General features: G+C 42.6%; 1 protein-coding gene across 1 annotated transcript; it reads right to left on the minus strand.

Annotated features, from left to right (window-relative positions):
* Positions 1 to 8,428: 8,428 nt before the first annotated feature.
* LOC128967741 (cadherin-9-like) lies at positions 8,429 to 100,173 on the minus strand. The gene is made up of 11 exons (XM_054381947.1): positions 99,946 to 100,173; positions 71,582 to 71,876; positions 50,454 to 50,573; positions 46,027 to 46,211; positions 39,459 to 39,497; positions 36,319 to 36,569; positions 32,189 to 32,325; positions 28,970 to 29,091; positions 12,749 to 12,866; positions 12,398 to 12,649; positions 8,429 to 8,916 (listed from the first exon to the last, which is right to left on the minus strand). The coding sequence occupies exons 1-11, from the start codon at positions 100,171 to 100,173 to the stop codon at positions 8,429 to 8,431; spliced, it is 2,235 nt and encodes a 744-aa protein (XP_054237922.1).
* Positions 100,174 to 144,179: the final 44,006 nt, after the last annotated feature.

Consider the following 144,179-nt stretch of genomic DNA (forward strand, 5'->3'; position numbering starts at 1 on the left):
GTTGTTCAGACCTGCTGCTAGGCAGTATTGTGCCAGATTTGTGGCTAGGAGTTTTGGTAGTGGGAGAAAGGGAGGTTAGGAACAAGTTTTGAGGTTAGGAAGAAATTTTTTACCATCAGGTGGTGGAAACCTCATCCCTGGATGTTTTTAAGGCCAGGGTGGATGTGGCTCTGGGCAACCTGATCTCGTTGAGGATGTCCCTGCTGACTGCAGAAGGGGTTGGACTGGATGACCTTGGGAGGTCCCTTCCAACCCAGACCATTCTGTGACTCTAGTGTGACTCCTATAAGAAGCTTCAAGAAGCTTCCCTGCCTCCAAAATCAGATCCACCTCTGGCCAAGGTCGAGCCAGTCGGTGCCTCTGACATAACGTAGTTAAGAGGAGAAAGCCTGTTGGTTAGCACCTTTTGGGTTGGGACTTCTTTTGGTTTGGAAAGGAGTGGGACAGGGAGGAATGAGAGCCATGCAGACCACTGAGGAGGAGAGGAAGGAGGCAGAACAGCCATTACCCTTCAGCCTGAGGTGAGCCTTTGCAGCCCTTAGAGATGAGTGATGGAGAAGAACCTGCAGCTCTTGAAGGACTCCATGCTGGAGCAGGGGACTGATCCTGAGGGATGCTGTGATTCTGCTGGAGAGCCACAGAAGTGGAGATAAAGGCCTGTGGAGGGCCATCATCCATGGGAGGAACACCATGCTGCCACAGGGGAGGGCTGTGAGGAGTTTTCCTTGGAGAAGGAAGGAGCAGAAGGAACAATAATCCTAGACTGGGACTGATAAATTGTTATTTAATTACGTAATAAAATTGATTTAGAATCTGCATGCATTATGCATATGAATAGTGAACTATTTTGTTGCAGCCTGGTTTATCTAATTATTTCAATTTGGAATTCCTGCTCTTTTGCCTCTCTGGGTGTACTGAGAATCCTATCCTCCAAAATCCAAGCAGTGTGTTGCTCTACTGGCTGAAAAGTAAGTTTAGAAGAATGTTTCCTCATTGACTCCTTTACCATTCTTGTGCACACCCAACCAAAGTGAGCAGAAAATTGGCTACCCTAAGGGTGGCTATAGGGCATGCCAGAACCTCTACCTTGCAAATATCACCCTACTGACAAAAAAACCCACAATTTCTCAGTGAAACCTTCTGCTAATGGCCAGTTCAAAAATTAGTTTAGCATTTGGACTTAAAAAAGTTTACATTGCAGAGTGGCTTTGGAGGTTTTTCTAGGCTTTGTCAGTGCTAATGAGAAGGGATTCATAAGCCTAAGGACTGGTCTGATTTTATTAAAGCAGCCAATATAGTTGGATAAAAGATACTGCCTCTCTCCTCAGACTCTTCTTATATTAAGAAGGTATATTTTGTTTTTTAATAAGGAAGTCTTTGTTTGATAGGTAGAAATGTATGATTTTTCTTTTCTTTTTTTTCCCCCGCTCTATACAAGAGATTATCACAGCATTACAGGGTGTTAGGGGTTGGAAGGAACCTCTGGAGATCATCAAGTCCCAACTCCTCTATGATTAGAGATTCATAGTTTTTCTAAGATTATTTAAAAGCCTGTACAAAGAACCTTTCTGCGAATTATAAAACCTACAATGCCAACTCTACCCCTTTAACATTTATTTAAACCTGCTTTAGATGATTTCTAGGATCAAGATTTTTAACACCTGTGCAAATACCTGGTTTAAAACATCAAAAGAGATTTCCTTTATAGCCCTAACATGTATGGCTAGATTTGTGTCAGGTTATGTCAGTTGTGCAGGAGTGGATTTGTATTGATGATGTAATGCACAGCTCATTTTCATTTACCTTTTAAGGACTCTTCATAAAATCAATAGAAAGACCAAAACCATGAGGGTTCTGCTTCCTCTGTGCAATCATATTGTGTGGACTTGGGGGTGCTGGTGGAGGAGAAGCTCAGCATGAGCCAGCAGTGTGCACTTGCAGCCCTGAAAACCAACCAGATCCTGGGTTGCAGCAAGAGAAGTGTGGCCAGCAGGGCAAGGGAGGTGATTCTCCCCTCTACACTGCTCTTGTGAGACCCCACCTGGAGCTCTGTGTCCAGTTCTGGAGCCCCTGTTAGAGGAAAGATCTGGACGTGCCAGAAGGTGTCCAGAGAAGGGCCACAAGGATGAGCAGAGGGCTGGAGCTGCTCTGCTGTGAGGACACACTGAGAGAGTTGGGGTTTTACAGTTTAGAGAGGAGAAGGCTCTGAAGAGACCTTCTTGTGGCCTTCCAGTATCTGAAGGGGGCTCCAAGAAAGCTGGGGAGGGACTTTTTAGGGTGTCAGGTAGTGACAGGACTAGGGGGAGTGGAATAAACCTGGAAGTGGGGAGATTCAGGCTGGATGTGAGGAAGAAGTTCTTCCCCATGAGAGTGGTGAGAGCCTGGAATGGGTTGTGCAGGGAGGTGGTTGAGGCTCCATCCCTGGAGGTGTTTGCAGCCAGGCTGGATGAGGCTCTGGTCAGCCTGCTGTAGTGTGAGGTGTCCCTGCCCATGGCAGGGGGGTTGGAACTGGGTGAGCCTTGTGGCCCCTTCCAACCCTGACTGATTCTATGATTCTATGATTTTGTATATATTCATTGGATTTCATATTTGAGATTGCAGTTTTGTTTGTAAGCGCAGCTTTATTTGCTTTTCAGCTGATCTGGTCTGACCTTATTGCAGTCCATAACTCCCTGAAGGGAGGTTGTAGCCAGGTGGGGATTGGTCTCTTCTCCCAGGCAACCAGCAACAGAACAAGAGGACACAGTCTCAAGCTGTGCAAGGGGAAGTTTTGGTTTGGTCATAGAAAAATGTCCTTCACAGAAAGAGAGATTTTCCATTGCAATGGGCTGCCCAGGGAGGTGGTGGGGTCTACATCCCTGGAGGTGCCTGGGTGAGGCACTTAGTTCCACGGTCTATTTGATTAGATAGGGTTGGGTGATCAGTTGAACTTGATGATCTTGGAGGTCTCTTCCAACCTGGTTGATTCTGTGATTCTGTGAATTTTATGTTGGGAGGGAATTCTCAACCCACCACACCTTATAAAAGGGAGATGCAGGCATTATGGGAATGGAATAACCTAAGATTACACTTTCCAGTGTGCATCTTCCAGACTGTCTAGTCCTCCCGGAAGACTTCTCTATGTTTCTTAAAGGCATCCAGCCTCAAACCATAGCACGTACTTAGCCAAAGCACAACCTTGATTTGCAAGTATCCTTGATTCATGGTGTCCTAGGGAAAGACATCTTCCTTTTAAGAAGTCTGAAATTCTTGGGGTAGTAAAAGTTAATTAAAAGCAAAATTTCTGGTCAGTTTAAGCAGTGAAGGTACATTAATGCCTCCTAAATGGTTAACTGTCCTCAAGGCAGACTTCTGCTTCTCTTTTCACTCCTGTCCTGCTGGGTGTCCTTGAGGAAGCTGATGCACAAATAAGTGCTTTTCCTACCTGTTAAATGACACTGACCTGCTTTGTAAAAGGCCTTAAAAACTAGGGAGGAGCAGTGTTATATAAGAAGCAAGTATTATTATTGTTGCTCCTAGCAACTAGCATCCTGCTTCCTGACAGCCACAAGAGCAATTCTCAAGTGACAAAAATCCCAGCCCTAATTTTTCTCTCACCATTTTCACTCTTGAAACTCCAGCTCTCACCTCTTCTTCCAGTGGTAAGGGTGAGAGAAGTATTTATATGATGCAATATCTAGGGAGGGTCATTCTGCCTCCTGCTGCTGGAAGAAAAGGAAGGTTGCAAGGATCCAGCGCTGGATTTTGAGTCTTCAGAGATGTTCTGACAGATCATAAACTGTTTCTAATGTGGTCAAATATCTACCAGCAACTCAAAAGGTAAACTGAAGGACAGGACTATGAGAACATCATCATCATCATTTTCTTCCCACCAAAAATCAAATTTGCTTGCTTTGTACAGCCTGTCATTCCCGTGTGAGAAGTGATGGGAGAAATACTTGGCACACTGGCTCTAAAAGCAAGTGCTTTTTTAAATTATGGAGTTCATCCAAGCTTGGTGAAGGTATATTAATATGTGTTATGACAGGAGCTGTGTCAAATCCCATGGTGAAAAGCACAAAATCAGGAATATGCTCGAATCTGAAGTCACAGGACCGCTATGGAAACGTATTCCCTGCTAAAACAGTATGCCTGCACCTGCAAGAGGAAGAAGATATTGAAGCTGTGACAAGAGATTGTCATTTTTGAAATATTTTTTTACTGATCTGAGCTTGGCTAAAATGATTTCTAACGAATTTTGCTGGAGCAGGTGGAGAGCGTTTGCAGAGCGCTGTGCTTTGAACCGGGATGGCAGTGGGCAGGAAGCAAAAGGGAAAGAAGTTAATGTTCCTGGGTTTCCTCTGCTGCATGGTGCCCTGTGGCAGCAGGTGGGCTGGCTCTGCACAGAGGCACTCACTTCCCCTGCAGAAGTACCATCAACATGATTTCTTTGGAATGCAGGAACAGTGATATTCACAACACTTTTTCCTTCATTTCCATTTCTATGAGATTTTAGCAAAGATGTGAAACAAAAAAATAAGAAAGAAAACCCACGACTAAATTTGGAAGTGAGTCTTAAAGTAGAGTTCAAGCCAGATCCCTCCTAGTTTAAATTATGATTCAGGAACTGAAACAAAACCAAAATGTAAAACTTACCTCCTGAAAGTAGGATGCTAGAACAACATAAACCAACCTGTAAAATCAGACTGGTTTGCATCCTTTGGTTTGTGTCTTCTGCTCTGCCATGATTTGTTTCTCTTGTCTCTTGAGTAGGCATCTCTGAATAGAAGTCATATCTTAAGTTTATAGATAATAAAGTGGACTTCTTATATATATATGTATATATATATATATATATCTATCTATACACTCAAACATATAGGCAGACAATCCTATGCATACAAAGTAATAGAATCATAGAATCAGTCAGGGTTGGAAGGGACCAAAAGGATCAGCCAGTTCCAACCCCCCTGCCATGGGCAGGGACACCTCACACTACAGCAGGCTGGCCAGAGCCTCATCCAGCCTGGCTGCAAACACCTCCAGGGATGGGGCCTCAACCACCTCCCTGCACAACCCATTCCAGGCTCTCACCACTCTCATGGGGAAGAACTTCTTCCTCATGTCCAGTCTGAATCTCCCCACTCCCAGCTTTATTCCATTCCCCCTAGTCCTGTCACTACCTGAGATCCTAAAAAGTCCCTCCCCAGCTTTCTTGGAGCCCCCTTCAGATCCTGGAAGGCCACAAGAAGGTCTCTTGGAGCCTTCTCTTCTCCAGACTGAACAGCCCCAGCTCTCTCAGTGTGTCCTCACAGCAGAGCAGCTCCAGCCCTCTGCTCATCCTTGTGGCCCTTCTCTGGACACCTTCCAGCATGTCCATAGCCCTCTTGGAACAGAGGCTCCAGAACTGGATGCAGTACTCCAGGTGTGGTCTCAGCAGAGTGGAGCAGAGGGGGAGAATCCCCTCCCTGGCCCTGCTGGCCACACTTCTCTTGCTGCAGCCCAGGCTCTGCTTGGCTTTCTGGGCTGCAAGTGCACATTGACAGCTCCTGTTGAGCTTCTCCTCCACCAGCACCCCCAAGTCCCTCTCCTCAGGGCTGCTCTCCAGCCAGTCCCTGCCCAGCCTATATTAGTGCTTGGGATTGCCTTGACTCGGATGTAGGACCTTGCACTTGGTCTTGTTGAACCTCATGAGATTGGCTTGTGCCCACCTCTCCAGCTTTCCTTAAAGTCCATATTAAGAATGGAAGTACTATGGATAGTACCATCCTGTATTGGTGAAATCTTTGATGCCTTTTCATACATTTGAGGGGGTTTCTTTTTCTTTCTTTCTTTTTTTTTTTTTTATTTTCATAACTGTTGATAAAGCTTTCAGCTCTCAGTTTGATCACATCCAGGTAAATTCCTTCTCTCCTGAACAGAACATATTAGAATAAAAGCTGGTCCAGCAAATGACATTTAAATGCAAATATATACTTGAAGGTTCTCCATATCACTTTAGAAAACAAATGCAAATGTATAAATTTATTTCCTTTGAAGGAGTAGAACATGAATATCTTTAATAAAATAGTTGTTAGACTTTATTTTTATTACTTGGCTCCCTTTGATTTACAAAGAACCTATTAGTAATGTGTCTGATTTGCCTAATTACATTTGAACCCCCCCAAATAAGATTAGAATACAAAAGCTTCCCTTTTATTATTGATGGTCGTTTAATTATTCAATTTTTATTTAAAAAAAAGAAAAGGTATAATATAAAATTTTTGTCTTATCTACCAGATAAAATCTTTATGGTTCCTGAAATCTGCTAACTCCTCTCACTGCTCACTTATCCATTTAAGAAGGTATGTGGAGGTGAGTTTCACAGTGAAATTGATTTAGAAGAGGGCCACAAAAATGGTAGGAGACTGGAACATCTGTTCTACAAGGACAGGCTGAGAGAGCTGGGATTGTTCATCCTGGAGGGGAAAGGACTCCAGGGAGATCAAATAGCTGTCCTCCAGTACCTGAAGTGTGCCTACCAGAAGGCTGGGGAGGGACTGTTTCCAAAAGCCTGTGGTGAGAGGACAAGGGGAAGTGGTTTGAAATTAGAGTAGATTCAGCTTGGATGTTAGGAACAAGTTCTTTACCATGAAGCTAGTGGAACCCAGGGGGTTTGAGTTCCAGAAAGCACCTGTGTGAGCAAAAACGTGATGCAGCCAAAAACACCTCAAGCCTTGCACAATATGCTATTTCCTTTGCTCCCCAAAGACTGGGCAGTTCCTACTGCTGAACAGAGCAGCACCTGAGCCAGGAGTGTTTTTATAAATACTAATTTATTGCATAAAAATACAAAAATATAAATATACATATATAAAAATATCATGATGAATCCACACAGACATCCTTCAACTCAATAAATATGACGGTAATGTTAACCTATTTTTTTTTTTTAATATATCTTTTGAGATTAGGTTACAATGCAAGGTGCACACTGTCCCAGCTGGTAGGAAAGGTAATGCAAAGCAGTTAAAAACAAAAGGGAGGAAGGAAGGTAGGAAGGAAAGGAGGGAGGAAAGAAGGGAAGGAGGAAGGGAGGGAGGAAGGAAGGGAAGGAGGAAGGGAGGGAGCGAGTGAGTAGGGAGAATGGAACAAAGGAAGGAAAAGAAAGAAAGAAAGAAAAAAGAAGAAAGAAAGAAAGAAAGAAAGAAAGAAAGAAAGAAAGAAAGAAAGAAAGAAAGAAAGAAAAAGAAGAAAGAAAGAAAGAAAGAAAGAAAGAAAGAGAAAGAAGAAAGAAAGAAAGAAAGAAGAAAGAAAGAAGAAAGAAGAAAGAAAGAAAGAAAGAAAGAAAAAGAAAGAAAAGAAAGAAAGAAAGAAAGAAGAAAGAAAGAAAGAAAGAAAGAAAGAAAGAAAGAAAGAAAGAAGAAAGAAAGAAAGAAAGAAAGAAAGAAAGAAAGAAGAAAGAAAGAAAGAAAGAAAGAAAGAAAGAAAGAAAGAAAGAAAGAAAGAAAGAAAGAAAGAAGAAAGAAAGAAAGAAAGAAAGAAAGAAAGAAGAAGAAAGAAAGAAAGAAAGAAAGAAAGAAAGAAAGAAAGAAAGAAAGAAGAAAGAAAGAAAGAAAGAAAGAAAGAAAGAAAGAAAGAGAAAGAAAGAAAAAGAAAGAAAGAAAGAAAGAAAGAAAGAAAGAAAGAAAGAAAAAGAAAGAAAGAAAGAAAAAAGAAAGAAAGAAAGAAAGAAAGAAAGAAGAAAGAAAGAAAGAAAGAAAGAAAGAAAAGAAAGAAAGAAAGAAAGAAAGAAAGAAAAGAAAGAAGAAAGAAAAGAAAGAAAAGAAAGAAAGAAAGAAAGAAAGAAAGAAAGAAAGAAAGAAAGAAAGAAAGAAAGAAAGAAAAAGAAAAAAGAAAGAAAGAAAAAAGAAAGAAAGAAAGAAAGAAAGAAGAAGAAAAGAAAGAAAGAAAAGAAAGAAAGAAAAAGAAAGAAAGAAGAAAGAAAGAAAGAAAGAAAGAAAGAAAGAAAAGAAAGAAAGAAAGAAGAAAGAAAGAAAGAAAGAAAGAAGAAAGAAAGAAAGAAAGAAAGAAAGAAAGAAAGAAAGAAAGAAAGAAAGAAAGAAAGAAAGAAAGAAAGAAAGAAAGAAAGGAAGAGAAAGAAAAAGAAAAAGAAAAAGAGAAAGAAAAAGTTTTCACCTCATTATTAAAGGCACAAAAAGCCTTTTATTGTCTTTTTCACTGTGGCTAAAAACCTTTTACCAGAGGTTTCTAGGCAGAGAGGGCGAATTACTGATTTCTTGGACATCTTAACTCATTCCTATTCATTCACATTGACTTATCGATGAAGCAAACTCCTGACTAAAGACAACACCTAGTTCTCAGAGCTGAGTTTTCTTTTAATTCCCAAAGAAGAGAGAGTAGGCCACTTGATGTGGTAACAGAGACATGAATTTCACTAACACTGAGCAGGTTACAGGCGACTTTCTCCTCACTCTCGATCGCTATCCTCTCCCCCGTACATATCCGCCAGTTTTTTAAACCGAGGTCCCCAGTCACTGAGGTAATCATAATCCTGGTTAGCCTCCGTGGTGAGAGATTCCAGGGAGCTGAGGGAATTCGCTATGGAATCATTTCCCTCGTAGGCATAGGTTGCTAGTGAATCGTAAGGAGGGGCAGCTGGGTCTGAATCATTCTCCTTTAACCTCCTATGGATAAAATCTTGGACATCGATATTTTCCCAAAGAGGCGCAGTCCGCCTTATCTGGAATATAGTTTCTGGGATAACATCCCTCCTCATCTTGCTTTCTTCCCTCGCTTCTGGATTTCTCAGTGTGCCAATGTCAAAAGCCTGGGTGTCTTCCTCCCCACCTCCTTCATCATTGTAGGTCACGATGTTGTCCCGAACATCGTCCTTGGAGATGATCAGAGGTTCTTTCTTCCTCTGCTTCTTGAGAGCCGTAAACAAGACAACTAATACTGAAAGGAAACAAAAGAGGAATGGTAGTAGTAGTAGTAATAATAATAATAATAATAATAATAATAATAATAATAATAATAATAATAATAATAATAATTAATAATAATAATGAAAAGGTAGTTAGAAATTAAATAAATCAGCATATCTGTTGAACTGGGGAAAAAAAATAAGGCTGAGATGGGATTTTTCATATGAAAATAGAGATAAAACCTACCACCAAGTAGTTAATAAAGAAAGATAAGGAGTTACTAAGGAAAATAATATTAATGTATTTATAGCAGCCGAAACTTCTGTTTTGATTTTATTTTCTAATTTTTTTTTTTTTGTCCTAAGCCTATGGGAGCAATGATTAAAATAAGATCTATCTGAAATGCATAAACAATTAAGTTTTACTGCTTGACTGTCCCTTTACTGTGCTCTGGTGAGACCTCACCCAGAGTACTGCATCCAGATCTGGAGCCCTCAGTGTAGGAAGGACGTGGACCTGATGGAGGAGGTCCAGAGGAGGACCACAAAAATGATTAGTGGGTTGGAGCACCTCTGCTACAAGTATAGGCTGAGGGAGCTGGAGGATTCAGCCTGGAGAAGAGGAGGCTCCAGGGAAACCTAATAGTGGTCTTCCAGTACCTGAAGGGGGCTACGAGAAGGATGGAGAGAGACTGTTTACAAAGGCCTGCAGTGATAGGATGAGGGACAATGGCTTCAAACTAGAGAAAAGCAGATTTAGATTGGATGTTAGGAACAGGTTCTGCACCATGAGAGTAGTGGAACACTGGAACAGGTTGCCCAGGGAGGTGGTTGAGGTCCCATCCCTGGAGATATTCAAGGTGAGGCTGGACAGGGCTGTGGGCAACCTGATCTAGTTGAGGATGTCCCTGCTGAGTGCAGAAGGACTAGATGACCTTTGGAGGTCCATTCCAACCCAGACCATTCTACAATTCTGTGATTCTATAATTCTAAGCTGATGTTAAAAAGCAGACAAAGTCTTAAACTACAACATGCTGCCATGGATATTTTAATTTTGGGAAGCAGTGCCTTCCTGGCAGTCACTAAGGGAAATGCCATCAAGTGTAGCTGAATGTCCTTAGCAAAAGCAATTCCCATTGTTGATTGCAAGTGATTCAGGCACTCCTTCTGAAAGTGGGATCTACAGGTCCTTCCGAAAAGAAGAACCTGAAGCTCTTCAGCTATCAACATTATTAAAAAGATACTTTTTTTTTTTGCTTTAATGACTAAAAGAAAATCCAATCTTTGCTACTCAAGAGTGTCCAGCAGATCGAGGGAGGTTCTCCTCCCCTTCTACTCTGTCCTGGTGAGACCTCATCTTGAGTACTGTGTTAAGTTTTGGGCTCCCCAGTCTAGGAGGGACAGGGACCTGCTGGAAAGCATCCAGTGGAGGGCTATGAAGATGATTAGGGGACAGGAGCACTGCCTGGGGAGGAGAGGCTGAGGGACCTGGGGCTTTTTACTCTGGACAAGAGAAGACTTAGAGGGGATTTAATAAATATTTATAAATATCTGAGGGCTGGGGGTCAGGAGGGAGGGGACAGGCTCTGCTCACTTTCTCCCTGTGACAAGGGACAATGGATGCAAGCTGCAGCACAGGAGGTTCCACCTCAACACAAGGGGGAACTTCTTTGCTGTAAGGGTGACAGAGCCCTGGAGCAGGCTGCCCAGGGGGGTTGTGGAGTCTCCTTCCCTGGAGAATTTCAAGGCCTGTCTGGACGTGTTCCTCTGTGATCTGAGCTAGATTGCATGGTCCTGCTCTGGCAGGGGGGTTGGACTCGATGATCTATTTGGGTCCCTTCCAACCCCTGACATCCTGTGATCCTGTGTGGTTTCTTTTCAAAAACTTGATTCCCCTAGTTTGAGAAATGTTAGTTGAATAACTTTTCCTTTTGGAGAGGTGAGGATTGACTCAAAACCAAAGCTCTACAGAGGGAGATGAAAGGCTGAAGTAAATACATTCTTCTGCCTAAGTGCTATTGAATCCAGTAGGATTTCAATGCCTAAATGAATTCATAAATCTGACCCTAGGTCCAGTAGTTGCAGTAAATAGGAGAGGCCAGCAAGACCTTCTGCAGGTGAGGCACGACAGTGGTTGCTGAGCATTGTTGCTGACCTTAGGGGCAAAGACTTTACTCTGAATGATTTGAGTGCTGGTGAATAGAAGGGATGATTGGATATGTAAGTTTGTTGCTTCCTTCTTGGCAAGCTCTGCTTTACCAGGACAGGTGGAAAGGCAAAGAGGTTTTCCACAGAGCTTGTCTGCAAAGTAGAGATGATGGCACTTGCAGGGAGACACTTCCCTGGAAAGCCAAGCATGCAAGCTGCAGTTCTTATGCTCATAACACAAAGTTAGGAGCTGGAATTTATTCTAACTTCTTCATACATCACCTCACCTGTCTGATGTTTCTGCTCTCCAACTGCCCATCTGAGTTCTGTGCTCACAATTTATTTAATCAGCTGCTCTCACTACCACTTTCAAGCAACTGAATGTTTCTCTTCTATGCTTTTGAGCTTAATATTTCCTGGGTATAAAAATTAGAAACCATTAATGATGAAATAGCTAGCATAATTGATATTTATTTGTTTCCTTAATCACTGAGAAACATATCACTCAGCTTCATGAATATGATTTTAAAATCCTGAATCTAAATGTAGATCTGTTTGTAAGATAAAAATATTACTCAAACAAGCATGGAAACTGAAAATTACCCTAGATGTTCAAATGTGTTTAATCTAAATAATGTTGATAATCTCATTTTCCCCTTCCATTTGGCACTGGAGAGGCCACACCTTGAGTACTGAGTTCAGTTTTGTGCCCCTCACTCCAAGAGGTGCTGGAGCATGTCCAAAGAAGCAACCAAGCTGGTGAAGAGCCTCGAATACAAATCTTACAAGTAACAGCTAAGGGAACTTTGGTTGTTTAGTCTGGAGAGGAGGAGGCTAAAAGGAGGCCTCCTCACCCTCTACAACTACCTTGAAGGAGGTTGGATACAGATGGGGGTCAGTCTCTTCTCACATGCAACAAACAAGAGGACAAAGGGAAACTGCCTCAGGCTGTGCCAGGAGAGGTTCAAGCTGGATGTTAGGAAAAATGTCTTCACAGAAAGGGTTCTGAAGCATTGGAGCAGGCTGCCCAGGGGGGTGGTGTATTCATCAGCTGGAGGTGTTTAAAAGATGGATTGATGTGGTGCTGAGGGCTGTGATTTAGTGCTAGTGGCTTAGCAGTCGTGGTGGGATTGTGAGCTCTAGGTGAGGGACTGGACTTGATGATCTCATAGGTCTCTTCCATCCTCAACAGCTCTATGATTCTATGTCACTTTTCACACATTCTTCTGAGCAGCACTGATGATGAGCAGACCGTTGTAGGTTTCTCACCCATCCTCCCAGATCCTTTTCCATCTCAGAAAGCACTTGTCCTGAAGTGAGCAGACCTTTGCCTTGCCCATTAAACGTTTGGTTACTGGTTCTTACCTAGCAGGATGATGATGCAAAGGAGAATGGCCACCAGTGCCCCCGTGCTGAGGCCAGCAGGGAGGAACAAGGCCTCAGCACTGCAGGACTGCATGTTGCCATGGCTGTCACAGGCACACACTCGGATGGTCAAGGTGCCAGTGCTGCTCTGGATGGGGTAGTCATTGTCAAAGATTAGGATTGGCAGGAGGTAGGTACTCGTCTTACTGCGGCTGTAGCCGTTTCTTCTGGTCATAATTCCTGCTGTGTTATCTGGAACAGAAAAAAAAAACATAGAAAAAAGGATGAAGTATTATTTCTTTTTTTGTCCTGGAGGTGTGTGGAAGGGGGAGGGTCTGGGCAGGAGGTTACCTTTGTTGTCCACAATGGAGAAGTTTGGCTGAGCAGCAAATTCTGGCACCAGCTCAAAGAAAAATCTGTGTCCTCGTGGGGGCTCGTCTCTGTCCACTGCACTCACAGTCTGTATCAGCTATAAAGAAAACAGCATTTCAGCAGGGTTTAGAAATCTTGGGTTGGAATCAAGGTCTCTGCTTTCCATGGTGAGCAAAAATCTCATCAGCCTCTATCTGAAGACAGACACTGATGCACTAAGCCAAATATTCCTCCACACACATGCAGGAGAGTTTAGAGTAAGTGAATTGTTGGTTTGTTGTTTAAATACCTAATGGAGGAGGACACAGGGGCCCAGTCCTCACTGCAGGACAGCCATGTGCATTGATTTGCACTCAGTATCTTGCAGCTGTACAGCAAGAACTGCCCTTCTGACTAAGTCATAAACCTGCTGTGGCCTCATGTAGCAATGACACAGAGCAGTGTGTAAGCCAATTTTGTACTGGGTCTAATTCCCAGTCCACCTTATCTACTCCTGCTGCACTGGTAGGACACTTGGTTCTCCTGAAATAATAAACAGAGACACTTTACTCCCTCCCAAATTGAAACCTTTGGCTGTTGAATTTAGGAGCTACCCTAACAAGGCAACTCAACTTGGAGGGAGCCCAGCACAGGGCCAGTGTGGCTTAAAAGGAGAGGCTTCAGCAATGCATTTGGATTGCACAGGCTTTCCTATTGCACCAAAACATGCACCTGTGTGTACTCATGTGTATGTAGGCACACACACAGGCACACACACACACACAGAGCAATTTGTCTCTTCCTATCTGCTACCAGGCTGATAAAGGCTAGGTTGACCATGAGCCAGCAATGTGCTCTTGTGGCCAAGAGGGCCAATGGTAGCCTGGGGTGGATTAGAAGGACTGTGGTCAGTAGGTCAAGAGAGGTTCTCCTCCCTCTCTACTCTGCCCGGGTGAGGCCACATCTGGAATATTGTGTCCATTTCTGGGCCTCTCATGTCAAGAAGGAGCTCAGGGAACTGCTTGAAAGAGTCCAGCAGAGAGCCACAGAAATGCTGAAGGGAGTGGAACATCTTCCTTAGAAGGAGAGACTGAGGGAGCTGAGGGCTCTTTAGCTTGAAGAAGAGGAGCCTGAGAGGTGACCTCATTCATGTTTGTAAGTATGTGCAGGGTGAGTGCCCAGAGGCTGGAGCCAGGCTCTGCTCAGTGATGCCCAATGGCAGCACAAGGGGCAGTGGGTGGAAGTTGAGGCATAGGAAGTTCCATGGAAACAGGAGGAAGAATTATAGGGTGAGGGAACAGTGGAATGGGCTGCCCAGGGGGGCTGTGGAGTCTCCCTCTCTGGAGATATTCAAGACCTGCCTGGATGTGTTCCTGTGTGACCTGCTCTAGGTGCTCCTGCTCTGGCAGGGGGGTTGGACTGGATGAGCTTTTCAGGTCCCTTCCAGCCCCTAATATTCTGTGATTCTGTAAGGAAAACAGCTGCATGAACAAGGAAGTAAAAGCTACCTGTGTAAAAGAGCAGCTGTGGTTTGTGAAAAGACTTGTGAGAGATAACACCATGCCAGGTTACATGGGTCATAGTAATTCTAGCCAGCCACATGAATGACTGCTGTGCCCTCTGCACTTCCTAGTGGCTATCAGCCTGGAAAGTGATCCCTACTCCACCTTGGCTTGCAAGGACACGTTTTGAATTCAATCAAAAGATGGCAAAGCCTGGCAGAATGAGAATGGGAGGAAGTTTCAACTGAGGATGCTGCAGCTAACTGGAGCAATTTCCTACAACACCTAAACATAGAGGCAGAAAGAGCTCAGCAGTCAGATTTGTTTCTTTCAAAGCCATGAGGGAGCCAATGACTGCCGTGAGGTTTGCAGCGTGTAGGGCATCTTGAAACCCCACAGACATCAAAGCCATTCATTATCAAAGACTTATTTTGCAGACTGTTTTTCTGATATTTCCAGGGAAAATACAGCATGACTCCTTCAAAAAAAAAAAAAAAAAAAACAAACCAAAAAAACCCACAAAAAACCCCAAAACCTACAGTAATTGACAAGTAACACTGAGAGGTTTTTAAGCTTTGCAGCAATCGAGTGAGAAATGCCTTTTTTCTTATGTGCTTCCTCTGAACATCAGCTTGAGGGACACAGTTAATTTTTGGAGGACATTTAGCATCTCTGAGGATGGAGCAATGTGCTAGACAAGCATGATCATAGGGCTACCAAAAATAAAATGTTCTTCTTACTGTATCACTCAGGAATCTGCTGCTGCTTGTGTTGTACTGCATGAGTCATTGGCCCATTTTTTCCTACTTAATTTTGGGGTGCAGTGAATAATATCAAGTTGGTATAGGCAAATCAACAGTAAAGAACTCTGAGTTTGGCTCATTGGCTTCCTTGCAGCTCCTTCTAAAGCAAATCCAAGTTTTTTTTAAAATCATTTTCCTTCTATTTTTGAGGCATAACAAAGAACTTAGGGTAATGGATATAAACTACAGCACACCAAGGTTCTACCTTAACATGAGGAACTTCACCACTGAGGGTCACAGAGTACTGAAACAGGCTCCACAGAGAGGTTGTGGAGTCTCCTTCTCTGAAGACTTTCAACACCCATCTGGATGCATTCCTGTGTGACCTGCACTAGATTCTATGGTCCTGCTCTGGCAGGGGGGTTGGACTCAATGATATTTGGAGGTCCCTTCCAACCACTAACATCTTGTGATCTGTGAGCCTGTGAGCTTGAAAGGCAATTTGTGAACATCAGCCTTGTACAAGAGGATGTGCCTATGCTGAAGACAGGATTATGCAGTTTTGCCAAGTGTGATTAGAACAAGAACTAAATTTATAAGTTCTCTTCACTTTTAAAGCATTTGGTGACCATTACTCTTTAATTTATTTATTTTTTATTTTTATTTTGTAAGTTTTAGCTCTCTCTCCCAACTTAGCCAAGTCCCTCCTTATGGCAGTCCCTCCTTATGTTCAGTACATTTATGAGGCTCTGATTGTGCCAGCATTTTTCCAATGTCCTGTTGCTTTTCTTTTTGCCATAATATTCCTTTGAGAGTGGTGCCACAGAGGAGACCAGACCAGATGCTTGAGTTTAGTTTTGAAGTTCTTATTACAAAAAGTGTAATATAGCTACCAAAAATAAGTACTCCTGATAAGACTAAACTATTCCATTATAAGAAGAAAATTTTCTTCTCACTTTTTCAGAAGTTTGAAAAGATGGAAGAAGTGTAAAAGTACCAAAGAGAAGAAAGAGAATTGGAATAAGTGATAACATTTGTTCAACTGCTTGCTGAAGAACTCAAGGAGAAAATATCCTGTTAGAATAGCTGCCAGAAACTGCAGCTAAGTAGCTTGGGGCTTTTTGAGATGTCATCAGTGGGATGGTTGTAGGATCTGGATTTGATTCCCTTCAAGTGCAAATCACATGGAGGACAATTGTTCCAGGCATAGAAGGACGAAACTACATTGAAAACTTACTCTTGAGGGGAAGGTTAAAAAAGGAAAAATAAAAATACAACAAACCACCTCATCACCTGCTCTAACTATTGGCTGCATATATTGAGAGCCAGTTGTTGTTCCATCAGGAAGGGTGGGAGAGTGAAAGAACAATGAGAAAGGATGTTAGGCAAGTGAAATTTTCCAAATGAAAGGCAAAAGGAAATTAGAAATAGTATTTAATTAAGGTTTTGTTTGTTTGTTTGTTTGTTTGCTTTTGGTTTATAGGTAGACAGCTGTAAATTGAGCACATTGAGTTATGATCAGCAGGAGTTTAGAGAAGGATCTCTGATGTTGTCAGGTTTATGAGGTGCACTCTGCCCTGCTGAGACCACAGCTGCAATCCTGTGTCCAGTTTGGGGCTCCCCAGTTCAAGAGAGACAGAGACCTGCTGGAGAGAGTCCAAGGGAGAGCCAGGAGGAGGATTTGGGGACTTGAGCATCTCCCCTGTGAAGAGAGACTGAGAGCCCTGAGGGCTGTTTAGTCTGGAGAAGAGAAGGATGAGAGGGGATTTCATCACTGTGTATAAATATCTGAGGGGTGGGTGTCAAGTGGAGGGGGCCAGGCTCTTTCTGGTGGTGTGCAGTAATAAGCCAAGGAACAATGGGTTCAAACTAGAACACAGAAGATTTCAGCTCACCATGAGGAGAAACTTCTTTAGAGTGAGGGTGACAGAGCCCTGGAGCAGGCTGCCTAGAGAGGTTGTGGAGTCTCCTTCTCTAGAGACTTTCCAAACCAACCTGGATGGATGCACTCCTTTGTGGACTACCCTGGGTGATGCTGCTGTTGGCAGGGGGGTTGGACTTGATGATATTCCAACCTCTAACATTCTGTGATTCTGTGATTCCAGGAAAACAACTTTTACCCAAATATATTTCAAGCATATCAAGATTAGAGAAGACTAAAACCATTCCCATTTTTTTTTTCCTTCCCTAAATCCCCAGGGAAATGAGCACAATTTGGAAAGCACAGCATTGTTGTCATTCTTGTAGGGATTGTGTGTGGATCTGCTTGTGAATTTCAGTACATTTAGAGAAACACTCCTTAGTGGTTCTTATTGGGGAAACTCAAGTTTTTAGGGACCACTTGTCTGTCAGGGTATTGAAACTTAGTCACTGACATAAAGTTTTTCTCCTTTGCATTGAGGGCAAAGTGCTTATTGCAACAAGACAGTATATAGATGGTTGGAGGTGGTAGAATGTGGACCCTGGGATAGCCGGATTGTTAGGGCAGGCGGGTGTATTAGTGTTGTGGAGCGGTATTGGGGGGGTAAGTGGGCATGGGCGATGATAGGGGGGGGGTGGGGACGGGTGGGGAAAGAGGAAGGGGTGGGAGGGGGGGGGGGAGGGGGGGGGGGGGCGGGGGCGGGGTGGGGAGGGGGGGGGCAGGGGGGAGGGGGAGGGGGGGGGAGGGGGAGGGGTGGGAGGGGGAGGGGGAGGGGGAGGGGGAGGGGGAGGGGGGAGGGGGAGGGGGCAGGGGGAGGGGGAGGGGGAGGGCGGGAGGGGGAGGGGGAGGGGGGGAGGGGCCGGGGAAGGGGCAGGGGAGGGGCAGGGGGCGGGGAGGGGAAGGGGGAGGGAGGGCGGGGAGGGGAAGGGGAGGGGGGGACGGGGGCAGGGGCACGGGTGGGGACGGGGACGGGGGAATGGTCGGGACAGGGGCACGGTGGACTGTGTGTGCCGGTGCATTTTCCGTGGCCGTTTCCCTTTGCCTTGTTCCCTGTTCCTTCCTGTTCACCTGTTTCCTTTTCCTTTCCCTTTTCCTTTTCCTTTCCCTTGTTCCTTTCCCTCTCCCGTTTTCCTTTCCCTCTCCCTTTTCCTTTCCCTTTTTCCTTTTCCTTTCCCTTTTCCTTTTTCTCTTTTTCTCTCTTTCTGTTTTGTTTGTTTGTCTCATGGAATGGCCCAATTATAATCCTGTTTTGTGATGTTTTCTTTTCCCCTGGATACTGTGGTTTTAAGGCCATGACTTATACCAGAATAAAAACGGTGACTGTAGTTCATGTCAGGCTATTTTACCACCATTCAGGCTCGTCTCTGAAAAGGTAATTGGAGATGAATAGGCTGCCTAGTAACAGATCTCTTACACATGTCTAGTATATCCCTAGGTGTAGCCTGCTGTCCAGTTTTCTTCAAGCTGTTTTAAAGACAGAAAGTGACTAAAAGCTAGTTGAGGGCATTCTGAAATAACAACAGTCCTTTAGCACTTCAGAGCACACCCTTATTGTTTCTGAGATTGCATCTGTGGATATGGAGAGCTGCAGGAGTAGGAGAGTTGAGTTGCAGGTTCAGCCTTGAGACTACCTCTAAAAGGAATAGAGGAGCCATTAAAGCAGCCATTAAGCTTGTAATGCATTTTTAACAGCACAGAGATCAGCACCACCTAACCACTTTTTTTTAGACAGACTTTTCAGCCTGTGCTGACTTGGCATGCCATGTGAATAAAGCAGAGCTGCACATTACCTCCAGAGTACACACTTTAAAAATACAGAGGCATGCTTCAGACAGATTCTGGAAAGGCTCACAGGAGAAATCTGAACAAGTTGAGGCTTCTGGGTGGGCAAAATGCTATCTGCTTTCAGATGACAGATTTCTATTAGCAAAACAAAATTTGAGACAAAGAAAGTGGCTGCAAGATTGTCTGCTACTGCTTCTTTGCAAAACAGCAGCATATCAGTGGTGGCTGAAAGGCAATTTCCAACCCTTTTTTCATAATTCCTTCTTTGAAAATTCACTATAAATGTGATGGCTTGATGATGCCTTCTGCTCTGGAGCCCTCAAGAAAGGAAGGATGTGGACATGATGGAGGAGGTCCAAAGGAGGGCCACAATAGCAATCAGGGGGTCAGAACACCTCTGCTATAAGGACAGGCTGAGGGAGCTGGGGGTGTTCAGCCTGCAGAAGAGAAGGTTTCAGGGAGACCTAATAGCAACCTTCCAGTACTTGAAGGGGGGCTACAAGAAGGATGGAGAGAGAGACTGTTTGCAAAGGCCTGCAGGGACACGATGAGGGGCAATGGTTTCAAACCAGAGAAGAGCAGACTTAGATTGAATGTTAGGAAAATGTTCTGTACCAGGAGAGCAGTGGAACAGGTTGCCCAGGGAGGTGGCTGAGGCCCCATCCCTGGAGATATTCAACATGAAGCTTGATAGGGCTCTGGGCAACCTGCTCTGATTGAGGATGCCCCTGCTGAGTGCAGAGGGGGTTGGACTGGATGAGCTTTGGAGGTCCCTTCAAACCCAGACCATTCTCTGATTCTATGACTCTATGATTCTATGATTCTGTGATTCTGTGATCTTGAAGGCCATTTCCAACCCTAATGATTCTGTGACGCTCTGCTAATGGCACTTTCAGAGGGATCTGAAGTTTGTCTGCTGTTGTATATAGTGCAGTTTCTACGCTTTGAAAGGATGCGATTGTCATCTAACATGAAAATTGTACTTCAAGTCTCAGAAATAAGACCAGTGGAGACAGACATTGTTAAAGTAGAGATACAGGAGCAGCTGCTGCATTTTGTTGCTTCTGGTATGTGATTATAGATATGCAGAGGAGTAGGTCTTCAATCCACTGGAATCAGTTGGGCTTCTGTCCTTGTTGCATTATGCTCCTAGTTAAACCTGAACATTGTACAACAGTGAAATTTCTCAGGTGTCATTTATCTCCTTTCAGCTGCTTCTGAGATAAGACTTAAAAAATATCACTAAGGACATGAAAAAGGGATGTTTGAGACATTTTGCTGTTGTTTGGGGTTTTTTGGTGTTTTTTTTTTTCTGAAGTAGTGAAGGTGGAGAACAGAACAAACTCTATGTCTTGCAGCACTGGCTTTGTCATTCTTAAAATTTATTAAGCTTGGTTTTTTGTTGCCAAAGGAACAAATACCTCAAGGAATCTGGAAAGGTCTCACCACTTTGTCCACAATAAACTATGAAAAAGTTGTGAGAGAGTCTCTCTGCTTTTGAGAAGCATCAGCAGGTAGCAGTGTGTAAATACTGTGGGGGGAATGATGGAAATGCAACTTTTTGTTTCCCTTTTCCTTCCTGGTGAGGCCAATCACTAAGTAATGGTGAATGTATTAATCACAGAATTACAGAGCATTACAGGATGGAAGGGACCTCAAAAGCTCATCCAGTCCAACCCCCCTGCCAGAGCAGGATCACCTATATCTGATCACATTGGAACACACCCAGACTAGTCTTGAATTTCATCTCCAGAGAAGGAGACTCCACAGCCCAGCTGAGCAGCCTGTTCCAGGGAAATAATTCTTCCTTCTGTTTCCATGGAACTTCCTATGCCTCACCTTCTACCCATTGCCCCTTGTGCTGTCATTGAGCATCACCAAGCAGAGCCTGGCTCCAGCCTCTGGGCACTCACCCTCCACATATTTATCAACAGCAATGAGGTCACCTCTCAGGCTTCTCCCCTCCAAGCTAAAGAGCAGTAGGATGAAGATTTTGTAGAAGAATTTGGAATGGCTGATGTTCTTTAGAAATTAAGTACTAATACACTTCCTCTGTGTCAAGCATATAGAAGTGTCTCAAAATCAAATCAATCCAGCTGCCAGTGGCTGCACCTCTCTGAATATTGTGGCTTGAGTGGTCACACAGTTCAGACACAATTCTGTGTGATGCTGGTGCAGAAAGAAGCTTCCACCACATGTGTAAGGTTTTGATCTTGACACTTTATGCCTGAAGAAATGTTCTAAAATGCCCACCACTTAGCAAAGCTTCATGTCTGGTAAGGCAAAACAGTTTGGTTTTTCAAGTCTTGGCTCTGTTCCACAAACATGTTGGCAGTTTTAAAGCAGGACTGCATGCTTATCAGATGTTGGAATATTCTGCCTTGAACTCCCAACTCCTACTTCAAAAGAGAAACAAGCTGTCAGCATGAGTCTCTCCCAAAATCAAACCTCCTAGAGGAGGCAGCTGCAACATATAAACAGCTTGTGACTGATGGTTAGCAATGGCCACATGAAAAATGTGATCTCCTCCTGCTCCATCTGAAAAAGGGAGTATGGAGACTAATGAAAAGAAAAATCTACCAGCTTGCAGAATCAGAAGCAAACCCTTTCTGTGTTCTGATGTCTGAGAGCCCCTGAATGGCAGGAAAGAATATTGCCTCCCTGTAGATAATAGGAAGCCAGGTTTGTTGCCTTAAATATTGCTGTTGAGAGGTGTTGAAATTAGCCAAATCGTTACCAGCAAATGGTTCTGTTAAAGCATTCTTCTTTTCGAGTAAATATTCCTGGTTTCCATGGAGAGGACTCATCCTCTAATCCAGCAGAAAAGACCCAATTAATTTTCGTGACAAGGGCATGAGAGGACTGGTATCAGAGCCTTCCCCGCAGCAGTCCCTGGGGCCCCAGCATGCCATTAAGGGATTAGGGATTTCTAAATTGGGTGAGAAGGAAGCTGCATTGTGTTTGTTTCTTTTATCTCTAGCCTGTGTTTGTTAGCCAGTGAAACAGGACTTGATTGGTGACCAATCTGTTCCAACCTCCTAATGAACAGAGCCCCACCTCTGGTGATAATGTTTCTCCCCAGCCATATCATTGTTGTTTGGAAACAACAGCAAGGAAAAAAAGAAAAAGGCAGCAGGGGAGGAGGAGTGGATGTAGGATTCTCTTTCCTCTGACCCTCCTAATGCTGTCTGAAAAACACCCTGAGTGCAGCCCCTGGTATCTGCTGGTGTGGGGAATGAGAGTGGCAGAGAGCGATGTTTGATCATTCTAATTCCTGAGGCAGCTGAGATTTACAGAGTGGTGTGATTAGTAGCTAGGCCCAATTAAAAAATTATAAACTGCATGTATTTATCTCCTCAGCCTGACTCTCCTTCAACATGCACCAGATGCAGAAGCACTGCTGTGGTGTGTCAGGAAGCGAGAGTGATTCCAATAAGACAGATGATGCAGGTTGTCTCTGAAATCATAGAATTTAGGTCTGGGTTGGAAGGGACCTGAAAGATCATCTAGTTCCAACCTCCCTACCTTGGACAGGGAGAGCTTCCACTAGCCCCTGTTGCTGGATGCCTTGTCCAACCTGGCCTTGAACACCTACAGGGAGGGGGCAGCCACAACCTCCCAGGGCAACCTGTTCCAGTGTCTCCCCACCCTCACTGTGAAGAATTTCTTCTTAATCTCCAGTCTAAATCTTCCCTCCTCAAGGCTTAATCCATTCCTCTTCATCCTATCCCTACAAGCCCTTGCAAAAAGTCCCTCCCCAGCAGTCTTGTAGGCCTATTTCAGGTACTGGAGGGCTGCTAAAAGGTCTCCCCAGAGCATCCTCTTATCAAAACTAAGGTGATGGAGCAATAAATGACACAACATGATGCTGTATCCTTATTGTATTATAGGGAGACAGTTAAAAATGAACAATGCAGGCTGCCTGGAACTTAGCCAGAAAATGTTCAGGTTTGTCTCTCTATATTCATTGCTGATTTTAGGCACCACAACAAAAGTTGTAGCATTGCTGGCTGACGATGAAAAACTCTCCAGGAACCATCAGTGAGGGCTTGCAGCTCAGAAAGCAACCCTGCAGCAAAAGAAGTGTGACCAGCAGGACAAGGGAAGTGATTCTGACCCCCAAGTTCTGCTATCATGACACCCCAGCTGGAGAACTGCATCCAATTCTGGAGCACAAAGCACAAGAAGGATGTGGAACTCCTTGACTGGGTCCAGAGGAGGCTACAAAGATGATCAGAGCCCTATAGGGACAGGCTGCAAGACCTGTGACTGTTCCCTGAAATTCTATTACCTGAAGGGGGATGCAAGAAAGCTGGAGAGGGACTTTTTTTTACAAGGGCCTGTAGTGATAGGGTGAGAGGGAATGGATTTAAGATGGAAAAGAGTAAATTTAGACTGGAGATTAGGAAGATATTCTTTGCAGTGAGGGTAGTGAGACACTGAACAGATTCACAGATTCTTAGAATCAGTCAGGGTTGGAAGGGACCACAAGGATCAGCCAGTTCCAACCCCCCTGCCATGGGCAGGGACACCTCACACTACAGCAGGCTGGCCACAGCCTCATCCAGCTTGGCTGCAAACACCTCCAGGGATGGGACCTCAACCACCTCCCTGCACAACCCATTCCAGGCTCTCACCACTCTCATGGGGAAGAACTTCTTCCTTATGCTCATTCTGAATCTCCCCACTTCCAGCTTTGTTCCATTCTCCTCAGTCCTGTCACTACCTGAGATCCTAAAAAGTCCCTCCCCATCTTTCTTGTAGCCCCCTTCAGGTACTGGAAGGCCACAAGAAGTTCTCTTGGAGCCTTCTCTTCTCCAGACTGAACAGCCCCAACTCTCTCACTGTCCTCATAGGAGTGGAGCTCCAGCCCTCTGCTCATCCTGGTGGCCCTTCTCTGGACATGTTCCAGCAGGTCCATATCCCTCTTGTAATAGGGGCTCCAGAACTGGACACAGAGCTCCAGGTGTGGTCTCACCAGAGCTGAGCAGAGAGGGAGAATCCCCTCCCTTGCCCTGCTGGCCACACTTCTCCTGATGCGGCCCAGGCTCTGCTTGGCTCTCTGGACTGCAAGTGCACATTGACAGCTCCTGGTGAGCTTCTCCTCCACCAACACCCCCAAATCCCTCTCCTCCTGGCTGCTTTCCAGCCAGTCACTGCCCACAGATTGCCCAGGAAGGTTGTGGATGCCCCCTCCCTGTAGGTGTTTAAGACAAGGTTGGACAAGGCATCCAGCAACATGGTCCAGTGGAAGGTCTCCCTGTCCATGGCAAGGGGGTTGGAACTTCCAAGCCCATACCATTGTCTGAACAGAATCTCTTTTTCTTCTGCAGCTACACTTGCTGGAAACTGCCTCTCAAGTATTTTTGAATTTTGGGCTCCCCAATTTCAGCGAGGCAGGGATCTGATAGAGAGGGTCCAGTGAATAGCTACAGGAATGCTTAGGGGACTTGAGCATCTCCCCTGTGAAGAGAGACTGAGAGCCCTGGGGCTGTTTAGTTTGGAAAAGAGAAGACAGAGAGGGGATCTGATCACTGTCTATCAATATGTGAGGGATTGGGTGTCAAGTGGAGGGGGCCAGGCTCTTTTGGGTGGTTCACAGTGATAAGACAAGGACCAATGGATACAAACTGGAACAGGGAAGTTTTCACCTCAACATGAGGAGAAACTTCTTTACAGTGAGGTGACAGAGCCCTGGAACTGGCTGCCCAGAGAGGTTGTGGAGTTTCCTCTGGAGACTTTCAAAACCCATTTGGATGCATTCCTGTGTGGACTACCCTAGCTGATGGTGCTTTTGGCAGGGGGGAGTTGGACCTGATGATCTCTGGAGGTACCTTCCAACCTCTAACATTCTGTGATTCAGTGATTTTTGTGCATTTTTACAGTTAGAGAAAACAATTCCTGGAATTATGTTGGCACTTTGGATGTCAGGGAGTTCTGAATAACAAGCTGCCTATCTGATGTGCTCCTGGCATCCCTGTGGTTATAGAGGCTCAGCATTCCACAGAAAAGGAAACGGGATTTTATATATTACTGGATATTTCATCAAGAACTAGGTGGAAATTGGGTTAAGAAAATTGATCAGCAGCATGCCTGGGCTGAACCAGCTTCCAATATGTGACAAAATCTGTGTTTGCTGGTTGCTCAAGTTGCACACAATTAATTTCAGTGAAATTTGAACTTCTAAGATTTGGAGTTTTTCTTTGTGCTACACTTTGGCAGGGGGGGTGGATCCGAAGATCTCTTGAGGTCCCTTCCAACCTGTGATGCACTGTGATGCTGTGAAAATTAGTTGAACTTTGAGTCATATTTTGAGATTCCACTGATATTGTGATGCACAATTAAAGCACAAAACTCACTTTGCTGTCAGTCAGGATCTGGACATGCTGGAACATGTCCAGAGAAGGTCCACAAGGATGATCAGAGGGCTGGAGTTCCTCTCCTATGAAAACAAACTGAGGGCTGGGGTTGTGCAGTCTGGAGAAGAGAAGGCTCTGAGGAGACTTCCTTGTGGCCTTCCAGTATCTGAAAGGGGCTACAAGAAAGTTGGGGAGGGACTTTTTAGGATGTCAGGTAGGGATAGGACCAGGGGGAATGGAACCAAGCTGGAAGTGGGGAGATTTAGATTAAACATTAGGAAGAAGTTCTTCCCCATGAGGGTGGTGAGAGACTGGAACAGGTTGCCCAGGGATGTGGTGGAAGCCTCATCCCTGGAGGTTTTTAAGGTGAGTCTGAGCAACCTGCTCTAGTGTGAGGTGTCCCTGCCCATGGCAGGGGGGTTGGAACTGGCTGATCCTTGATGTCCCCTCCAACCGTGTCAATTCCGTGATTTTACAGAGGTTTTAGGGTTTATTTGTCTCAATTTCATATTATGTAAAGAGATTTGGTGGAGATTCTTTTTCTGCACAGCCAGAATTTAGGTCATATGCCAGCTGTTTGAAATCGATGCCTGGAATTATCTGAACACATTGCACCTGGGAAAATCAGATTATAAAACATCAAATCAAGCTATGGAAGCACAATAACCAGAGGTTTAGGGAATTTTTGCTCATTCCATAAGTCTTCAGTTGTATCTTATGAGACAATTTATGTCACACAATTTAAGATACAGTGTTCTGACCACCAGCCTCATTTGTTTTGAAATGTCCTTTTTTTTTTTCCCATTTTTCTGAAAATTCCTTCCACTTTTTTAGCTTAAGAAAATTCTACCTAAAATGTAGTTTAAAACAATTTCTGATATTATAATTCCTTCCACTGACTTCAGCGGGCACATTCTAATGTGCATTAAAAACAGTAGGGCTTTCTTGCCAAAGAGTTAAATTTGCATCAAAAAGGGTAGGGCTTTCTTGCCAAAGAGTTAAAATAAAGGTCAAGTAGTTGTTCAGATCCAAGTGATTTTACTCAAAGTATCCTCTGTCTTTCCAATTCACTTACCTAAATTCCAGTATTAGGTACAATGACTGGCAAATAAATAAAATTGAATGCAAACTCCAGCAATCCACTGTATTTTTCCCCTGTATTGTATCTTCTATCTTTTTTTTTTTAATATATAGGTCTGTTAAATCATTCATCAAACATCATTTGAATTGCATTTTCCTGCTCTCTCTGGAGTTCTGCAGGACTTGAAATGTTAGGTTCATCTCAGGTTCCATTTTATGCCACTTTCAGCTCACACAGCTGTGCTAAATAGCACACTGGGCAGCAAGCAAGGGAAATCATGAGCATCTTTCCTGCTCTATTTCCATAACTGCCAGCCTTTTAAAGCCTTTGAGTGCTGCAGGGACACTGTGCTCTAAGGATAATTAAAATATCCTACATTTTGGTCCTGCATCAGGGGCAGGGCAATCCCAAGCATTGATACAGGCTGGGCAGGGACTGGCTTGAGAGGAGCCTTGAAGAAAAGATTTGGGGGTGCTGGTGGATGAGAAGCTCAACAGGAGCCAGCAGTGAGCACTTGCAGCCCAGAGAGCCAAGCAGAGCCTGGGCTGCAGCAAGAGAAGTGTGGCCAGCAGGGCCAGGGAGGGGATTCCCACCCTCTGCTCCACTCTGGTGAGACCACACCTGGAGCTCTGTGTCCAGTTCTGGAGCCTCTATTACAAGAAGGATCTGGAGGGGCTGGAATGGGTGCAGAGAAAGGCCACAAGGATGATCAGAGGTCTGGAGCTGCTCTTCTATGAAAACAGGCTGAGAGAGTTGGGGCTGTTCAGTCTGGAGAAGGCTCCAAGAAGACCTCCTTGTGTCCTTCCAGTATCTGAAGGGGGCTACAGGAAAGCTGGGGAGGGACTTTTTAGGGTGTCAGGTAGTGACAGGACTAGGGGAAACGGAGCAAAACTAGAAGTGGGTAGATTCAGATTGGATGTTAGGAAGACTTTTTACACCATGAAGGTGGTGAGAGACTGGAAGAGGTTGCCCAGGGAGGTGGTAGAAGACTCATCCCTGGAAGTTTTTGCAAGCCAGGCTGGAGGTGGCTCTGAGCAACCTGACCTGGTGTGAGGTGTCCCTGCCCATGGCAGGGGGGTTGGAACTAGATGATCCTTGAGGTCCCTTCCAATCCTAACAATTCCATGATTCTATGATCATTGCCACATAATTTCTGTAAATTCAGCCAGCTCTGTTTGGGTGATTTCAGCCCAAAACAAGTGAGACACAATGACAAATCTGAATTTAGGACTTCATCCTGGCCTCTGTCTGCTGGAGTAGAAATCTACCCACATTTATACCAGCAAAAATAATAAACTCCAGCTCTACCCTCTAGTTTAGAGAAGAGGCTCATGCATGGACTTAGGCTCATGCTTGAAAGACAATCTCAAGGTCCCCAATTTGCTATTAAATCCAGCACTTTGGTAAATACTTGGAACAACAATGTGCTCTTGTGGCCAAGAGAGCCAATGGCAGCCTGGGATGTATCAAGAAAGGTGTCCAGCAGGGCTAGGGAAGTTCTTCTACCTCTCTGCTCTGCCCTGCTGAGACCACAGCTGCAATCCTGTGTCCAGTTTGGGGCTTCCCAGTTCAAGAGAGACAGAGACCTGCTGGAGAGAATCCAAGGCAGAGCCAGGAGGAGGATTTGGGGACTTGAGCATCTCCCCTGTGAAGAGAGACTGAGAGCCCTGGGGGTGTTTAGTCTGGAGAAGAGAAGGCTGAGAGGGGATTTCATCAATGTGTATAAATATCTGAGGGGTGGGTGTCAAGGGGAGGGGGCCAGGCTCTTTTGGGTGGTTCACAGTGATAAGCCAAGGAACAATGGGTTCAAAGTTGAACAGAGAAGATTTCAGCTCATCATGAGGAGAAACTTCTTTAGAGTGAGGGTGACAGAGCCCTGGATCAGGCTGCCCAGGGGGGTTGTGGAGTCTCCTTCTCTTGAGCCTTTCCAACCCCACCTGGATGCATTCCTGTGCAGACTACCCTGGGTGATGCTGCTCTGGCAGGGGGGTTGGACCTGATGATCTCTGGAGGTCCCTTCCAACCTCTGATATACTGTGAGACTGTGATACTTTCGGAAATAAAACTCAGCAAAGCTTACATCTTCCTTTACAGGATTTAGTGCTGAAAAGCAGGCAGGCATTAGCAGAAATAGATCTTGGTTGCAGCAGTAGTAATATTGCAAGATTTCTGTAATACCCTGGCTCTGATTTCCCTTGGTCTACCTCCTTTCTCAGTTATCAATCTATTTTTTTTCTACAGCTCTTGTTGTTGTCTTTTCAGATTATTACAAAATTTCTGGTTTAGATGAGCTTTGACCTAACTCCACTCAATTCCAAACTCAAGTTTAAATGACCATTAGGAAAAAATTGGATTTTTTTTTTTTTTTTTTTTCATTTTCATAAAAGCATATTTTTCATGTCTCCCTCAATGAAGCACACTAAAAAGATTTCCCTGCTTGTAGGAGTGGTTACTTTGACTTAGGCTCTGCAAAAAAACATCCAGAATGAAACTGAACGATAGTGCAGAATAAAGGCCTCTATAGAATTATCCAGAACTAGTTCTTAAAACTCTTTTTTCTAATATTACAAATGGAGGGGGGAAAAAAAAAAAGCCACCTTAAAGTATGATTTTGTATTTTCTTCTATTTTATTATGCTAAGGTAAAATCCTGCATCTTCTACCTCCACCTTTTGTGTTTTTAAAACCCCTGATCCTTTCTGTAGCCTGTAAGGAACAAAGGGACTGAGGTTGTTTGTAGCTGTTCAAAGGAATACATGCTGAAGTCCTCCTGCTGCTGTTGCAGGATAGTTTCATAACAAGTTTCTTCAGTAAGATAAGCATTTGATTACCTGTCCTGCTTTTGCATTTTCACAAACAAAGGTTTCATAGTACTGGGCAAATTCTGGTGCATGATCATTTATGTCTAAAATCCGAATGAAGACAGGTATCTGGCTGCTTTGTTTAGGATTATCTGAAACAAGAAAATGATTTATATTAAAATACAAAGATTTACAACCTAGGAAAAGACTTATAATAATCTACTATATGGATTTTTTTTCCCCAAGGAAGACAGGTATCTGGCTGCTTTGTTTAGGATTATCTGAAACAAGAAAATTATTTATATTAAAATACAAAGATTTACAACTTAGGAAAATACTTGAAATTATCTAATATATATATATATATATTTTTTTTTTCCCCAATGAAGGCAGGTATCTGGCTACTTTGTTTAGGATTATCTGAAACAAGAAAATTATTCATATTACAACACAAAGATTTACAATCTAGGAAAATACTTGAAATTATCTTTTATGTATATATATATTTTTTCCCAATGAAGACAGGTATCTGGCTGCTTTCTTTAGGATTATCTGAAACAAGAAAATTATTTATATTACAATACAAAGATTTACAATCTAGGAAAGGACTTGAAATAATCTACTATATATATATTTTTTTTTCCCCAATGAAGACAGGTATCTGGCTACTTTGTTTAAGATTATCTGAAACAAGAAAATTATTCATATTACAATACAAAGATTTACAACCTAGGAAAAGACTTGAAATGATCTTTTATATATATATATATATTCTTTTTTTTTTCCCAATGAAGACAGGTATCTGGCTGCTTTGTTTAGAATTATCTGAAACAAGAAAATTATTCATATTACAATACAAAGATTTACAACCTAGGAAAAGACTTGAAATAATCTACTATATATATATTTTTCCCCAGTGAATACAGGTATCTGGCTGCTTTGTTTAGGATTATCTGAAACAAGAAAATTATTAATATTACAATACAAAGATTTACAACCTAGGAAAAGACTTGAAATTATCTACTCTATTTTTTTTCCAGTAGAAATCTTCATTTCTTTGGATTATATCAAACCAATTAAGTTTCATTTTCTAATGAAAATATGCATAAACCCCCTACTTCCATTAATAAGTTGTTCTACTATGTTATATAGAGAGATATAATAGAAAGTATCCTTAAAATGATAAAAACATTTGCATTAAAAACAGGTCACAGGGTTATTACTGACTTGTGTTCCATGCATCAATGTAGCAAACAATTCATTGCAAGAAACTGCTTGCTGAGGTCAAACTGTCAAGACCATTTGCGTGTTCAAATCAGTAAAGCAACTCAACAGTGCCAGCCAAAACCAACACACACAACCAAACAAACAAATAAAAAACACACAAAAAGATAAAGCCAAAGTTGCCCTTTCTCTTAAAATGTAAAAAAAAAAAAAAAAAAAAAAATACCAACAACGCTCAAAAAAAAAAAAATAGAAAAAGGGGAGATATGAAAATCTGGGGAACCTGATCTGGTTTAGGATGCTTACATCAGGGGGGTTGGACTAGATGACTTTTGGATGTCCCTTCCAACCCAGACCTTTCTATGATTCTATGACTCTGTGATTCCATGAATCTATGATTCTATGATTCTGTGATTCTATGAAACTATGATTCTATGATTTTATGAATCTATGATTCTATGAATCTATGATTCTATGATTTTATGAATCTATGATTCTATGAATCTATGATTCTATGATTCTATGATATTATGAATCTGTGATTCTATTAATCTATGATTCTATGATTCTGTGATTCTGTGATTCTATAATTCTATCAATCTATGAATCTATGATTTTATGATTCTATGAATCTGTGATTCTGTGATTCTGTAATTCTATGAATCTATGATTCTATGTTATTATTCATTGGTGCTCAGTTATTTGATCTCCAAAGCCAGAGGTTACATATTGAAAACAGAGACAGTATTTGATCCAGAAATTGAAAAATCATTTCTAAAGCAAAGGTATCAGTCTGTCTGAAGGTTAGGATTTAGTTCAGCTCTCCATATTACCCAAACTGCCAGACTGTTAAGTATACAGACTCCTGAGGAATCTATAGGGAGAAGGAAGGAGAGGAGAAAAGTTGTTCCCTGAAATGTCTCTGATTTCCCTCTGATCACTGCTACCAGTTGACTGGAAAGAAAAGGCAGACAAGAGACATCCAGATCTAAAAATGTCCCACAGAACAGTAAGAAATCCAAGTGAAAGGGTTAGGGCTGGGGTTTGCTTCAGACATAGAAGGGAAGGGATTTTCTCTAGTCTTGGCTTTGAATGATGCCATTTCCTGAGATAAATTAAAGGAGTTCAGGCAAAACTTGATTTCTCCCTCTGTTTGCACTGACAGTGTGTCATTTGTCTGTCATGGGCATCTTTTTTTTTTTTTTCCTCAGTGATTTTCCAAATGATTTGTCTTAGGCTAAAACCACTGTAACACACCTGCCCTACATTATTAGCTGGGAATTCTCAGGGCAGTAACTGATTTGTCTAATATATCCTGCACAGTTTTGCAGAGCCTAGAAATGCTAAATTCTATTTTCCTATATGAGCAAAAATAATCCTAGCATAAAGATTAGTTTTTAGGTAGATATTTAAAGGAACTCTTTCTGTTGATAATATCTGGAATTTCCCAATTATTTTCCCAATGTTTTATCTTAGGACAGATCCACTGGAACACACCTGCCCTGCATTATTAGCTGGGAATTCTCAGGGCAATAATTAATTTGTCTAATATATCCTGCACATTTTGCAGATCCAGGGAATGCCAAATTCTATTTTCCTATATGAGCAAAAATAATCCTAGCATAAAGAGTAGTTTTTAAGTGGATATTTTAAGGATCTGTCTGTTGATAATATCTGGAATTTCCCAAGGATTTATCTTAGAACAGAGCCACTGGAGCACACCTGCCCTATATTATTAGCTGGGAATTCTCAGGGCAGTAATTAATGTGTCTAATATATCCTGTACAGGTTTACAGAGCCTGGGAATGCCAAATTCCATTTTCCTATATGAGCAAAAATAATCCTAGCATAAAGATTAGTTTTTAGGTAGATATTTTAAGGATTGATAATATCTGGGGTGGGGGTGAGGGTGGGGAGGAGAAAATAAAAAAGGCAAAATTAATGAAACAAGAGCAATCACAGAATGTTCTCAGTAGAATGTTCTCAGTTCTGAAGCTCTGCAGAGATAAATAAGGTGCAACTTACTGATTTCAGTTGCAGTGACAGTGATGTTGTGCCAGGGAGTTTCTTCCCGGTCTAGAGGCTTGGAGATGAATAAGGATCCATTCCCTGCATAGATGTTGAATATTCTGTCAAGGTCAGTGCGTCGATCCACAGAGTACCTGTCAAGATACAGTGCAGCTGAGCATCACTGCCTCCTCTGACACTCTCTATTGCAGCTCAGCTCTGAAAGGTTTCTAATTTTCACACAGAATCAAAGAAATGTTCAGGTTGGGAAAGACCCTCAGGATCACCAAGTCCAACCCAGAGCCCTACTCTGCAAAGTTCACCCCTAAACCATAGCCCCAAGTACCACATCCAAACTACCTTGAAACACAGCCAGGCTTGGTGACTCAAGCACCTCCCTGCCCAGCACATTCCAATGTCTGACCACTCTTGCTGGGAAAGAATTCCTCCTAATGTCCAGCCTAAACCTACCCAATTGCAGCTTGAGGCCATTCCCTCTTGTTCTATCACTAATGACCTGTGAGAAGAGACCAGCACCAACCTCTCCACAACCTCCTTTCAGGTAGTTGTAGAGAACAATGAGGTCTCCTCTCAACCTCCTCTTTTTCAAAGCAAAGAGCCCCAGCTCCTCCAGTCATTCTTCATGAGAATGGTTGGCAGCCATGGCCAGGAGAAAGCCTCTCCCCCACTGTGACAGTTTGGGCTGGGTGCCCCCTGCCAGTGCTGCATGAGATACACCTCTGGTGTCCTGGGTGCTCACCCAAGAGGGGTGGACACAGAAACGGCGTATTTCTACCCATAAATCCTGCGCCCTATAAGGCCATCTGCAGAGTCATTCCCTTCCTCTTTCTTCCCTCTCTGCTCCCATGGGAGATGTCCTCTCTTATCGGGTAATGCCGGGAGGGTATCCTCAAGGCCTCTTAGGCCTGACTAGGCCTAATGCCAGGAGGAGAATGGAGGGGGGGGGGGGGGGGGGGGCAGTCTCAGACCTGGCCAGCCTGAGACTTGCCTAGCAGTGGGAGGGGGGGAGGAAGAAAGAGCCCTGGGGGTTTGGGTTTACCCTCAGGTGGGAGGAGGGAAGGATTGGGAAACCTCTGGGTACTATGTAAGGGACTCTGTATGCTTTAGGATGTTCTTTGCCACTATGCTGTGTAGTTTTTCTGTAGTTTCACCAATCACTTTTCCATTTAAACTTTCCATCACTCTCCAATCCATTTGCGTGTGTCATTCTTTTGTCCCTTTCGGGGCAAGAGATGTTCTGGCTGGCCTCAAACCAGGACACCCAACAACCATAAAGATAACAACACGAGCATCCTGAGACAAAGAGGAGAGGAACATTGGCTGCACATTCCCCTAAATAGAGAGGTGAAGAGAAACAGGACAGAATAACAAATTACAATACCCTGGCACAAGCTGCCAGGCCCCCTGGGACTCTCTTGCCTCTGGAGGACTTTTCTTTATGGCTATACTAATTAATTCTTGATTTCTCTTAACCTACAACACTTCCTCTCTCTCCCCTGTCCATCTAAGTGATAGAACAGTTTTGGTGGGCTTTGGTCCCCAGTTAGGGCCAGACCACCACAGCTATAAAGACCAAGAAAAGTTTGGGTTTTTTTAAGACTAGCATGTTGGACAGAGGGCAAACTATTTAGAATCATAGAATCATAAAATTGTTAGGGTTGGAAGGGACCTCAAGAATGATCATCCAGTTCCAACCCGCCTGCCACAGGTAGGGACACCTCACACTAGAGCAGGTTGCTCACAGCCACATCCAGCCTGGCTGCAAAAACCTCCAGGGATGAGGCTTCCACCACCTCCCTGGGCAACCTCTGCCAGTCTCTCACCACCCTCATGGGGAAGAATTTCTTCCTAACATCCAGTCTGAATCTACCTGTTTCTATTTCTGTTCCATTCTCCTGCTTCTATTTTTGTTCCATTCTCCATAGTCCTATCACTACCTGACACTCCCTGACACCCTAAAAAGTCCCTCCCCAGATTTCTTGTAGACCCCATTAGATACTGGAAGGCCACAAGGAGGTCTTCTTGGAAGCTCCTAATAGGAAAGGAGCTCCAGCCCTCTGCTCATCCTCATGGCCCTTCTCAGGACACTTTCCTGAGGAACCTAGAACTGGACACAGGACTCAAGGTGTGGTGTAACCAGCATTGAATGTAGGGGAAGAATGACTTCACATTGAAGATATAATTATCAATTTATAACAATGTATTTTTGAGAGGTCACAAGGATCATTAAAAAAAATAGATTAGTTGTTAAAATGGAATTTGTTAAAATATTACTTTATGTCACTTGTTTTTGCTTTGCCCTCTTTCCAGAAAAAAACAAATGAAATTATTTACAGGTGTTCTTTTAACTAGTCTAGTAGTTACCAGTCACTTTCAGCTTAAATTAAGATTTTATATATATTTTAAACAAAAATAAAATAGACTGGCTGCTAAGATGATATTTATTAAAATCTTATTTAACGACATCTGCTTTTTGTTGTGTTCTCTTTCCAGCAAGAAAAAGAAAATTGATTTACAGGTGTTCTTTTAATTAGTCTAGTAGCTACCAGTTACTATTAGGTTACACTGAGATTTTGTACATGGTTTAATTAAAAAAAAATGGATTAGGTGTTAAGATGAAGTTTATTAAAGTCTTGCTTTATGGCACTTGCTTTTGCTTTGTTCTTTTTCCAGCAAGGAAAAAAAAAAACAACAGATGTGTTTTTTACAGATGTGCTTTTAATTAGTCCAGTTACAATTAGGTTACATTGATTGAGATTTTGTACATATCTTAAATTAAAAATAAAATAAAATGGATTAGTTGCTAAGATTAAATTTATTCTAGTCTTACTTTATGATACTTGATTTTATTTTGTTCTTTTCCAGCAAGAAAAAAAAAAAACCCTTGATTTAAGGTATTTATTATTATTATTATTATTATTATTATTATTATTTAATTAGTGTAGTAGTTACCTATAGCTGTCAGATTAAATTGGGATTTTGGACATAGTTTATTTACCAGTATTATTTTTTCCCTCCTCTCACAACCTCCCACCTCAAACTATGCTGCTACAGGGCATAAGAGGCTTGCTGAGAAATGCAGGTATCAGATTTCCTCATCAGCTGACACAGTAAACACAAATTTCAGGGCAGTGTTTGCCACTGAAGATAATGACAGCTGATGGCTAACAGATTACAGCAATTTCCCTGCACTGAACTGCTATCTCTAATTGCTATCACTCCTTATTTAATAGAATGTGACCACTAAACAGTTAAGCTATGGAGTTATGTCTAGGAGATTATGAAAATACAGAAGGCTGAGTGCTAGCAACCAGAAGGGAGTATAGAAATAGACTTTTTTGAGTATTTTACAGAAGTTTGCCACTGGAAACGTGGTATAAAAGAATAATTTTATGATCAGTTTGGTGGAAGTACTAGGACATGATGTTAGTTAAATGCTGAATCCTTTCCTTCTCAGAATCTCAGAATGCCAGGTTGGAAGGGATTCCAAGGATCTTCTGGGCTATCCTTTCAAGGTGATAGTGGAGTTGAAATGAGCTGGCCCAGCACCCTGTCAAGCAGAGTCTTCAAACTGTCCAGTGTAGGGGAATCCACTGCTTCCCTTGGGTGATGATTCCAATGTCTGACTGTTCTCATGGGGAAAAATTGTCTCCTTGAGTCCAATCGGAACCTCCCCATGAATAACTTGTACCCATTCCCCTTTGTCTTTTCCATGGGACTTGTAGCAAAAAGGGAGTCTCCGCCATCCTGGTAGGCACCCTTTCCATACTGGTATGTGGGAAGATGAGTAACTTGTACCCATTCCCCTTTGTCTTTTCCATGGGACTTGTAGCAAAAAGGGAATCTCCACCATCCTGGTAGGCACCCTTTCCATACTGGTATGTGGAACAAGGTCAGTTCTCTCAGCCTTTCCTCAGCAACAAGAGGAAAGGCTCTTCCTCTGGTAGGAACAAGAACAATTACCCCAGATCTTAAATGCCCCCTGTCCTATAATCTTTTTTCTTTACTCCTATTTTTCTACTTGCCCTTTGTGCTTCCACTGACCCCTTCTACACTGCATTCTCCTCACTCTTTGTGCATGAGTCTTGACCCACATCTAAGACACTTTATGATGGACAACGACTTACTTTATTGCATTGTTTGCTACGTCCGGATCCTGGGCTACAACATGCCCAATGATGCTTCCTTCCTTGGCATCCTCATCTACCTCGATTAAGTACCATGGTCTGCTGAACACTGGAGGTTCATCTGTGTCTTCCACAGAAATTTTGACCAAAGCTGTGTCTTTGAATGGCCCCAGCCGAAGGAAACGAGGGTCGGGGTGAGTGTTGGTTGCTTCCACTTTTAAGGTGTACATCATCTTGTTCTCAAAATCCAGGTGCTGAGAGGCAAAACAAATAATAATAATAATAATAATAATAATAATAATAATAATAATAATAATAATAATAATAATAATAATAATAATAATAATAATAATACCACCAATGATATAACAATAATAATTATAACAATAATAATAAACCAATACTATAACAATAATAATACCAAAAATGTAACAATAATAATATAAAAATAATAATAGCATACGATAATAATAACAATAATAGCAATAGCAACAATAATAACAGCAGCAGCAACAACAACAATAATAAAAATAATACAAATATAATTATGATAGCAATAACAATAACAACTAACAGCAATAGCAGCAGCAACAACAATAATAATAATAACAACAACAACAACAATAAATGTTTCACTCTATAAGAAATGGGAATCAGTTTTATCATGCTGAACAAGAACTGGAGGCCACTGTAGTCCAAAAGCTCTGAAGCTTAATGCATCATGGAGAAGATGGAGTATATTAAGGCTTGTTCTTGGTAGAAGACAAATATGGAGTATTGTAGGGCAGCAAGGCAATTATGATCTCTCTACCTACTACTTGTTCAAAATCCTGGAAAACCAGGAGGAATCAATCGATAGACAAATAAAGAAACAAGGCAGTTGGATTCAAACCCCAAATAAGAGTTGCTAAAGGAATTATTTGTCTCATCTCACTGGTAGGAACAAGAACAATTGAGAGCTTCTGGGTTTGAAGGCAGCCCTGAAGAACAGCACCTGGGGGTACTGGTGGATGAGAAGCTCAATATGAGCTGCCAGTGTACATTGGCAGTCCAGAAGGCCAGCCAGATCCTGGGCTGCATCAAGAGAAGTGTGGCCAGCAGGTCGAGGAGGGTGATTCTACCCTTTTGCACTGCTCTGGTGAGACCTCACCTGGAGCACTGTGTCCAGTTCTGGAGCCTCTATTACAGGAAGGATCTGGATGTGCTGGAGCATGTCCAGAAAAGGGCTATGAGGATGATCAGAGGGCTGGAGCTCCTCTCCTGTGAGGACAGACTGAGAGAGTTGGGACAATTCAGTCTGGAGAAATCGCACCTGCCACCAACATGACAACCGCCGTAGGTCAGCCAGTGGGCCGTACACGCCAGCAGTTTCTTGACAGGAAAAACACCGACTCTGGTGCCAGCAACCACACGCCCAGTTATTTCCCTCAATGCATAACTGCCGCCTAACAATACCCCCATACTTTATGTCGCGCCCCATGCCCCCTTAAGCCCCTTCCTGATTACGCCCCACCACCCATGCTTAAAAAAAGTCCGCCCGGGCATTGCAGAGTGCATAGCGCCTCCCAGCACAATAGGGCGGAGTCCCCCTCCCCAGGCCGAGGGAATCCCACTCATCACCAATCTTAACCCAACCCCCCCACCCCCAACATATCAAACCCAACACCCACTTCCAAGCACTCCCATCACAACCCACCCCTAATCCAAAACCAAACAACCACGCCCACCACCCTCACACCCCACCCCCACCCAATTGCCCCTGTCCCGTCTCACCCCACCCCTAACAAACCATTCCCCACTTTCTATCCACTCCCCGCCCACATCCCACATCAAAACCCCTACCACATATCACAAAACACAAATCGCCCCCAAACCCATCATTCACCCACCCAACCCCGCGTAGGACATATCCTCCCACACTCATCCATCTCCTCCTCATCCTATCAACCGCTTCATATATACTTGCACACACAAAACACCACACCCGCCCCACCTAACTGAATAAGATCATCACTTAGACCATCCTCCACTCCCCCCCCACCACACCGCCCTCCATCCCCCCACTCCCTCCCCCCACACTTACTTTCCCTCCAATCAATGTCCAAAATTCCAACCCGCAACAGCCACACACAATCCACAAAATTCCAACCACAATCCCGTCCAATACCCCCTCCCCCAACCCTCGTACCTTAATTCAAACCCTCCCTCATCAAAACTTACCAATTCCTATGATATCCCTATAATTATCCCAACCTCAAATTCTTCATTCCTAACCACCCCCAACCTTATCGCCACCCTCCCCTAATATCTCACAACAATCTCCAACCTGCATTTATGTCCCTCCTCCATATCCAATCCCACCAACCCTTAGAAAACCCTCCTCATCAAATTCCTATCATATATAGCTCTACACACACAAATCCCCTCCCCCCTCCCCATCCCACAAATGCACACATATCCTATCCACATCCCTCCCCAAACTCCAATCTCCAATACCACCCTCCCACCCCATCATCCTCCCTTCTCCTCCCCCCCCATCCACCCCCTCCACATAAATTCCTCCAGCCCCCCAAGAGCGCCACACACCAAGCAAGACACCCAGGCCGCCGCCCCTCCCCCCACCCACCAAGGTCTCTCACGCGACCCACTACCCCCTACCGGGCGGCCCCGCCACCCCCAAGTAAAGTCCCCAACACCACCCAACAATCGAGACCTAAGTGTACCTTTCATCACACCCCCCATACCATCACCACCCCTCATTCGCATCATATCCCACCTACCCACCATCCAAAAACCACCCCCCCCATCCTTGACCAACGCGAAACCAACAGCCCCGTTCTGCGACCCCTTAAGAGCCTCCTGCCACCGTCCGCAATCTCCATTACGTCTCAAGTCACCTTTCCCTCCTCAAACATCCCAAAGTCCTTCAGCTCAAAATCAACAAGCCATCACACCATCCCCCCCAACCCAACCCCCATTAATTCAAATCAAATTAACCCCCCCCCCTCCCCCAACCTGCTCCCATCCCCCTCTCACCCTCCACCCTCACCACTACCACCACTCCCACCCAAACGCCCTCTTCTCAATTGCTAATCAATCCCACCAACCCACCCCCCTAACCCGCCAACTCTCATCTTCATCAACTTTTCCAATCTCCACACCCCATATCCTCTCTCCATCTCTCCATTTTATAAACTACATTCTCCTCTCCTCATCTCTTTTCACATCACCCATACACACCCACTATCTTTTATTTATACCCTATTCTTTTTCCCTTCACAAAATTTATTAACCCCTATCACCTCCCCTTCCCCCATTTAACCCCCAATCCCCACTCCTCAAACCCACCCCATCTTCTCCCCAACAAACCCTATCTTTATCCCTCTCCCATTCCCCTTCATTTCCCTTTTTTAATATTCTACACCAACACATTCTCCAAACCCCCCCCCCTTCATCCAACCAATATCCTCCACCCACCTATCATAATCAACATTCTTTTTTTAATTCCCATCATCACCATTCTTACCCAACCCCCCACATCACACCATATCCTCATATCCCAAAACTGATCATAACAACCCCCCACAAACCACCACATCCAAAACCATAAAAACACAGGAACCAAAACCACACATATTCCCACGTGCCAACAAACTCACATCTTACGCGCTCCTCTCCCTTGCTGTACCCCCCAAAGCAACAGAACTGAACCCCACTTCCACACAAACAACAACACAACTTCAGAACCACTTCCTATAACCCTCACACAACCTCCTACTACTTCTCAAAATAATAATTACAACACGAAACCCCCCCCCCTTAATACTCTCCCCCAATATATACACACTTCCCTTTCCTACCCCACTCTACCTCACCCCCCATAGCCAAAAATCCCCCACCTAACCCTTCAATACTTATCACATTATATCCCTCTAACGCACAAAACCCATCATAACATTACCTACACTCAAGACAAGCGTCATGGTAGCACCCAGCTGCCCCGGAGCCATCCAATCCCTGGGGCACAGAAGGCCAATGGCATCTTGGCTTGGATCAGGAATAGTGTGGCCAGCAGCACTAGGGATGGAATTCTGCCCTGTGCGCAGCTCTGGGACCCTCACTGCCAGAAAGATCTGAGGTGCTAGAGTGGATCCAGAGGAGAGCAATGAGACTGGGGAAGGGACTGGAGGGAAAGTCTGATGAGGAGAGGCTGAGGGAGCTGGGGGTGTTCAGCCTGGAGAAAAGGAGACTCAGGGGGAACCTCATCACACTCTACAACTACCTGAAGGGAAGTTGCAGTGAGGTGGGGGTCAGGCTCTGCTCCCAGGCAGCTTGTCACAAGATGAGAGGGCATGGCCTGAAGCTGCCCCAGGGGAGGGTTAGGTTGGATGTTAGGAAGCACTTCCTGATGGAAAGGGGAATTAGAGACTGGAATGGACTGCCCAGGGAGGTGGTGGAGTCACCATCTCTGGAGATGTTTAAGGCAAGATTGGATGTGGCACTTAGTGCCATGGTCTGGTGGATGTGGTGGTGATAGGTCATAGGCTGGGCTGGATGATCTCAGAGGTCTACTCCATCCTCAATAACTCTGAGATTCTAGGACTCTGTCATGGCAAAGAGAATTTGGATACACTTTCAAGTTAATTGCTATAGTTAATTGAAATGCAGATACATTCAGTTTGTCTTTTATTTACTCTGTGTATACTTTTAGTGTGCTTTCAATGGTTGGCTTCATTTAATGTTTTTATAATCAGGGTTTGCTAGAAACAATTCTGATTACACAGACATTGTAATCTTGCCTACCTGTATGAAAAGTGAGTTTATATGTGTTTCTCTGATAACATTTATGATAAAAATCTGGTTATGAAGTTATTCTGTTGCAGAAAAAGCTACCAGGTGGTTGTATTGAAAAGTCAGAACTAGGCAATGCAGACCTTTCTTCACTAGCAAGACACAAATGTTTCCCAATCAGTATTTTCAGTTATTTATTATGAAGAAACTCTTTAAAATAATGTCTATATAATCAAATATATTCAGCATTTTACATGTGGTATTCTAGAATCATAGAATCACAGAATGGGCTGGGCTGGAAGGGACCTCCAAAGCTCACCCACCCCATCCCCCCTCCTGCAGTCAGCAGGAAGATCCTCAACTAGATCAGGCTTCCCAGAGCCCTTTTGAGTATCTCCAGGGATGGGACCTCAGCCATCTCCCTGGGCAACCTGTTCCAGTATTCCACAACCCTCATTGTAAAGAACTCATTCCTAACATCCAATCTCATTCTGCTCTTCTCTAGTTTGAAGCCCTTGCTCCTTGCCCTATCAGTGCAGGATTTTGTAAACAGTCTCTCCCCATCCTTCTTCTAGGCCCCCTTCAGGTACTGCAAGGTCACTATTAGGTCTCCCCAGATCCTCGCCTTCTGCAGGCTGAACCCCCCCAGCTCCCTCAGCCTGTCCTCATAACAGAGGTGCTCCAACCCCCTGATCATTTTCATAGCCCTCCTCTGGACTCTCTCCACCAGGTCCATCTCCTTCCTATATGAGAGCTCCAGACCTGATGTTTGTTTTGATCTGTTTTCTCACATACATTAATTTATTGAGTGAAGTAATAACACTGCAGAAACACCTTAAATCTGACCAAACTGACAGCTGATAAAATTCACAATCCTTATTTGAAGGATTCCAGTGTGAACTTGCAGAAACCCTTTTGAGTTGTAGTGAGGTACAGTCAAATATCTTTCTTACAACTAGCCAAATTCCTCTATTTCCATGCCCTTTGCTTTCTTTTAAGGCACTTAAAGGGTCCTTAAATTGCCTTTCAGACATAGGGAATATACAAAACATCTGAGTGCTGAATGAGCTTCCATCCCCATTTGCACCAAGTACAAAAGAGTCATTGCCAATCTCTTGTATTTTCTGTAGCCATGTAACATAATGAAAGCTAAAGCCTGATGCTAAATTGCATTTGCTGCTACAAATTCAAGGTTGTAAGTGAAAACTCAGCAGCAGACTCTCTGGCTGCAATCCCAGAGACTAAAACACAAATCATTGCTCATCAGTTGGTAGGGCTGGGCTGGCCCTTAAGCCAGCCTGGAAATGGGTTGAAAGTTTGAATTCCTGGCAGCTAAGCCCCAAGTTTGAAGGCTTGTTCATATTCAAGGGTTTGGAAAGAGAGCCAGAAATACTATATAAGAACAGATTTAATCCTCCTGCTTATGACTTCTTCCAAAAGAAATGCTCCCTTGAGTGCTTTTTTGAATCTGAAAGCATTCCTTATTTTTGTGGTGTTGTGTGGAATGCTACACAGGTTTGGGGTTTTTTTGTTGTTTTTTTTTTTTTTTTGGCATTAGAGATGGCTAATTTGGTTTAAAGCACAACTGAATTTAAAACCTGGAAGATTTGCATAATGGTGGCATTTAAATTCAATTTAAGTCTGCCTATGTCTTTTAACTGCCCATGATGCCTTTCAGGAAACAAAGCAGAAAATCTGTTCCTTAATGCAGCCTGAACAACCAGGACTCCACAGTGAGCTTTGCCATTTCCCATTCTTCTGTCCCTCTAAGAAATCTCTCTTTAGATCTTGACATTAACTCCTGTTGCTTGCATGTGTGCAATTCACTCTCTGCTTCAGGCCACCAATTTGTTGTTGCCTCACATTGTGGAGAGAGGAGAGAGGAGAGAGGAGAGAGGAGAGAGGAGAGAGGAGAGAGGAGAGAGGAGAGGATTAGTTTTGGAAGAAGCAGACTTCTAGAGCTATCTAGCTTTTTGATGGTATGTCCCTCTTCAAAACCATCTAGGAAGAAATAAATACCTCCAGATATTTCGCTCTGATTTTCTAGGAAATGCTGAGAACCACCCTGCTGAGGAGGAAGAAAATGAGAGGGAAGGGTCATCAGCAAAATGAAACTTGCATCACTGAATAGATCCCATGGCAGGTCTATAACCTGTGGTCTATAAGTGGTCTGTAACCAATGTGATGATTAAAGCAGAAAGCTGCAGGCATCAAATGCTATAAATTAAGTCCCATACCCGAAGCTTACAGAAATCATAGAACTGTTTGGACTGGAAAAGACCTTTAAGATAATGGAATCCAGCCATTAACCTGGCACTGGTGTGAAACCATGTTCCTTAGCACCACATCTACACATCTTTTAAACACCCCCAGGGCTTATTTAGGATGATTCAACCACTTCCTTGGGCAGCTTGTTTCAGCACCTGACAACCCTCTAAGTGAAGAAGTTTTCCCTAATGCCCAACCTAAACCTTCGCTGAAGCAACTGGAGGCCCCTTCCTCTTGTCCTGCTGCTTGAAGGAAGAGACCAACATCTACCTCTTTACAACCTTCTTTCAGATGATTGTAGAGCACCATAAGGTCTCCCCTTAGCCTTGTCTCCAGATTAAACAACCCCAAGCCAATCAAAACTTCCAGAGACTTCAGACTTCAGCTCACCTTGACAGAAGAACATCAAAAGCAGCAAAGGCTGAGGAGACTCAACCCCCTGAGTTATTTTGCAGTTCTCTCTCTTCTTTATTCTTTATGTTTTCTGTGTCATTTAATTTAATTTAATTCAGTAACCAAGCCTTACAGGGCAATGTGTTGCACTGCAGCCTTCACTTCAGTTCAAGGATTCATATTTGCCAAGATATTATGGGCTGCACCATGCTGTATAAACTTAAGCAGCATTGCTTCCTGAAGTCAAAGAGCATGGTTAGTTAAAATTGCTGTTTGAATTTGCCACGTGAAGGTGACTCTCAGCAAGTAAACTCTGAGTGTGGTTTCCAGTGATATTTTCTTTATGAGGGCTGCAGTGCTTCCCCTCCCCTGTCTCTTTGAAAAGCAATCTGTCATCATCATAAAGAGAGATAGAAATGTTGTAAGCAATTTCAAGACTCCTTTCTCCCACAGTCAGAATTTTCTAATGTTTTTTGAAGTCTGTTCCAGCCTGACCTGCTTATACCGTTCTGTGTGTACTTACTGCCACGACATTGAAGCACTTTGCAAGTTGCTTCAGGTCCAGGAGAGTGTTTTCTACACCAGCTCTATAGGTTCACTCCTTGGGGAATTTGTAAAGAGACCCAGTTAGGTCCTTAACCAGTGCCAGCAAGCAACTCAGATGTTACCATGTGGAAATTTTGTTCCAGCAGGCACTGATCTGAAGCTGTACATTTTTTCTGTCTGCAACCTATCAAACACTTATCAGACACTGATTATAACAAGTTGGGGTTGGATTTAAAACCTGGCCTGGCATGAAAAGATCTGTACTAAGATACTGTGAAGCTTTCTGCACTGTGCAACCTTCTGCTGTTTGCCAATTTTATTTTATTCTACAGAGAAAAAATCACCTTCATTGTCTCAGACTAGTCTGGACTGCTCTGGCCAGCCTGATGTAGTGTGAAGTGTCCCTGCCCATGGCAGGGGGGTTGGAACCAGATGATCCTTGTGGTCCCTTCCAACCCTGACTGATTCTATGATTCTATGACTATCAAAAACATTCAACAGTAAGAGCTGAACACAGGCTACAAGTACCTTAACTAACTGCTTAGACTTCCAGCAGAGCAAATCTCCTGACCAACTCTACCTCTGCAAGGCAGTACCTTAGAAATTTACTGACCTATTTATTTGCCTAAACATGAGGAGCTAAGGGAGATGCACCAGATTGAGAGAGGTGATTCTGCCTCTTTTCTCTGCTCTGGGGAGACCTCATCTGGAGCAATGCATCCAGCTCTTGAGCCCTCAACACAGGAAGGACATGGACCTGATGGAGCAGGTCCAGAGGAGGACCTTGAAAATTATCAAGGGTTTGGAGCACCTCTGCTATGAGAACAGGCTAGGATTGTTCAGCCTGGGGGAAAAAAGGCTCCAAGGAGACCTAATAGTGGCCTTCCAATACCTGAATGGGGCTACAAGAAGGATGGAGAGAGACTGTTTACAAAGACCTGTAGTGATAGGACCAGAGGCAACAGCTTCAAACGAGAGCAGAGCAGATTTAGATTGGATGTTAGGAACAAGTTCTGCACCAGGAGAGTAGTAGAAAACTGGAACAGGCTGCCCAGGGAGGTGGTTGGGGTCCCATCCCTGGAGACACTCAAGGTGAGGCTGGACAGGTCTCTGGGCAACCTGATCTAGTTGAAGATGTTCCTGCTGACTGCAGAGGGGGTTGGACTAGATGACCTTTGGAGGTTCCTTCCAACCAAAACCCTTCTATGATTCTATCATTCTATCACTCTATCATTCTACAAATCTATGACTCTTTGATTCTATGACTCTATTATTCCATGATTCTATGATTCTACAAATCTATGATTCTATGACTCTATGACTCTATTATTCTATGATTCTATCACTCTCTGATTCTATGAATCTATATTCTATGACTCTATGATTCTATGAAAAGTGTCTTTAAAACACAAAACCTTTGTTTTGTAATCTCAAGGCTTTTGAGTCCCCGCAGTGAGCTTACATTTTGCTACAGCTCCCATTCCTGTAAGCAGAGTAAGAATGGGAAGCAACTCTCTCATTCCAATAAATATTTTGCAGTGTAAAACACAGAAGCAGAAATTCCCTTTTGCCTTAGTATGGCTGCAACATAAACAAACACAGCAGTGGGCCAATATTTGTTCTATAAAAAAAAAGCAAGCAAAGGAGAAATAAAGATCCCAGATGGTGAAAGAGCTGTTTTTAGAGAGGTTCCTTGGAAAAGAACAGAACTGTGAGAAGCTCCATACTCTGGGGGAAGCGAGGTGGATTGTCATTGACATCAGTCAGTGTGATGTTCACCGTGGTGGTCCCTGACAGGCCTCCCATCTGTCCTCCCATGTCTTTGGCCTGGATGACCACTTGATACTGTTCTCTGTTTTCTCTGCTCATATCTGGTAAAGCAGTCCTGATTATGCCTTGGAGAAAAGAGAAAAAGAAAGAAGAAAACAACAACAACAACAAAAAAAAAAAAAAAGGAAGAGACAGTAAGGTGAAGGAAAGGAAGCAGCCACTCACTTGAATCTCAGACTCTTTAAATGGATTTATGTGAGAGACACTCTGCAGATGTTAATCCATAGCAATAAAACCAAGGTATATTGCAATAAGCCTTTCAGTCAATGGCTGATTTAATGTGAGTTTTAAGAAAAAGAAAAAAAAATAAAAGAAAAAATATTAAAAGAGAGAAATAAATGTAACAAAGTTGTCAGGCATTGTGGGGAGTGTGGCATCAGTAAGTTTGCCGAGGACACCTAGTCAGGTGGGAGTGTTGAGCTTCATGAGGGCAGGGAGGCTCTACAGAGGGACTTGGGTAGATTGGATCCATGGCCAACATTAACAGAATGAGCTTCAAAAAGTCCAAGTGCCAGGTCCTGCACTTGGGGCACAACAACCCCAAGCAATGCTACAGGCTTGGGAAAGCTGCTGGCAGAAAGGGAACCTGGGAGGGATAACAGACAAGCAACTGCGTATGAGCCAGCAGTGTGCCCAGGTGGACAAGAAAGCCAAAGGCTGGGAATAGAAATGCTGTGTCCAGCAGGAGCAGGGAGGGGATTGTCCCCTCGGACTCAGCCACACCTTGAGTGCTGTGTCCAGTTTTTGGGCACCTCAATCCAACAGATATGTGGAGGTGCTGGAGCCAGGGCAGAGGAAGGGAAGGGCCTGGAGAATAAATCTTATGAAGAGCAACTGAAGGAGCTGGAGATGGTGAGTTTGGAATAGAGGAGGCTGAGGGGAGACCTCATTGCTCTCTACAGCTGCCTGAAAGGAGGCTGTGGAGAGGTTGGTGCTGGTCTCTTCTCACAGGTCATTAGTGATAGAACAAGTGGGAATAGCCTCAAGCTAGGACTGGATAGGTTTAGATTTGACATAAGGAAAAGTTTTTTAATGGACAGAGTGGTCAGGCACTGGAATGTGCTGCCCAGGGAAGTGGTTGGTTCACCAAGCCTGGATGTGTTTAGAGGTGGTTTGGCTGTGGTGCTTGGGGCTCTGGTTTAGGGGTGACCCTTGTAGAGTAGGGTTGTGGGTTGGACTTGGTGATCCTGAGGGTCTTTTCCAACCTGAATGTTTCTGTGATTCTGTAATCAGCCTAATGATTCTTTCAATGACAAAAGTCAAAGTACATTTGTTGAATTAATTAATAGTACTTTTCAAATGCTATAACCAGTTTCAATTTTAATGTGCCTTTTAATTCTCCAGCCCTGGTGAGGTTTTGATATTATAGCAGAAGGCTGAACTCTTAGTGTGCCTTGGAAACATTCTTTTGAATTGTAATAGATCATAGATTTTAATGTCCAGTGATGACCTCTCTAAGTCAGGTAGGGCTCTAGATAATAAAAATATTGGACTGTAAAATTAGCAGCTGAAATTTTTGCCTGGGTGTTCAATCTCAAAAACGCCATCACTGTAATTTTAACACCCCAGACACTTGTGCAGCACAATAAATGCCATCAATGTGATTTAAGTGTCTCAGGCACTTGTACAGCACAATAAAAAAATCAGGGACTAAAGGTGAGAAAACAAAACAAAAAGGAAACCAAACAACACATAGCCTGAGGAGAGAGGTAACATCAGTCTTCCTGGCATCCAGAGCCCAAAAGACCTTAACATTAAAGTGAAGACAAACATAGTTTCTTTTATAAATCCAAGCAAAAACTCTTTTGATGTACTGAAAGGTGGTGGCTTTGCAGGGTTGAAGTGATGAGAGCTTTCTCTTGTGAAGTAGGAGGTTTTAAACACAGTGTCCTTCTTTTACTTGTAGGATTTACACCCCTGCTTTTCCTTTCTGAGGAATTGGCTCTCATTTTAAGCTCCTCTTGATATGGAAATGGTAATATCATGAAAAGAAAAAAAAAAAAAGAAAAAGAAAAAGCAGCCCTGGAAAACTCCTGCTCCTAGAAGGAGAGTGAAACAAGGCGGGGGGGTGGCGGGGTGGAAATCCCTTTGCAGTCTAATTTTTGTGGCATTTATGTCTGATCCAGGACTACCAGGTTCTGATTACTGCTGTCAGGCTTGCTAATAACATTTAAAAACATAAAAGTTTGGATTGCCAAAAAAAATTAAAAAAAATAAAAAAAAGGAAAAAATGCAATCCCAGAACCAAAGATAAGAGCCCAGGTCTCCCATAAGAAAAAAGGCAATCCCAGAAGCAAAGATAAGAGCCCAGGTTTCCCATAAACTATCTGCTTGCTGCCATCACTTAGTGACTGTATGGTGCTGGTCTTGTTTGCCTTCTCATGCCTTGTAAAGATGTTGTGAGTAGAGGATTGGAGAAAAGAAAAAATGGAGAGAGATCAGAAAAGGGAGGGAAGGGGGGAGAAAATACTTCAATCTAGGCAAAATCATTATGCTCCCTTTTAAAACTGTAACCATCTGATTTTTAATCTTTTTTTTTTTTTTTATAAAATACCCTTGCATTAGAACCAGAAATTGTCTCCAAGGGAAATTAGCCATCACCTGAGTATGCTTAATGGATTAAGAACTTCAGGGATCTTAGCTGTAATTGCACTTAAATTCTGCCTTTTTTACATCAGAACAGTTTTGATAGCATGCAGGAGCAAGCTAATGTAGTGCCTGCTAAGTATTCTGTGCATTAGGGTTAGATATCTGCAGGGAGGCTGTTGTTGCATGTTTGGGTTTGCTTTTTAATCCAAACTTTGAACTGTAGATATCCAAACTTAGTTGTTTGGGTTTGTTTTTTTTCCTTCTTCTTTTTTGTGTCTGCCTCTTCCCTGATTGCCTGCACAACAGTGCAAAGGGCTTCCGTGCATGCTTTAAAACTCAAAACCGTGAATGCTTCTTGCTTCATTTCTACTGATTGTTGGAATCAGAGCACAGCTTTAAAAAGCCTCCTGATTAAAAAATTGTCAGTGGCCAAGAGTATGTCACAATATTTTGGAAATAATTCATTTCCTTTTGGATTTGTTCGTTGGGTTTTTTTCAACCTTCTCACCTGAACTTTTCCAGCTCCTTTTTCTTTTCTTATGGACAAACAAATGAAATAGTGATAGGACTAAGGGGAATGGATCCAGGCTGGAGGAGGGTAGGCTTCTATCATCTCTGTGGTCACAGAAGCACAGAATTCCACAGAAAAGGAAATGGGGTTTTATATAATAATGGATATTTCATCAAGAACTAGATGGAAATTGGGTTCTGAAAACTGACAAGCAGCATGCCTGGGTTGAACCAGTTTCCAATGTATGACAAAATCTGTGTTTGCTGGTTACTGAAATTGCACATAATTAATTTCAGTGAAATTTTAATTTCTAAGCTATGGAACTTTTCTTTGTGCTACAGAATTAAAGCACATGGCTCACTTTGCTATCAGTCAAGATCTGGAGGTGCTGGAGCATGCCTAGAGGAGGGCCATGAGGATGATCAGGGGGCTGGAGCACCTCTGCTATGAGGACAGGCTGAGAGACTTGGGGTTGCTCAATCTGGAGAAGAGAAGGCTCTGAGGAGACCTTCTTGTAGCCTTCCAGGATCTGAAGGGGGTTACAAGAAAGATGGGGAGGGACTTTTTAGGGTGTCAGCAATGATAGGACTAGGAGGAATGGATCCCAGCTAGAGGAGGGGAGATTTAGATTAGACATTAGGAAGAAATTCTTCCCTGTGAGGGTGGTGAGAGACTGGCACAGGTTGCCCAGGGAGGTGGTGGAAGCCTCATCCCTGGAGGTTTTTGCAGCCAGGCTGGATGTGGCTGTGAGCAACCTGCTGTGGTGTGAGGTGTCCCTGCCCATGGGAGGGGAGTTCGAACTGGGTCATCCTTGAGGTCCCTTCCCACCCTGACAATTCTATAATATTCTGTGATTGTGTGAAATTCCCAGAAATTGGTGTGAGATAAGCTTTAATAGATTCATGATCCTTTGGACCCTTTAGAATATTCCAGACCCTTTCTGAACTGCTGACCTTTACAGTCAACAGTCCTCTCAGTCCTCTTCCAGAAGTGCTTTCAGGCCAGGTAAAGCAGTTCTGCAAGAATATTATTTACAGAGAAGAAAGGCACCACTTTCAGTGTGATTCCAGTTCCCATTTAGCATAAAAAAAGAAAAAAAAAAAAATAAGAAAGTTGTTCCAATATTTAAATGCAAATATAAAGCTCCTTGATCCCTCCATCCTGTCTCTACCATTGCAAAAAATGTAAGACTGGATGGATTACTGACCTGTTTCTGGATCCACTGAGAAATATGGCTGTCCCTGGAGAATGCTGTACACCACTTTGGCACTGTTTCCATAGTTGGCATCATCAGCATCTGTGGCTGTCACTTGAAGAACAGATGTACCTAAACGGGTACCAATCAAGGAATCTCATCAGATTTCACCAAATTCTTGTGAATAACATACAGTAGATTCAGTATCCAGTTAAAACAAACAAACAAACAAACAAACAAACAACAAAACAAAAAAAAAAAAAAAAAAAAGAAAAGCAAACAGCATTTGGTGGAGAAATTCAGTGTTACCCTACCCAAGTAAAAGAAAGTCTCACCTTCTTCATGACTAAAACAAAAAAATCATTTATCACTTAAGATTCAGTTCAGCTTGAGTAGATGCTGAGGGACTGACCCATCTTTGAAGCCCAACACAAAACTGAGTTGGTTTTTTGGGCATCCAACAGGCTTAAAGGTTGTGCTCTGGTGGTAACTGGACCTCTGTTGAAACTGTGAAGTAGCTGCCTGAGTGAAAAGTGCCATTATGGCTCTTAAATTTTTCTTGATCAGTAAATTAACCTAATGTGAATTTTCTCATATTCATTTTCTGCTTAGATATCAACCTCCAAATAGATGAAGTCAGATTGAATTAGAAAAAAAAAATTATCACTTCTTACCTGATGCTTTTAAAAATTAGATCAGTTTTGCCATAAGAAATTCTGGATTTCCTTTCTCTGTTGATCAAAGCCATCCACATAGTTGGCAAATATTTGCCTCTAAACAATTACTCAATTTCTACATCTTTTTTTCTTTTCCCCCCAGCATTTTGTATGCAAATGTCTTACTCATGCCCTGTGATCACAACGAGGACAACATAGGCTATGTGAAATTAAGACCTGTAATTTATGGATTAGAAGCAAATAAAAGCTTCTTGGAAGATATATACAATGACAAAACTCTTCCTTTCCAAGCTTTTATTTCTAACCAATTTTCAAGGTGTCATTTTGCTAACACAACCCAGAGCTGGCAAACGTCTGCAGCAGCCCAGTAGCTAGAAGGGTAAAAGTCCTTAACTTCATGCCAAAGATAGAAGGCTGCCTAGAGAGGAGGCTCTTTACCCTATTTCTGGCCGGTTAGGCTAAAGTAAAGTAAAAGATCTTGGGAGCACTGTCCACTGAACTGATAACACACTATGGCATCCTGGCTGGGATTAGAAATGCTGTGTCCAGCAGGAGCAGGGAGGGGATTGTCCCCTGGGACTCATCTCTGGGGAGGCAACACCTTGAGTGCTGTGCCCAGTTTTGGGCAGCTCAATCCAAGAGAGATGTGGAGCTGCTGGAGTGAGTGCAGAGTAGAGCAAAGAGGCTGGGGAAGTGCCTGGGGAATAAATCTTATGAAGAGCAACTGAAGGAGCTGGGGATGGTTAGTTTGGAAAAGAGGAAGCTGAGGGGAGACCTCATTGCTCTCTACAGCTACCTGAAGGGATATCGTGGAGAGGTTGGTGCTGGTCTCTTCTCACAGGTCATTAGTGATAGAACAAGAAGGAATGGCCTCAAGCTGTGACTGGGTAGGTTTAGACTGGACAGTAGGAAAAACTTTTTTTCCCAACAAGAGTGGTCAGGCATTGGAATGTGCTGCCCAGGGAGGTGGTTGAGTCACTAACCCTGGATGTGTTTAAAAGTGTTTTGGATGTGGTACTTGGGGCTCTGGTTTAGGGGTGAACTTTGTAGAGCAGTGTTCTGGGTTGGACTTGGTGATCCTGAGGGTCTTTTCCAACCTGAATGTTTCTGTGATTTCCTACCCTGTTTTTTTCTTCACCTTCAGTGTCTCCAGATTGAGGTTCACCCAGATAACTTGCAGTCAAGTATCTGGCTTGGCTGTAAATTTAGAAGCTGTTCATTTACCTGTGACTAATGGAATTGAAGTGACTCATCAGTGCTGTCACTCTTCAAGTGCATGTGATGGATGGGGGAAAGTAGGAATCCAGAGTAATCAACAGAGATTTATGAGAGTGCTGGTAATTAGGTCTTGTTAAATGCATCTCTTCTCTCACAGTCTGAAATATTGCTCTGCACATAATACTTTTACCTGCATAATAGTAACAATTCCCACTGTTTCAGGTTATCTTAGCAGCATGACAAGAGGGGAGGAATTCTTCTTTCTCTGTGCCAACCCAGCAGAACCAAGGTGTAAAAATGTTTTGTCACAAGCTATCAAACTCTGCACAGCATTTTTTTGCCATGAGCAATCCAGAGTACTTTTTGCCTGCTTAAACAGTTAGAGGTCATCTCTGTGCCAAGCTCAGCTTCAGCCTGGAGAAGAGAAGGCTCTGGGGAGACCTAATAGCAACCTTCTAGTACCTGAAGAGGGCCTGGAAAAAGGATGGAGAGAGACTGTTTACAAAGGCCTGCAGTGATGGGATGAGGGGAAATGGCTTCAGACTAGAGAAGAGCAGATTGAGATTGGATGTTAGGAACAAGTTTTGCACCAGGAGGGTAGTGGAAAACTGGAACAGATTGCCCAGGGAGGTGGTTGGGGCATATTCAAGGTGAGGCTGGACAGGGCTGTGGGCAACCTGATCTAGTTGAGGATGTCCCTGCTGAGTGCAGAGGGGGTTGGACTGGATGAGCTTCGGAGGTCCCGTCTAACCATTGTATGATTCTGTGAAGATGATTTTGAAGAAATGAATACATAAGAGCAATTTTTCTACTAAGAGTGTCCAGCAGAACTTCTAGTCTGGACAAAAAATGGAGACAGTTCTTTAGAACTTGGAAGTTCCATGAGTCCTCTCTGGTTTCAAATCCAAAAAAAAAAGAGAGAGCAAACAAGTTAAATCCCCTCAAAAGTAAAGGGGAAAGGAGAGACAGAACCATTGAGCAGCCTATAAAAAGGAAACAAAGTCACCAGTACTTGCTTACAGTGTGTGCCACCTGGAAGTTAAGAATCAAGGGAAATGTTTCTCTTCATCCCACATTTTACTTAAATAATCCTTAAATGTCTTCATCAGGAAAACTTCCTGCTGTGTCCTCCTCAGCTAAGCCCTGTCTTGGGATTGACACCTAGTTTGAGTATGGTCACAAAAACTGAATGCACTTTAACTTTCTTTTCCTCATGTATTGTTTTGATTAAAAAAGAAAAAAAAATAATTTTGAAGCCTGTTTTGAGAATGATTTTTAATATTTGTTGTTGTTGTTGTTATTTTAAGCTATTTATTTATTTATTCATTCATTCATTTATTTTTAGGAAAGATATTAGAGAGTTTAGTGTAGTCTTTGGGGAATATCTACCTTTGTCTCCTTGGAATATCTATCTTGCCTTCCAGTTCTGGTGTCCCCAGCATAAAAAGGACAGAGAGCTGTTTGAATGAGTCCACAGGAGAGCCTCAAAGATGATGAAAGGGCTGGAGCATCTCTGCTTTAAGGATAGGCTGAGGGAGCTGGAGTTCACAGAATGCTAGCAGCTGGAAGGGGCCTCCAAAGCTCATCCAGTCCAACCCCCCTGCCAGAGCAGGGTCACCTAGAGCAGGTCACACAGGAACACATCCAGGTAGGTCTTGAATATCTCCAGAGAAAGAGACTCTACAACCCCTCTGGGCAGCCTGTTCCAGGGTTCTGTCACCCTCACAGGGAAATAATTTTTCCTCCTGTTTCCATGGAACTTCCTATGCCTCAACTTCCACCACTGCCCCTTGTGCTGTCATTGGGCATCACCCAGCAGAGCCTGGCTCCAGCCTCTGGGCACTCACCCTGCACATACTTAAACATGAATGAGGTCACCTCTCAGGCTCCTCTTCTCCAAGCTGAAGAGCCCTCAGCTCCCTCAGGCTCTCCTCCTAAGGAAGATGTTCCACTCCCTTAATCACTTTTGTGGCTCTGTGATGGACTCTTTCAAGCAGTTCCCTGAGCTCCTTCTTGACATGAGAGGCCCAGAACTGGACACAATATTCCAGATGTGGCCTCACCAGGGCAGAGTAGAGAGGGAGGAGAACCTCTCTCAACCTACTGACCACAACCCTCCTAATACAACCCAGGTACTATTGGCCTTATTGGCCACAAGAGCACAGTGCTGTCTCATGCTCAAATTGTTCAGCCCAGAGAAGAGAAGACTCTGGGGGGACCTTACAGCTGCCCTCCAGTATCTGAAGGGAGCCTACAGGAAAGCTGGAGAAGGACTTTTCATAAGAGTGTCTAGTGACAGGACAAGGGGAAATCCTTTGAAGCTGAGGGAGAGTAGGTTTAGACTGGATCTTAAGAAGAAGTCTCTGAAATAGCTTTACCAGGGAGGTTGTGGATGCCTCCCCCTTGGGGGTGTTCAAGGCCAGGTTGGATGAAGTCTTGAGCAGCCAAGTCTAGTTGAGAGACTTCCCTGCCCATGGTAGGGAGGTTGGAGTGGATGATCTCTGAGAGCCCTTCCAATCTGAGCCACTCTATGATCCTATGCAATTATGATTGCTGAGGAGAATACAGAAGCTGTAACCCTACAGAATCTTTAGAGATCACTACCAGATAATTCCAGTGGCTCTGACACAGAATGAGCTCTCCTTACAGTCTGCCAAATGTTGTTGTTTCCTTTATCACGTTTTGATGGAAAGTTAGTGTCCTAAAACCTGCAGCTTCCTAGTAAACCCATAGCACAATCTTGAGCACTGACTCGCAAATCTATACCCTCAGGAAAATTATTGTCAGAATAAAGTTGACTCTCTCCTCTGCCAGCAGTCTGCTGTGTCATAAGGGAAGAGCCTCACAAACTATAGGCAATGCTTGTGCAGCATTTCTATAGGAGGAAAAACATTGCTCTTAGCTTTTGGTCCAAAATTAAGCCAAGTATCAGAGAGTCATAGAATCATAGAATGGTGGGAAGGGACCTTAAACATCATCTAGTTCCAACCCCCAACACCTCAAACTACATCAGGTTGCTCACAGCCACATCCAGACTGGCCTTCAAACCCTCCAGGGATGAGAGGGGGACTAAGGTGCTCAAAGACCCACACAACCTGGTTTTCAGTACTTCCAGGGTTGGAGTCTCCACAATTTTTATTATCTCTGAGGAGAAAGTTCTTCCCAGAGAGAGTAATTGGCCACTGGGATGTGCTGCCCAGGGAGGTGGTGGAGTCCCCATCCCTGGAGGTGTTCAACAAAAGCTTGGCTGTGGCACTTGGAGCCGTGGTTTAGGTGTCAGGAGGTGTTAGGGATTAGGCAATAGGTTGGACTTGCTGATCTCTGAGGTCTTTTCCAACCTGGTTGATTCTGTGATTCTGATATCAAACAGCTCTAAATTGAAACTTAACATAAACACAGAGGTTTCTGAGAACCAAGAAAGGCAATGAAATAAAGCAACTAACTCAGCCCTAATTATGAAGCAATTGGTAAAGAGACAAAACTCACTTGCATCCTTCTAATTAAAGACAGCTCTGCCCTATCATCATCCCCACCTGAATGGTACCCACAGAATGTTGAGGTTTCCACTGATTTGTTTATCTATAGTTTAGATTACCTCACGAGCAGCCTTTTACCTGCACTTGGCATTAGAAACCAGCATGATTTAAAATACAAATTTAGGCTATTAGGTTAGAAATGAGGAAGCTTTCTGAGATAATTCCACAGGTGCCAACAAGAGGAGTAGAAAATGAAGGAGTGAATTAGAGCCTGGGATGAGTCTGGGGTGGGGGGAGAAGGTGTTTTAGCTTAGTTCTGTGTTCCTCATAATCCCACTCTGGTCTTAATGGGTAATAAATTACATTCATTTTCCCAAGCCAAGTCTGTTTTGCCCTTAATGGTAATTGGTAAGTGACATGCCTGTATTTATTTCAACCCATGAGCTTTTCCCTCTTATTTTCTCCCCATGTCCCATAGAGGGGGGGGAATTAGAGAGCAGCTAAGTGGGCATCTGGTAGGCAGCCAAGATCAAGCACACCACAGGAGCCAACTGGCGTGAAAGACGACAGAGAAGATCTAAGAGTTGCTGCAGTAGCAGTCTCGGGAGTGATAAGATTACTGTTCTGCAAAACAAAGTGAACTTCAACCCAACCCAGCCACCAGGAATATCCCATCTCAGGATGGGAACTACATCTCAGAGTTCTCAAGGGGCAGGTTTTACTTTATTTTCCTTTCCTGCTGTCTTTCTCTTTCTCTTTCTCTTTCTCTTTCTCTTTCTCTTTCTCTTTCTCTTTCTCTTTCTCTTTCTCTTTCTCTTTCTCTTTCTCTTTCTCTTTCTCTTTCTCTTTCTCTTTCTCTTTCTCTTTCTCTTTCTCTTTCTCTTTCTCTTTCTCTCTTTCCTTCTCTCTTTCCCTTTCTCTTTCCTTCTCTCTCCCTTTCTCCCTCTCCCTTTCTCCCTCCCCCTTTCTCCCTCCCCCTTTCTCCCTCCCCCTTTCTCCCTCTCCTTTCCTTTCCAAATCAGTTCATTACTCCCTCCCTTCTTTCTCTTCCTTCCCTTTCTCTTTTCTTTCTCTCTCCCTCTCTCTTCCTCTCTCTTTTTCTCTCTCTTTATCTCTTTCCCCCTTTTTATCTCTTTCCTCCTCTCCTGCTTAGTATTTTTCCTCTTTCTCTCTTTCTCTTCTCTATCTCTTTCCCTCTCTCTTTCTTAGTATTTCCCCTCCTTCTCTTCTCTCTTTCACTCTCTTTCTTTCATTTTGGTGTATTCCCAATACTTCTTTCATAGAGTTTGCCTGTTGTGTTGGCTTTTGTGTCTCAAAGAAAAAAAAAAATAAGGTCTTTGGTTTTAGACATTGGCCTTCTCCTATAAGGGTTTCAAAAAACAAATTGGAAATAAAAATAAATAAATAAAAATCCCGAAATGCTGACCCAAGATGTGTTTTTCAGTGTCAGACAAATTCCTTTCTGTTTTTTTCTCCAGTCAGCTCTTGTCAAAATTGGCAATTATTGAAAAGTTCTGATTTCTACAGACACCTTTTGTGTGTATGCCCCTGTTTAAGAGTGAGCTCTACTCAAAGCAGAAAGGCAGTTTTGTATTCAGAAATAGAAGACCAGCTGGGGGAAGTGGAGAGGCAGGAAGGACTTTATCTCCCTAAAGGAAAAGCTCTTGTGCTTGCTTCCTGGTTTTGAGCACAATGCCAATCTGCTGTTCATCAAGTTTATTCATGGAAGGAAGATTTTAGAAGTGGATTACATTGCAAGCTCAAAAAGATTTGAGAGAGATCTGGAAAACCTCTGGAGGCAAAATGAGGAATTTTGTCCAGCTAAAAGCCCACAGAAGATAAGTAGGTAGATAGTTTGCTCAGGCAGTATGGCTCCAAGGATTTATTTTGTGGAGATGCCCCTTCTGAAGACAAAAATGAAAGTGTGCTACAGAAATATTGAGAGGTATTAAACCACTTTCTTTTCTGAGAGTGCCTTTTTCTCTTTGATAGCAGTCTGTGCTTAGGTGAAGCACTGGAGAGATAACAAAGTAGGAGCAGTCATAGGGCACTACTCAAGCCTAAGAAGTTTAGGAACAGGTAGAACTCGCCACCAGTGATCTTATTACTGCTTCAGGTGGGCTACACCACTACAAACTGCTTACATAGAAAGGGCAGCAATAAGTAAGGTTGAGATATAACTCCTTTGTTTAGACTGGAAGGCAGCTCTACCTAGAAAACTGAAGGAAGAGGCAACTGCAAATTCAACTTTCCTCTTTTATACATGACCATTATTTAGCCTCGACTAGGCTAGACTAGGCTGAGGAGAAGATGATAAATAAAAGATGCTGCATTATGCATCTCCATTCTGGAAACAAATGTTTTGAGGTTTATGAACATAATGGAGAAATAATTCTTGCAGTTTCCTCTGTGTGCATTCAGTATATCCTTTACTATGACAAAACAAAATCATATTTTAAGCTCTGTTATCAGAATATACATTAAAGAAAGAATTGTTTGTTAATGATTGTCTCACCACAGAGAAAGCTGCATTGTGACCAAACCACTCTGTCTTTGTCTGAAATGCTGTGCAAGGTGGGAGCTTTGCCAGTGAATAGAATCATAGAATCATAGAATCACAGAATCACAGAATTGTCAGGGTTGGAAGGGACCACAAGGATCATCCAGTTCCAACCCTCCTGCCATGGGCAGGGACACCTCACACAAGATCAGGTTGCTCAGAGCCACATCCTGCCTGGCCTTCAAAACCTCCAGAGATGAAGCTTCCACCACCTCCCTGGGCACCTTGTTCCAGTGTCTCACCACCCTCATGGGGAAGAACTTCTTCCTCACATCCAATCCGAATCTACTCATTTCTGTACATCATTGTAAGATCAAGAAAGATGTTGAGTTGCTTGAACATGTCCAGAGATGGGCAGAAAGGCTGGGGAGGGGTCTGGAGCACAGCCCTGTGAGGAGAGGCTGAGGGAGCTGGGGATGCTTAGCCTGGAGAAGAGGAGGCTCAGGGGAGACCTTCTTGCTCTCTACAACTACCTGAAGGGAGGTTGTAGCCAGGTGGGGGTTGGGCTCTTCTCCCAGGCACCCAGTGACAGAAGGAGAGGACACAGTCTCAAGCTGCATCAGGGGAGGTTTAGGCTGGAGGTGAGGAAGAAATTCTTCCCAGAAAGAGAGATTGGCCATTGGGATGTGCTGTCCAGGGAGGTGGTAGAGTCACCATCCCTGGAAGTATTTAAAATCAGACTGGCTGAGGCACTTAGTGCCATGGGTTAGTTGATTAGATGGTGTTGGGTGATAAACTGGACTTGAGGATCTTGAAGGTCTTTTCTAACCTGGTTAATTCTGTGATTCTGTGATCCTAACTTGAACTGGGAAAGAATGGCTAAAGCTGAACAAAGCCTCTAGCCTTGCCCTCCTGCCATTCAGTACCTTGATATGGTAGCTTTGCTTGTTTGTGCATGACCATTGGCCATTGGGATGTGCTGCCCAGGGAGGTGGTGGAGTCACTGTCCCTGGAAGTGTTTAAAATCAGACTGGATGAGGCACTTGGTGCCATGGGTTAGTTGATGAGATGGTGATTGGTGATAGGTTGGACTTGATGATCTCAAAGTTCTTTTCCAACCTGGTTAATTCTGTGATTCTGTGACCCCCAGTTTGGCAGTAATTGTAACTGTGAAGTGCATCAGATGCCTGCATAAGAATTTGAGATGGGTTATGGGTGTAATGACAAGTGGGCAACAGTAAAAAGAACAAGAAGCAGGTTGGAGTATTGGTGTCAATTAAAAAAAAAAAAACCAGTTTTATGTATGTTTGTCCTTCTGGGTAGCTTCTTTCCCCTCTTCTCACCATAAAGAAAGTCTCTTGTGAGATGGCAATACTGATGCCATCAAATGGGAGTGATAAGCAGTGAGAGGAGCAGTCAGGCTCTTTCAAGTGCTAATGTTGACTTGCTTTGAAATTTGCCTTTCTTAGTGACTAAAGAGGTGCAGTACAAAGTGATCTGCCATCCATAATAAATGAACTGCAGCCTGGAAACCTGTTTGGCTTTTTTTTTTTTTCTCATCTTGTTCAATGTGCTGCACACACTTGCAATTAGAAAGCACACTTCTTTTTAGGCAGAAGAGGGATCTGCAGCCTGTGTTCCAAAAGAGATTCAAACAGGACAATCAGCAAGCAAAAGGAAAATGATCAATCACAAATCTAACCTACCCATTTTTATTTCAACTGGAAGTGAAACACTGGTGGCATGTTCTAGGGCCCAGCTCTACTATGCATATGGTAAGGTGGTTCCAACCAGGATTAGTTGCTAATGAAATCAATATGTTGAAGGAGCAACTGAAAAAGCCATACTAGGGCAGTTAATTACCTTAGTTACTCTTTTTTCTGTCCACAATGAGTTTACAGAGCAAATGGGAATGGGAGAGTTTTGTGGAGTGACAGCTGCCTTCCATGGCAGGTCAGTCACTGGAACTTCACCACTTCTTTCCTACCTAAGGATGAGAGATGGTAATCTTGGCCCTTTGCCCCATCTTAATTTCTGGGATATTCCAAAAGAGGGAAACGGCATCCAGCTGGTTTTATGATAAACTTAGGAAGAGGTTGTCTTTGTTAATCCTGCCAAGAGATCTGCTTTATCTATTGATTGAAAACCCCAGTTCCTAGCCAACAGTTCCAACCAATCTTTTAGTCCCATTTATGCTGCTTAGTTTGTAAAATAATAAAGCAGTCACAGAAATGTTATTTCTTCACTACTGTCATGGCCATTTGCTCATATAGCACAGCTTTAAGAAGCATTGACCTTTTCCTGTGGTCAAAAGAAGTTACCTGGATCCTTCCATGCAACCTCTAAAGGTTTCAATGAAAAGCAAAATAATCTTAAAAGAAACAGCCTTCAATAATTGTAGCTCTTTAGGACTAAACTTTGAGCTTCTGATGCAGGCAGCTGTACAGCTCTCTATTTTACAATGTAACACAGACAGGTTTATGATTTTGCGAGGGGGAAGGAAGAAGTTTCTGTAGCTGTTTTTCATGTGCTCTCTTTTTTCAACTCAACTTCTATATCTTGTATTTTTATTATTATTAGATTTTGGAGAGTCTCTTGACTATGAATTTCCACCCATGACTGGGAACTAGAACGTCCCTGGGCAACCTGTTCCAGGCTCTCACCACCTTCATGGGGAAGAATTTCTTCCTAAAGTCCAATCTGAGTCTACCAATTTCTAGTGGTTTTTTTTTTTTTCCACTCCCCCCAGTCCTATCACTACCTGACATCCTAAAAATTGCCTCCCCAGCTTTCTTGTAGGCCCCCTTCAGATACTGGAAGGCCACAAGAAGGTCTCCTGGGAGCCTTCTCTTCTCCAGACTGAACAGCCCCAACTCTTTCATACCAGAGGAGCTCCAGCCCTCTGATCATCTTCATGGCCCTTCTCTGGATGTGTTCCAGCATGTCCAGATCCTTCCTGTAATAGGATGCAATACTCCAGGTGGGGTCTCACCAGAGTGGAGCAGAGTGGGACAATCATCTCCCTTGACTTGCTGGCCACACTCCTCCTGATGAAGCCCAGGGTGTGATTGGCTTTCCAGGCTGCAAGTGCACACATAAGCCTGCTGAAGCAACATGGATGTTCCTTTAATGTCTTCAGAATTTCAGTGAGATTTTTTTTTTTTACTTTCACTTGTGAAGCCCTGGAAGATGCAAGGACCTTGGTTTAACATCCTCTGGGAGGGACAGCATCTCTACCAAGGCCGAATGTATCCCACTGTACTGCAGTGCAGGGTGAGCAAAAATGCTGATGATGAAGAGTTCAGGCCTATTATGCCTCTGTTCAGAGATCACAGTGTTACAGCTGAACATCTACTGAAATAAAAGGAAGGAAAAATGGCTACAGCAAGCAATGTTTAGTGTAAGCCTGAGACAGGGACTCTCAATGTGAAATTCAAGCTCTAATCTAGGGAGGTCAAGCCCTCTGGTGTTTGAATTGTTTGCAACAGATAAGAGGAAAGAATAAATTCCTTGCAGCAAAGTAGCCAGACAAACAGTATTGCAAAATGCAAAAGAGCTGCAGTTAACACAGTGCAGCCTTGAAAATTCCACTTGGCAAGAAGATTGTTGCTCCAAGGGGGCTGTGCTGTCTGCTGCTGCAGTAGCTGAACACATTTCAACATAGCTATGCAGTAAAGCTGCTCTAGTTTGCCACTAATAGGCGGGGAATCGAGACACACAAAGATCAAGTGAGTTTGTGGTCACCACAAACTCCATCTCCAAAGTTTAGGCCAGCCAGTTTTCAAAGCCTGAAGTCCCCACCCTGCTTACTAGTCACTGCCTTTGGATGGCTGCTGTCTTGTTTCTTCCTACAAACACCAGTTTAGACCAGCATGTTGTGAAGGGTTCTGCATCCAACTCTCACTACAAGAGAGACCTGGACCTATTGGAGTGAGTCCAGAGGAGGTTATCAAAGGGCTGGAGCACCTCTCCTGTGAAAACAGGCTGAGAGAATTGGGTCTGCTCAGCCTGGAGAAGAGAAGGCTTCAGGGAGACTTTATAGCAGCATTTCAATACCTTAATGGGACCTACAAGAAAGCTGGGGAGGGACTGTTTAAAAGGGTTTGTGGTGACAGGATGAGGAGCAATGGTTTTAAATTAGAGCAGGGTAGATTTATGTTGGACATCAGGAGAACTGCCTCTACTGTGAAGGCAGTGAAACAATGGAACAGGTTGACCAGAGAGGTAGTTGAGATCCTGTTCCTTGAGACATTTAAGGCCTGACTGGATTGGGTCCTGATCTAGTTAAGGATGTCTCTGCTCACTGCAGGGGGGTTGGAGATGACCTTCGAGGGTCCCTTACAACCTGATGCCTTCGATGATTCTATGGCTCTGGTTTTCCCATTGTGCAACCTCAGACTTGTGATGCTTAATCTGTCACCAAACTTACCACCAAAAAATTTGAAAAAGATAAGGAAGGAAGTGAGAAGGAATGTTTAGAAGATATGAGGAGTTTTTAACTGAATAAAAACCAATATGTCAAGTGACATTTTTAGCTGAAGTTATAAATTGCTGGATGAAAGAATCTTTCCTGCTTTTACCTACAATATTTTGTATGCTGCTGACACTTCCCTAGCACTATCTCTGTCATCTAACTTCATGTGAGCAGACCCAGGGGAAAATAGTAGCAGAAAAAAAATGACCTTGAACAATCCATTTTTATGATTATTTATCTCTTTAAACTTTTCTTCTTTTAGGTTTAGGGGGACAGTGGGTAAGACATAAGACAGCACAACTAGGAGCAGGGAGACCAAAAGAAGAGAAAGAGCACCTCTCATCTTGGCTGTAGCTTGAGACCTGATATCTGAAGTGCTAAAATGCTCTGCAAATCTTAAATTTGTGAATGATTGGAGTTCTTCAGAAGCAATGCTTTGAATCTCATTTAGGGCTGGGTTTTGTCCCTCATTTTTCTCAGTGAAGGTGCAGTGTCTCCATTTTTGCAAGCCTGGCATTACAAAATGCTGCATCTTTAAAGGAACCATGCTATTTGTGATGATTTATGAGGGATTTCCCAAGTTTTATAACCATGATTAATTTATTTAACTTTCTTCTTCATCTTCCTATATATATATATGTATGTACATACATCAAACATGCATATTAGTTTTTATGTGATTGCTTCTCTTAGGTCTTTTAATATTGACATTTTCTTTGAATAATGGAGTATTTTTGATTGGAAAAGACCTCTAAGATCATTGAGTCCAACCATCAATCTGAGACCCCCTATGGCATTTAAATCATCTCCCAGATTGCCACGTCCACACATGAGGTTCAACAAGACAAAGTGCAGGGTCCTGCATCTGGGTGGAGGCAATCCCAAGCACCAATGTAGGCTGGGCAGGGACTGGCTAGAAAGCAGCCCTGAGGAGAGGGACCTGGGGGTGCTGGTGGATGAGAAGCTCAAAAGGAGCCAGCAGTGAGCACTTGCAGCCCAGAAAGCCAAGCAGAGCCTGGGCTGCAGCAAGAGAAGTGTGGCCAGCAGGTCAAGGGAGGTGATTCTCCCTCTCTGCTCAGCTCTGGTGAGACCCCACCTGGAGTACTGCATCCAGTTCTGGAGCCCCTGTTACAAGAGGGATCTGGACATGCTGGAAGGTGTCCAGAGCAGGGCCACCAGGATGAGCAGAGGGCTGGAGCTGCTCTGCTGTGAGGAGAGACAGAAAGAGTTGGGGCTCTTCAGTCTGGAGAAGAGAAGGCTCCCAGGAGACCTTCTTGTGGCTTTCCAGTATCTGAAGGGGGCTACAAGAAAGCTGGGGAGGGACTTTTTAGGCTCTCAGGTAGTGACAGGACTGGGAGGAATGGAATAAAGCTGGAAGTGGGGAGATTCAGATTGGATGTGAGGAAGAAGTTCTTCCCCATGAGAGTGGTGAGAGCCTGGAATGGGTTGTGCAGGGAGGTGGTTGAGGCTCCATCCCTGGAGGTGTTTGCAGCCAGGCTGGATGAGGCTCTGGCCAGCCTGATGTAGTGTGAGGTGTCCCTGCCCATGGCAGGGGGGTTGGAACTGGCTGATCCTTGTGGTCCCTTCCAACCCTGACTGATTCTGTGATTCTGTGATTCCTTGAACACCTCCAGGGACAGTGGCTCCACCACCTCCCTGGGCAGCCTGTTCCAATGCCTGAGCGCTCTTGCAGGTAAGAGATAACAGAGATTGTGACAACTATTAAATATGAAACGTAGAAATCATATCCAACCTACACTATAATTATATAATATTCAATTACTAACCTTAGTGGTTTATTATTAATTATATATGAACAGATAATAGAGATTGTAACAGCTAGTTAATATATAATATATAAATAATATCTAATCTATACGGCAGTTATATATTAAATTATTAATCTTGGTGGATTGTTATTAATTATATAGGAACAGATAGCAGAGATTATAACAATTATTGAATATATAAAATATAAATAATATCTAATCTATATTACAATTACATATTATTAATTTTGATGGCTTGTTATTAATTATATATTAAGAGATGATATATAATATAACAACTATTAAATATATAATATATAAACAATATCTAATCTATACTGCAATGATATATTGAATTATTAATCTTGATGGCTTTTTATTAATTATATATTAACTGATTATATATATTATAACAGCTTTTTAATATATAATATATAAATAATATCTAATCTATACTATAATTTTATAATACTTATTAACCTTGATGGCTTTTTATTAATTATATATCAATAAATAATATATAATTGCTATTCAGTAGATAAGATATAAATAATATCTAATCTATAATATAACCACATAACATTAAATCATTAAACCTGATGGTTGATTATTCATTATATACAGATAGATAATATATTTTATAGCCACTAATAAACATATAATATATAAACAATATCTAATTTATAGTATAATTATATTACAATCAGTAATATATAAACAATGTCTAATCTATATGATAATTATATAATATTCAATTATTAACCTTCATGGCTGATTAGTAATTATATATTAAGAGATAACAGAGATTGTAACAACTATTAAATATGTAACATATAAATAATATCTAATCTACACTGTAATCATATAATATTAAATTACTAACCTTTGTGGTTTATTATTAATTATATGTTAACAGATAATAGAGGTTATAACAATGATTTAATATATAATATATAAATAATATCTAATCTATATTACAATTATGTATTAAATTATTAATCTTGATGGCTTATTAATTGTACACTGACAGGTGATATCTACTATAATAACTATTAAATATATAATTTATAAATAATATCTAGTATATACTATAATTACACAATACTTATTAACTTTGGTGGCTTATTATTATTATTATACTCTTATTTTCTACTTTCCTCTCTATGTTATGGAAAGCTCTGACCAGCCTGATGTGGTGTGAGGTGTCCCTGCCCATGGCAGGGGGGGTGGAACTGGATGATCCTTGTGGTCCCTTCCAACCCTGACTGATTCTATGATTCTATGAAAGGCTGTGTTTATTTTTTTTCCCTCTGAAAATAATAAAGAGGAGAAATGTTAAAAGCAACAAAAATATTTCATTTTAAAAAGGGGAGTCTGACAGAGAAGTTCTGAAATTCTTGAGTTCTGGTGGCAAAGGCAAGCAGAAATTTAAGTCACATTCTAGCTGCTGGATTTCTGACACCCTGTGTTTAGCCTGGCTCAAAGGAACTCTACTGCTGCATTTTAACTGCAGGCTATAAAATATGAACCTGCAGATAAAATATTTATTTGAAATATATCTTTCTCTTAAAGCTAACTCAATAATTCATCTCAGGGAGAGTATATGTTTGAGAATTATCATTCAGGAAATTTTTGCAAAGCTAGCAAAGTGGCTTTCATAAGCTTGGGGTAAAGTCAAGACAGGCATTCATAGCTTTTGGGGTTTTATATAGATCTAAGCATCTGAAGGCAGAGAAAAGATGCAGAGGAGAAAATATAATTATTTCCTGCTGAAATATGGCAGATGAGAGCTGCCTCTCCTTAGTCATTTACACACATCTGTAGATTAATGCTTACTGTAAGCCAATTCAAAAATAGAAAACATGATTACACCACTTGGGTCAGATTTTGTTTGTTTGTTTGTTGGTTCTTCTTGATTTTTACTATTTTTTTAACCATAAGACCTACTTCTTCTTGCAAGAATTTCCTATGCAAAATAACAAACCGTTCTTCAGGAACATGTGCCTATAATTATGTGATGCTGAAAATGTGATGCAATTACAACTAGATGCCAGAGCTCAGTCTAACTCCAATCCAGCAGCAGTTGTGATGGTTATAGAATGCCAAGAGATAGTCTAGAAATAGTGACCAATAATGGAACTTCTGACACAATCATTGCACAATTCATGTTGAAAACTCCTTCACTGGAGATACTCAAAACCTGCCTGGATGTGCTCCTGTCTGATCTGCTCTAGGTGATCCTGCTTTAGCAGGGGTTTGTGCTGCATTGAGCTTTTGAGGTCCCTTCCAACTCCTAAACATTCTGTGATTCTGTGATTTATACTACTGAACTCACAGACAACAGCATGGTAATAAAAATAGTAATATTCATTCGTATTACCCTTGTGTTTGACTGCACTTTCATCTCTCTCTTCACCCTCTTTCTCTTCTATGTGCAGGCAATCCTACAGGAAGGCTGCAGAGGGATTTTTCATAAGGGTGTCTAGTGGTAGGAGAAAAGGCAATGGTTTTAAGCTGAGGGAAAGTAAGGCTACACTGGATCTAAGGAACTTCTTCAGCATGAGAGTGCTGAAACTCTGGAATGAGCTGCCCAGGGATGTTGTGGGTGCTTCCTCCCTGGGGTTGTTCAAGGCCAGGCTGGATGAGGCCTTGAGCAGCTGAGTCTAGTTGAGAGGTGTCCCTGCTCATGGCAGGGAGGTTGGAGCAGATGATCTCTAAGGTCCTTTCTAACCTAACCTATTCTGTGAGTTAGGTTACCTGTTACATACAAGGCATTGTTGGGGGGCAGGTTGCAATCTTTTATGCCTGTGTTGAAAATGGCCACACCTGTATTTCATATATAATGCCATTCTATCAAACTTCACCCTTCAGCTGAAGAAAAAGCCATTTATTTTGACTTTTTTTTTGCAATAAAAGGTGATGTAATAGAAACAAAAAATAACCATTCAAAATATGGTCCTTTGTACTTCTGCATTAAGCAGAGCTTATTATATAGAAGCTCTGAACCAGGAGATGCCTTTGATTAGATCCATAAAATCTGGAAAGTAGGAGTTGAGCATGAAGAAATGAGTGCAAAGTTGAATTAGGTATTATAGCTTCTCTTAACAAGATCAATTCAAAGATTAAAATTATGCTGTGAAATTCTCATCAGCTACATGCTACACTTGTTTAAAGTGAAAAAAGTAAAGAAATAAAGAAGTGAAGTCTTACTCATTAAAGTCAGCAAGGCAAGTACAGGAGGATGTAATAATATTGACCCAGATGTCAAAAGGGATTGAACTCCACAGAACATACAATCCTAGAATTGTCAGTGTTGGAAGGGACCCCAGGGATCATCTAGTTCCAACCCCCCTGCCATGGGCAGGGGCACCTCACACTGGATCAGGTTGTCCAGATCCACATCTCATTGCTAACTTCCCTGACATCCATCTCATTGCTAACCCTATAAAAGAAAATTCCTTAATAACTTTATTTCTATCCTGAGAAAAGCAGCATTCACAAGGAGGTGCAGGGTTAGTTTGGATTTATTTGGATTCTTATTCTCTGTTACTTGAAAAAAAAAAAAGTGCAAAACTACTTTTATCCATTCAAATTCAAAAGCCAAAAATCTCCCTTCCAGTGTATATTGTATATCCCCAAATGCAAATATCAACTAAAGAAAGCAAAGAGTAACTCACATTTTGTTTTTTAACTTTTTTTTTTTTGCTTTCACATTGGAAGCTAAGGGACTTTTCTGACTGTTTAAATCCTTTTCTTCTTCTCAGCAGAACTCATCTTTACCTGGCTCCTTTATGGACACTTCCTCACCTCAAAGTACATAACGGTACTTAAGACTATCATCATCTTCATCAATTATAGACAATTCATAGACTAAACACTCCTCAGGCACTGCCAAAGCACTGGACCTTATTCTGTTCTCTTTTATTCATGCTTCTCTCTCGACTCCAATGAAATTGGAAAATGTGATAAGGTTAAACATGGGCATCATGCTTTTTATCCTATCTGTTCTTTCAGAGTTCCTTCCTTATAAACAGATTTCAAATTGAATATGGCAAGTGCACTGTGATGGTTTTACTTCTAAGGTTATCGGCAAAGTAAACTCCACATGGAAAGGATTTCTCTATTTTCCATGTGCCTTTAAAGGAACCATTCTTGGATTCCCTGCATTATGCATAGCAGTGTAGGTATTCCCTTCTCATGATTACATAAGAGAGTTCTAAACTAGAGTCCATTATAATTCTGCCACTGCATTCAGAGATAATGATTAGCCTCTGGATAATATTTTGAAAAGATACATATTATTCACAAATGTTGATTGGTGCCTTATTGTCTCTCTCAGCAATGCCATCATCCAGGGCTGATTTTGCAAGCCATTAGAGTAATTTGTGATGAGTAAATAACTCTTGAGGATCTCTCTGTCAGTTGTTTGCCATGCCCTATGTGTTTTATGCTTCCTCATCAGAGAGAATCTCTCTGCTTTAAAGGAGTGGAGCACTTAGGTAATCATGACAAGGTCAGATGAAAGTGTGCTGTGAATATTATCTACTGCTTCATATTATTTGAACAAATCACAGAGAATTATTTCCTTTTAATGCTATATTTTCTTCTACCCATCTTCTACTGTCACTCCACGTTTTTACTTCAAAGTGCAGCATTTCTAAATAAAAAGAGATGTTTCTCGAGGAAAGGAGTACATCAAAGACAAAACAGAAGATCATATTAAAAACCAAAACTAAAACCAAACTCACCATAGAGTGAAGAAATAATATAAAAGGATAATAAGAGAGAAGGAAAGAAAGAGAGAAAGAGAGAAAGAGAGAGAGAGAGAAAGAAAGAAAGAAAGAAAGAAAGAAAGAAAGAAAGAAAGAAAGAAAGAAAGAAAGAAAGAAAGAAAGAAAGAAAGAAAGAAAGAAAGAAAGAAAGAAAGAAAGAAAGAAAGAAAGAAAGAAAGAAAGAAAGAAAGAAAGAAAGAAAGAAAGAAAGAAAGAAAGAAAGAAAAGAAAGAAAGAAAGAAAGAAAGAAAGAAAGAAAGAAAGAAAGAAAGAAAGAAAGAAAGAAAGAAAGAAAGAAAGAAAGAAAGAAAGAAAGAAAGAAAGAAAGAAAGAAAAGAAGGAAAGAAAAAAGAAGAGAGGAAGAACGAAAAAAGGGGAAAAAAGACAAATAATGAAATAAAAGAAGACAAAGAAAAAGAAAGAGAAAGAAATAAAGAAGAAAAAGGAAGACAAAGAAAAAGAGAAAGAAAGAAGAAAGAAAGAGCGAAAGAAGGAGAGGAAGGAATGAAATAGAAATACTATAATAATTTCAAATCAACTGCTCTAGAGAATCCCAACAGGGGAACACATTGCATCACCTTGATAGATAATTGATTTCCATACTTACCTGCTTGAACTTGTTTGTGGCTAAAGGCACTGAAAGTTTTGGTGAATTAGACTTTACAAAGGCAAAGAGGATACCTTTGATCCAGGTGGTACTGTCAACTACAGCAAAACTGTGTAGTAAGTGATAAGATGACCAGATGTGCTACATTGCTTAATGGCTTTGGTGGGCTTAAAAGAGTAAGAAGAGTAAAGAGGAGCTTACATTATAAAAAAGGGATTATAAATTGAAACCAGAGCAGAAACGAATAATTTGTGATACATTACTGGTAAAAAAACAAAACAAAACAAAACAAAACAAAAAACTCCAAAAAACCCGAAACCCCAACTTTTCTATGAATATTGGCAGAAGCTAGTACTCAGTATCTCAAATAATAAATTACTGTCTCAGTTTAAGGAGCAAGACAGGCTCTCTAACTCTTCTCCAAGTAGTTAAACTCCATAAAGGTTTGGATAGAAATGCAGAATATTCTTGGAAGTTCAAATGGAAGTGCCAGTCATAAACTACATGCTACAGTGAAAAGAATATAAAATACACAAAATCCACAGTCTGGGCTTAACACAGAAGTCCATTAAGCAAAGCTTTCCCCAAACTCCACCAAACCAGGCCAAAAATCCAGGCCTCACATTCTGCCCCTCTCTGTGCCTCTCTACTTCTTCCCATCACCAAACCCATGTGATGCAGATAACCTTCATCTCACCAGCTCCAGGCCCCAGCCAAGCCGCTCCAGACCCAGCTCCCATGCGTTAGCAAAGAGAAGGGACCCAGGCAGGAGGGGAGAGAGAGAAGAGGAAGGGGTAGGAACAGCTTGTGCTGTCTGGTTTTATAGAGATGCAGGGCTTAGGGGAATGAAATAAACATAGCATCATAGAATCAGTCAGGGTTGGAAGGGACTACAAGGATCATCCAGTTCCAACCCCCCTGCCATGGGCAGGGACACCTCATACTACAGCAGGCTGGCCAGAGCCTCATCCAGCATCCACCCTCAAACACCTCCAGGGATGTGGCCTCAACCACCTCCCTGGACAACCCATTCCAGGCTCTCACTACTCTCATGGGGGAAGAACTTCCTCATGTCCAGCCTGAATCTCCCCACTTCCAGTTTTATTCCATTCCCCCCAGTCCTGTCACTACCTGAGATCTTAAGAAGTCCCTCCCCAGCTTTCTTTTAGCCCCCTTCAGATCCTGGAAGGCTACAAGAAGGTCACATCAGAGCCTTCTCTTCTCTAGACTGAACAGCCCCAACTCTTTCAGTCTCTCCTCATAGGAGAGGAGCTCCAGCCCTCTGCTCATCCTGGTGGCCCTTCTCTGGACACCTTCCAGCATGTCCATATCCCTCTTGTAACAGAGGCTCCAGAACTGGACACAGTACTCCAGGTGTGGTCTCAGCAGAGCTGAGCAGAGGGGGAGAATCACCTCCCTGGCCCTGCTGGCCACACTTCTCTTGCTGCAGCCCAGGCTCTGGTTGGCTTTCTGGGCTGCAAGTGCACATAACAAAAGATGACAATTTTGTGTCCACCCCTGGATGCTCTTGAACCTCCTGGAGGTTCTTAAAGTCAAGACACCCCTGTCAAATCACGACAGTCACTTGTAATTCCCAACCCAACTGCAAGCTGTTTGCATTTTACAGAAGGATACTTTTCTACCTACCGACTCCAGACATCTCCGGAACGCTGGCGGTGTACAGGTCCTTGGTGAACTTGGGCTCATTGTCATTGATATCGTGGATTTTAATGATAAACTCTGACTCTGGCTCCACTTGTCTTCCAGTTTTCCTGTCTATAGCCTTGGCACGCAGCACGTAGAGAGACTTTTCTTCTCTGTCCAATTTCTTGGCGGCGTGAATGTCTCCTGTGTTTTCATCTATAACGAACAGACTGCCAGCACCATCTCCTGTTAATATGTATTTTAAATTTCCATCTCCTTTATCTTGGTCAGTGTGTAGCTTCAGGGAGGCAGAAAAGAAAAATTCTATGAATACAGGTATTGTTATTGCAGCCCATATCATTCAGCATATATAATAAGTCTGTACAAGTTTGACTGTAATTGGGGTCAGGAATGGTTATCTTCGGGTTCACTGTTGGAAAAAAATAGAGGTTTGGGAAGACTCAGTCATACACAAAATACAACTCTAAACACACTCATAAGTACAGGTTAGAGGCTGCCCTGCTGGAAAGAAGCTCCACAGAGAAAGACCTTGGAGTGCTGGTGGACAGCAAGTTCTGCATGGAACAACAATGTGCTCTTGTGGCCAAGAGAGCCAATGGGATCCTGGGATGGATCAGGAAAGGTGTCCAGCAGGGCTAGGGAAGTTCTTCTACCTCTCTACTCTGCACTGCTGAGACCACACCTGGAGTACTCTGTCCCCTTTGGGCTCCCCAGTTCAAGAGAGACAGAGACCTGCTGGAGAGAATCCAAGGGACAGCCACAAGGATGATTTGGGGACTTGAGCATCTCCCCTGTGAAGAGAGACTGAGAGCCCTGGGGCTGTTTAGTCTGGAGAAGAGAAGGCTGAGAGGGGATCTGATCAATGTCTATCAATATGTGAGGGGTGGGTGTCAAGGGGAGGGGGCCAGGCTCTTTTGGGTGGTTCACACTGATAAGACAAGGAACAATGGGTTCAAACTGGAACACAGAAGATCTCACCTCACCAGGAGGAGAAACTTCTTTAGAGTGAGGGTGACAGAGCCCTGGAACAGGCTTCCCGGGGGGTTGTGGAGTCTCCTTCTCTGGAGCCTTTCCAACCCCACCTGGATGCATTCCTGTGCAGACTACTCTAAGTGATGCTGCTCTGGCAGGGGAGTTGGACCTGATGATCTCTTGAGGTCCCTTCCAGCTTCTGGTATACTGTGAGGCTGTGACACAGGGGGGTGCAGAAGATATCGGAGCAGTATTTAAAATGACCAACTTAAACAAAAAACAAATAAAACAAAACAAACAAAACAAAAAAAAAAGAGATTTTACTTTGACTAGTCTGTCCAGAAACTAACAGAAATCTCCTTTTTGAAGATGACAGGGATTGTTGAGTCTGTATATGCAAAACAACACTTATTGTTTGAAAATAACATTTTTTAATTGCTGATAAGGCAAGCAGTTACTTTGTAATAACATAGAAGAAAAAAAGGTATGAGGATATTAGGAGGATATTTGGACATTAGGAGGAAGTTCTTTACCATGAGGGTGGTGAAATACTGGATTATGTTGCCCAGAGAGTTGGTGGAAGCTCCATCACTGGAGACATTTAAGGTCAAACTTGAAGAGACCCTGAGCAACCTGATCTAGTTGCAGATGTCCCTGATCACTGTAGGTGGTTGGCCAAAATGAGCTTTGAGTGTGCCCTCCAAAGCTATTCCTTCCATGGTTCTATGATTATAGCTTTTGGACTTCCCAAAATCACCTATACAAATGTTCTGATTTAGGAAACTTGAGTTTCTAGTTGTATTATTTGTTGTTGGGATGGGGGGTTTGTCTGTTTTTTTGTTTTATTTTTGTTTTGTTTCATTTTTGTTTTGTTTCCTTTTGGTTTGTTTCCTTTCATTTTGTTTTGTTTCCTTTCATTTCGTTTCATTTCATTTCGTTTCATTTCATTTCGTTTCGTTTTGTTTTACTTTAGGAACATTTTACCTCAAATACTTCCTTCTAGTCCTCTCCAAGCAGGAGAAAACTTTGAAGAACACTAGGAGCTGAATTTTCAGAGCATTGAGTGGGGTTTACCATTCCCTTTTCTACTACACCTTTTCATAACAGTCCAAAATTGTATCCCTGTGAACTTACACATAACACCATCGTGATAAAGGGAGTAAAACCAAAGCAAAATAAGCCCAAGCATTAGAAATGCTCACATAACACTCTTTTCTTGAGAAGTTTATTCCTCTAATTTAAGGGACAGAGTCCCTCAGTTCCTTTTTGTGGGTGTCTCCAGTATATTTTCCTCAGATGTCTGCTTACAGTCACATCTGGCCACAGATTGGACACTTGAGTGCTTGATTTTTGTTTTATTTTCTAATGTGGACAGAAAGATTCTTTGATATTATTATTATTATTATTATTATTATTATTATTATTATTATTATTATTATTATTATTATTATTATTATTATTATTATTAATTATCACCCTCATCATCATTATCATAATTATTATTATAAATTATTATTATTATTTCTTTTTTCTGAGTAGAATAATATGGAGCATCATCCACCTGAGAAAATATTGTTTGGTATCAGCAATGTTATTAGGTATTACTCGTGACTAGAGCCAGAGAGAGTTGTTTTATTCCACTTCCTTCCTTGTTTCCTTGTTGCAGTATCCCTGCCAGTGTTTGTTTCCATGCTTTGCAGTTGAGCTTTTGAATCATTTTATTGCCTCCTTTGCATAAAGGGTGATTGATTATAGTACTTCGTTTGTATAAAGGGTTAGATTTCTTCACTTGGATTTTTCCTTTTCCTCCAGCTAAACACTGTAACTGGAGCATTGCTTTATGAGGAAAGGCTGAGAGCCCTGGGGCTGTTTAGTCTGGAGAGGAGAAGACTGAGAGGGGATCTAATCAATGTCTATAAATATCTGAGGGCTGGGTGTCAAGAAGGAAGGGACAGGCTCAGCTCACTGGTGCCCAGTGATAGGACAAGGGGTAAGAGGCACAAATTTGAATATGAGAACTTCCATCTAAACATGAGAAGGAACTTCTTTAATTTAAGGGTGATAGACCACTGGATCAGGCTGCCCAGAGAGGTGGTAGAGTCTTCACCTTTGGAGACACTCAAATCCCTTCTGGACATGTTCCTGTGTGACCTTCTAAAGGTGAACCTGCCTTGGCAGGGGGTTGAACCTGATGGTATCCAGAGGTCCCTTCCAATTCCTACCATACTCTGATTCTGTGATTCTCATGAAGACAGGCCAACTTCTTTCTGAGTCTTAAAACATCCAAAATGCCTATCACAATACCCTGTGTTTTTATGTGTCTGCTTAACATCATCCACCAGCCAGGCAGGTTGTAGAACCTGGATTACCAGAGTAGGCTCATACAAACAATCAAAATGAGGTTAGCAAGCTGGCATGATTAACATTCACAGTCTGGATTTCTGCTACTTCTCTGCACCTGATTTTTTTTTAGGGTATAGGATTTCTTTTCAGGAAAGGACCAAACTCTCCAAGTCTAAAAAAACAGTTTGTAGGAATCATAGAATTGTTAGGGTTGGAAGGGACCTCAAGAATCATCTAGTCCCAACCCCCTGTCATGGGCAGGGACACCTCACACCACAGCAGGTTGCTCAGAGCCACATGAAGCCTGGCTGCAAAACCCTCCAGGGATGAGGCTTCCACCACCTCCCTGGGCAACCTCTGCCAGTGTCTCACTACCCTCATGATGAAAAACTTCTTTCTAACATCCAATCTGAATCTACCCATTTCTATTTTTTTTCCATTCCCCCTGGTCTTATCACTACCTGACACCCTGGTAGGCCCCCTTCAGATACTGGAATGAAAAAAGCAAACAAATAGCAAAATCTGCAATCTTAGTAGGTAAAGTATCATTCCCATTGAAATAGTGTGTTGATTTTTTATTCTTTTTTTTTTCACTTTAAATGGTCCTTTCTCTTCTCCTTTGGGAAGGGGCAAAGCAAAATACTCTGTATAGGCAGAGAATTAAATTGTCAAATATGTCCTTTCACATATTGACCAATCTGTAATTTCTGTGAAGAGCTGGCAGGTCAGAGAGCTGTGAAAGTCTTTAATGAAGGAGGGCAGGCAAGCAAACAAACAAACAAAGTAACCCAAACTAGATTATATATTAGAAGACTAAATTGTGTATTAGGTGATTCAACGTGAGGCTTGATGGAGCCCTGGGCATCCTGGTTGAGGATGTTCTCTGATTCAGTACATACCAGATATACAGAATCATAGAATGGGCTGAGTTGAAAAGGACCTCCAAAATTCATCTAGTCCAACCCCCAATCATAGAATAATAGAGTCATAGAATCATAGATTTGTAGAATCATAGAATAATTGAGTCATGGAATCATAGATTTGTAGAATCATAGAATAATAGAGTCATAGAATAATAGATTTGTAGAATCATAGAATCAGAGAGTTATAATAATTGGGTCATAGAATCATAGATTTGTAGACTCATGGAATAATAGAGTCATGGAATCATAGATTTGTAGAATCATAGAATGATGGAGTCATAGAATCATAGATTTGTAGAATCATAGATTCAGAGAGTCATAGAATCATAGATTTGTAGAATCATAGAATCAGAGAGTCATAATAATTTGGTCATAGAATCATAGATTTGTAGAATCATAGAATCAGAGAGTCATAGAATAATTGGGTCATAGAATCATAGATTTGTAGACTCATGGAATGATAGAGTCATGGAATCATAGATTTGTAGAATCATAGAATGACAGAGTCATAGAATCATAGATTTGCAGAATCATAGAATGATAGAGTCACAGAATCATAGATTTGTAGAATCATAGAATGATAGAGTCATAGAATCATAGATTTGCAGAATCATAGAATGATAGAGTCATAGAATCATAGATTTGCAGAATCATAGAATGATAGAGTCACGGAATCATAGATTTGTAGAATCATAGACTAATAGAGTCACAGAATCATAGATTTGTAGAATCATAGAATAATAGAGTCATAGAATCATAGATTTGTAGAATCATAGAATAATAGAGTCACAAAATCATAGATTTGTAGAATTATAGAATAATAGAGTCATAGAATCATAGATTTGTAGAATCATAGAATAATAGAGTCACAAAATCATAGATTTGTAGAATTATAGAATAATAGAGTCATAGATTCATAGCTTCGTAGAATCATAGAGTGATAGAATGATAGAATCATAGAAGGGTTTGGGTTGGAAGGAACCTCCAAAGGTCATCCAGTCCAACCCCCTCTGCAGTCAGCAGGGACATCCTCAACTAGATCAGGTTGCCCAGAGACCTGTTGAGCCTCACCTTGAATATCTCCAGGGATGGGGCCCCAACCACTTCTCTTGGGCAACCTGTTCCAGTGTTCCACTACCCTCATGGTGCAGAACTTGTTCCTCACATTCAATCTAAATCTGCTCTGTTCTAGTTTGAAGCCATTGCCCAAGTGTATAACAAATGCCATCCCCATTCCATTCAATATCCAACATCAGCTCATCTGAAACTTGTTGGAGTGAAGACGTATCTTAGAAGATGCACTGCTGAGTCTTTTGGTTTCTTTGTCTTTTTCACACTGCAGAGTTCACCTCTATGCAGCACTTCCTGAAGATCATCAGGGACAAAGACATTGGTTCTGGCAGTGAGAATGAGCTGTTTCTGAAGCAATGTCTGTCTTACAAACATGGGCATATTTCTAAATGTTCTCTCGATCTTTTTTCTTCCCTTACATAGGAAAAGTGTGCATCTGAAATTAGCCTCCCTACCCAGCTCTGTGAAACTGAATTTTTATGTGATGTTCTAATTGAGATCTTGATGTTCTCAAAAGAAGCCTTGGCATGAATTTGCATGGGTTCCTCTTACTCTAATTTCCAATAAGCAAATGAATAGGCAAACACCACATTATCTCAGAGCTCTGCAGCATCATTCTATTCCCTCTAAATTAAGTACTTTGCTCCTTTAGTTACACTTCACCCTCATGTAGCACTAAATATTTATCAGCATATGGTGGTTAGAACACAGAACTGCCTGGTTTTAGGAAGTGTTTGATTTGATGAGCATTCTTAGTATGTCCAAGGCTAATTCATAATTTCTCTCAAAAATTGCTGTTACCATACACAGTAGGGAAGATACCAGCAAAGGGAGGGAGGTGATTCTCCCCTTCTACTCCACTCTGCTGAGACCCCACCTGGAGTACTGTGTCCAGTTCTGGAGCCCCTATCACAAGAAGGATCTGGGTGTGCTGAAGTATGTCCAGAGAAGGGCCTTGAGGATGAGCAGAGGGCTGGAGCTGCTCTTCTATGAGGACAGACTGAGAGAGTTGGGGTTGTGCAGTGTGGAGAGGAGAAGGCTCCCAGGAGACCTTCTTGTGGCCTTCCAGTATCTGAAGGGGGCTATAAGAAAGCTGGGGAGGGACTTTTTAGGGTGTCATGTAGGGATAGGACTAGGGGGCATGAAGCAAAACTAGAAGTGGGTAGATTCAGATTGTGTATCAGGAAGAAATTCTCCCCATGAGGGTGGTGAGACACTGGCATAGGTTGCCCAGGGAGATGGCAGAAACCTCATTCCTGGAATTTTTTAAGGTCAGGTAGGGTGTGGCTGTGAGCAACCTGCTGTAGTGTGAGGTGTCCCTGCCCATGGCAGGGGGGTTGGAACTGGATGATCTTGAGGTCCGTTCCAACCCTGACAATTCTGTGAATCTGTAAAGGGAAAGGATATCTCATAAATTGCCACTTTCAGGAATTGGTATGGAATGGCAAAACATAGTGGGAAAAGAAAAAAATTACTGACTTGAAAAAGAGTTCCTTAAAGGCTGATATTTAAAAGTATCTGACTGCTTCTTAGCAATTCAATTTTATTTTACTAAACATCCTGTAAACCACACAGCTGATCTTGTCCTCAGCTCTTTGTTGCACAGACTCACTCTTTTTGACTTAGGCAGGCACATAATCAATGGAAGAGGGAAGAATCAATGGAAGAAGGAAGAATCAATGGACACAGTTAGCAAATTATATAGTGATACAAATTCATTTTCCACATTTAGAAGCAAGAAATTGCCAGGCTTCCTTTAGACTTCACTTTATTAGCCATTTACTTCTGTACAACTATTGTGGCAGAAGAAAAGTGGGGGGAGGGAAAGAGCAAGATGACCTACTTATTTCACTCTATTTATCATTACCATTGTTAGATTGTTATGAATAAACATAGTGAAAACATATATTTTGTTGCCTATGTTCAGAAAAGACCTATGATCAGTCTTGTGGTGAGGGATGAGGGGGAAGGAAGAGAGGGTCCATCTGTGATTGCATTGTGGTAGGCACCGTTCTAATGCTTGCAGCTTGGATCATAGAATTGACAGGGTTGGAAGGGACCACAAGGATCATCTAGTTCCAACCTCCCTGTCATGGGCAGGGACACCTAAGGCTAGATCAGGTTGCTCCAGGAATGAGGCTTCCAACACCTCCCTGGGCAACTTGTTCCAGCGTCTCACCACTCTCATGCTGATGAACTTCTCCCTAACTTCCAATTTGAATCTACCCACTTCTAATTTTACTTCACTCCCCCTGGTCCTTCCACTACCTGACATCCTAAAAAATCCCTCCCCAGCTTTCTTGTAGCCCCCTTCAGATACTGGAAGGCCACTTGTTGTGTTTGCAGCCAGGCTGGATGAGGCTCTGGCCAGCCTGCTGTAGTGTGAGGTGTCCCTGCCCATGGCAGGGGGGTTGGAACTGGATGATCCTTGTGGTCCCTTCCAACCCTGACTGATTCCATGATTCTATGATTCACAAGAAGGTCCCTTTGGAGCCTTCTCTTCTCCAGACTGAACAACCCCAACTCTTTCAGTTTGTCCTCACAGGAGAGGAGCTCCAGCCCTCTGATCATCCCTGTGGCCCTTCTCTGGACACATTCCAGTACGTCCAGATCCTTCTTGTAAGAGAGGCTCCAGAACTGGATGCAGTACTCCAGGTGTGGTCTCATCAGAGTGGAGTAGAGGGGGAGAATCCCCTCCCTTGCTCTGCTGGCCACACTTCTCTTGATGCAGCCCAGGCTCTGCTTGGCTCTCTGGGCTGCAAATGCACATTGACAGCTCCTGGTGAGCTTCTCATCCACCAACACCCCCAAGGCTTTTACTTTGGATGGTTTACAGTGCACCTCTGTATCATGGCATAGAAAAAAGGGCTATTACTTCATATGTCTTACCTCCACTCTCTCTACTGAAACAATTGCATCCATCAGGCAAACCCTGCTATTCCATGACCTGCTGTCTCAGAACCTATTGGCCTGTAACTGACTTCTAGAAAGTGTGAACTTTTAAACTGAAGTTATGTTGGGGCCTTATTGTGGCCAAATAATCTCACTACATTGATGCACTTGCATATTTCAGTGGGAGGTGAAGACCATGCTGCCTTCCACATTGTGAAGATACTACCAGAACACAAGGGAATCTCTTCAAGCCTTTGTTGAGAATCCAGAATTGCACGGAGCTGCAATCACAGCTAGAATGCAGATGTGCATGAAAGTGACAAAGAGGGTAAATACAGAGCTTGAGGAAGGTCATAAATCATAGAATCAGAGAATTGTTAGGGTTGGAAGGGACCTCAAGGATCATCCATTTCTAACCCTCCTGCTGTGGGCAGGGACACCTCACACTAGAGCAGGTTGCTCAGAGTTCCATTATTTTTTTACCCAGATGTCTCATAAACTTATCAGATAGGTAGACAGATGATTAATATCTGACCTGGGGACCAGGGGAATTCATTGGCATGCCCAGTCCCAGGCCTAGACACCTGGAACTCCAAGTTCTCTAACATCCTGATCACACATTACAGAGGGCAGTGGCTGCTGTCTCAGCTATTTTTATTTACTACCCTCAAACCAGGACAGGGAAGGAGAAGCAAAACTGAATCTTTTTTATCATGAGGAAGGATTTCTTTGTCCCTCAGGAAAGATATAGCTATGGGATATTACCTTTCTCCCTGTGTTCACTGTCAACACTGGAGTGTTCATCCTCACTTGCTGTTTACTGCTCTGTGTGTTAAGTAAGAAATTCTCTAAGCAAAACTCATACAAATTCCATCAGAAAATGTTCATGTCCTTGAAGTAATTTTTAACTTCAGCCTGTAGAAATGTGAAGGCATTTTCATAATTTCTGTAAATTGACTGTGGTAATTTAAAGGGCTTCATTCTTTTTAGAGCTGTGGGAAGAGTTTCTAAGGAGTCTACTCTACAGAGGCCTCCTCTTGTCATTTCTTTCTGCCTTCACCAGTAAGGTTAGATTTCAGATCATTGTGGGATTTAAAGTAGCTGACACCACCACCAACTCCATCATAGAATCACAGAATTGTTAGGGTTGGAAGGGACCTCAAGGATCATCTAGTTCCACATTTTTGGTCAGTGCTTTAATTTCAGACCATTGTGGGAATTAAACTGACTGACACCTCCACCAGCCCCATCATAGACTCATAAAATTGTTAGGGTTGGAAGGGACCTCAAGGATCATCTAGTTCCACATTTTGGCCAGTGCTTGGATTTCAGACCATTGTGGGAATTAAAGTAGCTGACACCACCACCAGCTCCATCATAGAATCACAGAATTGTTAGGGTTGGAAGGGACCTCAAGGATCATCTAGTTCCACATTTTTGGTCAGTGCTTGGATTTCAGACCATTGTGGGTATTAAAGTGGCTGACACCACCACCAGCTCCATCATAGAATCACAGAATCATATTATTGCTAGGGTTGGAAGACCTCAAAGATCATCCATCTCCAACCCTCCTGCCATGGGCAGGGGCACCTCACACTAGAGCAGGTTGCTCAGAGCCACATCCAGCCTGGCCTTATGAACCTCATATCCTCCTTCATTAGCATTTTAACTAATTACAGACACTGAAGATTTCTTAACAGCTGCAGTAGTTCTTCAGTGTGGATTGCAGCAGGAAAGTACCTGCAGTACTTTAATTTTCTACTTGTGTGTGCTTAATCAAAAGTTTTATGTACGTGCCAACTGGCAGCCTGTTTACCTGACTTGAATTTGTGACATCAGCACAAACTTCTTAATTAAACACCCCAGCTCTGTGTGTGATGGTAACCTAAGTGACTGCCTATTAAACAAGGCAAATGACATTTACTTTTCTTATCTTCCATTTGCCAGCATCTGGTTCTTGTGTTCAGCTGTCTATTGTTACAAATTCTCTAGAGAATGATGCTCTGAAAAGCACTGCTGACATCAGCTGCAGGTGTTGGTTTTGACTTGGTAGGTAAGGGTAAATCTGGTATTGCCATGCAGGAAAGGTTCAGCAGAATTTTTAGTAGCTGTTGGGTTCTGCTGATATAAACTCAGCACAGGGAAATTCATTCCCTCCATGTACATCTCCCTATAGCTAGGGAGGGGTCCTGAAAACTAGAGCTGTTTCCTCAAAGGCTTTCATCCCCTGCATGTAGATCCACAGAATCATAGAATCACAGGATCATAGAATCATAGAATGATCTGGGTTGGAAGGGACCTCCAAAGGTCATCCAGTCCAACCCCCTCTGCGGTGAGGAGGAACATCCTCCACTAGACTAAGCTGCTCAAAGCCTTGGCAAGCCTGACTTTGGGTGTCTCCAGGGATTGGTTGGTCATTCCCATCCTTTGTGTACCAAGACAAACAGCACTTGAGTAAGACTTGGAGTTTGTCTGCAGTGAACCACAATTTCTTCAGAACTACCCCTCCAGTTTATGATTTGGGTTCTACTCTGTATAGATGTGGACCGAACCTACTTACAGTTTGCTATCACTCAGATTTAGTGAGTTGCCTCTGCCCTCATTATCCAAAGCATCAAGCAGAAACAGGACATACCTCTGCAAATCACCCCTGCTACTCCTCCTCTTCCTCCTAGACTGCATCTGTTTGGAACACCTTATATCTGTATCTTGAAAACAGCTTTTGAAAAGAACTCTCCCCACTCCCAGGCTCTTTTTCCTTTGTACTGGCTTTCTAGGAAGCCAATTCCTTCAGTTTAGTAAAACAATCTTCTTTTCCTGGAGTTTATTTTTACTTCCATGGCCTTCTACATATGCTGAGCTCTGTATGTTAGAATCATAGAATCAGAAATGTTAGGGTTGGAAGGGACCTCAAGGATCATCCAGTCCCAACTCCCCTGCCATGGGCAGGGACACCTCACACTACAGCAGGTTGCTCACAGCCACATCCAGCCTGGCTGCAAAAACCTCCAGGGATGAGGCTTCCACCACCTCCCTGGGCAACCTGTTCCAGTCTCTCACCACCCTGATGGGGAAGAATTTCTTCCTAACATCTAACCTGAATCTACCCATTTCTGGTTTGTTTGTTTTTTTTTTTTTTTTCCCATTCCCCCTGCTCCTATCCCTACCTGACACTCTAAAGTCCCTCCCCAGCTTTCTTGTAGGCCCCCTTTAGATGCTGTAAGGCCACAAGAAGGTCACCTCAGAGCCTTCTCTTCTCCAGACTGAACAGCCCCAACTCTCTCAGTCTGTCCTCATAGAAGAAGAGCTCCCTCCCTCTGCTCATCCTCATGGTCCTTCTCTGGACACCTTCCAGCATATCTACAACATTAGGTTGTAGATTACTCTGAAAAGTGGTTGCATTCTTACTTCTGCACCAAGAATTGATTGCCAGGCACCTAGAATTTCACTGTTTTTCTCCTTGTTCTATTCTCTTAAATCAACAGCTGGGTTGCAGGTTTTCAGCCTGATATAAAGAACCAATCTTTTGGTTTTTGTTCTTTTTTTATGGTTTGCTATACTCTGTCCTTTGCCTGTTTCATAACATGAGATCCAGGCTTACAGAAAGTGACTCTAGGCATCAATTATTTCCATAGGTCAGAAATGATCATCTTGTAACATTAGGCATTGCCTTTTTAATGAGTCCCTGCTACAGGTTGGGAACCCATCAGTATTTTAAAGGCTTCAAAATAAGAAAGGATTTTCTCTTTTACTTAGATTTATCTCTCACTAAAAATTTCTGAGTGAAATGTGTCTCTCTGTGTGATATCTCTTGCTGATTCTGAGGCACTCAAAATCCAGTGTAGTTCCAAATGATGTGCACAGAAATAGGCAGTAAGAAAAGCTCCTGCCCTGGAAGCAACATGAGGTCATCATACGGATGGATTATCCGTTTTCCTCCACACAACCAAGTGATCTGGGCTCAGCCCTGTACTAATAAACATACAAAATCTGTTCCAGTAGAGAAGGCCAATGGTTTGTCTAGCCATGTATTTTCTCTCAGGGATAATAGGAGTTGGTGCTTTGGCAAGGCATGCAAGTCTGGCCCCTTTATTTTATTTGCTTCCTTTATTTTTTGTGTCCCCTTGGTCCCATATCTACATCAGTCAATCTAAAACATGGCTGCTAAAGAAGCCTGTGAAAGGTTCCTTTCTGTTTAGCTTTATTTAATGAATCTTATGTCCTTGACCTTGTCTAGTGTTGTAGGTTAATGGAAATCAAGACTCAATTGATATAACCACAAAAAAAAAAAAAAAAAAAAAAAAAGTCCTGCCCTGCAGAGGCTAGAGAGTCCCAGGGGGGTGGGTCCCAGGGGGGTGGACAGTTCGTTACAGGATATTGTAATCTGTTATTCTATTCCATTGTCCTGTATCTCTCTATTTAAGGGAGTGTATCACAGAACTATTGAGTCTAGAAAAGACTTCTGAGCTTATCAAGTCCAGCCTGTGACCTTACACCAGGACATCAGCTAAACCAGGACACCAAGTGCCACATCCAAGCTTTCCTTGAACACCTTCAGGGATGGTGACTCCACCACCTCCCTGGGCAGTCCATCCCAGTGCCTAATCAGCCTTGCTGTGAGGAAGTGCTTCCTAACATCCAACCTAAACCTTCCCTGGCACAGCTTCATCCCATGCCCTCTTGTCCTGTCACAAGTTGCCTGGGAGTAGAACCTGACCCTGACCTGACTACAACTTCCTTTTAGGTAGCCCAATTTGGGGATGTCTTCCTTTTACCTGAATGCCTTTTTCTGTATATATTTGTAAAGAGAATTTCCATTTAAACTTCCAATCCAGTGTGGAGCATTTTTGTTTTACTCCTTGGGAAGTATTTGTGCCAGAGGAGGTCTAGGCTAGATATTAGGAGGAAGTTCTTCACAGAGAAAGAGATTTGCCATTGGGATGTGCTGCCCAGGGAGGTGGTGGAGTGGCCATCACTGGAGATGTTCAAGAGAAGCCTGGATGAGGCACTTAATGCCATGGTCTGGTTGATTGGATAGGGCTGGGTGATAGGTTGGACTGGAGGATCTTGGAGGTCTCTTCCAACCTGGTTGATTCTATGATTCTATGATTCTAGGACTTTTCTGTCCTTTTGCCCTGGGCAGGTCATGTCTCAAAACTAGGACATCTAGTCACCCATTGCCCTAACTTTGGAGAAGTCCTGGCTGAAATTATGCTGACCAATGTTACACAGTTTCCAGCTGTGGCTCATCCATAACAATCTGAAGAATAAATCAGAACAGGAGTTATTTCACCTGTTGCAATCACAATTTTTATGTCCATATATGAATATATCTGCTTACACTTCTAGATAGGTCAAGATAATGTTTTTCAGAGAGTCATACAAGATGTCAAGATGTCAGGCAAGATGATTAGGGAGTCTCTTTTGGCCTGAGATACACCAACATGCTTCCAGGTTTGCAGCACCAAAGAAACAAACAAACAAACAAAAGACTGCTGGCTTGATTGTTCAAAAGAAGATCTCAAAATGTGCATTTTTCCTAAGCTATTTAACTATGTTATTTCCAGGCACATTTACAATGTTATAAGTTATTTACTTTTAAGTGTATTTTACTCTCCTTAAGGTATATTTTACTTTTACTGTCCTTAAGAGATCTTTGCTGCTGGCCTCCTGACTCAAAGGAAGGAGATCTCCAAATGTGCATTTTTCCCAAGCTATTCACCTATATGTTAAATCCAGAAATATTTCAAATATTTTAAGCTATTTACCATCCTCAAAGCATATTCACCTTTAGAAGTATTACTACTATCCTTAAAACATATTTTAATTTTACTGTCCTTAAAATATCTTTCCTGCTGGCCTCCTAACTCCAAGGAAGATCTCAAAATGTGCTTTTCTTTTTTTCCTAAGCTATTCAACTATATGCTATTCCCAGAAATATTTAAAGTTATTTACTATCCTTAAAACCTATTCACTTTGAAAAGAACAAGTTTCCAGCCAAACTCATGAGGATGGTTTTGAGTTCCATGCTTATTGATCAAGAATGATCTCTACCACAAGGCTTCAAATCACAATTTTAAAAGATGTATTTTTCCTCAGAGCCTGCTTTGCAAACTGATAAATTAAATATTCATAGGGGAGATGCTCAACTCCCCTAATCATCCTCATGGCTCTCTGTTGGATTCTCTCCAGCAGGTCTCTGTCTCTACTGAACTGGGGAGCCAGTGGTATTACACAGAACATGGAGTAAATATTTTCCTTTCTTTAAATTAGTGATGCAAAATATCAGCTATCTCAGCATTTTAAGTGCAAATGCTGCACTGCTGGGTAGAGAGACAAGGAGAGCAAATACTTTCTTGGTTTTGTTTTTCATTTGCTAATTCAGTCCTATCAGTCAGCTACCTGACCCAGCTGTATTCAAAAATTTAATGCTCTCTTATCTCCTGGTATTTAACAGTGTTTATTCATCACAAATCACAGGCTCACAGGATCACAGGATGTCAGGGGTTGGAACAGACCCAAAGAGATCATCGAGCCCACCCCCCCCCCCGTGTCAGAGCATGCAATCTAGCTCAGGTCACACAGGAACACATCCAGATGGGCCTTGAAAGCCTCCAGAGAAGGAGACTCCACAACCTCTCTGGGCAGCCTGTTAGAGTCCTCTGTGACCCCTACAGTAAAGAAGTTTCACCTTGTGTTGAGGTGGAACCTCCTGTGCTGCAGCTTACATCCATTGCTCCTTGTCCTATCACAGGGCACAAGTGAGCAGAGCCTGTCCCCTCCCTCCTGACCCCCAGCCCTCAGATATTTATAAACCTTTATTAAATTTCCTCTCAGTCTTCTCTTTTCCAGACTGAAAAGCCCCAGGTCCCTCAGCCTCTCCTCCCCAGGCAGTGCTCCAGTCCCCTAATCATCCTCATAGCCCTGTGCTGGACCCTCTCCAGCAGGTCCTGTCCCTCCTAGGCTGGGGAGCCCCAAACTGAACACAGCACTCAAGATGAGGTCTCAGCAGGGCAGAGTAGAGGGGGAGGAGAACCTCCCTGGATCTGCTGGACATACTCTTCCTAATACACCCCAGGATCCCATTGGCCTTCTTGGCCCCCAGGGCACATTGCTGTCCCATGGATAACTTGTTATCCACCAGGACTCCCAGGTCCCTCATCACAGGGCTGCTCTTAAAAATGCTTATTAAAAAGGAAAAAAAATGCTTACTTCCACAGGCCCTGTAAGACTGACCTAGCAGAAAAGCTCCAGTTTTAAAGCTTGCATCAGTAATTGCAGCATTTTTAAGTGTGATATAACAGTGCTAATTTCACTTAAGATGCATAGAAGTTTTAAATCAGAACTTGGTTTTTTTTTTCTTTAGTAGAATCAAATTTGTTCTCAATATAGAATCATAGAATTGTCAGGGTTGGAAGGGACCTCAAGGATCATCTAGTTCCAACCCCCCTGCCATGGGCAGGGACACCTCACACCACAGCAGGTTGCTCACAGCCACCTCCAGCCTGGCTGCAAAACCCTCCAGGGATGAGGCTTCCACCACCTCCCTGGGCAACCTCTGCCAGTCTCTCACCACCCTCATGAGGAAGAATTTCTTCCTAACATGAAATGTGAATCTACCCATTTCTAGTTTTGCTCCATTCCCCCAGGCCCTATCACTACCTGGCATCCTACGAAGTCCCTCCCCAGCTTTTTTGTAGACCCCTTCAGATATTGGAAGACCACAACGAGGTCTCCTGGGAGTCTTTTCCTCTCCAGACTGAACAGCCCCAACTCTTTCAGTCTGTCACCATAGGAGAGCATCTCCAACCCTCTGATCATCCTCGTGGCCCATTTAATCCTTCTGTGTTTGTTCTTTCTGTACATTAGGAAAAGTTAAAGCAATCATTTATATCCCACATCATTCAAACATTGTTGATCAGGTAGGTAGCTATTAAATATTTAGTTGTCTTCTTCTTTTCAGAGGGTGCTCTGGTATCTGATTCAATCCAAGACTTCCAAACCCTGCTTTCAATTAAAAAGGCTGATTCACAGCTGTTTTCATGACATTCCAGACCTTTTTTTTTTTTTTTTTTTTTTTAAATAATATCATGTGGGAGCATCTCATATACAGACATGTTCTGAAGAAAAGCTTCATTAGAAAAGTGTTGGCAATTGCATTAAAAAAAGAAAACGAAGCAGTGAAAAAAATGAAACAATGGTAAATAAAGCAAACAAACAAGTTTTTGATTGTTTGTGGTTGTTTTTTGGGGGGTTTGTGTGTGTGTGGCAAGAATTTGGCCAAAAACTTTATTCCTATAGCTGAATCAATCATTCCAAAGATCTCTTTGAGATTTCATGAAGAGTTCTGCTTACTGCAGAGGGAGTTGGACTGGATGACCTTTGGAGGTCCCTTCCAACCCAGACCATTCTATGATTCTACAAATTAAACAGAAGGGAACTGATTTAATTTCTCCTTAGGGTCCCTCTATGGAAATGAGGAAATACATAAAACCAATTTGCCTTCAGTTAAGACTAAACCTCATTTATTATCAACCTGGTTGTCTTTTCCTCATATTCCCAGTTTGACAGAAATGGTGTCATGTCTTCCATCTGAAATGGGAATACTTTTGTTGGGGGGGTTTGAACTAGATGATCTTTAAGATCCCTTCCAACCCAAACCATTCTGTGATTCTTTGATTCTCTCCTGGAAATGTGAAGCAAGATAGGGAGAAATCACAGAATCACAGAATCAACAAGGTTGTAAAAGACCTCAAGGATCATCAACCTGTCACCCTACACCTCATGACTACTAAACCATGGCACCAAGTGCCACGTCCAATCCCCTCTTGAACACCTCCAGGGATGGTGACTCCACCACCTCCCTGGGCAGCACATTCCAATGTATAATAACTCTTTCTGGGAAGAACTTTCTCCTCACCTCCAGCCTAAACCTCCCCTGGTGCAGCTTGAGACTGTGTCCTCTTGTTCTGGTGCTGCTTGCCTGGGAGAAAAGCCCAACCCCCACCTGGCTACAACCTCCCTTCAGGTAGTTGTAGACAGCAATGAGGAATTGGGGTTTTCAGCCTGGTGAAGAGAAGACTCTAGGGGGACCTTAGAGCTGCCTTCTTATATATGAAGAGAAAGGAGGAGAGGAGAGGAGAGGAGAGGAGAGGAGAGGAGAGGAGAGGAGAGGAGAGGAGAGGAGAGGAGAGGAGAGGAGAGGAGAGGAGAGGAGAGGAGAGGAGAGGAGAGGAGAGGAGAGGAGAGGAGAGGAGAGGAGAGGAGAGGAGAGGAGAGGAGAGGAGAGGAGAGGAGAGGAGAGGAGAGGAGAGGAGAGGAGAGGAGAGGAGAGGAGAGGAGAGGAGAGGAGGGGAGGGGAGGGGAGGGGAGAGGAGAGGAGAGGAGAGGAGAGGAGAGGAGAGGAGAGGAGAGGAGGGGAGGGGAGGGGAGGGGAGGGAGGGGAGGGGAGGGGAGGGGAGGGAGGGGAGGGGAAAGGGGAGAGGGGAGGGGAGGGGAGAGGGGAGGGGAGGGGAGGGGAGGGGAGGGGGAGGGGAGGGGAGGGGAGAGGAGAGAGGAAGCAGAGCTTCTTGACCATAGATTAATATAAGAAACTGCAGAACTTAGCCCAGAGTGTTTGTGTTTCTACAGCAAGCATTCGACCATAGCTCTGTGTTTCTCTAGCTGATAAGAGATCACAGCCTCTTCTTTTGTTTGCTATTCAGCAGGGTGTTAAAGTGAGTGATTACATTGGCTAAACTGAGATATTTTTCACTTTCTAGAAGGTTGAAACATGTAGTGATTCCTGCAATGGGCAGGATTTGATGTATCAGGCACGTACAGGAAGACTTGCTGTTCATGACAGTTGCTTGTTGACAGCTCCTCTGTTTCTCTTCAGGTTGACTATTCATAAACCTTTCTCTGACAGACAAGGTGTTGCACAATACCACCCTCTGATGCAGTCAAATTGCCCTTTCTAAGCCACATATTGATTTGTTCTGATGGGTTTTGCACTCTTTTCATCACCAGACTGGCAGGTACCATTAAACCAAAATATACTCCAAACACTCCCTCCCTTCAGACCCGCTCCCAAAATGTGATCAGTGTCATAAACATACAACAACATGAAAGGAATCTTGTGAAATGCGTTTTTTTTCACCATCCTCCCACCTTTTCATTCACAAGGAATGATTGCCTGATAACAGATAATGATAGGTCTGCAGCTTGCCACTAGTCTAATCTCTTCCTACAGACTCCAAGCTTCAAGGCTGAGAAATACCAGTCTGGGAAGTTGTAATAAGAAGACAGGACTCTTCTATGAATACCAAGTACCTATTGTGGCAGGTTCCTCAGCCAGCCAGGTCTTTGAGGAAGACTTTCTTAGGTCTTTTTTTTTTTTTTTCTTTTTTCTTTTTGGCATAAGGACTTTTAAGCTTTGAAAAGCCAGGTTTTTTCTTAAAATGAAAAATGCCATTTTAAATGGCAACTGGAAGTTACCACCAGAGACAGAAGAGAACTCCATCCTCCATGCCCTCTTTTTTTCTTGGTTTTACTTCAAGCCTTGCTTTTCATTAGCTTGTCAACACCTTCAGTCCCAGCAAGGTCCACAGGAGAAGCCTCCACTATGGAGTTCCAAGACCTGTTGTCCTTGGACACTCCTTGGGTACTCTGAACACACTCAGAAGACCCTTGGGAAAAAGGGAGCTGTGGCTAAGCAAAAGAAAACATCATAGTGAGCAATAAACTAGACTGCAAACAGGAACCTTTTCTGAGTGAGTGTAATTTTTTTTCCACACTTGAGAGGGGAACCATGAAGGGAGAAAGTGAAAAGGGAAAAGAATAAGGAAATTATTATTGTCTTGCCTTTCTTAAATTGTCTCATATTGGCTTTAAAAGTAGCTGAGGAATTTTTAAGATGCCTGGAATTATGCTCTGTTCAATTGTCAAAAATTATCTTTCAAATTCTCCTTTTTCCATGAAAGACAAAGGCTTTGTAAAGGCACAGAGTTGACAGCTTTCTGCTTTTTTTTTATCTTGGAAATCATTACATACCTGAGATTCTGTCTCAAGAAAGCAGTGGAGAAAACAAAAACCAGAAGGGAAAAGGGAAAGAAAAGGGAATGGAAAAAGTTTGGATTATACATTTTGAGGGTTTTCTCATTTCTTATGTCTTTGGGCTTATTCTTGGTTTATGTGTTGGGTTTGTGTTTGTTTTTAACAGGCAGTTTAGCTGATTTAACATTTGAATTGAAGAAAAAAAATCACACACACAGAGTCCTTGAAACCTAAACAGACAGAGACCAAAAGAGATAATCTGTACCATCCTCCTGCCTTCAGGTGGGATCAGTGTGAACTTTGTGGCAAATGTTTACTTAGTTTATCATGAAAAACCTCCAGTCTCAAGCTAATCCTGCCTCTCTGGGTGATCTTTACCTAGTGCTTTACCACATTAACTGCATTTACAACCCAAACCTTTCCCTTGACGCTGAATGCAAATCACCCTTGTGACAGCATGAACCCAACTTCTTGCCCTGAACAGGACAAGAAACTGAGATTCTTTTCTTTAGCAGCCTTATATGCAGCTGAAGAAACAGAAGCTGTCAGATCTCATGACAGCTGCTCTGTCTGTGCCAAACATTGTCAGCTCACTTGTTATTCCTGTATTTGAAGTCTCTGACCACTGCAGTAGTTTTCAGACATTGTCTGAAGTCCAGATTTGATTGCAGAATTCTAGTTTAGGATCACGGGATGTCAGGGATTGGAAGAGACATCTGGAAATCTTCCAGTCCAACCCCCCTGCCAGAGCAGGACTGTAGAATTCAGCACAGGTCACACAGGAACACATCCAGACAGGGCTGGAAAGTCTCCAGAGAAGGAGACTCCACAACCTCCCTGGGGAATCTGTTCCAGTGCTCTGTGAGCCTCGCAGTGAAGAAGTTCCTCCTCACGTTGAGGTGGAACCTCCTGTGCTGTAGTTCAGATCCATTGCCCCTTGTCCTATCAGAGGACACAAGTGAGCAGAAGCTGTCCCTTCCTTCCTGATCCCCAGCCCTCAGGTATTTACAGACATTTATTAAATCCCCTCATCATTGTGATGCAGCATTTAAGGTATATCATATTTAAGTTGTTTATACTTGGGCAGGTAACATATTTGAAATTTCAGTTAAAACGATTTTAGGTTGCCAAAAATGAGCTGCTATCCTTCCTCCAGAAGAAACCTTGTCCTATTCTATTTGGTAGAGGTAGCATTTATCTTGTGCAACTTCCTTCCCTGATCCCCCATCCTTCTTTTTGAAGTAGCAATGAAATGAAAACCTTTTTTTTTCTCTTTTTCTTTTTTTTACTATTTTCTGACAACAAAAAATTTTATTTCCAGCATTTTTTTTCTTTAAGTTTTACATCAGAAGCCTTCAGAAAATAAATTCTCTTTAAGGAAGTAAAGCTGTGGCTCTTCACTGCTATTTGTAGTTGTCATGTCTGTATCTAGAGACAAGGACAGTCCAGCACAGAGCCACAAAGGTGGTTAAGGGAGTGGAACATCTTCATTACAAGGAGAGGCTGAGGGAGTTGAGGGATATTTAGCTTGGAGAAAAGGAGACTAAGAGGTGACCTCATTCATGTTGATAAAGATGTGAAGGGTGAGTGCCAAGAGGCTGGAACCAGGCTCTGTTGGGTGATGCCCAACGACAGCACAAGGGACAATAGTGGAAGTTGAGGCATAGGAAGTTCCATGGAAAGAGGAGGAAAAATGTTTTCCTTGTGAGGGTGACACAACACTGGAAGAGGCTGCCCAGGAGGGTTTTGGAGTCTCCCTCTCTGGAGGTATTCCAAACCCACCTGGATGTGTTCCTGTGTGATGTGCTCTAGGTGATCCTGCTCTGGCAGGGGGGTTGGACTGGAGGAGTTTTCAAGGTCCCTTCCAAGCCTAACATTCTCTGATTCAGTGATCTCTTCTGACGTTTTTAAACTTTTGCTTGGTTGTTTTTTTCTTGGTGTGCCTGGTTTCATTTTTGTTTTATCTTGGAGATTGGTATGCCTAGAGATGTGGCTGCTTGGAAACTAGATCAAATATCTGCTGACAAAATGTGCTAACTAAAGAATGCCATAATGTGTTAGTTTATTAATTTTGGAATCAAACAGGTTTTTCATTCCTTATTTTTTAAAATATTGGCCAGACCCTTTTTTCTTATATCTTTGATCTTTTCTTTCCTGATGCTTTTCTCTTTTCCCTTTCTGTTTTTAGACACCATTATTTCTGCAGCATTCATTCAAAGGCAAGGAAAAACTTGAGCTTTAAAAGAAGGAAGACAAAAGGAGGAGGTCTCACTAAATTTTCTTCATTTATTCAATCTTAAATTACTGATTTTGCCTTAAAAGCAGAGATCCTAATGAAAATATGTTATAGAACCATCTTCAAAAGCTGTGTTTTGAAAGATAGCATTGGGATAATAGTTCATGTTAGGCAGAACATGATAAGAATGTTAAGAACTTGATATTTGGAAGAAATTCTTTACAGTAAGGGTGGTGAGATGCTGCAACAGGTTGTCCAAGGAGGTTGTGGGTGTCCCCTCCCTGGAAGTGTTCAAGGTCAGGGTGGATGAGGCCTGGAGCAGCCTGGGCTAGTGGAAAGTGTCCTTGCCAATGGTAGGGGAGTTGAATCTAGATGATCTAGGAGCTTGAGGGGAGACCTCATTGCTCTTTATAACCACCTGAAAGGAGATTGTGGAGAAGTTGGTGCTGGTCTCTTCTCCCAGATAATTAATGATAGAACAAGAGGGAATGGCCTCAATCTAGGACTGGGTAGGTTTAGACTGGACAGTAGGAATTTTTTTTTTTTCATGGAAGGAGTGGTCAGGGATTGGAATGTACTGCCCAGTGAGGTGTTTGAGTAACCAACCCTGGATATGTTTCAAGGTGGTTTGGATGTGGTGTTTGGGGCTGTGGCTTAGGGGTGACCCTTGTAGAGCAGGGTTATTGGTTGGACTTGGTGATCCTGAGGGTCTTTTCCAACCTGAATGTTTCTGTGATCTTCAAGGTCCCTTCCAAACCAAAACATTCTATGACTCCAATAATCTATGGATCTGTGAATGTGAAGATATCTTGCCCTAGCTGATTTATACTTCTTAAAGTGGAAATATGACTGCTTATGATTTTGCTGATTACTTTATTTTTGTTTTGGAAACCTATCATACTGCTAAGTTAAAAGACATCTAAAAACCATGCTAGGTTTGGCAGCATTTAAGAGCAAAGGTATTTCCAAAGAGAAAAGTGGAGGGCACACTTGAAGGGCAGGGCACTTGTATCTTCTCTCATGCTAACAGGTAGTTTTCAAACTGACTCTGAAAAGGGAAAAGAGCAAATGCTCTAAATAATTAATCCTTATGGATTAATTGCATAAATTGCCTGAAGGCACAAGTGAAAAAGTCAGTCCTCCCACATCCTCTAAAAGCAAGATTAAGATAAAATTGAATACATAAAGAAGACAATATTAGATAACTAATTCAAAAACTGTGTCTTGAGGCAAGGGAGGACATTATGCCTCAGGATGGAGAAACTAAGGTTACTACAGAGTTTGGCACTGCAGTGTTGTCACAAGCCATCCTTGTGGTCATTCATTTGGGCCACAAGTTTCTTCTTCTTCCCCAGCTGCTTGGAGTAGAGGCTAAGAATGCCTAAGGAAACATACTGAGAGGATATGGAGGGACTGGGGTAAGACTCATGGAGGGAGGGCTTCACTGGTATCATTTTCCAACCTCTCTGCTGCTTTGCATATAAGAGGGAACCTGGACTTTTGTAGTGTAGTAAAGGCAGTCAGCAAAGTACAGGGGAATAGTATTTCCAGGCATTATTAAATTTTCAGTCTGTATTTACAAGGAAATGCTACCCAATTCTATTAAATAAAGGGTAGGAAAATAAATCCACATGGCATATATACTATATTACACCTTCATTAGCAGGCTGGAAGCCATGCAGCAGGTTTACATGGAGCTGGGTTTTTCATCTATCTTACATCAGCCCTTTCTTTAGTCATTTCTTGTCACAATGTGAAGCCTACTCACAAGCACCACTCAGATGGATGAGATAAATTACTGCATCCGCCAGCTCTCAAGGTTCAGATTAATCTGCTGTGTGCAGGAAAGAAACAAAAAAACAAAGATGATGGAGCTGTTAACTACTTTCAAATCTTCAAAGATGTTTGGAAAGGCCAGAGGGTGAGAGTAACCCCAGTAAACAACTGCTATTGGGGCTTAGATATCAAGAAAGATACAAACTCAAGGTTGTTTGGTTAGCTGCCAACACTCTAATTTTAAAAATCATAGAATCACAGAATTGTCACAGTTGGAAGGGACCTCAAGGATAACCTAGTTCCAACCGCCCTGCCATGGACAGGGACACCTCACACTACAGCAGGCTGCCCAGAGCCACATCCAACCTGGCTGCAAAAACTTCCAGGGATGAGGCTTCCACCACTTCCCTGGGTAACCTGTTCCAGTCTCTCACCACCCTCATGAGGAAGAATTTCTTCCTAACATGAAATGTGAATCTACCCACTCCTAATTTTGCTTTATTCCCCCTGGTCCTATCACTACCCAACATCTTAAAAAGTCCCTCCCCAGCTCTCTTGTGGCTCCCTTCAGACTCTGGAAGGCCACAAGAAGGTCTCCTTGGAGCCTTCTCCTCTGAACACCCCCAGCTCTCTCTGTTTGTCTCTATAGGAGGTGCTTCTACGTTAAGTCAATGCCACCTTAGACAGGAGACAAAACAATCTTCTTTCAGAGATCTCTGACATTGACTGGGGTCTGAGCACAACACAGAAGATGCTCCATAGGGGCTGGAGGACCAGCCAGACCTTGGACATTCCAGTGTCAAAGCTCCAGCTTCCCTGTGTCCCTACTGCTGGTCTAATCTAGGCTGAGGGGCTGAGTGGTGGGAGTGAGAGGTGTGTGGATGTCACAGGATAGCTCTCTCAGCCTTCCTAGTAAATGAACTTTGCCCCTTTATGGCATACCAAGTGGTCCTACCCCACTGCCAACAACTGCATGCAGTCATAGTAAAGTAAAGCAGCAACAGAGGAAACAAAAAGAAAGCACAGTGACCTAGCTGATTGGAGTTTGAAAATGGAACTAGAGTGTGTAAACTTTTTATAGCACCATGGCAATGGTCCTTTAGAAGTCTGCTTTCTGATCCAGTTTGGTAGTTCAGTTTATTTAAATATGAGTACAACATTTGTTATTCCACCCCTGTAATAGATTTGCCTGTGCATATCCATATTAAAGAGGGACTGGATAAGAGTACTTGCTATGAACTAATCCTCTTGGGTTGGAATGAAAGTGCTCTCTCTTCACACACACCAGTTTGCTAATTACCATTGCTTTGAGCAGGAGAATACTAAGCCTGAGACGCAAGTCCTGCTCAGAATAACATTGGTCAAAAGAAAGATGTTACTTTCTCTTCAAAAAATACAAAACAAACCAAACAAAAAAGAAAGTTCCTCAGTTCACTTCTTGTTGTGGTAGCTCCCTCTTGGTGCTGCATGTCATGGTTATCTAGGAAAATCTGAGCTAACTCAGATGGATTTACTGTGGTTTTACACCCCAGAAGCACAGAAACATTCAGGTTAGAAGACACCCTCAGGATCACCAAGTCCAACCCACAACCCTACTCTACAAGGTCCACCCCTAAACCATAACCCTAAGCACCACATCCAAACCACCTTTAAACACATCCAGGGCTGGTGACTCCAGCACCCTGGGAAGCACATTCCAATCCCTGACCACTCTTGATGGGAAAAAATTCTTCCTACTGTCCAGTCTAAACCTACCCAGTCCTAGATTGAGGCCATTCCCTCTTGTTCTATCACTAATGACCTGTGAGTAGAGACCAGCACCAACCTCTCTACATCTTTCTTTCAGGTGGTTGTAGAGAGCAATGAGGTCTCCTCTCAGCCTCCTCTTTCCCAATCTAATCATCCCCAGCTCCTTCAGTTGCTTTTCATCAGATTTCTTCTCCAGGCCCTTCCCAGCTTCCTTGCCCTCCTCTGCCCTGGCTCCAGCACCTCCACATCTCTCTTGTATTGAGGTGCCCAAAACTGAATACAATACTCAAGGTGTGGCCTCACCAGCACTGAGTACAAGAGGACAATCCCCTCCCTGCTCCTGCTGGACACAGCATTGCTGATCCCAGCCAGGATGCCTTTGACTTTCTTGGCCCCCTGGGCACACTGCTGGCTCCTCTTCAGCTGCTTGTCCATGAGCACCCCCAGCTCCCTGTGAGTGAACATTTTGTCATGCCACTAAACTGTTCTAAAGTTAATGCAACCACATGGAGTTTATTGCTTCAGTACAACTCCATCTCTTTGGAGCACAGGGCAGTGTTTGGGGTGGTTTCAATCTGTAATGCTGACCTCTCTGTTAGAGCTTCTCAACAACATTTTGCAGTGAAATGTGGAAAATCTCAAGATGTTATCTGAATTATAGGGAACTGATAATCATCCTGGATCCATCTGCTGCTGAGCCATTTGTTTTCCTCCTTTAGACTTAGCTCTATCGTGATAAGGTCCCAAGGCTTTTACTAAGTTTGGAATAACTGCAGGGAAAGTTTGCATCTGCTGTGATAGACCACACAGACATTCCTGGTGTGAAGCAGAGATGGTGCTGACAGTCTTGATGGAAGATTTAGAATGGCATAGATGGTTTAGAGCCCATTCATCTATAGCAGCAAGACTGAAACAGGAATTAACTCTTCTGTTTCATATTTACTGCTCCCCCACCCATGGCAGCTTTCTATTTAAATAAATGAATAAAGAAAATATTTCTGTGAATCTAGGTGGAACTTACAGCTATGGACATCTATATTATTTGGTGCCTTTTTTGTACGTCTTTATTACAAGTTTACTTAAAAAATACTTCCAAGCAATTATTTTTTTCTTGTTTTAGAAATCTCTTCAAGCTGTTAGTTCACTCTGTTTTGAAGTTCCCTTTGTCTACAACTAAACCTTTGTATTTTAAACACTGATTAGCAGACCTAGGCATAGGCTTTCTTTCCTCTACTTCAAGAAAAAATTAATTTCACTGGACACACAATTACATGGGTGTAGTGTTGGCAAAAAGAGGTCAGAATCAAGTTCAGGATTACTGTGTTTGGCTTCTTTGACATGTGTTTCTTAGCAAAGAGAGATGATTTCCATAGTTTCCTGATAATAATACTTCACAGAATCACAGAAACATTCAGGTTGGGAAAAGACCCTCAGGATCACCAAGTCCAACCATTAATCCTACTCTACAAGGTTCACCCCTAAACCTCAGCCCCAAGCACCACATCCAAACAACCTTGAAACACAGCCAGGGTTGGTGACTCCACCACCTCCCTGGGCAGCACATTCCAATGCCTGACCACTCTTGATGGGAAAAAAAAATATTCTACTGTCCAGTCTAAACCTACCCAGTCCTAGCTTGAGGCCATTCCCTCTTGTTCCATCACTAATTACCTGTGAGAAGAGACCAGCACCAACCTCTCTACATCGTTCTTTCAGGTAGTTGTAGAGAGCAATGAGGTCTCCCCTCAGCCTCCTCTTTCCCAATCTAACCATCCCCAGCTCCTTCAGTTGCTTTTCATCAGATTTATTCTCCAGGCCCTTCCCAGCTTCCTTGCCCTGCTCTGCACTGGCTCCAGCACCTCCACATCTCTCTTGTATTGAGGTGCCCAAAACTGAACACTATACTCAAGGTGTGGCCTCACCAGCACTGAGTACCAGGGGACAATCACCAATATCTTTCCATGACCACAGATACTTGAAAATGTTCAAAACCACTGTGGGGTCTTTTAATGGAAGTTGTCCCAATCCATTCGGTGAATAGGCACCAAAAAGCAAGAGAGCTCCCTGACAATCCTAGCTAGTGACAACACTGTGGGTGAATAATGGAGGCTGGAGAGGACAGTTGTTAACTAAAGATATCAGCATCAACATTTCCTCCATTTGTAAGTCATTTTAGGTGGTTGCTCTGTGTATTCTTGGTCTCTGCAAAGATTATTTGGATATACCAGACCAGAAACCAGGTCTGCAGATGGTGAGACACCACAAAGGACTCAAAATCTCTTTGGGCTGTGGTGTTAGCAGAAAAGGTAGGGCTGCAAAAGGCTGTCGTTCAGAGAGGGTGTTGTTGGCAATAGATGATGTAGATAAGTCTCAAAGAATGGAAAGTCTTTCAAGCCATTAAGTAAAGACCTTAGTTTATTGCAGAAATGATGAAAAATAAATATATATTTTTTCTCCTCGCTTTGCTCACATTTGGAATAGTACAAGAAACAGCAATTTTGTTATTAATAGAGAGAATTATATATTTAACTTAAGTATGTATCCCAGGATACTGGCAAATGCCACGAGGTAGGTGGATGAAGTCATAACTTCCCTATTCCCTTATCTATGTTTTGCAGTTGAAAACTGGAATTGGTTCAGTGATAAAATTTGTATGGGCACATGTAAGAAGAAATTGGAACCCTTTAGTCTGAACTATCCTATGGAGACAGACTGAGAATGTTGAGGTTGTTCAGTCTGGAGAAGAGAAGGCTCCAAGAAGACCTTATTGTGGCCTTCCAGTATCTGAAGGGAGCCTGAAAGAAAGCTGGGGAGAGAATTTTTATGATGTTGGGTAGTGATGGGACTAAGGGAGTAGAGTAAAACTAGAAATGGGTAGATTCAGATTGGATGTTAGGAAGAAGTTCTTCACCATGAGGGTGGTGAGACACTGGAACAGGTTGCTCAGGGAAGTGGTGGAAGCCTCATCCCTGGAGGTTTTTGCAGCCAGGCTGGATGTGGCTCTGAGCAACCTAATCTGGTGTGAGGTGTGGGGTTAGAACTGGGTGATCCTTGAGGTCCCTTCCAACCATGACAATTCTGATTCTCTGAACAGTTTCTTCTTTTTGTTGTTGTTGTTGTTGTTTGTTTGTTTGTTTGTTTTGATTTTCTTCACTAAACTACTTAATTTCCTCCATAACTGAACACCCACAGAAGCCTCAGCTGGTCCATGACATGCATTGTCTTACTCAAATGAGAAACTGGTACCAGGGCTGCATGAAAACCAAGACAGCTGTGGAGAAGGAGGGATGACATCCAGGGGGTCAATTGCATCACCTCTAAAGAATCCTTTAAACACAAGGCTTACTTACCTTGCCCACATATTGAGTATCTGGACCTGTGTACTCCTCCAGCAAGAAAAATTGATTCCACATCCAGCCCCGCTTGGTGCGGCGCAGTGTTTTTCCGTCATGCTCTGACAATCCTCTTACCCTTTCACCTTGTGAGTGCTTGTTAGTCCTTTTGGGGGATGGAACTGTATGAATTGCATGGAAAATGCAGCTCCAAAGTAACACTGATGACAAGCAGGAAGTCCTCATTGTTTACAGAGGTGCTGTTAGCCTCCACTCCTCTAACAATTCACCAGAACAAATGGTTCAAATGTTATATTCCTCTTCTACGAAGGACCTGCGGGATGGAGAGAAGCATTTGAATAAATTGCAAGGTTTTTGTTTCCTGAAGGTCATGGCCTTAGTGCAACAGGAATATCAATAGCTTAGTGATCACAACAATAACTCAATGGAAGTTGCACATAACCATCAACATTACTCAGAGAGCTTTAAGTACAGTTAATGTGTCATTTATCTTCTATTTCATCCTTTTGCACTGTATATAGACATTAATTCAAAACACAGTCTGAGGAGGACACTTCTGAATCTAAAAACTTTACTACCAGCAAAAATGAAAACCTTGCAACCTCCTCTTTCCCAGCTCAGTCTGATTTTTTTCTTATTATCTGCACAGAATTGTCTGCAAATCTGATTTTTCATGATTAGTATGACCCCTCCTTCCCCTTTGCTAACCCTCAGCTGTCCAGAGGATCCACTTCTCTTTCTGCATAAATGAACTCATAAGATGGAACTTTAAGTAAGTTATTAATGCCTTCAACAAATTCCTTATTCAAGAAAGAAGAGGTGATTGTTAGATAAGTCTTGGTTCATAGGAATCCTACTGGGGTTAACAAATTTCTACATTTGGGACAGAATTTTGCATTTGGAATATATTTTTTTTTCTAATCTTCTTGTGAATGAATGTGAATTTTCATGATATGAAATCACAGAATAACAGAATCACAGAATGTTTATCCTCACTATCAGTACAGACTGGGGGATGAGGTGTTAGAAAGCAGCCCTGTGGAAAAGGATCGGGGGTGCTGATGGATGTGCTGATGGATTAGTAGCTGGACATGAGCAGGCAGTGTGAGCTTGCAGCCCAGAAGGTCAATGATATCCTGGGCTGCATCAAAAGAAGCATTGCCAGCAGATCCAGAGAGGTGATTCTGCCACTTTGCTCTACTCTGATAAGACCTCACCTGGAGTATTGTGTGCAGGTCTGCAGCCCTCAATATAGGAAGGACATGGACCTGATGGAGAGGGTCCAGAGGAGGGCCATGAAAATGCTCAGGGGGTTGGAGCAGCTCTGCTATGAGGACAGGCTGAGGGAGCTGGGAGTGTTCAGCCTGGAGAAGAAGAAGCTCCAGGAAGACCTAATAACAGCCTTCCAGTACCTGAAGGAGGCCTACAGGAAGGCTGGAAAGAGACTGTTCACACAGGGCTGCAGTGTCAGGACAAGGAGCAATGGCTTCAAACTAGAGCAGAGCAGATTTAGATTGGATATCACAAATAAGTTCTTTACTGTGAGGTTGGTGAATCACTGTAACCAGTAGCCTAGAGAGGTGGTTTGGCTCCTTCCCTGGAGATATTCAAAGTAAGGCTCAATGAAGCCCTGGGCAACCTGATCTAGTTGAGGATGTCCCTGCTGACTGTGGGGAGGTTGAACTGGATGACCTTTGGAGGTCCCTTCTGGCCTGGACCATTGTATGATTCTATGAATGTTAGGGGTTGGAAGGGATCTCAGAGGATCATCCAGTCCAACCCCTCTGCCAAAACAGGATCAGCTAGAGTAGGTCACACAGGAAAACACATCTAGACAGGTTTTGAATGTCTCCAAAGAGACTCCACTACTTCTTTGGGCAGCCTGTTCCAGAGCTCTGTCACCCTCACAGTGAAAAAGTTTTTCCTTATGTTGATGTGGAACCTCCTCTGCTCAGTTTCCTGAAACCTGCAGTGATGTTTTCTGTGGAAGTTTGTAAACATTAACCAAACCCAAGGATTAAATATTTTTAAACCCCTCCTCTTTATCTGGCAGTACAACAGATCTCCCAGTCTTTTCCAGACCCTGAGTTTCCTATCAAAGCTGCTTTTGCCTTAGGATATCTCTAGCTAAGCTGTCCTCAACTGTTACACAGGAAGAGAGTACAGCACAGCAGCAAAATTTTCCTTGGGAATCCCATCCCATGAACAGTGATTGAAGTATGAAGCCAGAACCCTCAGAAATTTTAGAATACTGACATTCTGAAAGCTTAAGAAAATAACCATACATACCTACACTCCTTTCTCCCACAACCCAACATGACCAGAAGCTATTTTCACTTTGTTTTTTACTTTAAGAGGAGGGCAGGGAGGGTGTTTTGGTTTGGTTGGTTTGTTTGTTTTTTATAATGTATAAAATGATGTTTCAGAAATAAGATGCTTTTAAGGAAAATTATTTATCAGTTGAGAGCCAAAGCTGTTCAACTGAAAACATTCAGTAGCAGTAGGGGTTGGAACAAGCTGATCTTAAGGTCCCTTCCAATCCAAAGCATTCTCTGACTCTGTGATAATTGAATTCTAAGAAGCTTAATGATTAAATCGATGGAATTGTGCCCCTGTGTGAAGCTTTCCTTAAAATGGTGATTTTTCTGTATGGTCTCAGGATCCTAACTAGCAATCCTGAAGGAGGATCAAACTCTTAGCATTTTAGTAACTTCAAACACACTTTTAGCTGAGCAAGAAGTGAAGGCTTGGAATATTTATCACTTTCTAGCATCGTGTTCAAAACCAAGAAAGAAAACAATTTTGTAGGTGTCAAATTTATGCAGAAGATCATGGGCATACTGCAGGAAAAAAAAAACAACTCTTCTTTTAGTTCCTTATTTTAATTGAAGAATCAAAGCACAAAGCAAATTAAGTATTTGCATAGAATCATAACTGTACCTAGATCTTGGCATGCATTTGTGGATGCCTTCTCTTTGAATGCTGTAGGTATCCTCAAAATCTTGTTTTCTCCCTTTTAATGCTCAGTTTGTTCTTGCTGCATGCAGAGGGATGAAGGGAAACTCTCATGTGGCTAATTTAGTACCAGTAAATGTTGACATTAACTGGAAAACACGTTGTGTACAGGATGGTCTTGCCTTCTGATTGAAAATGACTGGATACAGATCAAAAGAAAAAAAAAAAAACAAACCCTCAGCCAATCTTTAATCCATCTCCAAATTTTATCATTTTAATTCCCTGTATAACACAAAATAAAGTAGTTTTTAATAACAGAATCACAGAATTACTGAGGCTGGAATAGAGCTCTGAGATCATCAAGTCCAGCCTACGACCTAACACCACCACATCCACCAGACCATGGCACCAAGTGCCACATCCAATCTTGCCTTAAACACCTCCAGGGATGGACACTCCACCACCTCCCTGGGCAGTCCCTTCCAGTGCCTAATTCCCCTTTCCATCAGGAAGTGCTTCCTAACATCCAACCTAACCCTCCCCTGGGGCAGCTTCAGGCCATGCCCTCTCCTCTTGTCACTAGTTGCCTGGGATCAGATCCTGATCCCCACCTTACTGCAACCTCCCTTCAGGTAGTTGTAGAGTGTTGTAAGGTCCCCCCTGAGTCTCCTCTTCTCCAGGCTGAACACCCCCAGCTCCCTCAGCCTCTCCTCATCAGCCTTTCCCTCCAGTCCCTTCCCCAGTCTCATTGCTCTCCTCTGGACCCACTCCAGCACCTCAAGATCTCTCTTGCAGTGAGGGTCCCAGAGCTGCACACAGTGCTCCAGGTGAAGCCTCCCCAGTGCTGAGCACAGGGCAGAATTCCATCCCTAGTGCTGCTGGCCACACTATTCCTGATCCAAGCCAAGATGCCATTGGCCTTCTGTGCCTCCTGGGCACACTGCTGGCTCCTGTTCAGCTGTTGTCACCCAGCACTGCCAGGTCCCTCTCTGCCAGGCAGCTCTCCAGCCACTCACCCCCAGTCTGTAGCACTGCATGAGGTTATTGTGGCCAAAGTGTAGGAGCCTGCCCTTGGTCTTGTTAAACCTCATCCCACTGGCCTCAGCCCATCCACCCAGCCTGGCCAGGTCTCTCTGAAGTGTCTTCCTACCTTCCAGCTGTTCCACGCTCTCCCCATATAGAGCACAAGAGATGATCATCCAGATCTCAAATCTAGCCAACTGCACTATCCCAGGCAGGTTGCAGGGGCACTTTTCAGGCTTTGTCAGTTATATCCTGGTTGAGGTATTGTAAAATGAAAGCAAACAGCACCAAGGGCTACTTTTAAAAGCACTCTACTCAAAAGGGAGATTGTTAAGTTTGTTCAATGATTTTAGAGTCTCTTTTGTCTTTCTTGGGACACTCTTGCTTGCTGTGTCCTCAAACAGTTCTCTTTCACAGCTGTATTACAGCATTTTTGTTGTTGTTGTTGTTGGACTGTATCTCCAGAATTCATCTTCTACACATTCTGAATAATAATTTGTTCAAATATGCATCCTGGTCAAATTTTGGATTTGGTTGCTTCTTCTCTGTATATGAGTGACATCTTGCTACTTAACTATTCCAATAAATCTGATGGTTATTTTTTATGGCATTAAGGTCCTGATTGCTTTATTTCTGCAGTTTCTTGGTCTAGGAGTATGATTGTCCCTCTCTACTTGACACTGGTGAGACCACACTTCAAATCTTGGGTTCAGTTTTGGGCCCCTGACTACAAGAAAGACACTGAGGTGTTGGAGTGTCTCCAGAGAAGAGCAATGAAGTGAAGGGCCTTGGACATAAATCTTATGAGGAACATTTGGGAAACCTGATGTGCTTAGTCTGCAGAAGAGGAGGCTGAGGAAACACCTCAAAGAAGGCTGAAGTGAGGTGGGGGTCAGTCTCTCCTCATATGCAGCTAGTTACAGGACAAGAGGAAATGGCCTCAAGCTGTGCCAGGGGAGGTTCAGGTTGGATATTAGGAAAAAATTCTTCACAGAAAGGGTTCTGCCTGTCCCCCTGGGACTCCCTAGCCTCTGGAGGACTTTTCTTTCTGGTTATGCCAATTAACTCTTGATTTCCCTTAACCTACAACAGATATTCATTCAAAAGCATGAGATGTTTATACTACTCTCTGCTTTGTACTCAAGGAAATACTTCAATGTGGTCACTGTTCAAGCAGAGAAAGAGCTGTGTTTTGTAGCCTCAGGAGGTGCATTTTAATACTGAAACAAAGGATTCTGGTGTAGCCTGGAAAAGTAAGAGCAGCTGTTCAAGGGACCACAGTACACTCTACGCAGATGCTCTGAGTCTGTTCTAAGAAATTATTTCTGTGGAAAGACCAAGTTTTTAACAAAGTTTTTTTTTCTCAGAGGAATCTAGGTTCTCATTTGAGTGTTTGCAAAGTAGCAAGGGGCAGTGGTTTTAAGCTAGAGCAGGGTGCAATTAGACCAGACATCAGGAAGAAGTTTGGTACTATGAGGGATGGTGGAACACTGGAATAAGGTTGCCCTGGGAGGTTGTGGAGGCTCCATGCCTTGAAACATTCAGGGTCAGGCATGATGGGGCTCTGAGCAACCTGGTCTAGTTGGGGATGTCCCTACTTACTGCAGGAAAGTTGGACTAGATGACCTGTAGAGGTCCTTTCCAACCCAGTCAGTTCTGTGACTCTATGATTTTGTCCCAGACAGGGCAGAAGAGATTGGTTGACATGTGTGGGTGTATGGGTAGTGCTGACCTCTCCTCATTTCCTTGCTAATTAAGAGAAGGAGTATCCTGCTGAGAAGAAAGGTAAAATCCTTCATGGCAAGAAAGATAAGACTCACTTTTGCAAAGAACAAAAAAACCAACAAAAAAAAAAACCCACCCCAAAATAACAAAAAACAAAACCAAAGCAAAATAAAACAAACAAACAAAACCCTACCAAAAAAAAAAAAAGACCAAACAATAAATAAACCTAAAATAAAAATTAATGATTTCTTGCTTTTGATTTTTATAGTAGTTGGACATATTAGGTGTAAAGAGAGGGTTATTTGTTTAGTTCAGTTTAAATAACTGATCAAAATTATCTGTGCCGTCTCTCTCATACCACTTCTGCTTCCACTCTACTCAGGATAATGTTCAACTTCCTTCCATTGTCAAACAACGGAGAATGGTTTTCTCTCTAGTTGCACTGGACATTTCTTTTAAGATGTATTAGGCATTTAAAGGCACCAAACTGGGGAGAACTTGCCCTATTTTCTCATTTTGCAAATGAGAGGATCTTTGTGGAGGCAATAAATCATAGAATCATAGAATTGTTGCAGTTGGAAAAGACCTCTAAGATCATCCAGACCACCATGGCCATTAAATCATGTCCCAGAGTGCCATGTCCACAAGTTTCTGGAACACCTCCAGGGATGGTGACTCCACCACCTCTCTGGGCAGCCTGCCCCAATTGCCTGACCACTCTAGCAGCAAAGAAATTTTTCCTCATATTCAAACTTAACCTCTCCTGGCACAATTTCAGGCCATTTCCTCTCATTCTCTCACTTGATATTAGGGAGAAGAACCTGACCCCCACCTCACTCCAACCTCCTTTCAGGGAGCTGAGGAGAGCAGTGAGGTCTCCCCTCAGCCTTCTCTTCTCCAGACTTAACAATCCCAGTTCCCTTAGCTGTTCTTCATAGACCTACTCTCTAGAACCTACAACCCTTTGTTGCCCTTCTAAATGTTTGGGGTTGGTTTGGTTTTTTTTGTTTGTTTGTTTATTTGGGTTTTTGTTCATTTGTAGGTTTTTTTTCCCTAATTTTTACAGTTCAAGGCATCTGTGGTGGTAGCAAATAGCAAAGCACCTCTGCAGCCTCTCTTTGCAGTAGGGACTCTGCTATCAGAATCTTACAGCAGTTCCAGGTAAATGAATTATTTCTGTATGAAAAACATTATTCTTCTGAGCACATTAGCATATGGGGAAAAAAAATATCTTTGAAAGTCCTCTTGACTGTAAAATATTCTATTTAGATTCTTCAGGTGTAGAGCAAACTAAGCCCTGCTGGGATCAGTAGCAGGGATTTGTCAGCAATTATGCCAATTTAAATGTTTCTATAGCAATTGTCATGGCAATGTTTTTAATTAGTGCAGCACAGGCACTCACAAGCATGACACGAAGCCAGGCTAACCTGCAGCAAGTAGGTAATGCATCCTGCATTACTTTGTTAACAATGAGGGAAAAATCCCTTCTAAAAGCAAAAAAAAAAAAAAAGGGGCAAAAAGAAAGAAAAAAAAAAGAAATCCACATAATGCCTGTACAGCTAAAAATAGGAGAGCTAAGTGCAGCAGCAGTGCTTCATAATTCTTTCACCAATCTTTAAATAGGAAAGATGCAACTGATGTTCAGGATGATCCAAACAACCTCTAAAACTAAAATACATATGTTTTAACAGTGTATAACAAGTAGGAAACCTGTGTAGTCCTGCATGCATGGCCTTTAACTGTGTTCCTTTTGAAAACAAAATACCTGATTGTGGCTTTCTTCTCACTAGCCTGAATACAAAGAGCAGCAGAGCTGCAGTAACAAAAGGCTGTGCTATAAACCCGACAATGGCAGTGATAATACCAAGACTTCAGTAGAACCTATCTCTGTGTCACTGTAGGCTCACTTTTATTATTCCCATAACTAATTAAAGACAGCCCAGGTATGCACACACATGCTTCCCTCTGCCTGCAGCACTCAAAAATTCTCTGAGTGCAATCAGTCTGCAAATATGAATATAGACTGTGGATGTATCATTGAGGGCTGACTTTCAAAAAGCAAGCTCCTCTTGTTTTCAGCTTTCTAATTATTTTTTTTTCCGTTCCCTTTCTCCTCTTACTACGTAGAATCACAGAAATATTCAGGATGGAAAAGATCCTTAGGATCATCAAGTCCAACCCACAATCCTGCTCTACGAAGTTCACCCTTAAACCATAGACCCAAGCACCACATCCACATGACCTTGAACCACATCCAGGGCTGGTGACTCAACCACCTCCCTGGGCAGCACATTCCAATGCCTGACCACTCTTTCCATGAAAAAAATCTTCCTAATGTCCATCCTAAACCTGCTTAGTTGCAGCTTGAGGCCATTCCCTCTTGTTCTATCACTAATCACCTGTGAGAAGAGACCAGCACCAACCTCTCTAACAACCTCCTTTCAGGTAGCTATAGAGAGCAATGAGGTCTCCCCTCAGCCTCCTCTTGTTCAAAGTAACCATCCCCAGCTCCTTCAGTCACTCCTCATAAGATTTATTTTCCAGGCTCTTCACCAGCAAAGATGAGGTTGGGTATAAGATTGAAAAGATGTCAAGAATGCAGCCAGTCTGCATCTTCACTGACCTCCAGTGATGAACCTTGGAGAATCAAAAAGGTGAAGGGAAGTTATAGTAAGGCAGGGATTTGGCTCCTCTCCCAGACAAATTGTGACAAGATGACAGAGCATGGCTTGAAGCTGCCCCAGGGAAGGTTTAGGTTGGATGTTAGGAAGCACTTCCTGATGGAAAGGGGAATTAGAGACTAGAATGGACTGTCCAGGGAGGTGGTGGAGTCACCATCCCTGGAGGCGTTGAAGGAGAGAGTGGATGTAGCACCAAGTGCCATGGTCTGGTGGATGTGGTGGTGTTAGGTCATAGGCTGGACTTGATCTCAGAGCTCTATTCCAGCCTCAATAACTCTGTCATTCTGTGTGTGATTCTTTTTCCTATGGGAGCTGAAGTGGCTTTTGAGGGATCCCCAAAATTTAAAGGGCAAATTTGAGTATCCATTCTTTGAGTACAAGTGCTCAGGTCCTATCCAGGCAAAGAAATATGGGCCACACTTAAAAAAAAAAAAAAAGCAGCACTTCCCCAGTCAGCAGTTTCCACTGACAACCTTTCAGAACAGATTTTTTGGAACTGCTTTTTGCCCATTGGGTTGCTTATCTGTTTAGCCCTAGTTACAGAGGAGCTAAGTTCAGCTAAAAATTTTGCTGAAGGCAATTCTTTATGTCTGGGACAACTGTGCAGCTTCCCTTAGTTACAAGAGGAGTCAAACACATAGAAATAAAGTTTTAGTGAATGTGAAGTGATAGCAATTTGCATTGGAATGTCTGTTGAATTAATGTCTTCAGGCAAACCAATCTATGGTTTATAGGTGCAACATAAGGAACATTTATCTTGCTGTGACGAGAGAGGTAGCATTTAGCTTCAAGATTTGCCAGCTTTGGGCAGGTAACATTGGAGACACTGGTCCAAATTCAACTCAAGAGTGGTTTGAGTCACCCTCACTATAGCACTTAGAGTGAGTAACATCCACCCAGCAGGGAGATGGATATGGCAAGGCAATGTTTTGGTTCATGTTTGGACAACCCACACAGGCAAAAACTCCTGCAGAGACACAGCTGTCGTTTCAAGCAGCTGTCCCTGGGCAGTGAAAATGCCATCTGCCTTTCTCTGGAGCAAGCCTCTTCTGAGGAGCAGATGAAACTGTTCCTGAGCTCTTTCTCCCTCAGCTCTCCTTCTGTCAGCTAGTGAACGAAGCTTGCAGCATTTCCAGCTCATTCTGTTTAAGGGTTTCTCACTTGTTAACAATGCTGTTCAATGAAACTAAATAGAGATTTCTAAAATGCCTATGCTTGAAGCAGCAGGTCACTGGATCCCAAAAGTGAAATGGATCTTTAGATAGATAGATAGATAGATAAACAGATAGATAGATAGATAGATAGATAGATAGATAGATAGATAGATAGATACTTAGATACTTATAGAGATAGAGATAAAGATAGAGATATAAATTATATAGATATACATATAGATGATATAGAGATTGAGATACATATATAGGTGATATAGATATAGATAGAAACAGAGATATAGAGAGATATAGATACAGATATAGGTGATATAGATATAGATAGAGACAGAGATATATAGATAGAGATAGAGATAGAGATATATAGATATAGAAATATAGATTATATATAGATAGAGATATAGATACAGATATAGATGATATAGATATAGATATAGATATATAGATATAGATATAGATATAGATATAGATATAGATATAGATATAGATATAGATACAGATATAGATGATATAGATATATAGATGATATATAGATATAGATATAGATTATATAGATTATATAGATATAGATGATATAGATATAGAAGACCAAACACCTCTTTTTGTATTCTCCAATGATGAATCTTTTTACAGGATCTACTTTTCATCAACATGAGGGGATGCAGGAAATAAAGCACTTAGAAACCCTTAACGTGAGACTTTTTGAGCCAGCAATGTGCTCTTGTGGTCAAGAAGGCCAGTGCCATTCTGGGGTGGATTAGAAGGGCTGTGGCTAGTAGGTCAAAAAAGATTCTCCTCCCCCTCTACCCTGCTCTGATGAGGCCACATCTGGAATATTGTGTCCAGTTTCTGGCCCCTCAGTTCAAGAAGGACCTCAGGGAACTGCTTGAAAGAGTCCAGCACAGAGCCATTAAAGTGATTAAGGGAGTGGAACATCTTCCTTACAAGGAGAGACTGAGGGAGCTGAGGGCTCTTTAGCTTGGAGAAGAGGAGCCTGAGAGGTGACGTCATTGATGTTTATGAAGATGTTCAGGGTGAGTGCCAAGAGGATGGAGCCAGGCTCTGCTCAGTGATGTTCAATGACAGCACAACACACAATGGGTGGAAGTTGAGGCAGAGGAAGTTCCATGGAAATAGGAGGAATTTTCTTTTTTCACTGTGAGGGTGATGGAACACTGGAACAGGCTGCCCGGGTGGGCTGTGGAATCTCCCTCAAAACCTGCCTGGATGTGTTCCTGAGTGACCTGCCCTAGGTGATCCTGCTCTATCAGGGGGGTTGGACTGGATGAGCTTTCGAGGTCCATTCCAGCCCCTGGTATTCTGTGATTCTGTGATATTCCTTTGATCTTTAGTATTGTATTTTCTCCACTGGAGACATATTTCACTCTTATCATACAATGCAGCTGAATTGTAAGTTTTTATACCACACATTATTTACAAATGCAACAGCCCATTGGTCTCCTTCATGATTCTTAAAGAATCACCTTTGGAAACAAGAGGAAAACCAAATGCTGTCATAGAAGCAAAATTCTTCTCTTTGCTTCCTCTTTTAGATTGTCTCAGGTTCTATCTGGGTGCTTGTACTTTGATATTGATATTTTGCAGTATCTAAGGCCCTTTTACAGTGGGGGTTTGGGGCATTTTGGTTTTGTTTTGTTTTCTTAAACAGCATAGCCCTCTATGTGGACAGACACACTCTTTCCTGGGTTAAAAAATTGTTGGATGGCTGCACCCAAAGAGTGGTGGTGGTAAATGGAGTTAAATCCAGATGGTGGCTGGTCACAACTGGTAGTCCCCAGGGCTCACTTATGAGGCCAGCTCTCCTTAACATCTTTATCTATGATCTGGAAGAAGGGATTCAGTGTACCCTCAGTAAGTTTGCAAACAGCACCAAATTGGGTGGGAGTGTTCATCTGCTTGAGGGTAAGATGGTTTTGCAGAGGGATCTGGACAGGTTGGCTAGTGGTATGATGATCTCCAGGACTTTTCCAACCAGGTGATTCTATGATTCTGTGATCTGCCCAACACAGTAGCAAGCAGTGTCTGAAGGTATCACACAGTCTCACAGTATATCAGAGGTTGGAAGGGACCTCCAGAGATCATCAGGTCCAAGCCCCCTGCCAGAGCAGCATCACTTAGGGTAGTCTGCACAGGAATGCATCCAGGTGGGGTTGGAAAGGCTCCAGAGAAGGAGACTCCACAACCCCCCTGGGCAGCCTGTTCCAGGGCTCTGGCACCCTCACTGGAAAGAAGTTTCTCCTCATGTTGAGCTGAAATCTTCTCTGTACAACTTTGAACCCATTGTTCCTTGTCTTATCACTGTGAACCACCCAAAAGAGCCTGGCCCCCTCCACTTGACACCCACCCCTCACATATTGATAGACATTGTTCAGATCCCCTCTCAGCCTTCTCCTCTCCACACTAACCACCCCCAGGGCTCTCAGTCTCTCTTCACAGGGGAGATGCTCAAGTCCCCAAATCATCCTCGTGGCTCTGCCTTGGACTCTCTCCAGCAGGTCTCTGTCTCTCTTGAACTGGGGAGCCCCAAACTGGACACAGGATTGCAGCTGTGGTCTCAGCAGGGCAGAATAGAGAGGTAGAAGAACTTCCCTAGCCCTGCTGGACACCTTTCTTGATCCATCCCAGGATCCCATTGGCTCTCTTGGCCACAAGAGCACATTGCTGTCCCATGCAGAACTTGCTGCCCACCAGCACTCCAAGGTCTTTCTGTGTGGAGCTGCTTTCCAGCAGGGCAGCCTCTAACCTGTCCTGGTGCCTGTTGTTATTTCTCCCCAGATGCAGGACCTGGCACTTGCCCTTTTTATTATAGGCCCTTATTTTCCAGACATGGTGATTTTCATCATTCTCACTACATGAAGCAGGTGAGTTCAGGTGAGTGTGGCTGCACTGTTATGAGAGGACATTGTTAGCAGCTGTCCTGATAACTGGCACTACCTGCTTTTACCAAATGCCTCTTTCTTCTTGCTTCATTATGCAGCAATCCACTCTGCTCACACAGCTAGGTACTAATCACAGACTCACAGAATCAACCAGGTTGGAAGATACCTCTGAGATTCCATATCAAGTGTTTCCTACCTCTTCATATCTCATGAGCATAGCTTGTACTGGGGTGAGAGCTTAGGAAACTTTCTGAGTCTATATCTTTTACAATGTCTTGGAATTACCAGCCAGAATTTCTCGGAATAAAGACCTCTTCAAGGCCAGGTTGGATGAGGCTTTCAGTAGCTGAGTCTAATTTTGAGGCTTCTCTGCCCATAGTGGGAAGGTTGCAGCAGATGATGTCTAAGATCCCTTCCAACCTAAGCCATTCTATGATTCAGGTTAGTATTTCCCAGGTTTTTTCAATCTATTAGTCTCTCTCATCTCTTGATATTTTTTTCTTTTTCATGGATATCTGAGTCTTTAGAAATTTTCTTCCTGTAGAGAAAGATTGTGAAAATGAGACTTAATGACTTCCTGCAAGGGAATCTATGTTCACTTCTCTGGACTGGAAAAAACTTGGCTACTGACCAATTAAAGGTAGTTATCAGATTCAGACTGCTAATTGCAGCCTGTGGTTGCTACTTCCTTCCTGAAGGAAGTGAGCAGCTGATGAATGCTGTCATTTATCAGAGCTCGACCCCCTTCATGCCCTTTTGCTGTCTCCAACAGGATTGGAAAATCAAGAAAAGTTTCATCCTCAGAGCTGTGCAGGCCCCTTGCAAGCATAGGAATTTGTGCACAGAATTAATGCAGATTGAAGCCAACTTTCTGCAATCTCTTATCTCAGTTAATTTGAAAGGAGTCTGATGCAGCTGAGACTTCAGCCTTTATTTCCATAATAACCACCCTAAATACCTACAAGTGATGATTCTGCTGCTTCCAAGGATAACATTGATCTCAGAAATATAAAGCACAATTACTTTCCTTTTTTTTTTTTTTTTTGTTTGTTTGTTTGTTTGGGGTTTTTTTCATCTTATTTTCAGGTCTGAATCTCTTCCTTAAAACCAAAAGGCACCCTCAACCAACTTGCCAGGCTGGACAGATGGGCAGAGTCCAACATGATGGCATTTAAAAAGTACAGGTGCTGGGTTCTGCACTTTGCTCACAACAACCTCAGGCAGTACTACAGGCTGGGGACAGAGTGGCTGGAGAGCAGCCAGGCAAAAAGGGACCTGGGGGGACTGGGTGACAGCAGCTGAACATGAGCCAGCAGTGTGCCCAGGTGGCCAAGAGAGCCAATGGCATCCTGGCCTGCATCAGGAATGGTGTAGCCAGCAGGAGCAGGGAAGTCATTCTGCCCTGTGCTCAGCACTGCTTAGACCACACCTTGAGTCCTGCGTCCAGTTCTGGGATCCTCAGTTCAAGAAGGACATTGAGAGACTTGAATGTGTCCAGAGAAGGGCAATGAGGCTGGGGAGGGGTCTGGAGCACAGCCCTGTGAGGAGAGGCTGATGGAGCTGGGGGTGTTTAGCCTGGAGAAGAGGAGGCTCAGGGCAGACCTCATTGCTGTCTACAACTACCTGAAGGGAGGTTGTATCCAGGTGGGGGTTGGTCTCTGCTCCCAGGCAAGCAGCACCAGAACAAGAGGACACAGTCTCAAGCTGCACCAGGGGAAGTTTAGGCTGGAGGTGAGGAGAAAGTTCTTCCCAGAAAGAGTAATTGGCCATGGGATGTGCTGCCCAGGGAGGTGGTGGAGTCACCATCCCTGGAGGTGTTCAACAAAAGCTTGGCTGTGGCACTTGGAGCCAGGGTTTAGTTGTCAGGAGGTGTTAGGGATTAGGTAATAGGTTGGACTTCATGATCTCTGAGTTCTTTTCCAACCTGGGTGATTCTGTGATTCTGTGAACCAACAAACTAAGCAAAGCAGCTTTTCATTTTCATCTCAGCAATGAAAGACAAATGCAAAACACAAACAAGTTCAAAATAATTGGCATGAGCTGTTGTTTATTCTGCTAGGATCCTGATAGTTCAAGATAAGTATGTCTTCAACAAGCAACCATGATAATGTAGAAGCATGAAGAAGCATAGAATGATTCATCTCCTGTGTGTTTTCTGTCTCCAAACATCAAGTGCTTAGTGGCCTCCAACAGATTCTGTTTTCCTTCAATTTTGCTGTGAAATCACCAGGCTTTTAGGAGCCAGGACTTTCCTCAAGGAGACTCACAGGGTACCAATTTTGTGAGAGGAACCAACTCTTTTCATTTGCTTTTGAACATTCTAACTGACAAGTTCATTAGACAGCTGTCATTGGAAGCCCCTGCAAATACTCATTCCCTCTTCACTCTCTTTGCCACTGATGAATGTATAGACTTAAATCAACCTCTCCTTTGGCTGTCCCTTTTCCCAGATGAAAAATGTGGCACTATCTGCTTGATCATTCCTTATCTAGAAGTTCTGCTCTACTTTTGATTGCACCTCTAGCCCCCCTCTGAATATCTTCCACCTTTTCTTTGATGTACCTTTTGAGACTGAAGATCAGACCGTGATGTTGTGTTTAAGCTGCAGGAGCTCCATGCATGTATAGACAGCAGTTTAATCACATTCACCACAATTTAATCGTGGTACCAGCCATTGTTTGCCTTTTTGAGCACTGTAAAGCTCTGGGCTCCTGTTTTCCTGTTACCTGCTGTTACATTATGGTGTTATCCCCAATGGCAACAATCAGACTTCATGGTTTTAAAAGTAAAATTTGGGGTTTGCCATGTGTGTGGCTTTGCATTATTTCACTGCCATTCCATCATCCAGGTGGGTCTGGAAAGTCTCCACAGAAAGAGATTCCACAACCTCTCTGGACAGCCTGTTCCAGTGCTCTGTAACCCTCACTGTAAAGAAATTTCTCCTCATGTCTCCTCTCTACTCTGCCCTGCTGAGACCACACCTGGAACCCTGTGTCCAGTTTTGGACTCCCAAGTTCAAGAGAGACAGAGACCTGCTGGAGAGAATATAAGGGACAGCCACAAGGATGATTTGGGGACTTGAGCTTCTCCCCTGTGAAGAGAGACTGAGAGCCCTGGGGCTGTTTAGTCTGGAGAAGAGAAGACTGAGAGGGATCTGATCAATGTCTATCAATATGTGAGGGGTGGGTGTCAAGGGGAGGGGGCCAGGCTCTTTTGGGTGTTTCACAGTGATAAGCCAAGGAACAATGGGTTCCAACTTGAACAGAGAAGATTTCAGCTCACCATGAGGAGAAACTTCTTTCGAGTGAGGGTGACAGAGCCCTGGAACAGGCTGCCCAGGGGGTTGTGGAGTCTCCTTCTCTGGAGCCTTTCCAACCCCACCTGGATGCATTCCTGTGCAGACTACCCTAAGTGATGCTGCTCTGGCAGGGGGGTTGGACCTGATGATCTCTGGAGGTCCCTTCCAACCTCTGCTATACTGTGAGACTGTGAAATCTTCTATGTCAAGCTTGTACCTGTGGTTTCTTGTCTTATTAGTGTGCACCACCAAAAAGCCATCGTCCCCTGCTCTTGACACCCACCCCTGTATATATTTCTGTATATATTTGTAAATAGCATTCATATTTAACCTCCAATTCTGTGTATCTTTCTTTTTTACTCCCTTGGGGGTAAAATACCCTTTTGTCCTTTTCTCCTTGGCAGCTCATGGCTCAAACAAGGACACTTCATTGTGCTGAATGTCCCTTGCAAAGTTCTTCACCTTGATATTCAAACCTGTTTTCAATTTATTGCAGAGTATGTTGAGCAGTTCTGGCCCTAGAACAGATCCCTGTGGAACAGTACAACAGACATTATTTCAACTCATTATTTCCTTCTTCCTGCTGGTTCCTATCATTTAATCAATTAATGCTATGTACAGGGATCTTCACTTTTAGCTAATGGCTGCTTAAAAGTCTTTGGTGACTGACCCTGTCAAAAACCTGCTGGAAGCACAACTTGATCCTTATCAAAGAGGTCATAGCTACCCATATGCTTGATAAAGCTTTCAGAAGGCTCAGATGGGACTGTGAGTCAGGACTTCCCTTTCCATAAATTATGCTGATTTTTCCCCTGTATGCCATGTGTCCAGCCATTGTGTTCTCTAGAACAATTAACAGTTTCACTAATTTGGGCCTCAGACTTTGCCCCTGTGACTTTCTCCCTGGTAGAAAAGAATTTTGTTTGAAAGCTGCCATCAATATCGATGCTTTGAAATCCTCAAGTCTTGAGAAATGCTGGAAGGTGTCCAGAGAAGGGCCAGGAGGGTGGAGCTCCTCTCCTATAGAGACAGACTGAGAGAGTTGGGGTTGTTCAGTTTGGAGAAGAGAAGACTCCCAGGAGACCTTCTTGTGGCCTTCCAGTATCTGAAGGGGGCTACAAGAAAGCTTTTTAGGATGTCAGGTAATGACAGGACTGGGGAAATGGATCCAAGCTAGAAGAGGGGAGATTCAGATTGAATGTTAGGAAGAAGTTCTTCACTAGAAGGGTGGTGAGATACTGGAACAGGTTGCCCAGGGAGGTGGTGGAAACCTCATCCCTGCAGGTTTTTAAGGCCAGGCTGGATGTGGCTCTGGGCAACCTGCTCCAGTGGAGGGTGTCCTTGCCCATGGCAGGGTTGCTGAAACTGGCTGAGCCTTTAGGTCCCTTCCAACCCTGACAATTCTGTGAAAGTTAAATTGAAAGGTTAAAGGAAAGAATGAATATTCCGACAGTTCCATCACTGAGATTTTTAAGATTCTTTCTTTGCAGTGAGGGTGCTGGAGCCCTGGAGCAGGCTGCCCAGAGAAGTTGTGGAGTCTCCTTCTCTGCAGACTTTCAAAACCCACCTGGATGCACTCCTATGCAGACTACCCTGGGTGATCCTTCATTTAGCAGGGGAGCTGTGCTTGATATCTGGAGGCCTCTTCATGCCTCTAACATTCTGTGATTTGCCCCAAAAGACAGTGTATAGTCACTGAACCAAAGAATTGTTTCAGTTGGGAGATACCTTTAAGATGAAGTCCAACCTTCAACCTAAGACCACCATGGACCACAGCCACTAAACCATGCACCTAAGTGCCATGTCCACACATTTCTTGTACACCTCCAAGGACAGAGACTCCACCACCTCCCTGGGCAGCCTGTTTCAGGACCAAAAAGTCAAGCTTTAAAACTTTCTCAGACAATAGTCAAAAGCCCACTGACTGTTTTCCCCTCCTTCATGCATTACTACAAGATGAAGGAAAAGGTTATATAGGAGACCATAGCTGTGACTGGGCTCCATGCTGCTAGGAGAAGTAGCTCCACACTGCTAAGAGAAGTCATCTAATATCTAGCTTCACAGAAAAGAAATTAACTCAATTCTATATCAGGGAAAAAAAGAAAGTGCACAGTTAATCTGCACATAGGGATGTGAAAGTCAGTCATATCTATTTTTTTTCTATACTATTTTTATCCCTTCTTGGTTTATGTAGGAATAGATAATTTATACTAAATAAACTTATATTTCCTAGAAATGAATTTTGTCCCCTTTTTTCTCTTTGTGATTTCTGCAGTCATTATTAAAGCAAAATGTTGTTTTCATTCTTTAGTAGCATGACTTAAAGGGTGAACAGTATCAGTGAAAAGGATTGTTAGCAGAGGGGCAACATCATTTGCCCTCTACAACTTCCCCCAAGGAGGCTGGAGAGAGGTCAGGGTCCATCTCCTCTCCCATGCAACAAATGCCAGGACAACAGGAATGGCCTCAGGTTGAACCAGGGGAGGTTCAGTTTGGATATTAAGAAAATGTTCCTCACAGAAAGTCTCGTCAGGCATTGGAACAGGCTGCCCAGGAGGTGGTGGAGTCACTATCCATGGAGGTATTTAAGATGTGTGGATGTGATATGAGGGATGTGGGTTAAAGGCAGTGGCTTAGCAGTTGTGGTGGGATTATGGGCTCTTGGTGAAGGGTTGGACTTGATGAGATCTAAGGTCTCTTCTGAACTCAAAGGCTCTGTAATTCTATGGTTCTGTAAAACATTTTCATTGCTACTGTCAATAAAGCAAGAAAAATTGTCCTTTGCTCCATAACTTGGAAGAACTTTCATTAGATGCATTATCTATAGGCAGTTCACAGAATCACAGGATTGTCAGGGTTGGAAGGGACCTCAAGGATCATCCAGTTCCAACCCCCCTGCCATGGGCAGGGACACCTCACACCACAGCAGGTTGTTCACAGCCACCTCCAGCCTGGCTGCAAAAACCTCCAGGGATGAGGCTTCCATCACCTGTTCGTGTCTCACCACCCTCATGGGGAAGAATTTCTTCCTGATGCCCAATCTGAATCTACCCATTCCTAGTTTTGCTCCATCCCCCCTGGTCCTATCTCTACCTGACACCTTAAAAAGTCCCTCCCCAGCTTTCTTGTTAGCCCCCTTCAGATACTGGAGGACCATAATAAGTTCTCCTCAAAGCCTTATCCTCTCATAGGGGTTGTTCATATGCTTTCATCTAAATCTTGTTACCACAGTGTTTGCTTTCAAACAAACATTTTAAAGTGACAGTTCTTAATAAATAGATTTTAAAAATAATTATCCAGCATAGTCCAATGAAATTATTCAATTGCAGTTCTTGATACTGTGAAGGGAAAACATTTTACAATAGCATAATAAAGATGGGCATCATGATAAAACAATCTTAAATCAGTTGATAGAAACACAACTGATCATTTCATTGTACACCATAATATCTTTATGACTATTGAGAAATAAATCTTTTTAGTAAGAGAAAGTGGAAAAAAAAGCCTGCAGAACAATTAACTTAGACATGCCTGCCTTTTAATATTTTCCATAAGGATTACAAGAAAGCAGTAGGAAGGATTTTGGAGTGAAATAAAGCCTCTTCCAGCTGACACAGCTGAAGTCATTGACTAGTGGCACTGAATTTTTCATGAATATTTTTTGCCAAACCCTTAATTTCTCGTTGTCTCACAGCAGCAGACCCAGAGACGTAGAGTACCTGCTGTGTGATGTGGAATTCTGCCCAGATATTAATGCAGGGGACTGGTGACATGCCTCCAGGACTTGGGAAAGTAAAATCCCAATTCAGAATTAAATAGAAATATGGCTATAAAGCCAGCATTGTTTGATTGCTAGCCTTACATAAGGAAAACATTCTTAAACCACAAGGGTCAGGATTCACTGTTTGGTGTTGATTGATACCTTTTAGCAGTGTTACTCCCTCCTTACATTTCACATCCAACAAAATGACTTTTATTTTCACAGTCTCACAGTATATCAGAGGCTGGAAGGGACCTCAAGAGATCATCAAGTCCAAACCCCCTGCCAGAGCAGCATCACTTAGGGTAGTCTGCACAGGAATGCATCCAGGTGGGGTTGGAAAGGCTCCAGAGAAGGAGACTCCATAACCCCCCTGGGCAGCCTGTTCCAGGCCTCTGGCACCCTCACTGTAAAGAAGTTTCTCCTCATGTTGAGCTGAACTCTTATGTTCAAGTTTAAACCCATTGTGCACCACCCAAAAGAGCCTGGCCCCCTCCACTTGACACCCCCCCTTCAGATAGACATTGATCAGATCCCTCTCAGTCTTCTCTTCTCCACATTAACCACCCCCAGGGCTCTCAGTCTCTCTCCACAGTGGAGGTGCTCAAGTCCCCTAAGCATCCTTGTGGCTCTCCATTGGATTCTCTCCAGCAGGTCTCTTAGGAGTCCAAAACTGGACACAGTGTTCCAGATGTGGTCTCACCATGGCAGAATAGACTAATGATTTTACAGCAATGATTTTTTTTTCCTACTAAAACTACCCTCACCTTGAATATCTCCAGGGATGGAGCCTCAACCACCTCCCAGAGTAACCTGAGCCAGTGTTCTACTGCCCTCATGGTAACTATAGAATAATATAAAAATAATATAGAAAAATAATAAGAAAAATACAGGAAAGTAATAGAGAAACTTCATTTAATTCTTCAAGGATATGTTCAGAAGTATCCTGAAGCCAGTACATAGAAGTCTGTGAGCTTTCAACTAGGTCACAGTTGTGCTGAAGATTTGAAAAGAGCAACACAAATGATCATTTATTTCATTTCTCACTCACAGTTCCTACCAAGGCAATAATAGTGCAGGAAAAAATTTTTCTTCCTTTTTTGGTCCCTTGTCCAGAGACTAAGTTAGGTTAAGTGCCTCCCATCAATCTTCTCCTTATTGTTCTCCTTCATTTGGCACTAACAACACTGCTAAAATAAGGAGTAACCCAGGAGAGAATTTTATGTCCCAGTTTTTCTAGGTACTTGATAGATTAATGTTCAAAGTGCTTTGAAAAAAAATATTCTCACTATAGTCCTAGCTGGGAAATGCAGTTCTGTTTGTAAAGAATGCAAAGATATGTAATAAAATAATAATAACTTACAAAAAGACAAAGCTTGGATCGTTGGCTGCATTATTACTGTTAAGAAGGATCTGGGAAAAAAAAAAAAAACAGAGAGGCTTCTGTTCTGTTTTGTTGGTGTTAAGAACATGATGAATTTTCTTATGATTGACTACTAGATATGTGCTATCCAAAAGAGGGAGCTGTAACATTATAGGAAATTCTTCTGCTTTATGAGACAGTGGAACTGTAGATATTCTTTAATTCGTTTTCCTTAATTGCACCAAAAGAAAAAGTTTGATCTAATTCTTTTGGTTTGGTTTGGTTTGGTTTTTTTTTTTTTTTTTTTTTTTTTTTTTTTTTTTTTTTGCTTTACATAAATAAGCAATATAATTCAGAACTAGATAATGCATGCTAATAATCTTATTGGAAGTGAATTAAATTATTGGATTAAAGTCAAATATGATTAAATAATCATAGAATCATAGAATGGTCTGAGTTAGAAGGGACCTCCAAAAGTCATCCAGTCCAACCCCTCTGCACTCAGCAGGGACATCCTCAGCTAGATCAGGTTGCTCAAAGCTTTGTCGAGCCTCACCTTGAATATCTCCAGGGATGGAGCCTCAACCACCTCCCTGGGCAACCTGTTCCAGTGTTCCACCACCCTCACAGTGAATAGAGAATAACATATAAAAATAGTAAGAAAAAAACCAATCTAGATAAACAATAGAAAACCATCCTGTCATTAAAACAACACAAACCAAAACAATCTACAACCACAAAAAAAAAAAAAAGGTTAGATTAGTTTATCTTGCTCTTGATTTCACCACTTATTTTTTTTAACCAATTCATGGTTCATCCCTCTGTACACATTTCCCTCCTTACAAAAGAAATGAACAAAAAAAAAAAAAACACAAGCACAAGCAAAAACCAAACTATAAATATAACAATCAAAGAAGTGTGCTTGAGCTATTTGCTAACCATACTTTGCAGAATCACAGAGTGGTAGGGGCTGGAAGGGACCTTGAAAGCTCATCCAGTCCAACCCCCCTGCCAGAGCAGGATCACCTACAGCACATCACACAGGAACACATCCAGGCAGATCTTGAATACCTCCAGAGAAGGAGATTCCATAACTTCCCTAGGCAGCCTGTTCCAGTGTTCTGTCACCCTCAGGGAAAAAAGTTTCCCTCCTGTTTCCATGGAACTTCCTGTGCCTCAGCTTCCACCCATTGCCCCTTGTGCTGTCATTGGGCATCACCAAGCAGAGCCTGACAGCATCCTCTTGACACTCACCCTGCACATCTTTATCAACACCAGTGAGGTCACCCCTTAGTCTCTGCTCCAAGCTACTTCATAGAAATCAACCAGGTTGGAAGAGACCTCCACGATCATCCAGTCCAAGATTGTTTGTCTCTGTAAAAAGGGAGTCTGACCTCCAAAATTCACTCTTAATAACTGATGAGGCATCCAGTTCTATGAAATCTTTGCTTGGAGGAGCTCAGCACCCACAACAGTATAACCCATAATTTGGACAGGATTGCCTTTATATCTGAAAGGTCAGTGGGCTGGAATGTATTTGAAAGAGTAGAACAGAAAAGTGCAGAGGGGTTGATAACACTTGCTTGACTTTCAGGAGTTCTTTAGAGCATTCCTTTTGCCTGTTCCTAATATTTCTGTGTACCACATGGGGAGCCCAGCAGACCTCATTAAGGAGGAGGGAATTCTGGTATTTTTTGCTTCAGAGAATCACAGAATGTTAGGGGTTGGAAGAGAACTACAGAGATCACTCAGTCCAACCCCCCGATAGAGCAGGATCACCTAGGGCAGGTCACACAGGAACACATCCAGGCAGGTTTTGAAAGTCTCCAGAGAAGGAGACTCCATAACCTCTCTGGGCAGCCTCTTCCAGTGTTCCATCACCCTCACAGGGAAATTTTTTTTCCTCATGTTTCCATGGAACTTCCTGTGCCTCAACGTCCACCCATTGCCTCTTGTCCTGTCATTGGGCATCACCCAGCAGAGCCTGGCTCCAGCCTCTTGGCACTCACCCTGCACACCTCCTCATATGGAGGTGGAACTCCATGTGTTCCAGCTTACATGAAACATTGATAATTGTTTAATCCCCTTCTAGTTCTTTTGAACAAAAGTATGACTTTGATTTCCCTGTTGCTTTACAAAAAACCAGCTCTCTTGGCCCATATCCCACTATTTGGTACTGATGTAATTGGCTTTAGTAGATCTATTTGGTAAGCAAGAAAATAGAGGCTAAATTAAAACCCAAGAGATGCCAGTCCAAATTCTGTGGTTGAAGCCACATTCATTTAACTCTATATGAAATTGTATATGAAATGTGTGGATAAATTATAGAATCACAGAATTGTTAGGGTTGGAAGGGAGCAAAAGGATCATCCAGTTCCAACCCCCCTGCCATGGGCAGGGACACCTCACACCACAGCAGGTTGCTCACAGCCACCTCCAGCCTGGCTGCAAAAACCTCCAGGGATGAGGCTTCCACCACCTCCCTGGGCAACCCCTTCCAGTCTCTCACCACCCTCAAGGTGAAGAATTTCTTCCTAACATCCAATCTGAATCTACCCATTTCTATTTTTGCTCCATTCCCTCCAGTCCTATCACTCCCTGACACTCTAAAAAGTCCCTCCCCAGATTCTTGTAGCCCCCTTCAGATACTGGAAGGCCACAAGAAGGTCACCTCAGAGCCTTCTCTTCTCCAGACTGAACAGCCCCAACTCTTTCAGTCTGTTCTCATAGGAGAAGATCTCTAGCCCTCTGATCATCCTTGTGGCCCTTCTCTGGACATGTTCCAGCACCTCCAGATCTTTCCTGTAATAGAGGCTGCAGAACTGGATGCAGTACTCCAGGTGGGGTCTCACCAGAGAGGAGCAGAGGGGGGTTATATGCCACACCTCCCATGGAATGTGATTTTTAACAGCTACTTCTAATATTTTTCTTTCTGATTCCCAAGTAAAATTAAACCCCATAGCCTGTCTAATCTAAATATATCCTATATTTTCTCTCTCTTTTAGTAAAATGAATGCTGAATAAGTATGAAAAGAGGAAGGCAACTACAGGGAAGGGAAAGAGCAAGTGTACCAAGGAGACCAGGAAGAGGAGAAGAGAGCCCTTGAGAACACAAAAGGTGCAGGAAAGGGGAAGTGCTCTTCAGAGAGATGCATAAATGTGAGCATTCCTAGCATGAATTCATCAGATAAAGTTTGGCTGTCCATTAGAGTCACTTCTTAGTTTGAGAAACATAAATCTGACTTTTTCAGAGCTCCTAAGGATCACCAGATCCAAGCATAAAGCTATCTTTATAAATGTCCAGCACCTCTTTCATTTATTTTGGGATTGACTAAAGTTTTCTGGCCCCAGCTTTTCGATCACTGGGAATGTATGTAACAGGAGAACTGTCTCCATGTGGTTTAAGTGCCTCTGCTACTTTATGTGGAACTTCACAGGCATGGCTGGAAATAAGAGAGGTGACTCTTGCCCTTTCCTCTGCTCTGCTGAGACACCACCTCAAATGCTGCATCCATTTCTGCTGTCCCCATCATAAGAAGGACAGAGAGCTGTTGGAGTGAGTCCAGAAGAGTGCCATAAGACTGATGCAAGGGCTGGGACACCTCTGCTATGGGGACAGGCTGAGGGAATCACAGAATCACAGAATCACACTGAATCAATAAGGCTGGAAAAGACCTCAAAGATCATCAAAGTCCAACCTGTCACCCAAGACCTCATGCCTATCTAAACCATGTCACCAAGAGCCGTGTCCAATCCCCTCTTGAACACCTCCAGGGATGGTGACTCCACCACCTCCCTGGGCAGCACATTCCAATGGCCAATCTCTCTTCCTTGAAAGAATTTCTTCATCAGCACCAGGCTAACACTTTCCTGGCACAGCTTGAGACTGTGTCCTCTTTTTTTGGTGCTGGTTGCCTGGGAGAAGAGCCCAACCCCCACCTGGCTACAACCTCCCTTATGGTAGTTGTAGACAGCAATGAGGAACTGAGGGTTTTCAGCCTGGTGAAGAGAAGACTCTAGGGGGACCTTAGAGCTGCCTTCTTATACATGAAGAGAGCTTACAGGAAGGCTGAAGAAGGACTTGTCATGAGAGTCTCTAAAGACAGGATGAAGGAGGGTGGTTTGAAGCTGAGAAAGAGCTTAGGTTTGGACTGGATCATAGGAAGTTCTTCACTATGAGGGTGGTGAGACTCTGCAATAAGTTGCTCAGAAAAAAAATGTTCCTATTGTCCAGTCTAAATCTACCCAGTGGCAACTTGAGGCCATTCCCTCTTGTTCTATCACTAATTACCTGTGAGAAGAGATCAGAACCAGCCTCTCCACAGCCTCCTTTCAGGTAGTTGTGGAGAGCAATGAGGTCTCCCTTCAGCCTCCTCTTGTTCAAACTAACCATCCCCAGCTCCTTCAGTTGCTCTTCATCAGATTTATTCTCCAGGTCCTTCACAGCTTCCCCAGCTTCCTTGCCCTCCTCTGCACTGGCTCCAGCACCTCCATATCTCTTTTGTACTGAGGTGCCCAAAAGTGGACACAACACTTGAGGTGTGTCCTCACCAATTCAAGCACAGGGGGACAATCCCCTCCCTGCTCCTGCTGGACACAGCATTTCTAATCCCAGCCAGGATGCCTTTGGCTTTCTGAGCTACCTGGACACACTGCTGGCTCATATTTAGCTGCCTAAAAGCTCAGCTGCTTGAAGATATTGGCAGGAACAACTGACAGACCCAATGTCTGCTACTCAAAGTGTTGCTTGCTCCAGTACCTCCACATCTCTCTTGTATTGAGGTGCTCAAAAATGAACACAATACTCGAGGTGTGGCCTAACCAGAGCTGAATACAAAGGGAAAATCACCTCAGTACAGAAGGAGAACTTCTTTACTGGTATGTTTTAAAATCTATGCTTTCCAGCTTTGGTGTCAAAGCTTTTATTTTGCCTCACAACATGCCAATGGCTTCCCAATTCACCACTTCTGTTGTAACGTGGTATGCTTTAGTAATTAATACAAAGTAATAAACCCACTTTAATTAGTGAAGACCTCATTATCTAATGAAGAAAAATTAGAAAAAAAAAAAAAGGAAAGAAACTCTTTATCTTCCTTTCCAGATTGAACCCCCCAAGTCCCACTTGTGTTGCAACGAAAGGAAGTTTTTTTGCACAGAAGTTAATTTCATCAAATAAATACCAAAAAATGTTATCAGCTGCCATTAAGTCATCACAAAAGAAATTATGAGCCTGAGGTTAAACCTATTCCTTGATCTTTAGCCTTCCCTTTTGGCCTTGATGAATACATCAGGAAATAGATTTGTTAACACCAGCTTGCAAGTGTTGAAACTGTGTAAGGGAATGCACTGAGAAATATGCCAGAAGTGAAAGTTTCCTCATTTGGATGAGAGCTTTGTGAATGCAATTAAAAATCAAAAGTGCTTACTCCAGCCATATTTTTGCTTCCAGTGTTCCCTGTTGACATTTGAAAACATGCTCACATTTTCTCCAGTTATCTTTTAGTTTTACACACCAGCAGGCTTACTCTGAGTACTCCACTGCTGAGTCAAAAGCATCCGTAATTTCCACGTATTGTCTTCTTTGACCATTCAAGTCCTCCATCATACAATGAATTACAATGAAGACTTCATTACTATTTGTTTTCAACACAGATTCTGTCTGCAATATGATCTGTGGTCATAATAAGAATGTAGGTAGAATCACAGAATCATAGAATCATAGAATGGGCTGGGCTGGAAGGGACCTCCAAAGGTCATCTGGTCCAACCCCCTCTGCAGTCAGCAGGGACATCCTCAACTAGATCAGGTTGCTTAGAGCACTTTTGAGCCTCACCTTGAATATCTCCAGGGATGGGGCCCCCACCACCTCCCTGGGCAACCTGTAGCTACTTCACAGTTAGAATTTCCTATTTCTGGTGATTTCTTTATGACCCATACAGTTATAATTTGTCTTTCTCCTTCTGAAATCCAACATGATCTAGAATTTTCTGATGTCTTTCAGTGTCATCTGTATTTCATCATGCATTTAAAGTTTAAGCATGGCAAGGCACTCTATTTCCCTTCTTTCCTCCATCACTTCCACATGACATTATGTCAATAAGCAATTAACCCTTGTAGGGGTGCTGGGTTTTCTTCCCTTTTCCTACATGCATTGTATGCGCTCTGCTCAGGTGTGCATAATCTTCTTTTTTTACTTCCCTATTCTTTCCCCGTCCCTGGAAGTTTTTAAGGCCAGGCTGGATGTGGCTCTGGGTAACCTGATCTAGTTGGAAGTGTCCCTGCCCAAGCCAGGGGGCTTGGAACTAGATGATCCTTGAGGTCCCTTCTAACTCTTGCAATTCTGTGGTTCTGTGATATTTGCTCTTCTAATTTTTGTAGGAAGTTTCTTCCAAGACATGTGAGTCAATAAAAAACTTCTGCTTATTTCAGTGGCTTACAGTTAGGGCTTTTTTTTTTTTTTTTTTTTTTGGTTGGGTTTTCATTTCTGTGCTTTTTCTACTTTTTGTCTGACTTAGTGTCTCTGTCTTTTAATGACATTTTCTTTCATGATATATAATGATATTTCCTTTAATTATATACATTTTTTAATGCTTTCTTAAAGCAATGGCTTCTTCAACCTGTCTACACGTCTGATTTTTTTTTTTTTTGAACCAAAGGTTTCTTAGCCCTGTGCATAATTTAAAAATCTGGAATGAATGCTTATCTAGCTTTCTAATTATGCAGTACTCAAGAATAACTTTTTAAAATTTTATCTAAAAGACAAGAATTCATTACTTTTATAAGCAATATGTTCCCAGTATTATATTTATCTCATTGTAAGATCCACTCAAATTGCATTTCTTTCTCCTCTTGAGAGCTGAACAAGCTTTAATTTCCCTTTCTGTCCTAGCCTGTGTAGAAAGATTCTTTACATTCTCTGGATTTTCCTCTATCTTCATCCTCTGATGTATCAGAAATCAGTAGCTGCTGGCATTTTGCAAGGATGTTTCCTCTGACATTTACCTTGCTGGGAACATGGAGTTATTCCACTTATTTGTTTGAATACCAATGACTTGGGTGGAGGCAGTATTGAAGTTTCAGCAAAATAATGATCCCTACAATATTTGATTCAGATATTGTATATAAATAGGCTTTGTCATGTAATGTCACCCATCTGCTAATTTATTCACCTGTACCTCGTAGAAAATGATGTGGATTCTGCACACAAACCAAGCCCTGTGCAGAAGGAAGAGGCTGGCAAGAAAATGTTCTTAACATTTATACCCAGTCCTGATCACACAACCATTGAGCATGATGTGGGTCAGGCACTTCAGGTGTTTCTGAGGAAGCTGATGCTCAGCTTCATAGCAAATTCTGCCCTTGCTGTCCCTTTGCAGCTCTCAGGTCCTCTGCTCTGATTATTAATGACTGTGACAATATTTCCTCCTTTTATAAAGTTGAACCTAATTGTTACTGGAGTCCATGAGAATGCTCTCCTAGACCATGATGAGCTTTCCATCTGAACTATTGTGCACTTCTGTTGTTTACCTGGAGCCTGTACTTAACAGCTTTCATAGAACACTTTGAAATACTTTGTTGTAATCACTGATTGGTAATTTCTGAGGGTCACCATGTGAACATTAATTTCCTTGGTCTCTAAACCACCCTACTTCCAGTTCACTTATGATGTAGAACCATATTCTTACAAAGGTAATATATATATCATTCTAATACTATTTTTATCATGTTCTCATTTTCTAGTATTTCTTCTTTATGATTTAATATCATTAATTTAATATCATTAATATTAATTTTTACTGTGTTAAAAGGGAAAATCTGTTATTCAGATGAGTCTATTTTTTTTTTTTTAACTTAACAATATCATCCAATCATAGAATAGTTTGGATGGGAAGCGATCTCTAAAGGTTATCTGGTCCAACCCCTCTGCAGTCAGCAGGGACATCTGCAACTAGATCAGGTTGCTCAAAGCCTTTGTTGAACATCTCCAGGGATGGGGCCTCAACCACCTCCCTGGGCAACCTGTTCCACTGTTTCACCACCCTCATGGTACAGAACTTGTTCCTAACATCCAATCTAAATCTGCTCTGCTCTAGTTTGAAACCATTGCTCCTCATTCTATCACTACAAACCTTTGCAAACAAACTCTTTATACTCTCCTCTTGTACCAGTAATTTAACAGGACTTCAAATTCATTAGTAAAATTATTTATTGGTTCTTATCTCAGCTGAAGTCAAGTGCAAAACTTGGACTTAAGCAATGCAGACATATCTATGCAAGTTTCTGACCTTTTTAATAGGTTCATAGTAAAACTAGAACAGTTAAAACCCCTCAGTATTAAAACTGCATTGTCTGTTCCTTCCTATCCATTCTTCTGTCTTTCAAATCTATTAATTAGTGATATCAAAATCACAACAAAGTATAAATACAAAATTCTGCACTCTCAAGTTCTTTCACAACCTCCAGTTTATATGAACTCAAGTTTACTTAGGCCAGATATCTTTTTTTTTCCTGTAAACCTCAAATCTGTTGAAAATATGGCAGAAAAATATTGTTGCTTCTTTTCTGATTCACTGTGGTTTACAGACATTATAAATATTTTCCATCAGGAAAATGAGAGTCTCTGTGGCATTTAAACCTGCTTACAATTGCCATACATTTTTGTGTGAGTCTCTTAGAAGTTTTTTTTTACTGTGAGAGTGGAGGACTGGAACAGGTTGCCCAGAGAGGTGGTTGAGGTCCTAACTCTGGAGAAATTCAAGGTCAGGCTTGGTGGGGCTCTGAGCAGCTTGATCTAGTTAAAGATGTCCCTGTTCACTGCAGGGTGCTTGGAACTAGATGACCTTTGGAGGTCCCTTCCAACCAGGTGCAGTCTATGATTTTATGAGATTTTATGATTCTGTGTCTATAATGATATCAATACAGATATATGTTGAGGTAGAGATATATTTACAGAGATATCTCTAAATCTCTAGACCTCCTTATCTCTCTCTCATTTATCTAAATTTGTATCAGTATTGCTGTAGATGCAAATATAGATATATGTATGCACATAGAGAATCATAGAATTGTTAGGGTTGGAAAGGACCTCAAGGATCATCCAACCCCAACCCCCCTGCCATGGGCAGGGACACCTAACACCAGGCCACTCAGAGCCACATCCAGCCTGGCCTTAAAAACTTCCATGGATGAGGCTTCTACCACCATCCTGGGCAACCTCTTCCAGTGTCTCACCACCCTCAAGGTGAAGAATTTCTTCCTAACATCCAATCTGAATCTACCCATTTCTAATTTTGTTCCAGTCCTCCTAGTCCTGTCACTACCTGACACCCTAAAAAGTCCCTCCCCAGCTTTCTTGTAGCTCCCTTCAGGTACTGGAAGACCACAAGAAGGTCACCTCAGAGCCTTCTCTTCTCCAGACTGAACAGCCTCAACTCTCTCAGTCTGTCCTCACAGCAGAGCAGCTCCAGCCCTCTGCTCATCCTTGTGGCCCTTTTCTGGACATATTCCAGCATCTCCAAATCTGTCTTGCAACAGGGGCTCCAGAATGTGTGGTTTCACCACAAGCAATGCCATTTCAGGATTTTTTTTTTTATTGCCTGCTAAACTCACAGGCTGACTAGCATGAAATTTAATTAGTGTTAATCAACTTAAGGTGAAGGAAGCAGAAAATTAATCTGACTCATTTATTTCCCATTCTGAACAGTGCCCCCTCCTATTTTTATTCCTTAAAAGCATGGGGTCTTTTCAGACTTCAGCTCTCAGTCTGCACAAACTAATGATTCTGATGCTATTTGCATGTAAGGGAGAGAGACAAAGTACAACATCTGTTTGGATCCTGTTTGTATTGTAGTGGCCCTCAGTACTGCATCTAAAGAGTCCAAATTCAGAATCTTATGCTGGTTTGGAGAGGAAGCTTTCCTTCATTCCTTCCAAATTCCTTCCTTCTTTCATAATTCCTTCCTTCTTAATTCCTTCCAAACTCCTTCCTTTCAAATTCCTCCCTCACTTCCTCTCTTCCTTCTAAATTTCCTCCTTCCAAATTCCTTCTTCCTTCCAAACTTCCTCCTTCCTTTCTCTCTTCCTTCTAAATTTCTTCCTTCTAAATTCCTCCCTCTCTTCCTCTTTTCCTTCTAAATTTCCTCCTTCCTTCTTTCCAAATTCCTTCCAGGGTTTCTTCTAGTGACTCTAGGCTTGTCCTTCAATATTACATCAGGTTACCCAATGTACATCAACCTATGGTGCACTCTAGCCATTTCCTACTCCTTTTTGACTTCCTTAGTGCCATTTTCTCCTTTCCTGAATGAAAACTTTAGGGAAAGATTCTCAACCAGGAGGGGTTTTGGCCACTTGTAGATGAGAGCACTGGTTTGGTTTATTTTTTTTGAGAATTTCTATACCAGATGTACCAAATTTTGGGGGAGTTTCTTGTCTTTGATTGATAAAGAAGTTCTTTTCCCATGATGGAAACTACAGAGACTAATTAATTTGCTTTAAGCTGCATTGTATTGTAAACCAAATTATTTAATCTCTTTATTTTCTTACCTCTGGAAAAGATAGATATATCACTAGAAAACATATAAACATAACTAGAAAACATAAAGAAAACGTGTCTTGATTAAGAAAGAATTATAGAATCATAGGGTCAACAAGGTTGGAAAAGACCTCAGAGATCATCAAGTCCGAACCTATCACCCAGCACCTCATGACTAACTAAACCATGGCTTCAAGTGCCACAGCCAAGCTTTTCTTGAACACCTCCAGGGATGGGGACTCCACCACCCTGGGCAGCACATCCCATGGCCAATTACTCTTTCTGGGAAGAACTTTCTCCTCACTTCCAGCCCAAGCTTCCCCTGACACAGCTTCAGACTGTGTCCTCTTGTTCTGTCACTGGTTGCCTGGTTGCCCCCACCTGGCTACAACCTCCTTTCAGGTAGTTGTAGAGAGCAAGAAGGTCTCCCCTGAGCCTCCTCTTCTCCAGGCTGAACACCCCCAGCTCCCTCAGCCTCTCCTCACAGGGCTGTGCTCCAGACCCCTCCCCAGCCTCCTTGCCCTTCTCTGGACACATTCAAGTCTCTCAATGTCCTTCTTAAATTGAGGAGCCCAGAACTGGACACAACACTCAAGGTGTGGTCTAAGCAGTGCTGAGCACAGGGCAGGATGACTTCCCTGCTCCTGCTGGCCACACTATTCCTGATGCAGGCCAGGATGCCATTGGCCTTCTTGGTCACCTGGGCACACTGCTGAAGATCATGTGTGACACAAATGCAAACATATTAGGAGCACCCTCGAGCTCAGTTGTTGGTAATCCACCTGACACCCTTAACAAGGAATGAGGAGCCTAATTTTTAAATATCTTTCCATTTTTCCAACAAGCCTGAGACCTCATTAGAAGTGAAATTTCCCTTTGCATTTGGGAAGCCAATGTAAGGATTATTGCAGATCTTGCAGGAAACGGGGAAAGATTTTTCTCTAACATGTTTTTCTTTTTTCTTTTATTTTTACTCTGAGGAAAAATATATATATATATATACATTTTTATTAGAAAAAATAATTATAAAACCACAGAATCAGCACTCATCTTGAGTCTGGGTAAGTGAAATGCACAAAAGCAATTACACTGGCTTCAGTGGGATGTTGTGCTGCAAAATGTTAGCATTCTGAGTAAAAGGTCCACAAAGTGGCACAAACAACTCCCCTGACTAATAATTTAAACATCTGCAAGAATTTATTTTAGAAATAAGTATGTTTTCCTGATTTAGGGTTGTTTGGGTTTTTTGTTTGTTTTTTTTTTTTTTTTTGCTACTGCACAGGCAGAATTATTTTCATAAGGTTTCCCACCACCTATACCTTAAAAATCAGAGCCTATTTACAATATTTTCCCACTGCAAAACATGGGGGGGGGTGGAATTTATTAGTGCAAAGGATTATAGAATCCTAGAATAGTTTGGGTTGGAAGGGACCTTAAAGATTAACTGGTTTCAACCACTCCCCCCACCCTCAGCTATGGGAGAGCTGTTAAAGAATAGTGCAAGGTGTGTCAGAACAATAAAGTAAAGACAAACAAGAAAGTAAAGAGGTAGAATAGCCAGAACAAACTTAAGAAGGTCCATTTTAATCTACTAGTTATCAAAAAGAAAATAGATATAGAGATAGATATAGATAGAGAGACAGATATAGAGAGATAGGGATAGAGAGATTGAGATAGAGATAGAGAGAGAGATAGAGAGATAGAGAGAGATGATAGAGATATATATATAGAGAGAGATAGAGGAGATAGAGATATAGAGACAGAGAGAGAGAGAGAGAGAGAGAGATGATAGAGATATATATATAGAGAGAGATAGAGGAGATAGAGATATAGAGACAGAGAGAGAGAGAGAGATGATAGAGATATAGAGAGATAGAGACAGAGACAGAGATAGAGATAGAGATAGAGATAGAGATAGAGATAGAGATAGAGATAGAGATAGAGATAGAGATAGAGATAGAGATAGAGATAGAGATAGAGATAGAGATAGAGAAAGAGATAGAGAAAGAGATAGAGATAGAGACAGAGAGATAGAGAGAGATGATAGAGATATATATAGAGAGAGAGATAGAGGAGATAGAGATATAGAGACAGAGAGAGAGAGAGAGAGAGATGATAGAGATATATATAGAGAGAGAGATAGAGGAGATAGAGATATAGAGACAGAGAGAGAGAGAGAGATGATAGAGATATAGAGAGATAGAGAGACAGAGACAGAGACAGAGATATAGAGATAGAGATAGAGATAGAGATGATAGAGATAGAGATAGAGATAGAGATAGAGATAGAGATAGAGATAGAGATAGAGACAGAGATAGAGATAGAGATAGATCACAAGATGACAGGCTGACAGGATGTCAGGGGTTGAAAGGGACCTCTGGTGATATTTGTGTCCAACCCCCCCTGCCAGAGCAGGACCAACATGAGGAGGAACTTCTTCACTATGGTTCTATGGTCCTGCTCTGGCAGGGGGGTTGGGCTTGATGATCTCTGGAGGTCCCTTCCAACCCCTAATACCCTGTCATCCTGTGACCATATAATCTGTATCTGTATAAAGAGTTGTGTTCATAAATAGGGGATATTTTGTTTTGTTAAATCCAGGTATGAGTAGTTTGCTGATACCTCCTCATCATACATAACCTGTAACTGATGAGTTATAAAGTGTTAATTTGCATTTGTACTAGGCCTACTTTTTTTCAATCCAAACAGAAGCAATGGGATTATCTTCACCTTTATCCCCAACTCACACCTTTTCCACCTGATCCATTTGTCACTTCCTCAGGAGCCTCAGGAAATAAAGAACAATTATTTTGGTAAGATCTGCAGCTCAGGATGTTAGCTCATGATGCTTTTTTAATTTCCTCTATTGAGCACTCTTGTACAACTAACTTGATGTTTCATTGATTTCATTTTTTCTTTTTTCTTCAGAGGTGCCAAAATATAAATGTCACAAATTCTGCACTGCTGATTACTAAGGCAATTGATCATAATGTTCTGACAGTAATGCCTAAATAGAATAATGTTTATATATATTGCTTCATAGACTTCTGTACATTATTGATTACCTTCAACTGAAACATTACATATATGCAAATTGAGGTCATCTCCTTATGAGTGTTGTGCAGTTTGTCAAAAGTGATGGGAAGGCCTCCCTTTTCCATCCCCAAACATAAAAGCCTTCCTCTATTTCCTCAGGGAGTTTATAAAGTTATTTATAAAGACCATGTTTTGAATTTGGACAAGTAATTCAGAAGTTTTTTATTAGCTTCCTTATATACAATGGGAAAAATTTGCAAGTATTTTTGGTTTGGTTTTGGTTTGTTTGTTTGTTTGTTTGTTTTTTTGGAGTCTTTAAGCAGTAACATCATAGAACTGTCAGGGTTGGAAGGGACCTCAAGGATCATCTAGTTCCAACTCCCTGACACCTTACACTAGATCAGGTTGCTCACAGCCACATCCAGCCTGGCCTTCAAAACCTCCAGGGATGAGGCTTCCATCACCTCCCTGGGCAGCCTGTTTCAGTGTCTCACCACTCTCATGGGGAAGAATTTCTTCCTCACACTTAATCTGAATCTTCCCATTTCTAGTTTGTGTTCCATTCCCCCTAGCCCAAGACTATAATATGCAGAATTTCCATGAAGCTGATGATTATTTCCCTTGAACATGGTTTGTGAGGATGAAGCAACCCCAACACCACTCAGCACCTAGGAAATCTGTACCTACATAAAACCTCTCTGACATTTGTATAATTTTCTACCAGAAAATTCTAATTCTAAAAGCTATGTTTGCATGAGACAGGGACAAATGAATCTAATGTGGTGTTGACTTGATGCTGCTATTGCTCTTGCTGCCGAAAGCTGTGTAATTTAAACACAGAAATTCAGGTTCAACAGGCAAAGAAACGCAGTGGTCATCACTTGAGATGTTCTGTTCTGCAGATTACTTTTCCAGACTAAAACTGATAGATTTTTATGGTGTTGTTGAAGTAGACAAGGCACACTTCTTTTGATGAACATTGGTGCATTCATAGGGAGAAATTGGAGGAGTGGGAAAGCAGAAGCCTTGCTCTAGCCAGCTCTGACACAGTCACTCTGTAATTGAGAGCAAGTCAAAGCTCTGTGTGACAATCTTCATGTACCAAGACAATGTCACCTATCTCCTTTTGCAGTCTTTTTGGAACTGAGGGATGAAGATCATAAATAACAAACTTCCCTTCCTCTCTTTTCTAAAATTACATCACAGTGTGCATTTAAAAATGCTTTCTCTCCTACAGAATCATTTAAAGAGCTCTCTTGGAATCTGCACTCTGCATCCAGTATTTCCTTTTCCCTTGAAGTAACCAACTCCCAGTTTCACCAGGTTTTTGCACTGCAAGCACACTGTATGTCCTAATCAAGGTATATGTCTCTCTTGTTCAGTCATGCTTGGCAAGCAGGCCTTGATGTCACCAGGGTATTTTTATCATGCACAGCCTCTGAGAGTCAGGACAGCAAAGGTAAAAGTTGTTAAAATGATGCTTAATGATGAAGACTCTTTCTATTCATCTCCCTTTTGCTGTATTTTCCTTTCCCACCCACCTGCTTTTAGCAAAATTTTGGATGTGCTCCTACAAATTACTCTTTATAATCTCACTCACGTGCAGAATGCAGTTAGCTTTCACTCAGACATCCATATTCATGTTCAAATACTTGTTCTTCTGCAGATAGAATTTGCATGTAACACCTGCTGCAAGCTTTAGAAATTAAGAAGGCATTTTGACATGAGTGGGAGATGCACTTTTTTTCTCCAGCCTTTTGCTCCAGTTGCCTTCTGCAGTTAAATTGCACTGAGTGCATGAAAGAAACATCTAAAATCCTGTACCTGTCTTGTCTTATATCCAGGTCTACACAGGACAATTTTCTTGTAGGCACAAGATTTGTGCAGGAATTGAGATAATTTTTAATCACTGGTTGTGTGTACCTTGCTGTACCTCCAGAACAGTCTGCAAAACGGGGAAAAGAAGGGGGAGGAGGAAGAAAAGAAGGATAGTTTTGTGGTTTTCTTTATCTCTGAAAATAGACCTCAGATTCTCTGTGCATTACCCTGTAATAAATGAAAACTCTGAGGTAATTATTCCTTCATGTGTCCCATTAGCATCACACTTTGGACAGCTGACAGGAGAATTAAGTTTACCTGATTTTATCTCCTGAAGAAATTTATCCACAGAGGAAATTTTTAGTCCTGTTCATTTCTACCTCTCCTTCTCAACGCTCCTACCAGTGGGTTCCCTGCAGCCCATGTTGTGCACACTCAGAAATCATGTCCTGATGTCAGGGCATAAGAAGTGAATGTCAGAATCAACTGGTGCTGCCCTTTCTGCAGCACTGTGGATCAGAACATTTAAACAAGCAGATTTAAGGTATTCCATTTTGTTTGGCAGAGAAGCTGGGGAATAAAATCACTCTCATTGGCTGCTCCAGTGATCAGGGGGCACCTCTGCCAACAAGTGTGAAAATGCTGAAAACCTAAAGCTGTACAAAGCACAAAGCAGAGCTCTTTCTCTCCACATTTCCTCTAGAAGCTGCATCTCCAGACTGCCTTTACTGATGAAGTGAGAGGCACTGGTTACTTATTCAACACAAGTTTTATACTAACAGTTGCAAAACTGCCTCTGAAATGAAATACTCTGCTCAGGTGAAAAACTTTGAGTGCTGAAATCACCCTGCCCAGTTTAAAAAGACCATACAACTACTTTAGCTACTAATTTAGTGTCCATGCAGTTATATTTCCACATTGAAAATGAATCTTATCTATCCAACTTAAAAGCCGTTTCATTTCTTTCAGAGGCATTTGATTGTCTGGTGTGACCTTGTATAAGTTTTCCATTTCTGCTAACAGCAAATCACATCAGCTGTAAATGTATTTAATCCTTTGTTGAATCAATATTATTACATACAGAAGGATAAATGACAGGACAATGTATTTTACCTGTCAGATTGGTATAGTTCTAACAGAAACCCAACACAGTTTTTCTGCAGAGTTGTTAATAATTATTAAAAAAAAACCAAAAAACAAAACACATAGAACAGGAGATTTTGAAATGTTTAAGTAGCCCAGTCTCACTTCTTGGGACTGAAATCAACATTTTGGATGCAGAAATTGACTTCTGAACACTTATTTCTAAAGATAAGTCGTTAGTAGTTGCTGTCATTGCCACCAATGGCATTAAGCAAAGCTTTGGGTCTCATTAGTGAAACTATTGCAAGTATGGCACTTGCCATTTGACCCATACTTGTCCTCACCATGAAAAACCAGTGGAGTGCTCAGCAATGAAGCATAACCTTGCTGTGATAATAAGTAAAATAGGAGTTTTGTCCGTCACTCAGTTTGATTAGAGCAAGGTTAGATACATTGGTTGTGAATTTGGTCCTCTGAAAATGGAAATTACCCTAAGAAAACACCCTTCTGTTTTCTGACCTGCTACTTAAACCTGTGAAAAATTGAGTGGCTACTGCATGCACATGGCCATACAACTGCAAGGGATATTGCTTTCTTGGTGGCTCATAGACATCATTCTTTGTTGGAAGCTCAGGCAGTGAAATGGAATGGATGTGACTGCATGGTTCTTGAACATGAAAGGAAAAAGCGAAATGTCATTCCCTGGGCAATTTGTTTCTACTTCTGACTCCAAAATCAAATGCTTAGTTTGACCTTTTATGCTTCCTTCCTTGATTTCTGGGCTGGTTTTTGATTATCCATATTAGCTGATAAGGTGGTTTAGTAGCACTTGTGGAAAACAGCCTTACACTTAAGCCTGTTGACTTTGACTTACTGCTGTGAATAACCAAAGGGACATCTCCCTCAGCTCTCAGTCTTTCTGAACCCTGAGCTGACACTTCCCTCTGTACCACAATATTAAAACACACACAAAAAAAAAACAAAAAAAAAAACCCAAAACAAAACACAACCCACTAAAACAAACCAACCAACAAAACCCCAAAACACAACACAAACAAAACCCCGAAACACAACCCACTAAAACCAACCAACCAACCAAACCCCAAAACACAACACAAACAAAACCCCAAAACACAACACAAACAAAACCCCAAAACACAACCCACTAAAACAAACCAACCAACCAACCAAACCCCAAAACACAACACAAACAAAACCCCAAAACACAACCCACTAAAACAAACCAACCAACCAACCAAACCCCAAAACACAACACAAGCAAAACCCCAAACCAAACCAAACCCTAATTTTCCTATTCCAGATAAAGAAGAACACAAGCATGGGGACTTCATTCTTATTAGTGGTAAGGACTTCCTCCTTTTGCTTCCTTTCTAACTGGGTTTGTTTTGATGAGATGCTTTCAATCAAACCAAATGTAAAAGAAAGCAAAGGAAAATTGCTTGTATACATGGACAGGTGGAAAAGCACCCTGCAACAAAAGTTAAGCTGTATTGCCACTGCTGTATTGCAGTAAGAACAGGAAAAAAATACCTCACAGCCCTGCCAAACTGCACACACACTGCTAAGCTCTCTCATATGCTCAAGCAGTTGTCATACCCACAGCACAGAAGTTTAGATTTCAGCAATTCAGTGCAATTCTTTTCTTTCTGAACTGTGCCAAAGAAATCTCCCCAAAGTCCTCTGCTGACCCTGCCCCCCACTCCCTCAAAAGTATCTGGGAAGCAGCTTTAACGAACGTTTTAGGCTCCTTTTAAGAAAGCATCTGCTCCTTTGCTGTCAACGATTCCAATGCTAATGAAAGTGAATCTACTCACCGTGTCTGGCAGTGTGAACCTAGCTCTGTCTGTCTGTCCAGCTGCTCCTCTACCTGCTCCCTTCCTTCTGCCTGTTACCGTAGCTCCAGCGCTGTACTTGCGTCTAACTAAGGCTCCGTCTCTCTCAGCATCACTTTTAAGTCAGGCAGACAGGCAGGCAGGGAGGGAGCTGAAGCCAAAAGGATTCTCTGTCTGATTGGTTTCCATTCAGTGCCCCTGCTTAATAAGAAACGTCCCTCACAGAGAGAGATGTTGCTGCTAATAGAGCTGCAGTGCTCAACATGAGAATGTTTGGGGTGGTGGTGGGGCATAGGACGAGAGCTTTGCCAGCTAAACAGTGATTTGCAAATGAATGCAGTGGGAGGGTTCAGAGAGGAGGGCTTTAAGGACCCTCTTATTAACAGAGGTTTAAATACAGAGATTCATGCTCCCAGCACAGTTTGAGCTGTTTTCAGTGTTAATAACCAGGGTAAATGCATGCCCATAACCTGAGAAGTAGAGGGAGAACCATTTGCTCAAGCTACCTGCACGAGCAACATCATCTTGTCTGTGAGCACAGACTCATTGCAGAATACCAAATGATCCTGTAACAACAGAGTGATGAATGATTTAAAGAGGAAAGGAGGCCAGGTGTGGGAGCTTTCCCCCTGTACTCAACAGGTTTACAACACTAGTGGCACTCAACAGCTCTTGATAACGATGGGCTTGCCACTGTACCCGGAGGTGGACATGATACAGAGTGGCAAAGGATGGTTTGGGAATTGTGGATGATAATGTTCAGGTCACCAGGCAGAAATAGATGATTTTCCCAGCACCAGTAATGAATTTACTGTTTTCTGGTGGAGCCTCTTTGGGGACAAGTAATCACTGCTCCCTTCTGTCACCAGATGTTCAGTATTGCAGAATATTGTGGTTTGCTTAAATTATGATCACAGAATCACAGGATCACAGGATATCAGAGGTTGGAAGGGATCTCAAGAAATCATCAGGTCCAACCCCCCTGCCAGAGAAGGATCACTTAGGGCAGGTCACACAGGAGTGCATACAGGCAGGTTTCGAAAGTCTGCAGAGAAGGAGACTCCACAACCCCCTGCGCAGCCTGTGCCAGGGCTCTGTCAACCTCACAGTGAAGAAGTTTCTCCTCATGTGGAGCTGACATCTTCTATGTTCAAACTTGAGCTCAGTGTTCCTTCTCTTATTACTGTGAACCACCCAAAAGAGCCTGGCCCCCTCCACCTGACACCCACCCCTCAGCTATTGATAGACATTGATCAGATCCCTCTCAGTCTTCTCTTCTCCACACTAAACAGCCCCAGGGCTCTCAGTCTCTCTTCGTAGGGGAGTCTCTCTTTATAGCACCTTCAGCTGAAGCATAAGTTGTTACTTATTAAAATGGGAGAAGTGAAGCATTGCAAGTTCTGATTTTGGATCTGTTATTTGTGTAATTCTGTGGGTTTCTGGGTCCTAAGGACTATTTCATCCACTGCCAAAAGATAGCCATCTCCAAGGGAACTTCTAGCCACTGGCACATTGCAATCACTTTCTGGACCAACAAATCCTGAAGACAGCTCTCATCATTCTGGACCCCAAGAGAGTAACTGGAAATGCTGCAAAGTGTACTTCTCTGGGTTTGTGATATCATAAATGTAATACCAACATTTCCTCTGAGAAAGATGGATTGTGAGGTTAGTTTCTAACTATGAAATATCATTAGAGCTATAAGTTGAGTAATTGGGGTGAGAGGAGGAATCTGTTTATTGTGGCAGAGGAACTTGACTGTAACAAAAAGAATATTTACATCAAATCACCAGCTGAGAAACCTAAGGAAATGAGTCCTTTTTCTTGATGCTTTTCTTATTGCTTTAGTACACCCATTGATGAGTTCTGGGGGCTGATACTCACAGATCAGTTTCTAATGAGAAGCATTTCACCATTAGATCCCATTTGAAACGATTAAGGGAATGATGCAATTTGTATAGACATCAGTCAGAGCCTTTCCATTTATTTCAGTGGCAGCTAAATTGGGCCCTGAACAGACTGAGTCTTCTCTGAGAATGCTGCACATTCATTAAAACAATATTGGAAGATGTGCAACAGAGTGCAGGGTATTGTCGAGTGTTTTGAAAATCAAAAAGCAAAATCTAAACCCAGAACAAAATCAATTACTGAACCTCATGCTAAAATGCACAAAGCAAAGTTTTAATCAGCATTCTCACCCCAGTTGGTCCACTCCAGCAGTGGGACTACTGGGAAAGCAATACTTAGTATAGTTTTTGCCTCAGTAACTGCATGGGAGAATAAAAACAAAAGGTACAGACAAGTGCATGTCTCTGATGTCCTCTGGTCCCAGTGCAGCCTTGAGGATCCTAAAAGGTATTTTCATAGAATCATAGAATTGTTAGGGTTGGAAGGGAGCTCAAGGATCAGCCAGTTCCAACCCCCTGCCGTGTCCAGGAATACCTCACACTACATCAGGTTGCTCACAGCCACCTCCAGCCTGGCTGCAAAAACCTCCAGGGATGAGGCTTCCACCACCTCCCTGGGCAACCTGTGCCAGTCTCTCACCACCCTCATGGTGAAGACCTTCTTCCTAACATCCAATCTCAATCTACCCATTTTTAATTTTCCTCCCTTCCCTCTAGTCCTATCCCTACCTGGCACCCTAAAAAGTCCCTCCCCAGCTTTCTTGTAGCCCCCTTCAGATCCTGGAAGGCCACAAGAAGGTCTCCTGGGAGCCTTCTGTTCTCCAGACTGAACAGCCCCAACTTTTCAGTCTGTCCTCATAGGAGAGGTGCTCCAACCCTCTGATCATCCTTTTCTTAGGAGGAAGGTGTCTGGATGATATAATGGCATGAGTAATGGCTCTCATCTTTCACTACATTGGATTTTTTTATCACTTTTTTTTTTTTTTTGCTGCTTTTTGGGAACATTGCAGCTACTCTGATCAATAACAGGGAGACCATCCAGGTACAGAGGAATCCCTTAAAGTGGGGAGATGTGCAAAGCATCTTTCCACAACACTTCCTTGAGCTTTAGAAAGTGTTATTGAGTGGCAGCTGGCACTTAAAGCCTCTGCTTTAAGGACAAGCATGGATCTATTCAATGTCAGGCAGAGGACACTCAGAGAAATGGGAATGGCTCTGTTTCTGTTGATGCCAAGCTACTACAAGTTTGTGGTAAAACAAGCAACTTGATTTATGTTAGAGAGCATAATGCCTCCTCTCTCATGGTCTTCTGTCAGCCTGTGGCTTGGACAGCAGCACTCTGCATTGGGTTAAAAACTGGCTGGAGGGCTGAGCCCAGAGAGTGGCATTGAATGGTGCCACATCCAGCTGGCAGCCTGTCACTAGTGGTGTCCCCCAGGGATCAGTGTTGGCTGCAATCCTGTTCAATATCTTTATTGATGATCTGGATGAGGGGATTGAGTCCATTATCAGTAAGTTTGCAGATGACACCAAGCTGGGGGAAGGTGTTGATCTGTTGGAGGGCAGGAGGGCTCTGCAGAGGGACCTTGACAGGCTGGACAGATGGGCAGAGTCCAACAGGATGGCATTCAACAAATCCAAGTGCTGGGTGCTGCACTGTGGCCACAGCAACCCCATGCAGAGCTACAGGCTGGGGTCAGAGTGGCTGGAGAGCAGCCAGGTGGAAAGGGACCTGGGGGTACAGGTTGACAGCAGCTGAACATGAGCCAGCAGTGTGCCCAGGTGGCCAAGAAGGCCAATGGCATCCTGGCCTGCATTAGGAACAGTGTGACCAGCAGGAGCAGGGAAGTCATCCTGCCCTGTGCTCAGCACTGCTTAGACCATACCTTGAGTACTGTGTCCAGTTCTGGGCTCCTCAATTTAAGAAGAACATTGAGATACTTGAATGTGTCCAGAGAAGGGCAATGAGGCTGGGGAGGGGTCTGGAGCATAGCCCTGTGAGGAGAGGCTGAGGGAGCTGGGGGTGTTTAGCCTGGAGAAGAGGAGGCTCAGGGCAGACCTCATTGCTCTCTACAACTACCTGAAGGGAGGCTGTAGCCAGGTGGGGGTTGGGCTCTTCTCCCAGGCAACCAGCACCAGAAGGAGAGGACACAGTCTCAAGCTGTGCCAGGGAAAGTTTAGGCTGGAGGTGAGGAGAAAGTTCTTCCCAGAAAGAGTAATTTGCCATTGGAATGTGCTGCCCAGGGAGGTGGTGGAGACACCATCCCTGGAGGTGTTCAAGAAAAGCTTGGCTGTGGCACTTGGAGCCAGGGTTTAGTTGTCAGGAGGTGTTAGGATTAGGTAGTAGGTTGGACTTGATGATCTCTGAGGTCTTTTCCAGCCTGGTTAATTCTTTGATTCTGAGTGATTCTGTAAATATGGCATAGGAGTTACTACAGGGGGAAAAAAAATTGAAATGATGTGCCATGCAGTCACAAACAAAAGACACCTGGAATGCAAACAGTGTGGCGTGGTGGAGGTAAAAAGTTTTGTGATATACATTGGCAGGAGAATATACACTAAAAGTAGGGCAGAGAGGGAAAAGTGTAGGTGTGACAGCAAGAAGGGAGAGAGGGAGGGAAAGCTGAGCCTCTATTCTAACACACAGAAGGTTACTCCACATAGGGGAGGGAACCAAAGTCCTCCTTCTGAAAAAGTGTGGGCAGAGTAAAGAGATAAGGCAAAGCAGAAAGGGCACCACACAGGTAAGGCAGGATTGGTTTTCATTGCCAAACGAACTGCACCTGATTTTTTGATGTTTTAAGAAGTCTGCTTTTTGGAATCAGGGCTCTTCTCTTTTGACCTCTATCAATCTTCCTTTCTTTGCCTTCCTGCCTGCTAGCATCCATGGGAAGCAGAGATCATACACCAAACCTTCATTAGCATTCTGAACATCTTCTTACTTCACAGGCTTGGAATGCTTGCCACGTTAAATCATTCTGAGTTCAATCACTGCTCCCCATCAGTATTTTTATTTTTTTCTTTTCCTGACATGTTTACACTCAACTTGTTTAGGCCAAACTAAATGCAAGTAAAACTTCAGATGAGGAAAGGAATAATCTATTTTTACCACTAGGCTTTTCGAGC

The sequence above is a fragment of the Indicator indicator genome, chromosome 6 (assembly GCF_027791375.1).
Source record: "Indicator indicator isolate 239-I01 chromosome 6, UM_Iind_1.1, whole genome shotgun sequence".
Taxonomy (NCBI): domain Eukaryota; kingdom Metazoa; phylum Chordata; class Aves; order Piciformes; family Indicatoridae; genus Indicator; species Indicator indicator.

Bases quoted from the DNA above. Each gene is read 5' to 3' on its own strand.
- LOC128967741 (XM_054381947.1), bottom strand. From the start codon at position 100,173: ATGAGGACTTCCTGCTTGTCATCAGTGTTACTTTGGAGCTGCATTTTC. The intron at 50,574-71,581 runs GTAGGTAGAAAA...GTACCCGTTTAG, and splicing joins TCCGGAGATGTCTGGAGTCG to GTACATCTGTTCTTCAAGTG. The intron at 36,570-39,458 runs ATGAAGATGAGA...GCCTCTCAGCAC, and splicing joins TGTGGAGATTGGAAAAGTTG to CTGGATTTTGAGAACAAGAT.